At 37.3% G+C, this 109,169-nt stretch overlaps 9 protein-coding genes and 1 non-coding gene across 42 annotated transcripts; 5 read left to right on the top strand and 5 right to left on the bottom strand.

The window, feature by feature from the left end:
• The first annotated feature begins 556 nt into the window (after positions 1–556).
• Positions 557–15,310, top strand: LOC128262358 (embryonic polarity protein dorsal). Of its 8 annotated transcripts, none has more exons than XM_052996557.1 (10): positions 559–704; positions 1,550–1,619; positions 8,908–9,294; positions 9,593–9,771; positions 9,835–10,229; positions 10,298–10,376; positions 12,837–12,944; positions 14,100–14,162; positions 14,213–14,781; positions 14,866–15,310. In XM_052996557.1, exons 3-10 carry the CDS (start codon positions 8,927–8,929, stop codon positions 15,148–15,150), a joined length of 2,046 nt encoding a protein of 681 aa, XP_052852517.1. In that variant the 5' UTR covers positions 559–704; positions 1,550–1,619; positions 8,908–8,926; the 3' UTR covers positions 15,151–15,310. The 8 variants fall into 8 exon arrangements, 7 of the variants coding, with proteins under 7 accessions (XP_052852512.1, XP_052852515.1, XP_052852517.1 ...); XM_052996558.1 differs by having other exon boundaries at positions 560–704; positions 14,234–14,781; positions 14,866–15,309; XR_008268340.1 differs by lacking the exons at positions 14,213–14,781; positions 14,866–15,310 and having other exon boundaries at positions 557–704; positions 10,298–12,944; positions 14,100–14,140.
• Positions 15,311–15,822: 512 nt separating this feature from the next.
• LOC128261304 (uncharacterized) lies at positions 15,823–17,831 on the bottom strand. Its single transcript, XM_052994926.1, is given in 5 exon segments — positions 15,823–16,306; positions 16,367–16,833; positions 16,897–17,195; positions 17,198–17,448; positions 17,542–17,831. Coding segments are annotated over 5 exon segments (1,518 nt in total). The 5' UTR covers positions 17,703–17,831; the 3' UTR covers positions 15,823–15,966.
• Positions 17,832–17,935: 104 nt separating this feature from the next.
• On the bottom strand, positions 17,936–18,006 carry Trnag-gcc (transfer RNA glycine (anticodon GCC)). Its single transcript has one exon. It is a non-coding gene; the product is annotated as a tRNA-Gly (tRNA).
• Positions 18,007–18,483: 477 nt separating this feature from the next.
• On the top strand, positions 18,484–40,225 carry LOC128262392 (dorsal-related immunity factor Dif). 4 transcript variants are annotated; one of them, XM_052996624.1, is made up of 7 exons: positions 26,249–26,412; positions 32,808–32,858; positions 33,940–34,536; positions 34,816–35,198; positions 35,986–36,061; positions 38,461–38,568; positions 39,462–40,225. In XM_052996624.1, the coding sequence occupies exons 1-7, from the start codon at positions 26,292–26,294 to the stop codon at positions 40,223–40,225; spliced, it is 2,100 nt and encodes a 699-aa protein (XP_052852584.1). In that variant the 5' UTR covers positions 26,249–26,291. The 4 variants fall into 4 exon arrangements, with proteins under 4 accessions (XP_052852583.1, XP_052852582.1, XP_052852580.1 ...); XM_052996623.1 differs by lacking the exons at positions 26,249–26,412; positions 38,461–38,568; positions 39,462–40,225 and adding an exon at positions 18,484–19,172 and having other exon boundaries at positions 35,986–38,099; XM_052996622.1 differs by lacking the exons at positions 26,249–26,412; positions 38,461–38,568; positions 39,462–40,225 and adding an exon at positions 24,173–24,734 and having other exon boundaries at positions 35,986–38,099.
• Positions 40,226–40,245: 20 nt separating this feature from the next.
• LOC128262393 (putative E3 ubiquitin-protein ligase UBR7) lies at positions 40,246–43,640 on the bottom strand. Its single transcript, XM_052996625.1, has 2 exons — positions 42,663–43,640; positions 40,246–40,975 (listed from the first exon to the last, which is right to left on the bottom strand). The coding sequence occupies exons 1-2, from the start codon at positions 43,501–43,503 to the stop codon at positions 40,599–40,601; spliced, it is 1,218 nt and encodes a 405-aa protein (XP_052852585.1). The 5' UTR covers positions 43,504–43,640; the 3' UTR covers positions 40,246–40,598.
• LOC128262394 (radial spoke head protein 9 homolog) lies at positions 41,025–42,267 on the top strand. Its single transcript, XM_052996626.1, has 2 exons — positions 41,025–41,669; positions 41,732–42,267. The coding sequence occupies exons 1-2, from the start codon at positions 41,322–41,324 to the stop codon at positions 42,227–42,229; spliced, it is 846 nt and encodes a 281-aa protein (XP_052852586.1). The 5' UTR covers positions 41,025–41,321; the 3' UTR covers positions 42,230–42,267.
• A 282-nt stretch (positions 43,641–43,922) lies between the features above and the next one.
• LOC128262395 (DNA-directed RNA polymerase II subunit RPB11) lies at positions 43,923–44,852 on the top strand. The gene is made up of 4 exons (XM_052996627.1): positions 43,923–44,069; positions 44,143–44,232; positions 44,291–44,465; positions 44,763–44,852. Exons 1-4 carry the CDS (start codon positions 44,017–44,019, stop codon positions 44,796–44,798), a joined length of 354 nt encoding a protein of 117 aa, XP_052852587.1. The 5' UTR covers positions 43,923–44,016; the 3' UTR covers positions 44,799–44,852.
• On the bottom strand, positions 44,841–72,534 carry LOC128262388 (restin homolog). 21 transcript variants are annotated; one of them, XM_052996595.1, is made up of 18 exons: positions 71,807–72,533; positions 71,366–71,745; positions 61,886–61,948; positions 57,334–57,453; positions 57,150–57,191; positions 55,252–55,407; positions 54,975–55,190; positions 54,737–54,902; positions 54,081–54,258; positions 53,796–53,861; positions 52,817–52,927; positions 50,402–50,512; positions 49,403–49,469; positions 47,883–49,339; positions 45,819–47,816; positions 45,624–45,754; positions 45,250–45,458; positions 44,841–45,190 (listed from the first exon to the last, which is right to left on the bottom strand). In XM_052996595.1, the coding sequence occupies exons 2-18, from the start codon at positions 71,676–71,678 to the stop codon at positions 45,144–45,146; spliced, it is 5,451 nt and encodes a 1,816-aa protein (XP_052852555.1). In that variant the 5' UTR covers positions 71,679–71,745; positions 71,807–72,533; the 3' UTR covers positions 44,841–45,143. The 21 variants fall into 21 exon arrangements, with proteins under 21 accessions (XP_052852555.1, XP_052852556.1, XP_052852557.1 ...); XM_052996596.1 differs by having other exon boundaries at positions 53,796–53,858; XM_052996597.1 differs by lacking the exon at positions 53,796–53,861 and having other exon boundaries at positions 71,807–72,534.
• Positions 72,535–73,077: 543 nt separating this feature from the next.
• LOC128262391 (leucine-rich repeat and calponin homology domain-containing protein) lies at positions 73,078–90,533 on the top strand. 3 transcript variants are annotated; one of them, XM_052996619.1, is made up of 8 exons: positions 73,078–73,652; positions 83,073–83,590; positions 83,657–84,237; positions 84,296–84,914; positions 85,022–85,159; positions 85,240–85,317; positions 85,900–86,922; positions 89,660–90,533. In XM_052996619.1, exons 1-8 carry the CDS (start codon positions 73,376–73,378, stop codon positions 89,849–89,851), a joined length of 3,426 nt encoding a protein of 1,141 aa, XP_052852579.1. In that variant the 5' UTR covers positions 73,078–73,375; the 3' UTR covers positions 89,852–90,533. The 3 variants fall into 3 exon arrangements, with proteins under 3 accessions (XP_052852579.1, XP_052852577.1, XP_052852578.1); XM_052996617.1 differs by lacking the exon at positions 89,660–90,533 and having other exon boundaries at positions 85,900–89,078; XM_052996618.1 differs by lacking the exon at positions 85,900–86,922 and having other exon boundaries at positions 73,079–73,652.
• Positions 90,534–94,134: 3,601 nt separating this feature from the next.
• On the bottom strand, positions 94,135–94,645 carry LOC128262396 (phenoloxidase-activating factor 2-like). Its single transcript, XM_052996628.1, has one exon. The coding sequence runs from the start codon at positions 94,553–94,555 to the stop codon at positions 94,268–94,270; it is 288 nt and encodes a 95-aa protein (XP_052852588.1). The 5' UTR covers positions 94,556–94,645; the 3' UTR covers positions 94,135–94,267.
• Between the last annotated feature and the right edge of the window lie 14,524 nt (positions 94,646–109,169).

Below are 109,169 nucleotides of genomic sequence, written 5' to 3'. Positions count from 1 at the left end.
CAATGTAAATTTAAATAACATTGCAAAAAAAGAAAGCAGTTTCAGAGTCATACATTTAAATATGTAGCTATTAAATGGAATTGCATTTATTTACATATTTTGTAAAAAATGGAAACTGCTTTACTGGCAGTTCAAAACAGTGAAACCTGTAGTTAGTAGTATTTCTTAAGACTACCTCTTTGAGTTTTAAAACATCTTTTGATGCTATCTTATAGAAATTAAATTTTAACGACAACAACAGAAAGAAATAATAACTATTTAAAAAAAATACTATTCAGACCTTAGCCTCCCCTCCCCCCCAGTGAATTCCAGCTATAACCCTGTGTGAAGCTTTTCCGAAGTAAGCCCGCTACGTGACTCAGCACAGCCACAGCTGATGAGTGTAATTGCTCTCCACAACTCCCATTTCGCTCTCCGCTGATCGGGCTTTGGGGCTGTCCTCTCTTCTGTCCGAGCTTAAATTGGATCTTCACTGAGTAAAAAATAAGCAACCAACTCCGCAGAAAGCTCTGCGACTTCTGCGGTATTTTCAGCGTCGTAGACCGAAACCGAAAGGGTTATCTGGTTAGCTAGTCTTCAAAGCGCGCGCGTCGAGATCGGTTGTGTACTTGTGCGCGTGTGTTACGTGGGTCTTATCCCCACTCCGGGCCTTATTTACCTTTTCGCTGTGCTTTGGAGCTTTCGCTCTCTGGCGCTCTCCCGAGGTGCGAAGGCAGGTTTAAATACCAGTGAATAAAATAAAAACCAAAAAGTTAAAGAGCTGCATAAAAACGCATAAATTGAATTGAGCCAAGCAAGTTTCACTTGCTTTGGTATTACGAGTGACACAAAAAAGAGACTTACATTTGTAACGGGGGAAAAAAACACGGCGCACGTATTGATAATTTCGATTAAAAATTGATGGTTTCCCGATTAGATTACACGGCACATCGACAATTTAACCAGAGACATCGCGAGAATTACCAAAAAAAAAAGAAATAAAATGGCAGAGAGAGAAGTAGAGAGCAGGATAACAAATAACCAAATTTAAAAACCGAGAAACAAAAACAAAATCTTAGCAATGATCGCATAAGCATAAAGCCCGGAATTCCCTAAATACAAAAGACGTCACGCTCCCCCACTCACTCTCTCCCTCTCTTTGTCGCTCTGCCCACTCTCTCTTTCGTCGGTCTTCGATTTTTAAACCTTTCATTAGAGTCTGTTCAAACTGTTCTCCCCCATTTGTTGCTTTTGTTGTCATTATCGATATTATCGCACACACTTTGTGCGCGCGCAAAAAGTTAAAAAGAAAAGAAAAGAAGAATCAGAATCAGAAAGAAAGAGAAGAAAACATTATTTATATATGTATAAATAATAAGTAAACCGGTTTCTGTGTGTGACTGTGTGTTAACATTAACATTAAAAATGTCATTTGTTCAACTATAAATAAATGGCTCAGTTTGCTCGTCTCGCTTTTAACTAATTTACATAACGGCACCATTTTCCAAATAACACAAAACAAAATGAATACAAACCACAAGTGTACTAATTGATTCGCGTTAAATTTCAGGCGTCTTTTATTATTAGCAATTCGAGTCATCAATGCATATAGCCAGTTTCCAGATCACTCCTTGACTTGGGTGAGTCCCCGTAGAGCCTAGCTTTATTTATTGATTGTAAACTTTGATAGTACGATTTTAATAAGTACGGTTGAAAATCCCAATCTTTGAGATCTTCGAGAAGGGTCTCGATATTTGTATTTAAGTAATAATCTTAGGTAATTAAAAGTTTCATCAGAAACAAATCTATGCTAAACCTTATTTTTAAATATTACATGATCAAATATAATTTATGTTTTCTACAATTAATAAGAAGTTTTTATAAATACAATATTGTTTACTTTTACCCCTAGAGGTATCAAATGTTTTAATAAATTAGAGTCTTCGTATTCCGAAATATTTTTGTTAGCAAATAAATATGAAAAACAAATATTTTAAAGGACTGAGATTTTTTAACCATTACTCACACTTTTAAAGAATGATTAAAAAATATATATAAAAAAATAATAACATAGTGACCAGTATTTCTGATATATTTATTATAATTTAAAATTATGAACAAGTTTTAATATTGATTGTAAGTGGCTGTTTGTGTTCTTTAAAAATATTTGTACATTAATAAATGATCATTAAATGGCAATGTGTAATGTATTTTGTCAGATTGATTCACCAATAAAACACGATAGTGTACAAATTTTAAAATTTGTAAAACAGTGCCTTTGAGTCATGTCGGGTTTTTCGTTTTTATCAAACATAACCTTACAAGGTTTAAGCCCGCATAACAACCTTATCAATTTCCAATATTTCTTTTGCTTGTAAAAATTTCCTATCAAAAATGCGTCTCATTATTAATTGTAAATACAACATTAGACTACTTCAAAATAGTTTATTTATTCGCCAAAACATTGGTTACTGGCTACATCTATGTATATATATCTTAAAACTAAACAAAACAAGTTAAAAAATATTCAACTAAAGTTGCTATTAATGCTATTTACAGTGTACATCCAAACATTTGGGTGGCAATTATTCACCTGCGTATTAAATAATCTACGGTGAATGCAAACGATAAACTTAAATAATATAGCCAAAACACCTGTGTACATGGCAGCGCAGTCGCAGTGGCTTTTTCGTCGTCGCTACAAATGAAAGTTTCTTACGAGCACGTGGGCGCTGGAGGGGGGGGCGGTGTCCGAAGGGGTGGTGCTCGGGGAAAAGCTTTTGCCCCTTGCATTTGTTTTTTTTTTTTTTTGTGTACCGTATGTGGCGACTACTCAAATACGCCGGAGAGGTTTTCAATTGTTTCATTCTAAGATCGACTCGATGCGCTTACGGTCGTGCTCGCGTTGAAATATTATTATTTTTATTTTTATTATTTACAATTCAAAATTTACGGTTCGGTATTTTTCTGTCGTGTTTAAATAGTAAATCGTGAAAGCACAATTTTTAAGCAAAAAAGAGCAGTCATTGTATTTTATGAATGTGCCCAAAAAGTTAAAGAAATAAGTCATGTGTTAACTGGCCCTTGGTTTAATTCGCAGGTAATTATGAGTAAAGGCTTTTAGCTAATGCGGAGTAATTTCGAAAACTGCAGCCAAGATAAATGCAAACCGGCTACTGACTCATAATATCGAGAGTGTCGGGCGAAAGAAAAACAAAGCGCTAAATTCGCCATCGTATTTAGCAAATCGTCTGAGGTATACAAAGCTCGAGTGGAAATTTGTGTGCTGACAGAGATCTAAGGCCAAGTCAATAGATGATATTCCGTAGTGGTAGTTTCCCCGTATGCTAAGCCCAGGTCATGATTGATACGATCCGGCGGTGGGTAAGGCCCTCTATGCAAATCATCAATCAATAGGGATTCTGAATTTATAAAAAAAAAAATAATTTAAAACCATTTGAAATGAAAGCGTAACATTATAATTGGAGTGATGGATAAGATATGAGTTTTTGGAAAGTGTCACATGTGCCTGTTAACGTCCAACTCTTTATATAGTATTGCAGCTTATAAAACTATCTTGAAGTACAGGTTTTGTTAATTTAACTAGACATAATTTTTGCCTTGCACACATTTTCGTGTGTTTGTAAGTTTCAGCCTTTCTGTAGGTGCGTTTTTTAAACAATTATTTAAAACCAAATCAAAATAAAGGCAGAACATTAAAATACAAAGAATTTTTGATTTGCATTTGGTTTTCTTTTTTTTATTTAAACAAATTTAAAAATATTATATGCAAGTTTGTAGAAAACTAGATGAATTACAATATAAATAAAAAAATCTTTAGCAAGTATTTAATGATTAATGAAACAGTTAATTTTATTCCTACAATTATTTTTGATAAAGTTGTTTGCCAAGTTGGTACAGGTACAAAAATGTTAATACTCCTAAGAACTTTAAAACTTAAAGACTAGAATTAAGGCTAGAATCGAATGAGAATTAAAATACAATCTTGTGTAGAAGCATAAAACAAATTATTTTTTATTAGTTTAAAAACTATTTGGAACTTGTTCCAGCGATTTGTCAGCATATCAGCTATTTATTTTTATTTGAGCTGTAAATTGCTTGACGCCAACGATCGTTAAAAAACATTTGTCTGTCTAGAGGTTGTGCGGAACCCGTTTTTTTGAGGAATTTTTGGGCTGCTTCTGCTGCTTTGATGTTGATCCTAATCTTAATTTGTGGTGCTGGCGCCAAAAGAACTTTTTTCTGTGTGTCTTCGCTATTGGAAATTGCATAAAATTAGCATATTAAATGATCGTAGCGAAATGTTTTTATTTTGTATTGTTTATTTACATTTTTATTTTTCACTAAAAGAAGTCAAAGTTAAGTCAATTTTATTGCTGCAAAAACTATTTTAATGATCATTGGGTTTTTACGGTAACAATTTATCAAGTGGAATTTTTTAGAGCTGAAAGACGTATGGAAGATATTACCTGCTAGAAGTTATTAGTTTTATAAAAGTTTCTTGAGTTTCCCATATTATTTTCCTAAAAAAAAAGTTCGACAAACTATATTACCATTCATTCAGTTCTATTTTTATATTTCTTATCATACTTTTGGTTATCTTTCAGTATTGTTTTCGGTATTTATACGCCACCACCTGAGCACTATCAGTCTGAATGTTACGGCTTCCAGGTTCCATCTGATGGGCTTAAACGGTAGCAAATTTGGTTGCCTGCGAATGGTTATAATCTCACTTTAACTCTGGATGATTTAATAGTGCCTGAAAAATCGGAGAGTTTTTTGTTTTACCCCTAGATGACATATTCAATTGGTTAATCGACTGCAATTGTGGGAAATTCCTGTGTTTTGATATCCTCAAATATTGTTATTGTATCTTCAAGGGTAACTGACCTATTCCCGTTCTGTTTTCTACATTCTCAATGAGAAAGTCACGTAGTTAGTGAATGATTTTGACCAACAGTGGGTGGCACACGAGCGAATTCCTGAAATATTTCGATCTATATACCTATTTGCGTTGTGACTCATGTGTGTTTCGTGGAAATTCGCGGGCCAGTCAAAATTGAGATATTTTGTTATTAAAAATCTGTTGGTACAAATATAATGCATCCATTCATTTTGGCAAAGGTATACACCCTATATATCCTCTACCCAGCATAGACCGTATAATTGGGTTCTAGCAACTCATTAGAGAGCTTTCTGATCTGGCGCCAAATACTCGAGAAGGATTGAACGGTGACAAGTGGCAAGTTTTTTCGCCGTGGATTTTGAAACGGAAATGCCAATATAACCTAAAGCCTAAAGCCATATGCCTACTATATATACTCGATGCATACAAATGTACTTGAATAATGTGTTTATATTCACTGCAAAAACAAACAATCCTCTGTTGATGCAATTTATGGTAATTTTAAGATACCTTTGCATCTTTTGCTTAGATTAGGCATATTTTGTGGGACTTGCGTTTTTTCCCTTCTATAAAAGGTGACTCAGACTAACAGGGTTCAATAAATAGAATAGTGTTAAGTGCGATATATACATAAATATGTTTTGGTTGAATATTTTGAATCGATTTTTGTGCATTTGGTCATTAGTTGATGCTTTTTATGATCTAGCATTGGTTTTTAATGCTTTCTTTGCATATTATCCGTAGTTCGTATATTTTGTGTGATGAAAAGTTTTAAAATTGTTTTTATATTATATAATTTGAAGGTGCTTAATTGTGATCTAATACATTGTGAATTTATTTTTACATTTTACATTGTAACACAAAATAATACTTTTTATTCACATATTAGTCAATTTGTCATAAATCAATAAAACACGTGTACGATCTCAATCAATTCAAATTGTTTATGCAATTGCCAGTAAAAGTTTATTGACATAGGTAATTAAGTTTTAATTTCAATTCTCTTAGTACATACATATATGCTACGAATGAGGGAAACGAACAAATTTCTTGATATTTTCCTGAAAAATTGGGACAAATGCCACGGCGAAAGAGAAAATTCCTTGAAAGCAAAAGCAATAAATACATGACATGATAAAAATATACGTACATACATACGTGTGTACATTGTACCTATAAGACAAAATTTTAAAGAAAATACATTTTTAAAATATTAAGAAAAATACAAATAGCAGAAAGCTCGACGACAAAACTTTTGCTGGGCAGGCGTGCATAAAGAATTCTGTGTTTTTTCTGAAAAACATTTTGCTCGGTTCAGTGTTCAGACATTAGGCGAGTACTCAAGACGTTTGCCTAGTGTGTATTTGTCGGTTCCGTCAACAAGAGAAAAATTTCTCTCGATAATACCTATAGATACGAAATATATAGACAGTTCAAGACCAAAGCGACGAACTACAGAAAAGTTGGTACGGTGTGCGCTTAATAAAGAACCAAATTCAAATACTTCTCTTGTCAATATTATAATTGATTCAATAATAGAACCTATTAAATATCCGAATAAATCCAACTTTATCTGTGTGGTGAACCATTTTCCATCAAAGTTTGGCCGTGATAAGTGAAAGGTGATTTATCGTTCAATTCTCTATCAATATAAATACGTGTGGGTAATATATATATGTAGTCACTAAAATGCATTTGTATTACATATGTTGGCATTTGTCCAACTAGCTTTTCATATTTGCCAAATTTAAATTATTTCATGACGTAATTCTTTCCCAATTTTCTGTGCATCACGGAGAATTTGATTTAGGGTTTTAGAGTCTCAACAATTGTTTATCAAACCACAAACGTAAATTTCTTTTAAATTTGTATTGCAGAATGACAGCACGTGGGAATCACTTTTGATTTGTTATATTTTTTGAGCAGCTTCAAAGGTTATTGTACTGTTCTGTCCTTTCATTTGTGTTTTCTTTAATTAAATTATGAATGTTGTCCCATTGGACATGATTTATAATCGAAATATTTCTAGTTGACGCACAAAAAGACTTTGGCAGCTGCGAAAACTTTGATCGGGAAATCGAGTTACTCAAGAAATAAAAACATATGGGTTTTGTCTATTTGTTTCGATAAGTTATAGCAAATGTTTAAAACAATCCGATAAACATTTCTTTGAAACAAAGTAAATTAGTATTTATTGAAAGCTTAGTTACAAAAATTTGTGCAAATACTAAAAGATATATTCATACAAGCTAATTAGTTCAGTCGCTATAAAGTTCTGATATATTATAACAGATCCGCTGTTTTCAGTCATACTTTCCTTTTGTTTGAATAAATAAATCTATAAGTTCATTTTAAAGAACAAGCAGCCGATGAGTATATAAATTAAGCCGTATCGCACGATTCTAAGAAAAGCTCATAATTATAAAGAAAATCTGACTATATCAAATAAAACTGAATTCCTTATAAAAAAATGATATTATATATTTTTGGAATTTGTTATTGGTTTTGTAAAATAAAACATGCTGTAGTTTTAAAGTAATTTTGCTAAAAAAATCTACTCAACTCTAAGAAAGTAATTGATCGACATTTAACAGCTCTATTATAAAGGTATTTTTTGTTGTTTTCTTCCCTTATGGATTTTATATATCTTACAAAAATAAAATTGGCACACGTTTTCTAGCTTCCGCTTGTTACCCCCACCACCGATCAGATTGGTTGAGATCAGACCAATGCATGGGCATTAGTTTTGTCAGCCATTGACGTATTTTACCCACGGCAGACCGATGTCTAGACACGATCATAGAATAAACTCTGAGGTCATACAGCTACTTAGTCTTCGTCTATATCTTCTACCTTGATACGTATTTGAATGATCAGCAAACGAAACGTTGACAATGCGCGCCATCATTGATAAAAATGTTTTGTTTGGATTGCTCCAAACTCGCCAAAACAAAAAAAAATTATAAGCTCTCCCATCTCCGGGGAGGCCAGTCTGCGAGGCGATTTATATATACGGCCACCTATATACTACCCGATATATGGGAGGCAGAGTTTTTGTCGCTTTGTGGCCGCGTTACGCAAATTTTTATTTTTAAACAAGGCGTCCGGAGCTTTAGCCGGACTATACCGGACCAGACCGGGGCCGGACCCGGCAAAAAAAAAAAGGAAAACAAAAGCATCGCCCAAGTTGCAGCTGTATTAGATCCCGGTGAAAATTATGAAAATATACATTACGCCCAATGACCCCTAAATAGTGCAATTAATGATGCTGTCCAATGTATACAAAAATGACCACCCACACAGAAAAGAAGAGCGGCTAAATGGATTGTGATCGGTCTGTAGGAGAGTTTTTGAGGTCTTCAGTTTTCTGCCAGACGCTCCACGGTTCACGTCGTCATAGCCAGTGGTCAGGAGAATCTTACTCACCCATTTAGCCGATTACTTTGGCAGCTAACAATTCGAGCAACTACACGAGTCTGAGGTTTTATTTTGATCAGCACCGTCATCGTCTGGCTTTGTCTGGGGGCCTTCGATTTGCTTGCCAAGGAATTGTTTTTCGTTTGCTATTGGCCATAACTTTAAATCAAAAAAGGTGCAGAAAATGTAAGAAAAAAGAGTCTATTTCAGTGCATTATCTCAATACGAAAGCATATGTATGCACTCGCTCAATCAGTTTCGACATTTTGTTCTTATTAGCCAATTATAAATACGGGAATCAAAATGTTGAAATATATATTCAGACTGTGTAAATATTAAACAAAAGTCAATTATTTATTTAATTCTTCATTAATTATTTATTTGGTTTTTCAAAAAATCTTAATTATATAAGTTTTTAGTTATATTTTTGTTAAAATTAGGCTTATATAATGGTTTACGGGTTATAATTTAAGTCTTTAATTAAAAAAAAAAATTGTTTTTATCGGGATCGAAATCTTTGTTTCTTACATTTAAAATTCTTATTTTTAAAATACAATCTTATGTTTTTTTCCCAAAATTTGCAGTTAATATCTTGGCCACGCAATGTTTCCCAACCAGAACAACGTAGCCGCTTCTGGGCCGGGCCCAGCGGCTGATGGCCAACAGAGCCTCAATTACAACGGACTGCCAGCCCAGCAGCAGCAGCAACAACAGCAACAGCAGCAGCAGCAGCAGCAGCAATTGTCACAGTCCACGAAAAATGTGAGAAAGAAACCGTATGTGAAGATCACCGAACAGCCGGCCGGAAAGGCCCTGCGATTCCGCTACGAATGCGAGGGTCGCTCGGCAGGTTCCATTCCCGGCGTTAACTCCACGCAGGAGAACAAGACCTATCCGACTATCGAGATTGTGGGCTACAAGGGACGCGCCGTGGTTGTCGTCTCCTGTGTCACCAAGGATACGCCATACCGGTGAGTTTATTTTCGTTGTAAAAAAGGTTCTTTATCATTAAAATAAATTTTTTTCTTTTAAATTAATACAAAAACAAAATGAAAAATCTAGCAACTATTTTCTTTTACTCAAAATTTCTTTGTTTTTATTTATACATTGTTTCTTAAAATATCATTTAATGGAATACTGTTGATTCGTTACTTTTCATTCCCTAATTTTTTGTCTCAAAACTAGTTATATTTAATAATATTTTTAAGACATTCATTTTCAATTTCAACGGCCTTGTACTAAAGAAAATGTATTTCCCATTCATTTCAGTCCTCATCCTCACAATCTGGTGGGCAAGGAGGGCTGCAAGAAGGGCGTCTGCACACTGGAGATCAATAGTGAGACAATGCGGGCCGTGTTTAGTAATTTGGGAATTCAGTGTGTCAAGAAAAAGGATATTGAGTTGGCGCTCAAGGCGCGCGAAGAGATCCGCGTGGATCCGTTCAAGAGTAGGTGAAATTACAAGCTATTTAATCAATTGAAAATAACAAAAGTTTTTTTTCTACCACCAGCTGGCTTCTCGCATCGTTTCCAACCCTCGAGCATTGACTTGAACTCGGTGCGTCTGTGCTTTCAAGTATTCATGGAGAGTGAGCAGAAGGGCCGTTTCACATCGCCCCTGCCACCGGTGGTGTCCGAGCCAATTTTCGACAAGAAGGCCATGTCCGACCTGGTCATCTGCCGGCTGTGCAGCTGCTCGGCCACTGTCCTCGGGAATACGCAGATCATTCTGCTCTGCGAGAAGGTGGCCAAGGAGGACATCTCCGTGCGATTCTTTGAGGAGAAGAACGGCCAGACCGTTTGGGAGGCATTCGGTGACTTTCAGCACACCGATGTGCACAAGCAGACTGCCATTACGTTTAAGACGCCGCGCTATCACACTCTGGACATCACAGAGCCCGCCAAGGTGAGGAATTGTTTAGCCCTCACAGGTGCGGAACCAAAACTAAGTCTTGCCATTGCCATTTCATCCAGGTCTTCATCCAACTGCGTCGTCCATCCGATGGAGTCACCAGCGAGGCCCTGCCCTTCGAATACGTGCCATTGGATTCAGGTAAACATACGTTCTGGAACCTTCATCGGCACCTCAAACGGAAGCCGGACGAAGATCTCTTTCAGCAGATCCTCAGGTTGGACGTCAAGCGGGAAACGCAGGCGCCCACGATTGAGGTCATCGATTTGGATACACCGAAAATAGGGGTGCAACACGAGCTACCTTTGAATGTGGACTTTAATCAAGAGGAGTCTCAGCAAGAGGAACCAGTTTTTGAACAAGAGCAATCTTTACAGCAAGAGCAATATTTAGAGCATGAGGAATCCGTGCAACAGCAGGAGCAATCTTTTCAACTGGATGAACCTATGCAGCAGGAGCAATCCCCGCCAGTACAGCAATCTTTAGATCAGACCTCAGATCAATTGACCGATCACACCTCGGATCATATTCCCGAGGACATGGAGGCGGCGGATGCCCAGGCAGACGCGGATGCCCACCGTCTGCGATCCGAGCAGGAAAAGGAGATCGACACCATCATCGATGAGAAGGTGCGGGAGCTGGAGCAATTGGAGCTGGGCCACCACCTGGAGCCACGGCCCTTGACGGCCAACGATAAGATCACCGAGTGGATGAAGTCCAGTGAGATCGAACAGCAAGCTCATGAGCCAAGTAACACTGCTGAGGTAGATGTTCTGGACTCGGCCCTTGAAATTTCCCGGGCAGATAAGACGCTCGACGAACTGCTGGAGACAGTGGCCGAGCTGGATGAGATTTACACGGATTTCAAAGTGCAGCGTGATACGTACAATAATACGATTCAAAATGAGTTGGCCGCAATTGGGGGAAGAGCACCGTTGCAGGTGGAGGACAGCTTCGATGATGCTGCCACCTACACCAGCCTGCAGATTGCCTTCAAGAATCCCGTTGTCATACCCATGGACGATATAATGCCACCAACGCCGCCCATGTCGCAATGCGCTCCCGAAGATGCCCATCAGCACTATGATCCCGTGGAGGTGAACTCACAGGCCAAAAAGCCAGAGACTATATTCCGGCCAGCTCCTCCCGTGCCGCCTGCAATTTTGACGGTTCCATTTCCCCCCGAGGAGGAGAAACTGCCGCCCTTGCCGCCGAAGAGGATTCGCAAGCAGGACAGCAATGCCGAGAATCGTTCCATCGAGGCCAATACGGTACAGGCCAGGCCAGCCACAGTTGAGTCTCCGCTCAACAAGCGACTTCCCCCAGCTCCCAGTCCCAAGAATCCGAATTTCAATACCCTGCCGCGGCAGAAGAAACCGGGATTCTTTTCGAAACTCTTCTCGCGACGCAAGAGCAAACCGGATTTGGCCCAGGGTCAGGAGAACAGCTCCCTGCTGGCAGATTCCAAGGCGAATAGTCGGGAGCCCAGCATCGGTCACTTTAACATGCAGGATCCGATGCGGGCCTCTCTGCGCTCCTCCAAGTCGGCAGCCCCGTTCATCTCCAGTCCACCACCACCACAGATGGCCAAGTCCAGTCCGGTGAAGGCCAAGAAGCCGGGCTCCAGGTTGGGCAAACCAGTGGGCCGGAGTGTGAGCAGTGTTTCCGGAAAGAGACCCGCCTACCTCAATGCCGATGTGGTGCACATACCCCTGAAGGGTGACAGTGCCAACAGTTTGCCGCAGCAGAATCGGAACGAGGGCTACTCGCAGTCCAGCACGATTTCGGTGGGCGCTGGACTGGACAGACGCACTGCGTCCGCTTTGCAGCTGGCTGAAATACCAATTAGCGAGGGCGGAATGGAACTGGTGGCCATTGCCGATCGCCAGAGTCTGCACAATTTGGTCAGCTCCATTGAGGGGCACTTCAACGTCCAGCTAGATCCCAATTTGGATTTAACCGAGGCCGAGCACTTTGCCCTGTACACGAGTATTCCGCCACTTGCGGCGGCCAGTGAATTTGATGAGACCTCCGCCTATTATGCTCCCGTGGATGCGGGCGAGATCCTGACACCCGATGAGGTGGCCCGACGCTTGGCGGCAGCAAATGGGCTCTAAATTTTTGGTTAAAACAACATTGTTAATAGGCAAAACGAACCGAGGGCAATCCTCCTCCAACGAAACGTAAAAAACGAAGCAGATTGGCTGCTAGCCAGAGGGAAATGGAAAATGTGTTTCCATAAACTCTGATGCCACAAATTGTCCAATTGTGTGAGGGCATCTGAAGCGAATCCTCTTCAGAGCCGTCAAGAATTTGTATTTGTTTTTATATTTGATAATTGTGCTAAAAGTATCCCCGAATATTTTTGTAAGCGATACTAGACAAAAGAGCCCACGGAAGGGCTCGAACCAGATTTGTTATTGTCCAGGTGGCCCATTTAAGGGGCCCTACCTATCTTATTGTATTTAAGCGAAATCACTCAATTTTCAGAGTAGAGTACGATTTTCCTGCAAACGGAATCGAATATTGTTTAAATTGAAACCCGAAAAAAAAAAACCGATTAAATGTACAACACGTGTGTGTGTGATTTTTGTCTTATAGATCCAGCGCACTTGAGGCGGAAACGTCAGAAGACTGGCGGTGATCCAATGCACCTGCTGCTCCAGCAGCAGCAGAAACAGAAATTGCAGAACGACCACCAGGATGGCAGTAAGTTGACTGTTGACATTTCCTATTTAAACTGGTGTCGGTCTCCTCTATCTCCTATATTGTGTCTCTCGTCGGCTTTGAGTCGACTTTTTCCCTTGTGTGTTTGGAAACACTTGGGTACTTTGTTTTGAGATGCCAGCCATCTAACTGAATCCTACCAAATCAAATATCTTCGTATTTGATGTTTTTGCGGTATACCAAAGACTTAAATTAACAAATCATCACCTCCGATGATGTATTAATCGAATAGACTCTCCTAGCAACTATTAGAAAGCACTCACTCAAGGCACACACTAACACCCACACTTACCCAAATACACAAAGAGAAAAGCTATAGGGGAAGAAGTCCCTATTATATTTATATATATTGATTTACATCTATAGTCGAAATTATAGTCAAAAATAAGAGATTGATTTGAAATCAACATGAAACATTTTTGTCGCTTTTCTACTCGTTTACATGCGAAGAATATTTGATATTTTTATATAATGAAAAATTTAAAGTTTGGTAAACATATTTTGTATAAAATATTGTAGCTTAATAAAAGAAAAACAAAAAAAGTTGAAATGAAAAGAAAAATAAAAATTATTGCAAAGGTTTTTTATTCAAAAGGAAATTTCTGTAGGTTGAAGTAAGTTGTTCTGTAGGGTATCAACAGCAAAGAAGCTTTTAAATATTTCTGAGTAAGTTTTAATCAGGACTTAACAAATTTTAGCTGCATTTATTAAGTTTTTGGTTTCGTTTCCTTTCTTTTTCTGTTTTGTTGCATGAGATGCTTAATAGTTTGTTGTACATTACAGCAAATATATATCCTTTTTTAAAAAGTTTAGTTTAAAAGTTAATTATAATTTACCAAAAGGTGTAAGCATTGATCTAAGTGTTTATTTCTGTAATAATATTTTGAAAATCCTTTAAAACGTTTTTAGTTTTCCCAAACTTTTTATTAGCGAATATGTCTTTTAAGCCTTAAATGTTAAGCTTTTATTATTTGCTGCATTTCTCGTCTGTTATTTTACTTTATTAATATTTAACACGTTTTAACATCAACATTATATAGCTAACTAACTTTTGTTGTTGAAATAATTATTTAATTTAAGTTTTTTATTAGTTCTAATTTTCGTATACAATATTATTGTTATGTTTTTCTGTTTTAGGACAAACTAACATGAATTGCTGGAATGTACAGAACATACCGCCTATCAAAACTGAACCAAGAGGTGAGTGCTTAAGCTATGAAATTGTAGCATCCTTAGGAAATATAATAAAGAGGAATTTCATCATCCTGTAGATACCTCACCACAGCCCTTTGGCCTTTCTTACCGAGCACCCCCTGAGCTCACCCCCTCGCCGCAGCCGTTGTCGCCGTCGAGCAACTACAACCACAACAGTACTCCCTCGCCCTACAACAACGGCCAGCAGCAACTGATGTCGCCCAACCACCCACAGCAACAGCAGCAGCAACAGCAACAGCAATATGGGGCAACAGACCTGGGCAGCAACTACAATCCGTTCGCCCAGCAGGTCCTTGCACAGCAGCAACATCAGCAACACCAGCAGCAACAGCAACACCAGCAACTGCAGCAACATCAACAGCAACAGGCTTTGCAATTTCATACCAATCCATTCGGTAATGCCGCCGGCAATAACTGGGAAAGCAAATTCTCAGCGACAGCTGTAGCCGCAGGACCAACAACTGCGACAGGAGCAACACCTGCCAACGACAACATTGGCAACAGCAATCTCAACAATCCCTTCACCATGCAAAACCTGCTGACATCGGGTGGAGGTCCTGGCAACGGCAGCAATCTGCAGTGGAACCTAACTGCAAATCATCTGGTGGGTTTGCAAAGAGTATTCTTAAAATTCTATCTTTAAAACTTCTCTTAACTATATATATATATATTTTTTTTTTCATTACAGCAAAATCAGCTGGCGCTGCAACAGCAGCAGCAACTACAGCAACACCAGCAACATGCCCCGCCCATGCATCAATACAACAACAATGCGCCCAGCAACAACAATCCCAACAACGGCACAATACATAATGATAATAACGCCGGCAATCAAGCAGATAATGGTCCAACGATCAGCAATCTGCTTAGTTTCGATAGCGAGCAATTGGTGCGCATAAACTCAGAGGATCAGCAAATACTGCGCCTCAACTCGGAAGATCTGCAGATATCAAACCTATCTATATCAACGTAATACCTAACTGAATCGAACCCATTACAAATAGAGCAAGCAAACAGCGGAGGCAGTATAATGATGATGATGATGATGTAGAATTAAGCCTTATCGACCTGGTCGTCGTAATACCTAGTCTTAAGGCAAAATGTAATATGTGTGTTTTGTAGGAACTAAGGTTTTTTATATATGAATAAATAATCGTTTTAGCAGTAAACAGTTGAGTAGATTTTTTGGTTTTGAAACACCCACAACATAAATCTGTTAGCTACGTGAAAAATAATTGGGCTACATTAAGACTTATTGTCTATCAATAACTAGCTAAATGTTAAGTGTACTTCGCTGGATTATGATTTAGTAACTTCGAACATTTGAAAGCCACGAACCGCACCTATAAACACTTCTCACTCAAGGTGCGGATCTTCAAGTTACCAATTAATCAATTTACGGTGCGATGTGAAGACATAATTTTATTCTTGCCTTTTTAAATTAAGCCAATAATATTCCCAGGTAAATATCGCCTTTCCAGTTAATCACAACATAACTATATATGGCTACAAGATGGTAGTTTGCTTTCCAGCATGACATTATTAAATTCTGGCCCTTTCCTGAGGGCGAATATGTATTCAATAGCAATTGGATAACTCAACGGCATAAAGTATTTGTAGGAATAAAGTATTTGTTAATTTCCAAAAATTTGCTATTCTTGGCTTGTACATTTTATACAACACTCTCAACAAAGATTTAAGTAACAATATTAACCATAAGGAAACATATTGAAAACCGAAACAACCGGAACTCTAAACAAATGAACAAACCATAAACTTGAAGTAAATATTAGATGGAACTATTTTGTTCCAGGTCTTTATCGACCTCTTCCATGACTTTTGCGTAGTCAGCAATCTCAGGCTCATTTTGTGAGCCCCGTGAGAAGAGACCCTTCAGTCGGTTGACCGCCCCTGGAATTGAAGGTGTCGGTGGCGGAGTACCGGGTAGCATATAGTGGGCCACAAAGTGCAGCATGCGATAGGTGGCCTGCTGGTAGGCCTGACTCTGGGCAAAGCACTGCCGGATCCTCTGACCCAGGGTGGCGGCCAAACAATTCTGGAGGGTGACCAATTGTTCCTCCTTTTCCTCAATGGAACGCTCCAGCTTTAAAGTTTGTTCGAGAAGATTGCTAAATTAAAGGTAATGATGTAGTAAAATGATAATCCATAAGGGATTCGGGTTTTCCCACCTGTACTGCTCATCGGATCCCCGCTTCAGTTCCTCCAGCTTGGTCATGTTCTCACGTAGCTGATCGATGAAGTCCCGCTTGAGAGCCAGGTCGATTTGGAGTAGATCCAGCTGGCGGACCAGCTCATCCTGAGCAGACTTACTCTCCTGGTAGTCGCGTTGCAGTTGGGTCAACTGCACCAGCTGCTCCCGCTGCTGGCTACTTACCTTAAAAAGTTCGCTCTTGAGGGACTGCTGCATCTCCACTAGGTTCCCAATGTCCCGATCCTTGCTTGCCACCTCCTCGGCCAGTTTCTCCTTCTCTGTCCTGGTCTGCATCAGAATTAGGCTCAGCTCCTCGTAGGAGAGCTTCGTCTGAGCATTTTCGCGATAGAATTGCCTAAGCTGATCATTAAGGGTATCGTTGCGACGCTTCTCTACGGAAAAAAGCGAAATGTAGACATGCAACTGGCTGCGATTCTTGACGGCCTTTGGGGATAATAGTCATTGAATAATGAAAAAATCGAAAAATGTAATATTAATGATTCTTACACTCTTCTTGTAGTCCTCAACCTGGTCGGTGAGGTGACGAACCTCCTCCCGCCTCCGGCGCCAAGCATGCAGCATTATGGTGTTAAAGATTCTTAAGCTGGCCACCCGGGCATCCTGTTCTGGGCCCACCACAAAGCTCATTTGTCCCTCAATAAGCGTGCCGTCCTGTAGCACCATCTTAGCCATGTTGCCCTGCAATCCTGTGTCGCCAGCACTGTCCATCGGTTTCTCCTGTACAGGTTTTGTGGACGAGGCAACATGGGCAACCAGCTGATAATTGCCTGTGCGTCGAGCCTCTTAAAGTCCATTTGGGAGCATGACTTGCGAACGCGAAAGTTAATCAAGGATGCTGTCTGCTGTCGCTTGAGGGTTAAGTATGGGGTCAGGGACGTGGGCTCCCGGAGCAGACTGGCCTTGGGCATAACCGTGAAGTTGGGCTTCTCCGAACTGGACACACTGGTGGTCAACGAATTGTCCGAGGAGGACGGTGTCAATAGCACCGCCTTAGGTATTTTGTTCAGCGGTTTCTGGCTGTCATTCTTGTCTACAAAGCTAATGGGAAATTGTACACAACAAATTGTCTCAAAATACGTAGAAAACAACAGTATGTCTTCGCATCTAAGGATTCCCGATCCTTGAACTCACGCATTCTCCTTCTTCATGTTCCGCTGCCCCAATATACGACGTTTCATCGCCTGGCCAGAAATAAGTGTTTTAGAGTAAAGCGCTCTGGGCGATCCTTTTTGTGGAACTGCTGTTAAGCCAGTCTTGTTTCCCTGACGAATGCGTGGACTTTTGGGCCACATTCTGAACAAAATTAAGATTTAAACACAAAAGAAAACAAATAAGCCAATGATAACTTTTGTATTTTGCTCAAAACGTAACAGAAATCAATAAGAGAACTGATTCTGGTGATAGATGCAAGAAAGAAACTAATGAAGTCAAGGAACAAGCCTACTTACTCGTTTGTAAAATGTTCCCTATTTACTTTTATTAAAAATAGTATAAGGCAACTTATTAAAAATATAAAAAAAAACGTTGCATCGGCCGGGAATCGAACCCGGGCCGCCCGCGTGGCAGGCGAGCATTCTACCACTGAACCACCGATGCTTGGTACAATTGTGTCCAAAAGTAAATATATGCTTCGGTGACTGAACTACTACAGTATTCACCACCACCATCGTTTTGATAATATTTATATGTAAATACTATTCAATTTATTTATCATACTTATTTTGTTTATTGTCTATGACTTTTTAGTCCATAGGCTATCATTTTTTTGTACATAATATGCCTACAGTTTTTTTTTATAATTTTTTAGATTTTGACCGCATATAAAAAATAATTACTTAATTACAAATTATTTTGATATCTTAGCAGACTAATATATATAGCAATATAAAATTTGTTAGACTTTATAAAATAATCTTTCTGATATCGACTTTTAAGTCCTTAATATTCCTTAGTCCTTATTGCTTACATTATAAATTTGAGCAAACATTTTAAAGAAATCAATGCGTTTGGCACTTGACGAATTTTGGTCCGGCAAATAAACATTGAGTTCAAAAAGAAAAGATGTCCTGCTGCGGTGTCTGTCCCCCGACCGCTTAGCCAGCACATTTGGTTGAGTTCTCACACATCGTAAGTAACATGATGCGGTGGCGGCATCCGCTTTATTATTTTGTGGCTCATTTTCCCTGGGGCGGCCGCAATTTCCGCTAGATTGGGCGCCAAGTGTGCGTTCGAACCGAATTCACCACACAGAGCTTTTGCTGAAAAAAACTCACCACGCTGGCAGAGTGTGCGCAAGCAGAAAAGGCTTTCGGCCCTACGACAACTTTGCACGCTGTTGTTATTGCTTTTTGGGGGGTGGCCGGGTGGTTGGATGGGTACTATGCAGGGGGTGGTGGGTGAAAGACTACTCTGCGTGGTGGCCAAGGCGTCGGCGGCTTCATTAACGGTTCGTCGTTGCTGGCAAACGGTTCTTCGTCTCCTCAAAAAATTCACCTGAAAAAATACAAAAAAAAAAAAAGTTACGATTTCGAAATTGTAACGTCAAGTCAATATCGAAAAATGCTCATTAAACTTAAGATTAATTAAGCAAAATAAATTAAAAAAAAAAAATCGCAAACAAAAGTGTTTCAGTGTATTCCTGTGGGAGTGTTTGTGATTACAAAAATTTCTAAACGAACATAAAAATTCAAAAATTCAAGCAAAATTTTGAAAATCAAACGAAGCATATTGAATTATTGCCACGGCTGGAAATTCTGATTTAGGTGAGTTCTGCCTATAAATAATCTTGTGCTGGTCGATTACAAAATTCCGATTTGTTTATAAATAATTAAGAACGTATTTCGCCTAAGCCAGAGCATCAATGAAATTGGGTTTATCCCAGCCGACCCATTAAAGCCCAAACAGGTCTCTGGGAATATCTTACTCATATTTCGATCTCAGTTCCCATGTGCTTACGTCTTGGGGAAAAAGTTACTTAATTGCAAAAATTAAATCGTCACTCAATCATTTTAAAAATCTACGTCACTTTCTGGTGACCTGTTTTGCGGTAAAGACTGGAACGCTATTAAAACCAATAAAAAGAAAACTGACGTGTTAACTTGAATCAAGTTGATCAAAACGGCGCGCGCCTCCCATTCCGAGAATTTGTGCTACCCGCTATTACCTAGAAATGTGCTTATATTCTTGGAAAGTAATTTATTAGTTGCATTTTGACATTTAAAATCAAGGTGCCTTTTAAGTAAATGATTATAATTATTAAAATAATTGTATTTTTTCTTTTTAAAAAAATTCTTATTAAACCGTTTTAATTAAAATGAATCCCTTAGTAAACGAACTTGAATAAAATTATTTGTTATTCTATGTTTTTTTATTTGGATTAACAAATATAAATTTGTTTATACCTTTAATTAGGAAAAATATAAGAAACTACATAGAACCGGATTAAGAGATGAATATTTTTTGTCAGTTGTTTTTTTTTTTAATGATAGTGTTCTACCATCTTTTTGTTCTTATCGACGGAATTTTAACACACTTTAAAATTACACTATAATATACTCTTAAACTCCTAATCAAAATAAAAGCCACTTTGTAAATTTTCCTTATTTTAAAAGATTGGCGTCATTAATTAAACAGATGACACCAGCCATTAAACTGACCTTTGAAACAATTATATATTGACGTTCCTCGACCGGATAAATGCAAAAAGACATGCTCAGAGAAAAAAATTGTAAATCTTTAGAATTGCAATCTCAGATGAGGATTTAGTTCCAGTTTTAGTTCTAAAATAAATGCCAATAAGTTCTAATTCCACCCCGCCCACAAGCTTCACTTGCTTTACAAATCGCTGCGAGATTAATTAATTAGGTGCTGTTTACTCAGAATGTTGCTATTTTGTCTGTGGCTGAAACCTGCCGATGTTGTTTTTTATTCTCTAAACGGCTAAAGCAAAACAAAAGTGTCATGTATCTCAACTTGCGTCTGAGTTACCGTAGCTTGTGAAATGATTTAGTCGGTATCACCAAGAGTTGGAAACGGACAACCTTGATATGGTCACAAAAAAAATGCTTACACAGGGAGAAAAATTTGTAACATCTAATTTTAAATGTTGTGACAAATAAAAGAAACAAACTTGTCTCAAAAATTTGTTATTCTTGAAAATGTATAGTATAAATGCAAATAGCAATTAATTAAAAATTATTTCACATTACAAATTTTTGAACAATGCTTTAAACTCGTTTAAGCCAATTATTAAGCGAAAATCATTTTAGAAATATAAAAAAATGTAAATAAAAAACTGATTGTGTCAGTGTAAAAAATGCAACAGGTACAACAACCATCTCATTGGTAACAAAAACTCCGCGTTGCATGCGGAACTCCTGCAGTTACCAATTATGTAATATGGCGAAGCAAAGTGACTGGGAACTGGATTGGCAACCCATCCCTCCCCCCTCACCAAAATTTCCCCCCTCTTTAGAGTTGATGATCTGCGTTGAGCTCTCTTTGCGTTTTGCTCTCAGCAGATTTCCGGATGGCCAAACACCGAAACACAGACGGAATAAGGCCCCAATTGAAAGTGATTGTGTGAGCGCGAGATACAATTGTGTTTGGTGAGCCGCAGAAATCACGCATACGTATGTGTAGGGTTATGATTCATCCGCAATTCGGGGAATCCAAAAGCCAATCAAGTGCCGCAAAACCAAAAACCAAGACAGGGAAGACCGACAGGTTTATATTTTTTGTATGTCACGCCAAAATAATGCCAATCCGTAGAGTATTTTCTTAACTCTCGAATAAGTTTATCAAATTAAATGCTTATTAAACAAAAAATGGAAGTACACTTAAAAAATTGTTCACTTATGAAAAACATTATTTTGCAGTTAGATTTAAATTACTTAATAGATATTTTAATTGAAACAACAATTTTTTTATTTAATTTTAGCGATTGACAAATACTTAAGTACTAACCTTATGATGGAAGTAATAATAATACTTTATTTAAATTCTTTATCGGAAAAACATAGACTCTTTTTTTTATATTCTTTTGCTGTTGAGCTTCGAGTTGTGACGTATTGTTTATGTTTTTGACGCAATTCGGATACGTTCAGCTCCCCACGGGCCAATTAGAGTGCACTTGTTTGGCGGAGGGCATTTTGAATTCGACGCAGTAAGCTCAGTCATGTTTTTATACTTCTTCTTTTATCATGTTTTTGCTGCCGGGCAAACATTTCGAGTCCGTTGGTAATTTTACCGCTCGTGTTATTGATACGGACCCCCTAACCCCGCTTCCTTTCCCTTATCATGTCGGCCGAATGTCTTGAATGTTAATGCTCTGCGCGCTTTGTTTCTCTGCTTTTTTTGAGGGCGGCGGCGACCTTTCGGTTTGACTCCTATCATTGCAAGAAATATATTTTTACTGAAAGAAAATATTGAATTTTTTAATAGTTAAATTATGTTTTCTATGATTATTTTTTTTGTCGATAATATGTACTTTTAAATCATTTAAAATGCTAGAAGCCTAGTAAAACACCCTAGGAACTGATCATTATTTCAATATTAATTTATTTATAAAAAATTTTAAAAAATTGAAATCGGATTTAGATATGTTTCAGATTTACCTTTTAAAAAAATATTGCTTTAATTTTATAAACGTTTATAAAAGTTTGAAAAGAAGAACATCTTTAAATATTAATAAGCTTTCTTTAAAATATTATGAAGTAAGATTTCCCAAAACTCTGCATCATTAAAAAGAAATCGTTTCACGAAAAAATTGATGCTTTCAAAAGATTTTAATTCAACTCTGATTTTTGAATTTATTTTATTGGTATTACCAAGAAAATTATTTTCAAGGAATAATATACTTTTCTTCTTTTTGAAATTCAAGTGTTACTTTTTTCTTCGTATTTTTTTAAGTGCAGATATGTTGGCCTCAAACTGGCGCTGACTGAAGAGGAGCAATAAAAGCGGCAGCAACAACAAGTGGTTGCTCAACTATGCGCTCCACTGTTACGCCACCCCCCAACTTCCCCTCTTTGGGGCTTGGCTTTGTTTGTCTGCAGTCTCTCTTTCTCTTTTTCTCTTAGGCTTTGTCCCGCTCACGCGTGTGACCTTGAATAGCCATGTGCCAGAATTGCAGGGGTCCATTAGGGTGGGGAGAGGCGAGATTGTCTTTGGGTTTTTGACATCTTCCCTCTTTTTTTTTTCTCTTCTTCGGCGAGCGCATAAAACAAGCTTAACAAAGAGTTCGAGATTCCATGACGTTGGCTCTACTACGTCGTTGAATTTGGATTTACCATATATGTCATGTATTAAATGTGGTGGCTGCCCCGATCGCAACTGAAACGATTTCTATTCTTGGCACAGTGAAACACAGTCAAAATTAAGTTGTTATTTAAGAAAAAAAAGTTGAACATATGTTTTATTCCAAATTCTGTAAGCCATTTAAAGGTTTAATTATTTGTAAGAAATTATGATGAAAATATTCATTACCATATATGAAATCAAGTAGATTTTGAGTTAAAAATAATAATACTATTTTCCGAGGCATTTTTAGGCATTATAAATAATATAGTTTCTGTTGCTATTGGACTTGCATTATTTTTTTTTCAAATCATCAGGTATTCCTATTTTTGTTGTAATCCTATATAGACATAAATTCCGGCCGGCAAATTGGCTCACAAAATGCATTTGAGGCCCAGACCGTCCCACGCAGCATGGAAACTTTGTTTTTAGTATAAAAATCTGTGGGCCAACAGAAATAAATTTTACTATTTTTATTCAAGCGAAACAATAATGAAATATTTCTGCCCGATTGGCAATGCTAACTGCAAATATTTTCCCTCTATGCCTTTGCGCCGCACTTGTGTTTATTTAAATGACTAAAATCTGTCGATGCAATAGTAGCCAAAAATTGAGTTAATAACTCAGTTCGACCTTAGACGTTGGCGAATATTTTTTCAGTCTTTTTGGGGAATTTTGCTTGTGTGAATTAGCAACGTTTTATAATATACATTAGGCGAGGGTCGAACTAGTTTCAGGTATGTCAATTCCTGGGAAAATCAATAAAAGCTGTCATATCTATATTTATCAAATATATCTATTGTTATGTATTTGGTGAAAATCGGACGTGTAAGTATATGTAGCCTTCTTTTTGTTCTTATCTGGTCTTTTAGCATTGAATCTCTTTGATCTTTTTTTGCCCAGAAACGTGTTCATTCTTAAAATATTAAAAGCATTCTTAGTACTTTTAACGCTTCTTTAATGAGAAAAGAGTTCATGTGAAATAACATCTCTGGGTTTCCAAAATTTGTATGGTATTTCCGAACCATTCATACCAATAAACTTTCATTCCCTGCAAAAAAGTACACATTTTTTTTAGGGAATCAATGTTTATTTATAGCCCAAAATCGAAATTGGAACACCTGCAGAGCGTTATAAAAATCTCAACACTTTTCCAAATCCACTTAAAAATCTATAACAGTTCTTTGCGCCCGGTTACGTCATAGGAACGCACTCGAAAAATAATTATAAAAGAAAACAAATGTGGAATCTGCAAAACGGAAATAATAATAAATAAAGCAAAAGTGAAGCAGGTCTGAAAATGAAAACACAATTGGAAGCCACCCGCGGCAGTGAGCGTCATATCAGCTACAGCTCACTTTTATCAAGCATACGTATCAAGTATACGTACCGAGTGCAGGCGATCGCTAAGAGCGGCTAGCTGAGAGCAGAGCCTTAAAAAACCGAAGCTATGCCGAAGCTCTCTTGCAAGCGAGAGTGAGCCGGACCGCTCAGTTCCAATCTGAACTTGCCCGCCGACGGACGCGATCGAACCGCCAACTTAAGCATACTATATACATGTATACATATATAATATAACGCATATTGTGCAAGTCGCACGCGACTATATATATGCCTGTGTATTGTTTAATTATACGCAACAATACGACAAATACAAAGTTAACTACAGATGTGTGTATAAATCAATGTCCGCTCTTAACAGGCGGCTGCAGTGCCAATAAAAAATTAAAAATATAAAAAACTAAGCAACTACGGCGTTTGCTTAAGCAACTTTTGTTTTTGTTTTCAATGTCTTCACCATTTTTGGCGCGCCTTTTTGTGAGTGAACCGCGCGCGCGATAAGTCAGACAAACAAACAAACCAAAAACAAGGGAGTCAAAAAAAAAACAAACACATTTAATCAATTACACGTGTCGACCCAACAAAGAGATAATTCGATTATTGTCTCACCAAGTGCATGCGGATTAAGAAACCAAATTCAATCAGAAAATAATAAAATTGTATTGAAGCAGACCATTCCCTAAAAGGTAAGAATTAATAAATTAGTTGAAAACAAAATCAGCTATTCTATGGCGCAGTTTGTTAAGTCCCCCATGTCTATTAGTCGTCTTTAGAAACGTATATACAGGCAGCTTCCCGTATCAAGTTCGATTGCAATGACACTGCAAGAAATCGACAGCTAAGCGAAACTCATAAATTATAATGCCAGATACATAAATAAATAAGTGCCTATTTAATGCGGGATGTTAATTATCTTAATGCCACACGTAATGAAAATTATATTTATAAATATGAAAATAAAAGTTACAAAAAACGCAGTAGGACTGAGTTGTATGTAAAAGCAAACAATATTGCTAATGTATTTAAATAAACTTTATAATTAAATATAAATTTGTTGTGATTAATTATTATTATATTTATTTAACATCCTGTTGTTTTATAAATTTAAACTGTGTACATAAATTAATTTTTAATAACAATATAGAAAAAATAATGTTTTTTATTGTGTACTATACAAATACTAAAACAGAATAGTTTGGGGCAAAATGTCAACATTGCTATATTGATTATTTTTTTAGGTTCTGCTTATCAGAAGAAGTCTATTTTGTCATTTTAAAGTCACACTTTTAAAACGAAATGAATTATCAAATTATACAATAAAACAGAACACAAATTATCTTTACTCTCAATTTGCGACATGTTCTTAATAAAAAAAACTTTTTTTTTATTTTTGAATATGGGAATTTTGTATTTTTCGGACTAACAAATTTTTTCTGCTAGTGTAATCGCAGTTTTCAAGCTCAACAGAAGTAGTGGGTTTTATTTACATATATTAGTAAATAAAACCCACTACAATGAAGTAGGTTGACTGCGATTTATTAAAAAGTATAATACTTAGGTGGTATTAAATAGTAAATCAAGTGCTGCTTTCCTGTTTGATTGCCGATTGCAATTTACATACTGGATCAGATTTCGTAGTTCTTTGTTCATAACATATGCCGGAACTGTTCCCCAGAGTAGACATTTCCTCTTAGAAGCAATAATGTATACAATTAAACATTGTACAGAGCTTATCGCAAAAAAGTTTTGCTAATTGCCTTGAGATGTGCATTTTATTTATTTACAAGTGAATATTTTAAGCTGATAGACGATAAGTATTACGGGCAAATTCAGTAAAAGTATTCAGTATTTATTGTTTAGCTACATTTACATCCATGTCTTATCACATATGGTGATCAGTTCAAGGGGAAAGTATGTTCTTAGGAACAGGAACCTCAACGACCAAGATTTCAGTATGCGAAATAAACCAAGCCAAATGCAAATATTTATATTAACGAAATGTAAATATTTTTACAAGTGAAATCGGTGCGGAAAAAAGTTTATAAAAATTTGCTGCGGCATCTGGAAGATTTCGTTTATTTCATTTGTAATCAAAGGAATATACAACCTGAACGGGCAACTATATCTGCAATCGAAAGACACGGAATGCCGTAAAGTCTTAAAGACTTTTGCGTTATCCGCACGCACACAGCCGGACAGTCGGGCAGTCGGATCCCATAAAAATAGAATGAAATGGAACAGTCATGGTCAAAACTTACTTAAATATCGATTTATCTGTGCCCAGCCAGAAGCTATCTAACCTGTATTCCCCGGGCATGAGCTGGGCGATGAACCGATGGCCAAAAGGCAGCGGATTTGTTTTCGGTAATTATTGAAAGCAGAACACAAACAATATCCACACTTTTCACACCTTTTGGTCAATGTGTGTGGGTTTGCTTACATACAATTTAAAGTCGCAGCCATGCAAATAGCTATAACTTTTCCATTTGTATTAAGCAGACTTGTTTCGAATCGAAAGTAATTGTAAATTCAATGGCCACAGTCGCAGATGCTTGGTGGGAATTTAAACGCTTTTGAATTGCTCAAAGGGTGTGGTTTTTAGAAGTAAATTCAAAAATGTATTATGTTGTGCAGTCGTTGGATTAAGGACAGAAAAAGATTTATACTTTTCATATTTATTATTAACCAGTTTGGTCAACTCAATGATATGTATAGTTTTTTTTATTTAGCTTAATTCCTTGTTTTGTTTATCAAACATTTTAAGATAATTTATATAAAGTAAAATTGTTTACCCTTTTGATACGATATTCTCTTTGAAGATTATTTAAAATAAATAAACCTTTTTATAACCTTAAATCGATTACATTGTAAACTTTGCACCTTTTTCAATCATCTGATAGAGCTGATAGAACTGTAATCAGCAAGTGAAAATTCCCAGTCGTGTTGCTATTTTATTTATTTATTTTTTTTAGTGTGTGTGATAACCCCGCGAAAGAATAAATATGTACTCTAATTTTAAATTTTTTTTGATTTTTCCGCATGAACAACAACCAAGAAAACTTTACATTGATCTGTCATTCACATTTACACCCCCACCCTAACACCAAGTTCCACAAACAATTCAAGCCACCCCGCCAATTTTCACAAACAATGGAAAAGCAGAATCCTATTACGCATACGCCATGTTGTACCGAATCTAAATTGATTGAATCGTGAAAAGTTTTATAGCAAAATAATTAAATGCTGCGGTTTCATCCAATTTTCGGTCATCGCGTGTCGGCTGTTTTTTTTTTTTTTGGCTGAAATAAAATGTGTGTGCGAGCATTTTGTCTTGGCCATTAGAATGAAAATTGCTCCAACGCTTGGGTAAATGAGGTCTGGTGCGGTTCACTGTGGTGTGGAGTGGCTCGACATTCTGGAAATGCTTTGGTTTGCTCGGGCATTATTTACTTGACTGCAAAAATGCTTCCTTTGATTTGCTTGAAAGGCCATGAAAATCGATTGGCTGTACAATATAATTTTTGACTGCTGTAATGAACGATGAGCGAAGCACAGTCAAAAATGTAACCGTATTAATTGCTTTTTAATTAGTTAGGTAAATTAACAGTTTTCAGGTGGCACGACACACCAAAACAAAATTCCAACAAATACTTGCAAAACATAGCAAGCAATTTGAGCGACTTTTTACGTTCACCATTATAAAAAAGAAGACAGGCTGAAAATGTATTTCGTGTTTATGGTTTCACTTGTGTTACTGACTCACAAACGTGGCCAAATTAAGCAAAGGTTATCGGAAAGTGACAGAAGTATACAAAGTATACGTCTGGCGGCATCTGTAGCACACTGTAATCTTTCACTCATCCACTCTAATTTCTTTTATAATTAGCTTGGAAACTCCTGCTGGGATTAGCCATTGATAGGCGTGTGGAAAGCCTTATCAAAAGCAGCTAAGCGACTGGAGTCACGTGCCCTCAGCTAACATAAAACCATTTGAGCTGGTTGTCTGTACAAGTAAAATAACAATTTTCTGTACATAAATGTTGCAGCAATCAGCACACAATAAATTCCATAATACTTGAGACGGGAAGAACGAAAAAAAGATGATTAAAGTATAAGCGGAAAGGGAAGTAATCATATATGAAATATTTTCGAGAAGTATATTTTTGCGTATTTTATGCATTAAATGATTTACTTTGTTTCTGTTAAATATTTTAAGCTCTGATATTTAATCAAATAATATTAGCTATTTCTAGGGTATTGTTCTAATGTATTTTCTTTAGATTGACATGTTTATGCAGCCTTTCTCTTTACTGCCAACTCAGGGTCAGCATTCTTATCATTGATTTATACTAAATATTTTAACACCAGAATGGGTGCAATATATATAGTATAAAACACATATATTTCCTTTCTGTTAGCAACAAATTCAATCGATTGAGACCTCAGCAAACTTCGGATCGAGGAGTAAACAAACATTAGTTATTTATATATGCAGTGCATATAGGAAAGCCAAATGGATTTCCTGCAAATGACAGCGGGGGCATGGCCCGGTGAAGGACACAATGAAAGACCTAGAGGAAAATCATAATTTTCAACGCTTATTGATTTTCCCGGGGCCAGAGTTTCACATCGCCTGAGACAATTTTATTTTTACTTTTTGGCGACAGGCGGAATTTGTTCGGGAAAAGTTTTTTATATTTAATTTTTGTGCACATACCGAATATAATGCAAGGCATTCAGGACTCAGGATTCAGGACACTGGCAGGACCAGGCACGCACACGCACACACACACATGCCAGCTTAAGCACTTGAGGTGCCAAATGGGAAAACGTGGGGATGGATTGGTTCCAGTTGTCTGTGTTTGATGTACAAATTTTGTGTGTGCGACTGGGTGTGATTAGGCCAACAGTGGGTAGGTGAAATGTGTGTGCGAGCTCCGAGCTTCGAGCTTCTAGCCATCCCATCTCATCATATTCCCTTACCCATTCCAATATTTTCTTCTATTTAGCTGTGTGTTTATTTTCGGTTCAGAACGCGATTTTCCAATCGATTGGGCCGTGACAAGGTTCCAGCTCCTGAAATATGTATTTTACTCACACGGCCAGAATTACTTTACCAATATAGAGGCGATTCAGGGACCCAAGCCTAGCGTAATTCAAAACCCACATCTTCATGCCCAATGCCAATCTTTGTTTGACAAAATTTAATTAACATTTCTCTTTTACCCAACTCACTTTTTATTCTGCCGGCGACATCCTTCCCCGTTTGCTTTATTTATGCATCAATTTGTAGCTCTGATTTATGTCGCCAGGATTTTTTCCCTCCTCCAGTAACGCTCTTCTAGCCTAAGCCTAAATGCGAATTAAATTTGTTTTTGGTGGCGTTTTATTTTTCCTGTTCTAAAATTGGTAGCCCGGTCTGTCTTAAAGTATTATTCGGCTTAAGTTATACCCAATTCCAGGAGCTCTGGCAGAAAAAGTAACTTGAGGCTAGACGGGAAAAATGGTGGGAAAGGGTCCTGGAAAAGGGGGTGGGGCTATGGAAATGAACTAAGCAATTACGCGCTTTAGAAAGCTTCTTGCGTTTGGGCCACTTAATGAAATATAAAAACTTAAATCGAAGAGCCATGGGAAATGCAATTGGAATATTGCTATTTTAAGCAAAAAACTTTAATTTTTAGAAAATATAATGAAATCTTTCAAATTTTAGTTCAGGTTTTTTTCTGTTAATATTTATTTTATTGAATTTTCTATGGTCCTAGATTTCTCCAAAACCAAAAACCTTTTTCTTAGCTACACAAAAAGGGATTCAAAAAGCCGGCATCTAAAGGTTTCCATTAGATTATGGCGAAAATATCCTTTTTCCTCAGTCAACAAGCCGCTTTTAACCAAAATTTCGTAAAAGGGCTAATTGACATACTTAAAATTCTAAATTTGTATCTTTTGCGTTGAATTTAAGCCAATTAGCCTCCCCATTAGTCTGAGTTGCTATTTTAAGAACTTTTTTCTCTCAGGCCACTAACGACCGCAGGATTAAACCTATTTATGACCATTTAAAAAGGTTTTTGTACATTTGTTTAAAATATTCAAATGCACATTTTGCTTTAAGGAAATGGTTAGCAATGTCGAATGTTGCTTGGCAACCGAGATAGTTAATAAGTTTTGTTTCTTTTTTGTGTGTGTTACACTTGGGTTGCTTTATTACTTATGCCCATGAGCAGGACAATCGATACGGTTCAACTTTTTGCCACCCCTTTGCATAAAAATTTAAACGATGTCGCAGTAATGACCGCTTTCACCCCTCCGCCTAGATATCCTTAATGCCCGTCCTGTTGCCCAGTGTGTGTGCGTGTGTGGGTGGGTGTGTGAAATTCTGTGTGTAAAAGAGATTAGCGGGTTAAGGGAAGGCGATGCTGCTGTCAGAGGCAGTTAAGCCGCAGCTAGCGGCACCAACTTAAAAGTTTCCTGATGTCATTGGGAACCATGTCGCCTTCTACACTTAAAGAAATAAAACGTTTTTTTTTATTAAAAAATATATTTATTTAAAAGTAAGCAAATTAATGTTTCTTCATCATAAGGTGAAACATACCATAAGAAACTTTAACTTTGCTGTGACTTAAAGCATATTGTAAAATAATGTTTTATAAAATAAATTAATATTTCCTTTTTTTTAGGGTTCAAGCTGTTCACTTTGTGATAGAATTAAAAAGGGTCGCCATTAACAACACATTTTCTAGCTAATAATAAAACATTATAAACAATATATGCAAAAAACAATTTGTTATGAAAATAATAATTTATTGATTAATTAAAATATTGAACTTCTTTATTCTTTGAACTTGCAAGTCATGGCGCAAAATGTATTCTGATGTTAAAAAATTTAAGTATGATATAAAGAACAACATATAACTTCTGATTAATGTACTAAATATTTTGTTATGCAAGTGTTTTGCCGGTGGCCACTGCTGCCAGAACACCGACCCACATTTACTTACTAGGGGGTTTGGGTTCAAAGGGGATGGGGAGACCTATAAAGCGTCATGTGGTTCGTAAACAAAACAAAAACCGTAGGATCTGTCTTCACTGAGGCAATGGTGAGTGTAAGCGAGTGGTGTGAATTGCAAAAGACCCAAAACAAAAAAAAAAAAAAAAACGGAATGACAGGAACAACAACAGCAAATCCAGTGACGGACAAATTGTTTTTGCAAGGCTATAAATGTAAACAAAATTAACATATGCAAATTTTTCAAGCCCCCACGTGTGTGTGATTGTCTCTGTATAAGCGATTGTATTCGTGCGTGCACAGAAACAAATAAAAATCTCAGGTGATTTTTGTAAAGATACTCGTACATTTTTCAAACATTTTATGTAAATATATGTTTTAAACCCAAACTTAACCTCTGATTTTAATAATAATACGAATTTATTACATTTAAATTTTAAAACAGTACTCCCTTTTTTACTAATCGAATGCTTAAAAAAAGAGTGAATAAATTATGAATATATATAAAATGAATATATATAAAATTAATGTCATTTCAATCACTGTATTTCAATGTATAAAATACATTTATCCAATTTGCTTTAACAAATAGAACTTATGTATATTTTTCTGTGCAGTCTACGTGGGCTTGACACTATCGTTTGACATTTAGACAAATAGGCTGTCCAAGGTAAGACTTTTGGCTGGATTTTATCTTTCAGTGTGCTCTCCTTTTGTTAAAAAGTTGAGTTATGTGCAGAAAATGCAAAATACTTTCGGCATATGCTGACTGCAGTTGCGGAAAAGGGAGGAAAATTGAGAAAATAAGCCACAAGGAGTGACTTGTTTGGCCTTTTTATGGCTAAGACTATTAAATACACATTACACAGACATTGTTATTATCCCCTTACAAGAGACTAACAATGATAGCCTTGATCGATGCGGCAGTAGCCGGTATTTGAATACTTAAATAACGAACGAAGGAAGAAGACTGCGGCAAGGAAAATTGTTAGGAGCAAAGCCATATGTTTGCCTTCATTATAAGGGAAAGCAGATAAACAAGGCCAATTTGCTAAACAAGGATTCTGAGCTTACAAGCTCTATACAAATATTTACTAATATAACTTTATAAAAAAATAGCATTCGATGACATGTTGAGAGACAGAAACACATATTCTTTTAGAATTAACACCAATCTGCAAAAGATTTCGTTATCAGCCATTTTTTGGGAAAGAACAAATCACAAAGATTGTGAAGCGCCTTAAGCAATTTATGTGCTTTTTTCTTCTTTTTAAATCAGAACGAGTATCCCACCGTACTATTGGCTCTTGTGAAACATTGGGGAATTTACCAACCTCAGTACACTTTAAGTTGGCATTTGTTAGTATAATTAGAATTGAGATTAGGGACATAATCTTTGTAGCGTCACAACTGTATATTTTCCCATCTCAATGGGTCGGAATTATATATATATATAATTCATTATATTTGAGTAGTTGAATTTATAAGTACCTATTATAATTTTAATCGAATAATGAAAAATGTTTCCTTGAATGTGGCAGGAACTGTAATCCGTTTTAAAATTGTCTAAGAAAAATTGTCTTATATAAAATGAAAAACATCGTTAATTGATTACGTCAAATTGCAAAAATCCATCAATTTGATTGTATAGACAAAAAAAAAATCTATATATAAGCTAACAAATAAAAATATATCATTGCCTAAATAAGCTTAATGCGAAAAGTTAATGACAATCGATCATTGCTCTTATTTTCAGGCAATCCCCAGTGTAATCCAATGACTGAGGAGGAGGTTTTTGGCGATTTACGTATGTACAAACAGCCATCAATTTAATTTTGGCACCTATTTACTACCAACCCCAATTAATATTAACATAGCCCCATAGAAGAGAACTGCCCCCTTAACCCAATGCCATGGTGAAAACAGAGCTACGACTCTGGTTAATGAATAATCTGTGGGCATAAGTCAATCGACAATGCGTTTAATTAGGCCAGGCAGTGAGCATCAGATTTGTGGGGAATTTTTAGTGGCTAATTGAACATTGTTATTGCTATAGCCACGGGCTAAAGGCGTTGATGTTGCTGTTGCCATCCGAACAAAATGCCAGCAGCAATAATAAATATCGGAGAAAAGTGGCATAATAAGTCTAGCAAATTGCTGCGCAACTTTTTGACGTCAGAACTCGTCATTGCATAGTCGACATCTGGCAATAACAAAGTTCAAATGAAATTGAAGGAGGAAGCCTTCTACCCTTCACCCTTTCGCAGAAAACAATGGCAACCCAATGCCTTTCATATACGCATGATAGTGCGTAGTGCGTTTCTAATGGATATAAGATTATCGTCACACACGCACTTTTCCATTTCAATTTGACTGGGTAATTTATGTAATATTGAGCAGATTACTTTTTGTAAAATAAATACAAATGCTGTCACTTAAATAAGTTTAATAAAATACGATTTGTCTGTAAATTGGAAAGATGTAGAGATGTGAAATAAATTCAATAAATTAAACAAAATACAATTTTACATTAAATTCTTAAAATAATATTTTTTTCTATAAAAATATTTTACACATATAAATAATAGTTTTGATTTTGAAACTTATTCAGAGCAGAATATAGCTCAATAGTTTAAGTATATCTTAAGCGCAATATTCTTTGAAAGTAAAATTTTGTTGTTTTTTAAAGTAAGATATTTTTATAAATAAACACTCACACACAGTGTGTCTACTTTCGTAACTGTCAGATGAAATGTGTACGCATGGTTACTCCATTTAATTCACGACGGTATTTTGAGCTTCCTTTTCTAGTTTCCTTCCCTAACCTAAGTTAAATTGTTTCTGGCACTCTGACTTATTGATTTTTGTGAAATACTTACGTTCCCCAGAGGAAATTATCAATGCCAGCATGGAGTTGAACGGTGGGGCCACCGGAGGCAACAGAGTGGGTGGTGGCGCTATAGGCGGCCAACAGCACATATTATCGCAGTCGACCTCCTTGCCGGTAATGCCGTCGCACCTGCCACTCCACCTACAGAACCAGAACCAGAACCAGAATCTAAATCAGAATCCGTTAAAGCCAAGTGCCAAAAGTGGACCCCACTTGCGCATTGTGGAGGAGCCGACGAACAATATAATCCGCTTTCGTTACAAGTGCGAGGGTCGCACCGCCGGCTCGATTCCGGGCATGAACTCCAGCCCGGAAAATGGCAAGACCTTTCCCACCGTCGAGGTGTGCAACTACGACGGCCCGGTAATCATCGTGGTGTCCTGCGTGACCAGCGAGGAGCCCTATCGTCAGCACCCCCACAGGCTGGTCAGCAAGGAGGAGGCGGATGCCTGCAAGTCGGGCATTTACCGGAAGCGCTTGGAGCCCCAGGAACGACGACTGGTGCTCCAAAAGGTTGGCATCCAGTGCGCCAAGAAGCTGGAGATGCGCGACTCCCTGGTGGAGCGGGAACAGCGAAATGTCGATCCCTTTTGCGGTAAGACCTCCTGAAAGAATTTAAGTTAAAACATTAAAAAAAAGTTAAATAACTATTAGAAAAATCATACTTAATTCAACATTAACCCGATTTTGGGTTTCCGCAAGAAATTTCACAGTCAGAAATTAATGCTATCCGCAAGGCAACTAGAGCCAAATTTTTTTTTTCTAAAAATTTAAAACATTCGATTTTTTGTAAAATTATTTGGTTACCTAACAACACCATGAAAAAAGTTGGTTGAAATTGGTTCTCATATTTTTTCTATAATTTTGTATTTAGCCAAATTTGATCACAAAGACCAGATCGACAAGATCAATCGGTATGAGCTGCGCCTCTGCTACCAGGCCCTAATCCAAGTGGGTAAGACATGGGTGGCCATGGACCCCGTCGTATCCTCACCGATCTACGGCAAGAGCAATGAGCTGACCATCAACCGGCTGTGCAGCTGCTCGGCCCAAGTGACCGGCGGCAGCGAGATCATCATGCTGTGCGAGAAGATCGCCAAGGACGACATCGAGGTGCGGTTCTACGAGACGGACAGCAACGGACGGGAGACGTGGTTCGCCAACGCCGAGTTCCAGCCCACGGACGTGTTCAAGCAGATGGCCATCGCCTTCAAGACGCCGCGCTACAAGAACACCGAGATCACACATAGTGTCAATGTGAGTGGCATCGTAAAATAATTATTTCTTATATGGCAGGTAAATCAATTTTAAACAGGAAAAGCAAACAAAGCTAAAAATAGGTTTTTATCTCTTTTATCCATTTAAATCTTGACTAGAAATGCATGTCAAGCGGCAATTTAAAATTGGCAAAGTGAATTAGCTTACATATATTAACTCGAACATTTTGCGGTTTTCTGTATGACGGATTTTCCACAGTTCTTGAATCATGGAAATACCTATTTTTAAAACAGTTAATGTATCATTATATTTATTAAGCTGTCAAGTTAAAATAAATATAAACTTATTAAATCGTTTGTAATAATAAAATATAAATATTCGAATTGATATTATCACATTTATTAAAATTTATCTTTGATAATTAAAGTTTAGGTCAAATTTATCAGTCCATTAAATATGATTTTAAAATTAAAATCTCGAACAGGTATAAATTAAAACTAAACATTCTTGTATGTTTTCTAATTTAAAGTATTCAAGGTTTTTTATTACTTAAGAAATTGCACTAAGGTAAACGGGGCTATTAAAAATGTTGAAAATCTTTTATATTATCATTATCATTATTATGATTTAGTTTTAATAATTTATAAAGCAACGTGATTATTCTTATCTTGTTAAATAACAATAAACTAAACGAAGCTATAAAAAAAGGGTATAAATTATATATAAATTATTTGTACACTGTAAGCTTACGTATAAAACTAGGCTTTCGGCTTCATTTTAATATAAAAATGAGAGTAATGCTCATTCCTCGTTATTTTTTTGATAGGTGGAGCTAAAATTGGTGCGACCTTCGGATGGAGCGACGAGTGCCCCGCTGCAGTTCGAGTACTACCCGAATCCAGGTACGGTAACCTTTGCCCGGCTCCAGCGAAAGTTGAAGCGCCGCCAAGAGCTGGACGTGTTCCAGCAGATCCTCTCCCTCGATAGCGAAACGACGGCCACGAAATACTCGTGCCCACCGATGGACTTGGAGGAGGACAACAATACGGTTTCATCCGACGACCAGCAGAGTTCCGGAACTCTTAACGAATTCGAGATTGCGGTGAAGAAGCTACAGATGCGTCAACGGGGTGAATCAAACGAAATGGATGGAGGCACAGTCACCGAGTACACGGACAACGACAACGAACCGGACATGGAGATTGAGCTGGAGGTGCCACAGTTGTTGCCCCAACTGGCTGACGACTGCACCCAGACATCCACGCCCATGGATGAGATATTGCAGCATCCCCAGCTGCAGTCGCGTCCCCTGACCAATGTGGACAAGATTACCGAGTGGATGAAGAGCAGCGAGTTCGAGAGAACGGATAGCTTGACGGTGGAAAACGGTGATACCCAGTCGCTATCGAATAGCACGGCCCAAACAGCATTCACCAATGTCAGCAGTTTGACGGCCAATACGACCATAACGAATCAGTTGGATGAGGAGGCCCTTGGACTCTTGGCCAGCGGTTCTCGCCGGGATACCCTCGAGAATCCGGCCGTAAAAGAGCTGCCGGATAACGAAAAGGAACACGAAATGGTTTCGGCCAGTGCCCAGGCCTCAGTGGATTTGGATGAGAATTTCGATGAGACAGCCACATATACGAGCCTGCAGATAGCTTTTAACAATCCCATTAAAATAGGCCTGCCCAAAGAGAACAAACAGGGCGTTCAGATTTATCCGCCCTCCAATCCGTTTGGCCAATTGGATGATGACGAGCTGGTGGTTCTGACAAATCCACCAGCTCCGCGGATTAAAGTGAATGCTGCCCAGACCCCAGCCACGCCCCCCCATTCACCGCCCCTGCCGCTGCCACCGCGAACTCCATCGCCCGTTTGCGATCAAAGACTACCGCCCTTGCCACCGAAACCGCAGCGAAATTCCCAGGACCTGAGCATTGTCAGTGACTCAATGTCTGTCAGTCGGTCAAGAAATGGCAGCCTAAGTTCCGCTAGAACCACACCTTCGCCCATTATAATAATGCGAACACCCGATCAAAGTCCCACCAAAAGGCAACCGACGCCCAGTGTTTCGCCCAAGAAGCGTCAGGGATTCTTTTCGAGATTCTTTACGCGCCGCAAAAGCCGGGCGGACGATGAGGAATCCATGACACCCGGTGGTAGTCCCAATAGACAATTGCCCGGTGGATCCAAGGCCACCACACCCACCGGCAGTCGGGAGCCCAGTGTGGCGCACTTTTCATTGGGAGATCCCAATCGCAGCTCCACACGATCCATGCAACCGCTGGGGAAGAATGAGGGCAGAAATGGCAAGCCAGTGGGTCGAAGTTCAAGTAGTGTGTCGGGAAAAAGACCCGCCCACCTGGATGCGGATGTGATCCACATACCGCTGAAGGGAGGCGACAGCGAGAACAGTTTGCTCCGGCCGGAGAGCTACTCGAACGCTAGTACCCTCAGCTATGGTCGACCGCTGGACAGGAAGACCCTGAGCACTCTCCAGCTGGCAGATATTCCCATAAGTGATGGCCACATGGAGTTGATAGCCATTGCCGACCGGCAGAGTATCAAGAATCTGTGCGAGGGCGCCTACGGTGTCGTACTGGATCCCAGTGTCGATCTCTCCGAGGCGGAACACTTTGCCCTGTACACCACCAGAAGTCCGGAGCCACCGTTTGGCGGGGAGTTGGGCGAAGGCGGAGCAGCAGGTGGTGGGGCATCGGGCGGTGTGGATGCGACGGATTTCCTCAGTGCGGATGAAATAGCTCGACGGCTGGCGGAGGCCAATGGCCTGGAGTAGGGATAAGGGGGAGATGAAGGCGTTACGGGTAACTGATTTGAGGGTAAACAAGAATATAATGCAATTTTTGAAACAATTTTAAAGCATTTATTTTGGAAAACAAATTGCCTCCTAAGCAAAGGGTAACATACAAATTTGTATTTATCAAAGATATTATAAATATTTTTTAAAACAAAATGTTATCTAGAAAAATAACAGTAAGATTTCTTAATTTCTAGCATTTTTTTTCCAATTCAATATTTTAAAATCCTTTAAATATACCATTTATTTTTTGGTAAAAATCAAATCAGTTATCCGAAACCCTATCATCAGTTAGTCCAAAACAACAAAACACAAATGCAGCTGCAAAAATACCTTTTCTAGTCGTCTTTTCTTTCAGTATTAATTATAATTATGTCAATAATGCTTACAAAACTTTTCTAGATAAGAAAACATTGAGTACGCTCACCGAATTTGAATATAAACATTTCTAATCTCCTGAAAATCCGAATATCTTTGTAGAAATCCACACAAAGCACAATCGTTTGGTGACCCAAAATGCGGTTGAAAGCCTAAAGCGCAGTCTCATGAGCACCGATTTATATCCATCCAAGCAGGTCAAAACGTCCAGTAAGTTCTCGAGAATAGTCCGCATTTATTACTGGTGCTGGGTTCTTTTGTACAAGCATTACATTAATGTAGTTCCTAGAAACACACATCTATCATACAAAAACACACAAACTCATTTCTCGATTGTCACATTTCGAGTAGCGAAAGTTGATTGTGAAAATTCACATTATATAGTACAGGATTTAATACCATGTGGACCAATGGATAAAATTGTTGTCCAACCCGGAATTGTTGGAGAATGTTAAGCCGTAGTTGAAAAATATTTGTTTTTTTAGGCCGTTCGAATCGAAAATATTTGTTCTACGCACTATTAATGTAACAAAAATTGATTAATAAAGGTTTTTGGTAAAAGTGATTAACTTTAAATATTTTGTACAAATGATTACATTTTTTTTCAAAATTTTTTTTAATACTCTTGCCCTATAAGTTAAAAGTGAAATTCAAAGTTCTAAGATTAATTAAATAAAAATTTTGAACTAAATAGTCTGAGTCTTCTGTCAAATGTACCTCATAGGTATAATCCTAATCCTATTTCGTAAATATATTAAACGAATTAATGTGAAAGCTTTGAGTAATTATGGCAAGGGTATTTTAAACTTCGGTCCACCGTGGTTGTGTCTCCTCTTCCTATTATTTTGTCTAGTTCTTCTCAAGCTCCATAATAGCCACAAAAGTTGGACATCAAATAATGTAAGTTGATATTGCCTACCTGCAGTCAAGTTGATGTTGTGGTTTGCTGTTGTCCTTTTGAGTTTTCGCAAATTGCTTTAGTTTCACCTCAGTTTCGCCTCAATTATGTAAATGCTTTTCGTGGTTTACTGTTGCGTTCATTAACGATTCCTTTGGTAGCTATTGTAAACATACGGCTAATATTGTTGTGTTTATTTATTTAGGCCCCTATACGGTGGTTCAAACTCCGCAAATGTCGACCACACTACCGCAGGCACAGATGTCGCCGGGCTTGCCCATTATGTATCCTGGTGGAAGTCCCAACTTTGCGCCCAACATCAAGATGGAAAATGGATTTATGGATGTGGATAGCCAGAGTAGCCACTGTCCATCGGTGGAGTACAATATCCCATCTCCTCGGTCGAACTGTAGTACTGTGGATAGCATTCCGCCAATGCAAATGGGGCAGAACAATAACCATCTTTATCTGCCAGAGACGTCAAACTTTCCCATCAATGGCTGCAGTCCAACGCGTTTCAGTGGTGGCTCCATGACCCCAATTAACAATAACAACAGCGTAATGATGAACAATAACAATAACAATGATTATTTGAGTCTCAAAATGAGTGCCATAAGCTTACCGCAACAAGGGAATTTGGACATGAAGCAGGCATTTCCGCAAAACCAGCAGTACCAGCTTCAATCACAGCCTGAGCAGCTTCAATATTTAGTCCAATCCCAGCCAGAACAGTCTCAGTTCCCGCAGCAGCAGCATCAACAGCAACATCAGCAACAGCAACAGCAGCAGCAGCAGCAGCTGCAGCAGCAGCAACTGCCACATCAGCAACCACAAGCAGACGCACCCCTCCAATCGTTTAGTGATCTTATATCCAGCACCATAATGGATCTGTCGGCCATCGACACCAACGAACTAATCCAGGGCATTGATGCAGAACTCAACAGTTTGGGATTGCAGACTTTTAAATGAACAACAACTTTGCTAATTACTTATGTATATATATATATATATATTCATAAAATATACCAGAAATTAACCAATTAGAGCTATGTGAAGAAGGTCTCAGTACAATTCAAGATTAGGTTCGGCAGAACACCTGTCTTACATAACTCTAGTTCACCGCAGTGTACATAAATATTTTGGCTAGATAGCATGTAAAGGGAAATGCGAATCTCATTGCCCGATGCCTTGTTACGACTTTTCGTTAATGATAAAAATGAATTCAAAATGATAGTTTTTTGTAATAAAATATAACTTAAGAATTTACATGCTGTATGTATGTTTTGTTTTCATGGGAGCTGGGGAATGTGGGTAATACTATAATAATTTGTGAGCTAGCCGTTTAGCGACAGAAATAGGGCTGACCAAGGCTGGCATTGTTCTCATTGCGCATGCCGGCAAAGAACCGATTGATGTCCTCCTCGGTTACGACTTTCTTGCTGGCGGCGAATGCCTGCAGGTATTCCTTCAGCTTGTCCTTCATGCGATTGTACTCAGTAATCGCATCGATTTGCTGTGTCCGGTCAATGGAGGCCAATGCCCGAATGCCTTGCTCATAGCTGGAATTCTCCTCCGCCCGCTTCATGCCGCGCTCCTCGTACGTCTTGGCCGAGTCCTCGGCGTCAAGCAGGAACTCCACGGCAAGTTCCTTGTACAGCGACAGGCATTCGGAGCACTGGCAAAGCGATTTGCGCCAATCATTAGTCCAGAAAGCGGCACCTTATAAAATAGAAGGGTTGAAATGGTTAATCAATTGCTGAATGTGAGTACTGCCAAAGTTGGCCTTACTAAAGGGGTATAGAATAATGTAGAATTGGCTAAAATTGACAACCCCATGCTTATATTTTATAATTTGTTTAATATTTCCATTAAAATTAAAATCTCTATAGTATTAATACATCTTTAGGGAGAATATGCACATATTGTTGAACATTTATTTATGAACAAATCGAATGGCGATTCCCAAAACCTCATAAATTTAGTTTAGAGATTTCTTTCAAATATTCTCAACATTTAAGAAACCCGCTTGTTCATACACTTCCCCTTAAAATTGTTAATATCGACCATGAATCTAGAGTACTTTAGCGAGGGCCTAGACTGCCTGATGTACTGCGGCATGAAGCTATCGCCGGAGCAGCGCATCTTGATTGAAAACTCGTTGATTGCATTGCAGAATGATAACCGCTTTTCGGGCATGTATCTATGGGGTCGCATTACGGCCACAAAAAACGATTATTACATTGCCTTTGGCTACACAAACGATTGCCTGAAGGATCGCAAGTATTTCTACAGTTTGGATCAGTTCCAGTGGCAGCTCTTGCCATTTGTCCAGAGCCCCACAATCTTTCAGGCCACCATACTGGCGAGGGAGCCCTTCATTGGGGATCCCAGCTTGATGTCCTATGTAAAGCTGGTAAGTTGATAAGAGGCTATATTTCGTGTGTTTACTGAAATCGCTGCATTCACTGCCAACAGGATCCAACTTTTGATATTGTGGGCAATCAGGTGGCTGGCATCGGTCGCCCCGAAGTTGTTAAGCTAAAGGAAGAGGAAAGACTGGCAGCCATTGTGTTCATCATTACCGAGGAGTGTGCCATTTGTCCGCGTGGAGCCTTCTACAAGATGACCGATGGTCGTGTGATTCCTAACCAGATGTTTCGGGGCCTAAATGACCTGCAGATCGAAAACCAATCCTATTACCAGCTTTATCGTCTGCCCCGTAATGATCTGAAAGTTAATTTGGCCAAGAGGAGCGACTATAACTATGCTATTGACTTTCTCGACACCATCGACTGTGTTATACCGCTGGGTCAGTCCTTTGCCTTGAATATGCAAAGGAACGAACATTTGGTGATAATCAAATCGTGTCTGTGGATGGGCATGACCTTCTTCCACAAAATGAACTCCCATAAACATGGTTTCCTCTACCTGGGCGATGGCAAGAAGAACTTTGACTTGCTTTTCATGTATTAAGTTTGCTTTTGAATAATAATTTCGTTTTTTTTCTTAAGGCATATAATCATAGACTGTTGTTTAGGTTGAGAGGTATTCGCAAAATCTAGTTGCTGGTCTAATTAACGAAATCTTACTGGAGTGAATTTGTACAAAGCTTTCATTAAATACTTATTTATCTTTAGGCCTTGGTTTTTGGTGATCTTAAATCATCCAAACTTCAAGCTAATTGTTGGTATCTTTACATTCCTCTGTTGATTGAAAAAATAATTGGCTTTGCACTCACAAGAATCTAGAGTTGCTAAAGCATTTTATCAATTCTTTAATTTTAAATCCTCGTATTGCATTGCCCTTCTTTTAAAATAATACCTGGAAAACATGTTTAACATAAAAGGATCCTCTTAGGGGCCTTTTTCTTTTAACAAATTCTACGTTATTAGATTCGTTTACTTACCCTGGTGCTCCTTGGATGGCTTGGGACGACGGCAGGCCTCCAGCTTGGGGCGCTTCTGGCTGGGCTCGCCCTCCTCCGCTGGAGATTCGCCTTCAGGAACCTTCATGATATCGCAGATGCTGCGGTCCAACTCGTTCTTCAGCTGGTTGTCCTCTGCCTCCGGTTTGCCATCCTTGGCACTATCCGCAACCACCGGTTGCAGGGCCAGTCCAGTGTAATCCTTTAGGAAGGGTTTGGCCTCCATGCAGCCATCGCAGATCATTTCGCTGCAGGAATCCAGCCACTTTTCGCTGGAGCCGGGCGCCTTCATGTGCGGCAAGTGGTACCAGTCCTCGCAGATGGCGCACTGCAGCATCACCTCCTCGACGGTGCGATCGGGATCGGGATAGGGCCGCTTGCACTTGCAGTACAGGCCCTGGAAATTCTGGTTATACAGATTGCCCTCGTTCCGGGGTTGAACACCCTCGACCTGTGGATTCAGGGAGCATTTGCCCAGTCGCTGGGTGGGGCAATCGCAGCGGAAATTGCGCTTAGTGTAGAGTTCCACCAGTTCGTGGTGCTCGTGGCAGCGATAGGAGCAGGCCAAGCAGATTCCTGCGGCCTTGGCCAGATCCTCGCGAGCCTCGGGACAACAGGTGAGGCAGGAGTAGAGCGCCTGCCGGCCAATGTGGCCCTTTGCATACGTGCAGGACTTCTCATCGGAGGCGCCCAGCACCGCGGCATATTCGTCCTCCAGTTCCTTTTCCTGCTCCAGGACATCCAGCATCGTAATGGTCGATTGCTCCAGCGGATTGGACTCCTCGCCCTCGGCAACACCAGCTGCAGCATTTAACTCGCTCATTTTCTGAGTTGAACTAATACAATTTGGCTTGGCTTCGTGTCAATTCCTAGAAAGTGCCGGAATGCGCTGCGTTTGGCGCGATTGGATGAAAATTGCAAATAATTCAACCACCAAAAATTAGAGATGCACCAAAACAGCTTGTCTATGCGATACTTATCGGTTGCAGTGCTGGCAAACCTTTTCGTACAGCGATTTTTAAATTACCGGTTGGAATAATAAGCTAGATTTAAATAGCCAAACTAGTAGCAGATATAATGACAATAAATTGATCATACGTTATAGAGTTAGACAAACATAAATTTTATAACTTGAACATGCTTTCAAAAACTTGTTAAATTCCCCTCTTTAATTTACCCCGCCTTTTTTTTTTTTAGCTTAAAATAGCTAAATGGGCAGAACCACAATGCCTTATTGCGTTTGCCAACACTACCCCACCGAATTTTCTGAGCGTGCTACTGTTTATAACAAACAATTTCGGTTTTTGCTGTAATTTAACCAAAATAAATATACAAAATGAATGCGCCGCCCACCTTTGAGTCATTCCTGCTCTACGAAGGCGAAAAAAAGTGAGTTACTAATTACGTCTTACCAAATAAACACCTGTAACCAATTTTTCTAATTGTTTTGGCGCGGTGGCAGAATCATCAAAGAATTGGACACCAAAGTAACAAATGCGGCTATATTTACGATAAATAAAGAGGATCACACTCTGGGCAACATGATCCGCAAGTAAGTCGGTTAATTAAACAGGATAATAACAGAATAACCGGGTGTTTTGCTTCAACAGCCAACTGCTGAAGGACCCCAATGTTTTATTTGCCGGCTACAAGGTTCCGCATCCCCTGGAACACAAATTCGTCATCCGGATCCAAACTACGGCGGATTATTCCCCTCAAGAGGCCTTCATGAACGCCATAACCGATCTGCTGGCGGAATTATCTCTCTTTGAAGAACGCTTTAAGGTAAGACCATGTCCTTCGTTAATTTATTTTAACCCTTTATATTACCGTGATACATTTCTGAAATATACCCTTTCAATTTGACTGGTTAGTAATGTCTATAAAGTAATTTACAAAAGCTTGTTCGATGTAAAGCATTATCATTATACTAAAAAAAAGGGCAAATTGTAACTATTAAAAGCAAAAGTTGTATTCTTTAACTTTACGTAGCATCAAAATCGGTTCAATCCATATAAGGATACAAAGGGTTAAACCATCATATTAAAATTCAATCATTCAATTTTTTTTTTCTTTTTTCAGGATGCCATCAAGGAGAAAAAGGAGGGAGGCGATTAATTGTACTTCTATCTTATATAAAACCCAATAAACTCTGGACAGTCTTCTTCCACATTCTTATTTTTTATTTTTACACTATGTTTACATTCAAAAATTACGAAAACAACCGATTGTGTTTGCCACAAATCGCATTAAATAAATAAAAACAATTTAAAATAGACTACTATCCAAGAATGTGTGCATAACGCAAGATCACGATTTTAAATAGAGAATGTTGGTTTTTTAGTGATTGAGTGAAGCTCTGCTGAGGTACAAGTTATCTCATCTGATCGATCTCGCCATACGGTTATGCTAAAGAGTCAAAAACAAAGTAAAATGGAAAAATAATTTAGAATTTAACTAGGCCTAAAAGGTTTCATCATCGGCGCATTCGCTCGTGTCGTGGCCAAAGACTGAAAAAGGGAAATCTTTAAGGTTTTGTTCAGATAATATTGTGAATATTTTGACTTACCCTCGCAAGAATCGCAGTATTTTCTGGGCGCTGGCAACTTGCGTTCCTTCTCGTTATTATTGGCCTCGGACGGTGGCGGAGAGTAATCCCGATCCTCGCTGGCCTGGATTGGACAGTCCTCCGTCTCGTGCTTGTCAAACTCATCGCAGATGTCGCAGAAAAGTCTGGGCGCCGGTTTTCGCTTGGTCAGCACATCAAAGGCATTTGGCCTTGAAAAATAAGCAATATAATTATTAAGTTTTTTAAGTTCAACAATGTCCAGAATTTAAAGTATTTACTTGACACTTAAATTAAAACGCTCAATTGTTTATTCTGTTTTTAGAAAACTAAATAATAAAAAATTTAAACTGCAGTCTTCGGAAAATCCCACTCACTTGGTAAAATCAATTGGCACGGTTTCCAGAGTCTGCACTTTGGACTTGAGTGCATCATTCTTTTGCTGCATATCCGCAATGATTGAGTTCAGAAAGTTGATCTTGGCCAGACTTGTTTCGGTGTCCAGTGACTATAAGTGAGAAATAAAAGCATTAGTAACTCGTCTTTCTACTATTTAATAAAAGTAAACCCACCTCCAGTTCATCTCCCTTTCCTGACCGGCTACCCGCTCCATTCCTTTGCGTCTTGAGGATCAAAATCTCCCTAGACTTCTCCAGTTCAAGCGATTCCAGCTGGCGCCTCAGCTCCTTGGTCTCCAGATTGGCAGTCTTTTGGGCTTCGTTGGCTTGTTGGAGTGCGGCCTCCAGTTCCACAACTCGATTTTGAAGCTGTTCCAGCAGCTTGGACTTAGCGGAGGCCGAATCATCCATTTCATCGATGACTTTCTGGTACTCGGCCAGCTGCGTGTCGAATTCGTTGCCCTTTTCCAAAAGCGATTGTTTTTGTTGAAGGGACTTTTGGAGCTCGTCATTAGCTTGCTTTAGTTGGCTTAGTTGCTCAGTTAACTGTGAGAATTCCTCTTGCAGGTTCCTCTCCTTTTGCTGGGCCTGTTCCAACTTATCCTGGAGTTCGTTGTGGCTCTTGTTTCGGTCTTCCAGTAGAGTATTACTTTCTTGAAGTTTGGCTTCAAGACTTTTAAGGTTTTCCTCTTTTTTAAACAGTGATTCCTGAAGTTCAACATTGGCTTGTTGGAGTTGACGTAGTTGCTCGGTGACTGCCAGAGATTCTCCTTGAAGGTTTCCTTCGCTCTCCTGCGCTTTGGCCAGCAACTCCTGAAGTTCTTTGTTTGTGGCTTGTTGAACTTCCAAATGAGAATGGGCTGCTTCGAGTTTTTTCTCGAAAACCTTCAACAGTCCTTCTACTTTTACGAGGGAATCATTAACTTTTCCATTGGCCTGCTGCACTTGTTGAAGTTCACTGGATAGTTTGGCAGCCTCTTCCTGCAAAGATTTCTCGCGCTGTTGGGTCTCCTCCAATTTAACTTGGGTTTCCTTCAACAGATTACTTTGGGTCTCTGAGTGAGTTTTGCTTTCTTTTAATTTATCTTCTAAATTCTGTACAAGTTCTTCTTTTTGCTTGAGGGATTCTGAGAGTTCCGACTGAGTCTTTTGAAACTCTTGTAGTTGCTCATTTAATTTGCTACTTTCTTCGAGTAAATTCTTTTCGTTCCTTTGAGCTTCTTCTAGTTTTACTTGTACTTCCTGGGTTGAAGTAATTTGACCTTCAATAATGGAACTCGTTTCCTTTAGTTTACCCTCCAAACTCAGGACAATTTCTTCTTTTTGCTTTAGGGAATCTTGAAGTTCATCCAATGACTGTTGAAGTTCCTTTAGTTGCTCTTTGGAAGCCAAGGATTCTTGCTGCAAACTCTGCTCACTCTGTTGGGTTTGCTCTAATTTGGACTCCAACTCCTCGAACTTTTTCTGTCGCTCATCGAGTTGAAGATGCGTTTCCTTTAGCTCCTCCTTCATTCCGGTGAGTTTTTCAATCAACCGCTCGGAATTCATATCCGCTTCCATTTCGAAAAGCTCGAATATGTGATTTGTTTCGCTTTTCTCCGCCTGAAGGACTTCCAAGACGGTGGAGAGCTCTGCATTGGTGGCTGATATGTTGGCATTAGCCACCTGGATGGCTTCCACAAGGGTCTTAAGGTCAGCTATCTTCTGGGCATCTTCGGCGGACATTTTCTCCTTGTGTTGGATCTCGGCATTGGAGATTTCCAAACGCTCTTGCAAATCTTTAATGGTTTCCTGATTGCCGCTGCTTAGCTCTTGATTATCCGCCTTGGCCTTAGCGACTTGTTCTTGTAGATCCTTAATAGATTCTTCCAGAGACTTCTCTTTTCTTTCACCCTCTGCTTTTAATTTTGTTTGCGAATCTTGACTATCTTGCAGCTGCTGTCGAAGCTCCTGCAATTCTTTCTCCTTCTGCAACATTTCCTGAGTCCACTCATCTGCTTTGCTGGTCAATTCCTTTTGACCAGTGGCTAATTCCTCCGAGAACTTGGAGAGTTTTGTGTGTAGGTCGCTTGAAGAGGATCGTTCTGCCAGGAGCTCAGCATGCAGAGTATCGGTGATCTCCTTCACCTGATCTTGTAGGCGAGAAGCCTCCGCTCGGGATTCAGCATAGTCCTGTTTGGAAATAAAGTGATCATAAATAAAATGTATTTATACTATAAGTTAGTATAGTAGCCCTACCTTGTTAACTTTCTCCAAAGCCGCATTGGCTGCCTCAACTTGCTTCGTTCTGGATTCCAAATCCGTATTGCATGAGCAGAGAGCTGACTGCGTCTCCTCCATTTGGGACTTCAGTTTGGCAATCTGTTCCTGCAGATTGGCCAACTGTTTGGCATCCTCCTCTAGGCTTCCATTTGCTGACTCCAGTTGTTTGGTCTTGGCTTCCACATCCGATTGGCTAGCTTTCAGATCCGACTGAGTTTTCTCCGCCTGGGACCTAAGCTGACTGATCTCTTCCTGCAATTTGGCCAAATTCTTGGAACCCTCTTCTCCAGATGCGGCTGCCTGTTGCTGGAGTTGTTCTAATTGGTTTTGAGTGGACTTAAGAGCCCCTTCGGTTTCAGTCGACTTTGCTTGGAGTTCTTGAAGTTCCTGTGTCTTTTGGCTTAAAATCTTTTCCTGATTTATATTCAGTTCTTCCAGATCAGTTAAGAGTTTTTCTTGGGCTTGGGTTTTCTCCTCCAGTTGTTGTTGCAGTTTTTGAAGTGATTCCTTGAATTCATTTATTTGTATATCCTTTTGGGTATTGACCTCCTTGTTTTCCTGAAGAGTTGTCTCTGTCTCTGACTGTTTCTTTTGGGAGTTTTCAAGTTCAGTTTGTTTTAAGACCAATTGCTGCTCTATTGATAGTTTTTCTAATTTAAATTGACTTATTTCATTTTCAGCCTTTTCCCTGACTAGTTTTTCTTGTTCCGCCAATTGCTTTATTTCTGTTAATTGCTTTTCAAGGTTTTCTTTTTCCTGCTGGTTTTTCGCAGCGCCTTCTTTAAATTGATTAAGCTCCTCTAGGGTTTTTTCTAAAAGAGAAGATTTTTCATCACCTCCTGCCTTTTGCTGCCGAAGCATATCATCCAGAGCCAAATTTTCCGCTTTTTGTACATTTAATTGGGTGGTTAGTTCATCGAGTTGTTGACCTATCTCCTTGAGTTGCTCATCCCGAATTCGAACTTCGGTCTGAAAAATCTCGTATTCATCGCTTTTGTTAACCCTTTCGCCTTCCAGAGAATCTGAGGCTGCCTTCATGCTCTGCAGCTCGGCGGTGACTTTCTTCAGCTCTTCGGATTTTTCGGCCAGCTTTTGATTGAATACAACTTGAGCCTCCTCAGCTTGCTTTTCGTTATCCTCCTTGAGCAGTGCCAGTTCCCGGCGAAGATTCTCAATGCCACACTCCGAGAGGGAGAATTTCTCCAGAGACTCATCCTTGGACACCAGTTCAGACTGAAGAGTGGCATTCTGTTCCTGCAGGTACTTCACATTCTCCCTCAACCGCTGCTCCTCCTCCAGCTGCTCGGCAATACGGGACTCAGTCTCCTTTTGCTGAATGCTAAGCTTTTCCTGCAGTTGGGCAATCTCCTCCTTAAGGGCGCTATCATCTGAAGGCGGGGCAGGTGTTGGTATGCTCTGCAGACTTGGCGAGGCTAAGGATTATACATAAAATTAGCATATGTGTTTATTTACTTTTATTTATCTTATTTCTTTACCGGACACCAATTGTGTGATTTTTGACTCCAGATCGTGTATCTTTTCCTTGTAGACCTGCGATTGAGCCTAATAAAATAATTTTCAATAAATTAGAGCCCAGGCTAAATTATAAATTTATAAAAATGTACATTGACTTGTTTTGCTTATGTATAATTTCACATCAAACTATTTGCGATTTTAATGGGATTAAGCCCTTATATTAAATGAATAAATTAAATGTGTTGCAGAAACACGGCCCAGTTAACTAATAAGTCAAAAGATTCGGCATGAAAAGTATTTGACTTTAATAATATGATAATTACAAAAAGGATATACGTAGGGGAATATACTTATATTACAATAAATTATTTCTTTACAAAATGTTAATCACAAATATACCTAAATTAAAAATAAATTTGTTTAAAAAGCCTACTGTAATAACCATAAATCAAATCAATAAGAAATCCCTATTAACTATAATATATATTTAAGGGGCTCATTAAATCTATGAGATGGAGCCTCTTATAGTTATTACTTTTTACTAAAGGGTGTGTTTTTTACTTGGAAGAGCCAAGGTTTCTATTGCATACTTTGAGTTCTAACAGCTGCTCGTAAATGCATTTATTAATATATATATATATTTTTTGATTTAACTATATGTTGGAAAAACGGGATTGAATGCCAGCTATCATGTTAACATCATTATTAAATAATAACTAATCAGCATTTTAATTGTAAGTTAACATTTAATTTTCCTAAGCAAATCTAAAATATTTAAAAATAATTTAAATTTTAAAATTAAAATGTCTTTCGAAAGCTTTAACAATAAACACAAGGTCTAACCCTTAAATTCGCTACTTTAAATACCAGAGTTTAAGAAAAGTCAAAAAAGCAAATACTCAACTTTAAATAGAGTCAATACATCAAACTACTAATACAAATAAAATTAAAAAGTATTGAATATTCTGCATAGAACAAGTCAATGTACATTGCCAACTAAAATTTCTACTCGTTCTTACATTTATTTCATCGCCACAAAACTGGGCCTCGTCTACGGAGAATTGCAACTCTTCCGATTTCTTTCGTTCATCTCCCAATGCCGACTCCAATTCAACAATTCTTGCCTTCAGCTAAGGATCGAGATATCAGAGAGATACGAAAACAGGATTAGCAAAGAAATGACAACCATCAATAAAACAACATTTGGAGATTTCAAAGATGTTTCGCATATTGTTAATGTATTTTTCATCATATAGATAGTATTTAAGTGTATATCGTATATATCGTATCAACTAAACCAACAGCAAGAAAAATTCGCTTTCGTACAAAATAATCAAAAATTGTTAGACAACTTTTCCATTTTCCATTTTTTTTCTTTTAAATTTCGTTTTCAATTTTTTTAAGCCAAACAAACCGTTTTAGTATAAATTTATTCGTTTTGGTTTTTCGGTTGGCTTTCGTTATTCTTTTGGGTTTTTCTATGTTCATTATTTAAAAGATCTTTAATTTTTTTATTTGGTTGTATCAGCTTAAAACGCTGTGCAGACTTCAACATTGTCTTCAGTGGTTTCCTTTCTCGGTGCGAAGAAAGTTAATTTAAAAATCATCCAATCGAATAGCTTTGAGCACTGTGGTTGCCCATCCATCTGTTCCAGATCTCTACTTGATGCGCAGCGGCGTAAGGACACTGTGCAGGATGCAGTGCCTCTCGTGCTTTCCAGACCAGCCGCGGAACTCGCGTCGCAGATCGGAAACCTTTATGCTGTGTCTCGCTATCAGACGTCTCCAGCGATCCGCTTCGATCAGTATTTGCTATAAGAATTATACAAAAATAGTTTTGTGCAAACAGAATTTCTTTTCTAAGGCCAGCGTAATTTCAAATTGTTCAAATTGGTTGTGAAATCATAATATTTTTGGTTTTGCGTTAAAAAGGATGGAGAGTTCAGTGGATGAGGTAAAGGTAGGAGAAATGGAGGTGGCGAGGTTCGGATAGGGGCTGATAATTTTGTTGCTAATTTAACAATCAAACTCAAAGTGCGCTTGACAAATAGAAAAGTCGGACACGTATCCGCATATAATTATCAACACAAACAGTTTATTTAAAACGAAACCAAACAGAAAGCACAAAACTCAATCATCCTAGACAGTCATCTTCTAGAAAAGCCCCCAAAAGCAGTTGCGCAAAATACATATAAGAGTGTACAGTGCGTTTTAAACTTATAAGGCTTGAGCCTAAGCAAAGCAATTTTAAACACACTGTATGAGTAAGCCAGCAGTGCAAAAGTGCAAACGTTTAATGCAAATAATTTTGTTTATTTATAATTAGTGCTTTTTTTTTTTGCTGAAGTTTCTAGGTACAGTACATGATAATTGAAGGGTACAAAGTTGTTTGTGTGTCTGAACTGAGATGAACTCAAAAATAATTATTTGAAATGAGAAAATAAAATAAATTTGTAAACAATTTTTGAAAATGTTAACCCTTTCAATCTTTCGGGATGCAAGTTAATGGTAAATTAAAATTTTGTGCCAGCACAAAATGCAAAAATAATAATACATTCAATGTATGCAAGTTGATTTGAAATCAATTTGGTTTTGTATACATTTCAATAATAACCTTAACCCATTGTTAGCCGTATTTTGACCGAGTTTAATGCGGTTGAACCCCAAAAACCTTTCATGCCTAGTTAAACTTATGAAATTTGTACTCTTCTCAGCGTTCGAAGTTAATTTGATGATTCATTTTGGGAAAATGACTGACAATTTGGAGATGACTTGTGGCTTAACAGTTGTTAAAGAACAAAACACAAAATAAAACGTGCCAAAAATTAAGTGAGTTTGAGTTAAATCAACAACAATAAACACAAGAAAATGAGGCAAATAATAAAGACATAAATGTGAAAAATAAAGAAAAATTAACCAAATGAAAAGGAAATGGTTGAGTGGTTGAGGTGGGTGGAGTTGGATGTTGTTTTGTTTTGTGTAAACAGCCAGCGCGGGTGCAATGCAAAAACAAAATCAAAACGAAACAATACAAAACACAATTAATCGAAACCGAAACTGCACAAATGACTGAGCAAACATTGACTGCGTCCGTGTTGTCGTCAGCCAACTGGAAAGAGTTTCTTTTTATCGCAAAACCAAACTTTCTTTGGCTTGGCCTGCTGCTTTTGATGTTGTTGCTGCTGCTGCTGCTGCTGCTGCTGATGTGTCTGCAATATCTGTTGCTGTTGCTGCTGCTGCAGTGGCTGTCTGCTGTATGTTGCTGCTGTTATGGCTGGTCTTGTGCTGGTCGTAATGCTGCTGCTCAGGGTGGTGGGCACCCAGATTGATTGCTGTGGACTCTTAACCCTTGACTTCTTGTTGCTGGGTCGATAGGGTCGCGACCTGTCCGCATAGGGCAGCGGTGCGTACATGGTATCGGTGAAGATAGTTACCTCGTTGATGTTCTTCTGCAGCTGCAGCGCCTGATTCTGGGCATCCTCGCGGTCCAAGTCGCGCTCCACCATCAGCTGCTCCACATGCTGTTGCTTCTCGCGCAGCAGATCCTACAATATCGATTGATCGACCAAAAAATAAAGAACACAGAGAGCACAAAGCAAGCTTTGATGAAATGCCTGAACACACAATTACAATACGAGAGAGACGGTTGGAGGAGGATATATAGATACAGATTCGGATACATAAAGTGTGGGTGTATGTACAAGAACAGGGTGCAGCTGGTAGCAAAGAACACACATTACTTTATTGTGGCTTTACCTTTTACCGGCGACAGCGAGCACACATGCAAATAAAAGTAGCAATTCAACAAAACATTGAACAATCAACACTTAAACAGCGAAAGCGTGCAGGAAATATTTAAATATTGTTTATTATACATAGTGAAATAAAAATACCAACTCAAACACATGGCATTGAATGCATAGAGACTTCGTAGGCATACATTTATTATTAATTTACATAGTTTTTTTTGTTGTTGGTGGGTGGGTTTTTTTTTTTGTGTGTACTGTAGTGGGTTAGTGTCTTATGTTAGTTGTACGCTTACAATCTACGGGTTAAACCACAAATAAGCGGTAAGAATACTCAGATCCATTAACGTCAAAATTACTTAGGGATAAGTAAAATATTTTTGTTCTTTTTGGTTTGGAACATAAGTCCAAAAACAGTATAGTTGAATAACCAAAACCATAAATACTATACTTATTTACAAAATATAAAAAAGGTAAACAGCGCAATTATAGAGTAGAAATTTGTTTTAAAAAATATATATATTTCAACGTTAATGGGTTGGGTATACTAACTGCGATTACAGCCTAAACGCATATACATAGCTCTCCACACAAATATGAAGAGCTCTTAAAACCAACAGCGAATACCATACAATTTATTTGGTTGATCTTGTAGATGTTAGCATACCTGCATGGAAAATTGGCTTTTCGGCGTCGCTAAAATAGGCTTTACTGGCGTGATCGACTTGCGCTGCTAGGAACGGAACGGGATTGCGATTAGAATTGGAACGCGTTAGTACCAGGGCTCAATATAAATTACTAAGTGGGTTAAGGGGTCAAATAAAATTAACAAAGAACAAAAACAGAAACAGAACTGTAAACGGTATTTGTGTTTTCTTTTTAGGGACTGTGTGGGTGTTCAGTGGAAGAACTGGGTAGTGAAGGGTGCTCTTCGCGAGGTAACCTCTTATACCTGAGCATTCATGCGCATGCGCGACGTGGCCGTGGTGGCGATGCTGTTCATGGTGCCGATCGACGTGAGGGACTCCCGCGATCCGGTCCTCGAAAGTCGCGTTTTCTTCGACGACGGCGACAGCGAAACCTTCGCTATGGGTACAAACACCCCGTATTTGGGTTTGCACTCGAAGTATCTGCAATGTAAGTTGCACTTAATATCATAGAAAACGGGCCACAAAATGATTAAAAAGTTTTTTTTTTTTTTGACTACATCTGTCAAAGTTCAACGAAACCAAAACATATAGTTTTCAATTCCAATGATAAAATTTACGCTACAAAAAATAAGTTAATCATCTTATAATAATCAATTTACAAAGATCATTATAATCATAAACAAAAATTATTTGAAAAAAAAAATCAGGAAAGCTTAAAAAGTTTTCTTTTTACGATAGTCGACTTAATGATATGTTCTATAAAATTACACCTAAAATCTTTTTAAAAATATTTCAAAAAAAGTTTTTTACAATATTCTTTTTTCGTAAATACTTTGACATTTACAAAAAATATAGCAATCCACTTTGCCAACTATTTTGTTGATATCACTCAGTAAATTTCTTGTATGTTGCAAATTGTGCTGTATGCACTTCTTTTGCATGGGATTTCTTGTTATACCTTATATCATCCACAGCACCATCGTTTTTGCCACTAGGCTCATCCAGTTCCACGCCGCACCAATTGCCAGGAGCGAATTGTGTCTCGCCCAAATAGCGTAAAATACCCGGACGACTGCCAAATCCAGAGGAGACAATCACACGATCGCCCACAGCCATGCCATTTTCTATAGGAATATTGTTTTGTTTTTTTTTTTTATTATAAGAAACGCTCCACCTTTTGTGAATCAAAAACTTACTGCCTCCAATGCCGGGACTGCGGAGCATAGAGCTGCGAATGCTCGCAGTTGGGGAGACTGTGCGCGATCTGTCCGGGGAGTTTTTGGTCAACGGGGAAGTCGGCGTCTGGGCTCCGGACATCGGATATGTGGTAAGTCGTGTGAGGCGTGAGAAAATGCCGCGTTTTGGCTCACACTGGAAGTACCTTTTGCCCGACACACAGCCATCATTTTTGCCTATGGAAAAATATATATTAAAATGAGTATTTTTAAGGAAGTACTATAGCTTTTTTCTTACCATTAGGTTCATCCAGGACAACGCCGGCCCATTCGCCGGGTGCAAAGTGTGTCTCGCCAATGTAGGCAATCTGTCCGGGACGAAGGCCACCGAGCCACACCCGCTGGCCAATGATGAACTGCTCTGTGTTCGCTGTCAGCACGGCGCTGTTGTGATCTGTTCGAGGGGAAACCAATATCAAGATGGGGGGTCCCATTAGTATCACCCCGTTAAGTCATCAATCACAATACTACACACAATGCTAAAATTGGCTGGACTGCGTTTTCATTTATCTCTCCAATACAGTTTATTTTTGATGTGTACCACATGGGTATATGATGTCATTTGGCATATTTGCATATCCCGTGCTCAATGGAAAACCATTGAAAACGATCCCCCGCATAATGAATATATAATATATATTCTACAAACGGATTTAAGATCTGTAAACTTGACATTTGCAAGCTGTTCAATAATTCCACTTCTAAGTTAAAAGTGGCCAATAACACTCTCCGAATTCACTTTTAAATACCAATTTATCTACAACGTGTATAATGTCTGGGTGGAAAAACCATTAAGTGGAAAATTACAGGAAACAAGCGGATTAAAAAGCAAAATAAAAATTGCATGCAGCTCAATGAAGTCATAGCAACATTTTGCCAAGTTTGGCTGTCGTGTCAGTTAATTTAATTTTGTTGTTGGCTGCATCCACCCACATCTATTAGATATGGCAACTTGTTCATAATTTTCACATTGCCGTTGTTGAACTTTTTTAAACTGCATTTAAAATTGGAATTGTAAAATACAAAAGTATGAATAATTTTGAGTCCTAGATTGTTGTGATTTTTATTATTAATTACTAATGTCTAGTTTATTTTAATTTTCTGAAAATGTTGTTTATATAAATTGTTTTTATTTCAATTAAGCAGAAATTTTGCAACTGAATATGACAAAAGAAGGTTCATTTATAATGAGCAAGGTTTTGGTTGTTGATTACCAATTATAAGCCAAATTTGGTAACAGGCGTTTATATAACTATTGTACCAATTAAATATTTTTTACATTAACTATCAAAAAAAATTTCTCACCCATTGTAAAAGCATAAATAAACAAAATCCCTTCACTAAAATTAACATAAACCAAAAGAGCTTAAGCTACATCGTCAATCCTTAACCTTGTTCATGTATTACTAAGTTTATTTTAATATTTTTCAAGTTTTTGATGAATTAGGTAGGTTTCGCCATCAATTTATTTACCATTAAAACCGTAACGATTTTGCCCCAAATTCATTAATCTACTGACTTCGCCAAATTAATTTGGGTAAAAATTAAATAAAAACTGTGCATAGTTAACCCCAGATAAGCCTTGACTTGCAACACTGAGTCAGCGTTAATATTGTCACAGCAATGGCTCATTAGAGGCGCAATTACACCCACGGTGAGAGGTAAATTTGAACACGTTTTCAGTGGCTCATTAGGCTTTGTTAATTTGACAATACTTGGGGCTACCGAAGATGCAGAGGTATATTGCCTTCTGCATGGAAAAAATGTTTGACAGTTTGGCCATAAATTTGCACTCCTAACGTTCCAGCCGAATGGCCATTAAAGGAGCGAACAACTGGCCTAGATGCATATAAACATAAATGCTAGCCACCTGCGCAAATAGTTAGAACCAGACACGCTCTGCAGATGTAAGATATAGCAGAAAAACCAATTTTCTGGTACACAAAAAAAAAAAGGTTTCTTTGTGATGTTAATAAATTCTATTATATATCCATTTCCTTTTGCCATTTATTTATCCTTGTTTTTAAAGACATTTTTCTTTTTTTCCTAATAACATTTAATATCCAATAGATCATCATTTGGGTTAATTTTTTGATCTCTGTGTAACAGCCTCCCACAATCGTAGCGAATGCTTACCTGAGCTGCGACGTCGCCCAGTGGCCTCTAGATAATAATCATCTTTGGCGTTGGAAAACAAAAACAGAAACAGAAACGAAAACAAAACAAACAGAAAAGATACAGATACAGATACAGATAGGAGAGCAGATAAATACACATGCGACTGGCGGCATAAAATGGCGATGGCGGGCAAAGAACTTACAAGATGTGCGACTTCCAGCCTCCGATTTTAGCGAGCGTCTAGCGGGCGAAAAGCGGTCCCAATCGGATGTGGGTGAGAGCGAAGATCGCGTAAAGCGCCTGACAGTCTCTTGATAGAGATCTATAGAGTTTTTGTACATAGACATGAAGTCAAGCCGATATTCCATTAAATGCATTTGCAATTGTTTATCATTTATCATTTGGGTTTTGTGGGTGTTAACTGAGCAAGCTGTGCAGCAATGCTTTCTGATATTTCCCCCTTTTGTTGTTATATTATATGCATAATATACATACTGGTATTGGTTAAAAATTAGCGCATTTGTGTTAAGCCCAATTTGCTCTTTTGGATTGTGAAAGTTTTTTGGCAGCTTGTGTGCTGTATTTCTTGTCTTTAATAAGATCTTGGCCGCAAGCAGTTGTGGTAAAGGTTAGATGGCAGTAGAAAAAAATAGCGAACGGTAATCTGAGATGTTATTAAGCCCGATATATACATATATATTTATATGGCTTAAAGCGAGAGAGAATGGCGTGTGCTAGTAATATGATGGTAATGAAATACTATACAACATTTCTCCTAATAAATAAAAAAGAAAATAACCTGAACATTGACTAATTTTGTCTTATAAAACATAGGATTTTTAAACCTCCCAATCTTTTAAACTCACCAAAACCAGATACAAAATCATTTCTTTATTACCTTTTCCTAAATGATGTGTGCCAAATTGTTTATTCATATTGATCTCTAACAAATTTTGCCTTTTCAATTGCAACTTTCAAAATCAATTTACACTTTTGCCATAGCTTCACAAGAAAGAGAAATAAAAGCATAAATCAATTAAATTGTCGACAGTTTGGTAACGTTTTCAAAGCCATTGAATGACAGACAGCAGGAGCTTTAAAAACACAATTGCAGCGAACAAAAGAAATGCTGTCGAGAAGGAAGGAGATTGAGAAAAGATTTCAATTTTTCAATTGCACGACTTCGGTTTCCGTTTACTTTCAGTACACAGTTCAAAATTTCAAATCAATCTTAATTTGAAAAGTAATGTTTAAGCTGACAATATCTTAAATCATTTGGCTGAATAAATATTGTAGGTATTTAGTTTGTTATTTATAAGATAGACAACGACAAATTGGAAATCTAAACTTATAGATATCAGTTTTTTCTGTGTACTAGCTTCATCTTCAGTTGTGCGCTGCGAAAACCCCGACGTGTATACGTCATATAGTTAATTGTGTTTTTGTCAGTTGAAATTGCTTTTATTTTTCCCGTTTTCTTTTTTTTTTTTTTAATTTTAGTTCATTTGTAATTTACGCCAGACATGCTCTGCTTGAGTACAAGTGTGTTGAAGATGCTTTCGACCGGCTTTGCGTCTTGTGGGCTACTGTTTTTGGCTAATCAACCGATTGCGTTGGCCCGGCCGTGACATGACATGAGTTGGCCAGCAGCTGGGGAGCCAACTTCAAGGTTCAATTGTATCTGGCAGATACTGGCGGCATTCGCTACCGTTGCCGATCGTGCAAGACAATTTGTTATTATTTGCCATTATACATCATGACGGTAGCAATTTATATTGTGTATCCTACATGATCGTAACTACTTTTTTTTTTAATTATCACAATTGGGCGTTGTAACTGTTTGTATGTTGTGTATCGCTGTGAGTGGTTCCCTTTCTTTGGCAAACTTTCACTAATTGTTAAAGAGGAAACACATTTTCTCCAGCTTTGGCGTTCTGTTTTCGTATCGATAAATGGTAACTTTATGTAATGACCTGAAGTGCAGCAATGCAGCCAATGCCAGGTATTGAATCAGACTAGACTTGACTGGACTTTACCTTCGCTAATCTGTTAATTTGCAACATTTAACTGTGAAACGTGGTCATTCTAAAAATACGCACGCACCTAGATGACAAACAATTTCCTTGCAGTTGACATTCAGTGTCAGTGCTGCTAATGAACTCATGTATCTGACAGATACGCAGCGCTCGGCGCACGGCAAACGGTGAATCATCAAAGAGCACCGCTCACCCGGCCGAACCAAGTGGAGTGTGGCGCCGCTGACGTTGCGCTGCCAATAGTCTTGACTCGACTTGACTTGGCCAAAAGGCGGCTAGGCCCGGCTACGACCCACTTTGCTCACGATTCTGGCCAAAACGAAGCGGCCAGAGATACGTCTAACGAAAACAAATATCTCGCCAGCCATTTATGGCGGATCGATCGCGCGCTAGCCGGCGATAAATCAGCCAACAGTCCTGGCCATGTCAATAGCACATTATCTTTTGAGATGATTAAACAACATTTAATTAAACTAAACTGTGTGCAGGTCGCTGGACTGCCTCTCTGATCTCCTTCCCATCGCCTCTACTACCTAGTGTAGGTTGCAATTGCATTTCTAACGATGTATGTGGCTTTAATGTGGGTTTTACAGTGAGAAAAATGCCGTGGGTCTTGTCAAGAAATTTTTTTATCCTTAAACTAAACATTGAGATAGACTTACTATTGTTCGATATCTGGAAAACTTAAAAAAATAATGTTGAAGCTAAGCGATTATAAATACATTTAAGAAACCTCACAAAATGAAATACTCTTTAAAGTTAAGTAAGTGTAGAATACTTATATTTTTAGCTTTAAAAAATATATATAAATATTCACTACATAGCTAAGCTTTCTGTCTAATTTAGAGCGTTAACTGGTTACGTTGTCTACTTTGTTATATTTCGCAAGTGCATTTTCCTGCCTCATGAGGCAATTTCTGTCCAGTTTTTTCTCAGCTTTGGCTACCCACATATCGAGTAGTTTTTCACAACCCCTCGAGCTCGGACTGTGCATGACTTACATGACTTTTCGGCATGTTAAATGCAAATCCATCTGCGAGACTCTCTGGCAAATGCCGACAAAAACGGATTATTAGCTGCTGATTGCCGATCTCTAATTCCTGATCACTGTGGGCCGCTGCAACATTTCCACTGAAATGCATGACTGCTTACAGTGAAGCTTTAAATGAGGCAGCAGCCTGGGTAAATATAGCACAGTTATAAATACTGATTTTATTTGGGGGTGTGGCTGAAAGTAATTTTGTTACATGCCCTGATTTTATCTTTGTATTTCCTGACGTCTCGAGTTAGTGTTTCCCCAATCGCTCAGCATTCGCTTTAAAATAATCCCCACTGTACCTGTTCTAGCGTGCCATTTGTTTTTTTATCTCAATTGATTTAATTTCTGCTCATTGTTCTGAGCGCACAATAATTGCATCGGCAATGCATTTATATAAATATTTATTTGCCATTATTTTAAAATGCTAAATGTTTTCAACAGGAATCTGTGTGCGACAAACTAGAATTTCACCAAATAGAAAACTGGTTTTCCAGATGAAGATGCTTACGTGACTCGCACTGATCGCCCAAAGGCGTGTCCCATATATTATTAATTATAGATGTATACTATACAGTAAATACCCAAAAAATCCGGTTGGGCCTCAGTTCGAGACGCGTATTTCGCATTACAATTAAAATTTGTTTAAGTTTAGAACGTGTTTCGAATGCGAAAAACATAATAAACACATGTGGCAGAAGGGCAAACAGTTGAATGAACATTCCAATGAACAAACTGTCTATAAAAACGTTTTTAGACTAATGAAGTTAACCTACGGTCTATACAACCGATTTAAGCCTAATAAAGTTACCCTACGGCTAAGGTAAAAAGCGATTAAAATTATGACTGATTACGGCTGACTATGATAGGCCTTTGATTGGTATATATGAATGGGATATAGATACAAGCTGTAAACTATCGTAGATCGTGAGATTGTCTTGACATTTTGCCTATCTGAGGAAAGATGTTTTGCATACACAAGTAGATAAGGCAATGAAATGTCTGTTTATTCTTCGGAGATCACTGAACCAAAAGATGAGCGAGGAAGGAACAGTGTCTTGTTTCAGGGTTAATTTAAATTGCATTGAGGCAGCATACAAATTGTTAATGAAATGAAATACCAGGTCAATAAAATAACTGATTGATAAATACTATGTTCTTTTATCTGTTTTCTTTTTTAATTTATTTTAAGTTATGGCTAAAAAAACTGGAACTTTTTGTTTCCTAACAGAATATGTTGTAGTTGTCATGTACAAATTGTTATGAATTTTAAAAACATTGGTTTTTCCTCATAAATTACATAGTTACGGTTGCTATTGCCTTTGGATATTTTATAATTTATCATAGAACCTTTCTTTTTTCTTAGTAAACTCTGACTAATATAAACTAACCTGGCGCCAATTATATTTAGCAATTAATTATTTATTGTGTTCATGACGTATTAATATCTTGCAAATAGTTCCCAACGAATTCCAATTTTAATAATGTTATGCCCAAAAGATGTTAACACAAATGTGTTAATTTCACCCACATCAACAAGCAATTAATTGAAATTAATTAAATATTAATAATGTCATGGGAGGAGATTAAATGAAACGCATTCAGCAAAAGCCAAGTAAAAAACATGTGTAAAATTAACAAGTAAACGCAATCAATAAAGTGAAACGTAAAAATATATTTACCTGTATAAGCCGAATTGATCGAACTTAAATTGTCATCGCTTTCACGACTCATGCTGGCGGTGTCTAAAAATAAAATTAAAATCGAAAAAAAAGAAACAAGCGCAAGAAACGCAAAATGAGCATAGCAAAATTAACAGCACTAAAATGTTAACTTAAAAATTAAAATATAATTACAGCTAAGGGCTGGGGGCTAAGCCAAGCGAATTCAGGTCATTGTAACGGGCCAAGAAAGCTCAGCCAAGAAAATGTGGGTAAAATAAAAGGCAGAATAAAGTAAAGTGCAAAAGTGGCAATTAGTTATGGGTCGCTCGGGCAGATCAAACTCCTCACCTTAAAAGAGTCTTATTTCATTTCAAAGAGATTAGATAACTGGGAGACTGTTGGGTGAATGTTTTCTTGGAAATAATTAAAAAAACAGAAAGATATAGACAGCTTAGCGAACTGTTTCCGCACTCTCAAATGTCTGAAATAAAGTGCAAGAATAAATTCAGCAATAAAAATCTTTTTGTACCATCTTAAATACTATATATTTACATAAATCTTTAATTTGTTTTATCAAACATATAAATGACATGAAAAATGATTAGTTTAATCGTGTTAGATGTCGAATTCGAACTTGACATATATTGCATTCAAATATATATATATATACAAAAAGTAATATGATATTTTCGGCATTTCGTAATATTTTAGCTGTGTTTGTAAAAAAGCTTGAAATTTTAGGGTTTTATCATTCAGTTATTTACTAGAAGTTTTAGAAGAATTGCTAAATAAATATCAACATATATTCTGAAAATCACAATCTCTGGACCATAAAAATTTATGTGTATAAAATTGATGTCACTTCATTCCCTTGGGTAACATAAATTAGCATTTTCAGCTATAGCAATCCATCAATCTTATGCAAAATCTTAAAAACAAGTTTCCCTCAGAGAACGAAACTAGACACCATTTAATGACCCATACAAATAGAAAGAAAACAGTTTATTAAACATCAATCCGAATTGACATTTGACTTTTCCACCTGCAGTCAATATTTGTTTACCTTCCCCATAATTAACAATCAAGTGAGAGAAGTTCAACAAATAAGAAACTTAAGTTTTTTTATTATTATTTGGAAATAATTATTATTCCGACTGACGCGTGTGTTTTGATCTTGAGATAAGCAGAAAAAACAACTTAATTATTGTTTGTTTGCTATGTCAAATTATGGAAAAGACTCTTCAGAAATATTTTGGCTAAAGAGTCAGCGAAGAATGCTGAAAGTAATTTGTTTTAAATTTGGTCAGTTGCCATAAAAATTTCGGTTGTGCAACCCACACGTATTTAAATTTATTTCGATGGATATTCTATCGCAGACTTTAAAATGTGGGCGTGTCGCAATTTATAACTGTATTTGAAAGACAAAGTGGACATTAATGTCATTATTAAAGGAGGCCCATCATCCATCATTTTTAATGGAAGCCACTTAAGTTTTGGTTTGTATAAAGTTTTGACAAGTTTGCTTAAATAGTTATTTTACAATATAATTATTATTTTGTTTACCTTTTAAGCAGTAATTATTTTTAAACTTCTTCAAACAATTTAAATTATAGAGAATGGTTTAATTTTTAAGCTATATTTTGATTTTTTTGTTCTTTTTCAACATATTTACTTAAGTACGCATTTCTGTTGAATTTTCAGCTAAGCACTTGGGGCTGTTTCAAGCGAGACTAAAGTGCTTTGGTCCGAGAATTGTGTAAGTGACGTGTTAATTTATTTGACTTTTGCTTTTGCTGTTCTTGCTTAGAGCTTTATTGCATACGAAATAATTAAAAGCACTGAAGTGTAAGCCAAACAATGAGTAAACAAAAGAGAATACAAAAAATAACCAAAAACTGAGAGAAAAAGTGATTAAAATTGTTGTTTAATTGTTAAGTGTTAAGCATTCGAGCTGAACTTGGTTGATTTTGGTTCAAGCATGGAATTGTCAAGGAAAAACAAAAGGGAGAGGTTTTTATAACACCCGGAACCCCTATGTATTTATTGTTTGTCTGGAGATCAATTAAAAATTGGACACCAAATAAACAAATTCGAAATAATAAATTGAGAAAAGAAATTATATGTAATAGTTTGGATAACCTATGATTAAATTTGCACAAACAAATAAATTTTAAATAAAATTATAATTATAATTACATAATTATTTTTATAAAAAGTCTAAGAACCCAAAACCTTTCCTTATTTGAGGTCCACCGACATTTCTTAATGGACATTTCCATTAAGCTTATGAAAAACTCCAGGGGCCGATAATTTATTAGAAGCAGAAAAGTATCTCAGCAAAGGAAACAAACAACAATTTACTGGCCAAAAGTAGCTAACGAATAAAAGAGCGGAAAAAATGAAGGCAATAATGGGTTTGTTTACACGAAAAGCCAGAGAAAGACTCCGGTTCAGTCAGTTGTGACAATAAATCATTTGAAAAGATTTTGAAGCAAAACAGGTGCCAACTGAAATATCATTTCATAATCGAAAAAGAAAAAAGAAAACCAGGTACGAACCATAAAAATTAATTAACCGAAAGGTGGTTACACCTTTTTCAATTTTTTCTCTTTTCATAACTGATTTGTGTTTAGCCAAAGAAACTGTAATTAAACTGCCGGGGAAGTCAGTGAGAAAAAGTAAAAGGCGCCGCCAGCGGAAAAGCAAGGAAACAGGGCGAACAATAAATAGAAAAAAAAAAATCATTTTCGAGGCGTGTGAAAAACGATTAGGCGAGGAAAAGCGCATTTACCGCAATTAAATGCCCATAAATGAGTGGCAAACAAAGTGCAATGCAAATTAGCCGGACACAATGGTGCGTATGCGTGATCGAACAGCATCGAGCATTACTCATACGCCACCGCCACCACCCACGAAATTTTGTTCTGTCTATGCCAACAATTCTAGAACAAATACCAAGCTGAGCTCATTGGCAAGCTACAAAAATATAAAATATATAAATCAAATATAACGAATGCCAGCGGCAACAATAAAATTGTGTAAACAAACCGACTAAATTGAGTGGAATGACGACAGATCATTACTGCTGGTGGCGGGATCCACAGCAAATATATAAAAGTATATAGAATATATTCGGAAGTTGGTGTGAAATATATAATTATATATCCCAGTTGGACAGATGGGATGAGCTCTATGTCAAGGTGATGCCTTCAAAAGGCTTTATGACATCGCTCCCACACGCCCACAAGTTTGTACAGGTGGATTGTATAATCTGTATATATATAGTTCTAAATACGATGTGTCTCCATTTTTCAATTTCAGTTGTGTAAGCATCTAAAGCCTTGAAACTTTTGTAAGTTTCCCATAAATCAGCTATTGCGTATCAAAATTTACTATCTAAAATGGATGGTTTGAGTTCTTGAAGACAAATATAATTATAGAAAGGTTACAATTTAATCAATTAATAAAAATTTTTTAAACAAATTAGCATTTTCTAATAGAACACCAAACTTAAAATTAAAGCGATTAAATACAAAATTGCAATGCTTAAGTATTATTCGAAATTTTTTCGCGTTTTAATCTTTTTATCTGTAATTTCCCTTAAACCAAGCGAATTCCAAAAAGATTTCTAGCATTCTCTCGCATGCTACAATCAGTAAAATTATCAGCATCCAAGATGAGTAATAATTGCACTACCAAGCGAAATAATATGTGTAGATCTCACGCTCATTTCTAATTCAAAGATAACATAGCAACAGAAAAAAGTTTATGGCGTTTTTGTGTTGGCAATGTCGCTGCCAAAAGAGAAATAGAAACCAAAATAAAAATGTGTTTTTCTTATCACAAACACTGTTGTTGCGCCGGTTTCAATAGAACCAAAATAATAATAACAACAACAAGAGGAACGCACAAAAATGTTGAGCTGATAAAATACCAGTTAACAATAACAATGCCAAAGCCAAGGCGAATGAAAACACTTGGCCTGGTCCAAAATGCTTAGACAATTGACTGACAAAATGTGCGTTATGCGAACGGAACGTGGCAGTGAAAAGAAAGCCGCAAAACGGAAAGAAAGTTAGCCGCAGACAACTAAATACAAAAATTAAAATTTACATACACTGTTTGCCGCCGGTGGAAGCCAATTTGATTTTGCAATAAGACGTCAACGCCGAGCCCAACAAATACAAAAATCACAAACAAATAAAAACTAAAAGCGAATTGCACTAAAATTCAAAGTCTTAGGCAATATGCAAATATGTCCGCTGTGAAAGTCTTTCCATTTTGCATATATATGTACGTATTTTTAGACTGATCAGCATTTGTGTCTCTTTCAGTCAAAATACAAATCAGCAATAACAAATTTGTATATCTAATTAGTGGTTAACCGCAAATTTTCAATACAATCCGCAACCGAACTTTGTTATTGCTGTTTCGGCAAATAAACTTTTGTTGTTGCCTAGAGTTTATTGTAGATATAGAATGCCTTAAGGTTATCGCAGCGATTTAGCCGACATTTCAATGAGAGAGAGAGGTTGGGGACACGTGCTAGCCCATTTACATGTTTTTCGAGCGTCAATTTACTCATGTAAGTACTTGTAAACAGGAAAAAGTGGATTTCAGCGGAAAATCCGTAATTAGCTTCGTGTTCAGTACATCGATAGTGGCTAATGGAAAGGGCCAAAAGTACAAACGAGTTAAAATGCCAAGGGGTAAACCCTGCCTTGGAAATCGTTTTGTTTTATTATTTTACAGTTCTTGGAAATAACTTTTAAAAATGGTTCTAAAGAAAAGTAAACTAAGAAAGGCTAGGTAAGCATATGATGTTGATTAAAATTGAGTCCTTGTTTTTATTTACTTGGTTTTATATTTAACACAATATATAGGGTTTAAAAAATAGTCTAAAATTGGTAAGAAATTAGACACAAGGCAGTTAAAACCGAGGTAACTTGGGAATTTTATTTATTGACTCTATGTTTGTTAGCCAAATTATCGTTGCCATTAAATTAGGCAGACATAAATGAGCCAAGCCCTAGGAAAATCGGTTTAAAGATAATGCTATAATTTAAAGGAGAGATAGCAAACTAAATATCTTATCGCTGAATTCAATAAAAACAAATTAAGCACAGAAACTTGAAAAAGTTCTAGGCTTGGCTAAATATTTATGAGGCCAGAGGGCGTCGAGAGCCAAATCACAGTTTCACAGAGGAACAAAAGAATAAATTTGATTAACAAATGGTAAACAACCAGACGAACCAAGGTCAAAGGCTGTCACTTGAAATATGAAAAACAAAAGTTTCCAAAATATCTGGCACCGAAATAAACTGTCCTTTTAGGGCACTCACAAGGACGGGGGAAAAAGGGTCACCAATCTTTTGCCTTTACAGTTCTTTTTCTGAGCCTGATATTTTGAATTTTTAGTTATAGATCTCAGATAAGTGGTTTTCGAATTGCCTAACACTCCAAATCACCTTTTGCGAGTTTTATAACAATATTTTAGTGTCTGTTATTGCTGGCTTTTATTTTGGATTTTTTCAATTTCGTTTGCGTGTTCACTATAAGCTATAGTATAGAGCCGATCAAGTTCAATTGGTTGCCATCTGAGCTGCAATACCGCGTCCAACACGTCCGCCTCGCGAAAAGTCGTTCAAGTAACTGAACGTCGAGCGCCAATCGCAAAGCGAAGCCAGCGCAAAACTTTGAGATACTTCGCAGCGAGAGAGCGAATAGCGATTGCCAATCCGGAATCGCGGCTTTGTTGGCCAGTGTTTAATAGCAGACACTGTGGCAATGTCTTCGCGCTTTCAGTGTGTTTTTATTGAAAAAACGTTTACTTGCTTAAAGTAAGAGCCGTAAAAAAATTGTTTTTCTTTTCGGCTTTTGTACGGACGCGAAAGCCATGTTAATCCAGCAAACAAATTGTTGCCACATGGCCACATTTATATTTTCCCTTTTTTTGATTCGATATTGATCGATCGCTCAATGGCTTTTAGCACTTTATCCGTAAGTGCAGCGAGAGCATCAGAAAAATAATAAATAAGTCAAGAGTTGGAAATTGAAAGATTTCTTTCGGCATTGTTTTGGTGTAATAAAACTGTTTGCTGGCATTTATACTTAGAAAAATTATTCACCGAAACAATTTTGTTGTAATATATTTCTTGGCAACTTGCTTAACGTAGTATCTTTTAAGGGTTTATTTTAAGTTTTTATAGAAAGTTAAAATATTATTTTCGTTTAAAATGTATGTTTACACATACTTCTTTTTTTTATTTAAAAATATTCCACTCTGTATAATTTTTGGCATGGTTTGAGTATAGTTTTATTAAATAAATTATCACTTATGACATCACAGTTTTCATAATTTTTTAACTGTTTTATAACTGAAATGAGCGGAAATCTTATCAAAAGGCTATTATTCATAACAATTTTGTAACTGGAAAACAAAAAATTTTTTCCAAGAACATTATGAGTTATTTTATGTATAAACTCTATTTAACTTGTTAAAGAAGTTAAAAATCATCACATTAATCAAATTCAATTATTTTTAGATCCTAATCGGAATCAGCTGTAAAGAAAAGTGCAGCAAAATTCACAAAAAGTGCATGATTTCGGCGTTGTTAATTGAATAGATAATAGAGTTGAAGAGTTTCGCAAGAGGAATTGGTCGTTCTACCACAAATTTATTTTGTCTGAAAAAGATGCCGTAAATTATTGGAAAAATATGATGTATTGCAACATATAAAGCTCTTTTCCTTTTTGGGTTGAGATACTGTACTTTTTTGGTTGAAATCCGAGCCGTATTTTGTTTAAATATTCAACACGTGTCTTCAATTATAAAGATTTCAACGACTTAATGAAGTGAAGTCAAATAAGAAAGACAAAAAGTGGTTAATCATAACATCAATATTGACTCTCCCACCGAATTGGCGAGGTAAACAAAGCTGAGCTTAATCTAGAATCTAATGGAGTAATCCCCTGCCAGACAGTGCTCATCCATTAGACGTCAATCCCGGACCCGATTCCGATTCTGATTCTATCTTAATGCGAAGACAAATGGGCTTTCTGTTTTATGGGTGGGAGAGAGGCTGGCCCCACACTCTTGTTTCCGATCGAAACCAATAAATGTGACATAAGCTCATCCACGGGCAACACCACGAGGCGACCGCAATGATCACACATATCAGATCGGCTGAGAACGGAACCGGGCATCAAAATGCGCAGCGCAAAAACACCTCAAAATATCTGAACACACAGACAGTTGCCCAGAAGATACATTTTGTGTATATTTTCTGTGTCATCGCCAGAACAAATTCAATTAGGGAGCTAGCGAGAGAAAGATTGCCGGCCGGTCGCCAGGTTTACTCGGGTCTGGGTTAGGAGATTTCTCAGTGACGAGTGACATTGAGTGTTATGTGCGGTAAATGACAGGTCTTGGCAGAGAGTCAAACAGTCCGTTTCAGAATGTTAGGAGAGATTTTAGAAAGTTGATCTAGTCAGCGGATCAAAGCGTTAAGCTTGGAACTGATTTGAAATTAAGCAACGAGTAAAATCTCTAGGTCTCATACTAAAAATTGCTAAGAGCTAACCAAAAAGTAGTGCAAAAATGATCACTCAGTTATTACTTTCATAAATGAACAATAATAATAATAAATTATTTTACCTAGAAATCATTTAACAAGAATCAAAACATACATTACAGTACCGAAGTATTGAAATTCAAAAGCAATGTTATCTATTATAATCGACGGCAGATTGTGTAAAATGTAATACGGCTTTCATAAGATTTCTTTCATAAATAATATAATTTCCTAAATGAATTATTAAATGCCATTAATAACTTTGTTATAATTATCAAACTATTTTTTTATGGAACTGAGCTGGTAATACATTATTATTTAGTTTGTGATCCAATCCAATGAAAGAGGTAATCAAAATTATCATAAGTGATTGCCTCATTTACAGTGCTCGCCGACCCGTGTGAACTGCTGCTATTATTTTCGCACCCACTGTACGCATATGCACCTCGTGACTCACTTTAATCTGTAACAATATTGCAATACAATTGCTATGTTTATTTTGGGTAACTCAGGCCGGAGGCTTTCTACGATTTTGCGGTTACATACCGACTGTCAATTGGATATGGAACGTGTGTTCGTGAAATAGAAAACCCGTCGATCTATGGATCGTTTGGCAGATCGTTTGCTATATAGGCTAATGGGTCGCCGATCGTTGACGGCTGCGGTTAGGCTACGTGCCTGAAATGAGCCACAATGGGCGGATCAATTAAATGGTAGCAGCACTTGTCTAATTGGCCATAATTCTCCTGCCCAAAAAACACTTTTCGGGGCAGCTCTATAATTATGATCGAGAGTTAAGAGTGGGCGGCTATTTGTTTTGTTTATTTTTGTCTTGCGCGTTGGTGTTCCAAAACGATTAAATAATTGAAGTGAAGCATTTGTTTACAAAACAAAACGGTTGACAATATTATTAAGAAATAGAAATGGTTTCACCTCTGTAAAAAAAATTGGCATTTTTTTGTAGCTGTCTAAAAAAATGTCTTAGAGTTCAATGTAGTGCACAAAAGTGCACTGCAAGTGGGTGGGGTCAGTGTATATACTTTAAGCAATTGAGTGGGTCTGTCATCGTTTCCATTACATCATTTCATTCGCGTAGTATATAAAAAACTATATAATGTGGGTGCCAATGTAGGTGGTTGCAGTTGGTTCGAACCGGAATTACAGACGACTTGTTTGAGCCCAAGATGTAAACACGAAATAAGTGCAATTTCATAGTGAAAAAACTCGGGGGTGAAACCGAAATTCCAAGTCAAAAACAAATCTTTTACACAGACAAATTATTAAGTACTGAGTTCTGAGATAAAATCGCAATAGATTTTTAGGAGCTTTGTCTTACACTTACCGGTTTTTTTGGATTTCTTTTTTGCTTTTCCACCCATTTTGCAGATTAACAAATTAAAATCAACTTCTTTGAAAAGACACTTGTTGTGAAAACGTTAACTATTTAAACATTTCTCGCCAATTAACAAATTTTCCTTTTTTCCCAATAGATTTTAGTTCTTTGCAATGAAATTGTATTTAATAACTGGCGTAAACTTTTTGTTTAAAAAAAGGTAAAAATTGGGTCAAGCCTTATATGTAGTTTACTTTTATAGATTATGAAATAAAAGTATTGACGGAAATAAATTGATATGTTAATTTGTTTTTGACAAATTTTAATTCGTTGACAATGTTTTCAAAGGTGATATTGATAATTGATCAACGATAAATCTGAGTAATCTTTATTTTTACCAGGGACCGATTATTAGTTAAATGAATGCAATCGATCGGAGATTTTTCACAGGCTACTATTGCACTATTTAACCCTTTAAATTAGTAGACGTTGGTGTACACTGTTCAGCGTTATTTTAAACAAACATTTAACATTTTACCCAAACTACAGTTTTACCCAACCTAACATTTTATAAAAACGATTAAAACTCACCTCTGGGTGGTGGTCCCGATTTAGGGGTCGTGTGATTGCAGCATGGTCTTCCGATTTTGGAAACGGAGCCCGTCGAGCCGAATTGTGATGGTGCCTTTATTTTGCTGGGCTGCGGGATTCCGGTCCCCGAAGTAGCGGGCGTGGGCATGGGCGTGGCCGTGGGAATCCCCGTCCCTGAAGCAGCGGGCGTGGGAATATTGGATCGGGTTGGACCCGGTAGTTTTGAGGTGGGTACTCCAGGGTCCGGATCCGGAGTAACTGGCGATGGTTGGGGGGCACTTGGCCCGCCCGAATCGCCTGTAACATCACTCATTTTGCACTATTTTTTTATTTTTCACTTATTTTAGACACACGCGTATTAAGTGTAAACGATTTAAAAACTTGGAAAAATAAATTTTAAATATAAAAATTGTTAGAATTTAATGGATGCTGATTACTTACCTTAACAAATCTATGTAAATTTAATTTAATTTGATTTTACTATTTAAATTGATTTATACAATTTAGCTAGGTCTTAAACCACGGTGCCACTGTTGTTGTTGTTTTATTTTGGCGCGCAGGTAGGCTGTCTCACTCGCACTTAGGCAGCTGCTTGGAACAGCTGATTGGAAGCGGATTTCTTTTCTACTTTTTTTCGTTGAGCTTGAAAAACAAACAAAAACCGCTTTTTTTTGTTGCTTTTGCTTTCAATAGCTGACTTCGTTATAATTTCAAAAAATGCGGAACCAAAAGAAGTGTTGAATTAATTAGGCGCACACAAATCCACTCAAGGGTATTCTATTTATATGGATTACAAATTGAGTATTTTTAATATATTTTTGGTTGCCGCTTGCACTGGTTTTGAGTTGATTTAAACGAGATTAAATTGAATCAAATTGCTTATCAATTTGTGCATTTAGTTGTTGTTGATTTGACACAGTTATGGAAGAGGAAGAAAACGGGAGGGAAAGGGACGCGAAAAACGCAATGGTTTGGTGTGTGTTCAACGCACACAAACAGAAAAGATAAGCTCACTTGTTGGCCACACCGTACTGCGAAAAACGATTTAAAAAACAACGCGTTTTTGCTCTTGTTGCACACTTTAACGATAATTTTAGAACTTTTTTGCAATTCGTTAGCTGCGTTGGAATTTTGTTGTTGCACAGGGTTAGGGATGGGAGTACCGCTGCAGTGCAGTGCGGCAGTCGATAGTTGCGGCAAGCGAATTCAATATCGATAATAGGGTAAACCAATAAGGTCTCACTAAATTTTTTTTTTTAATTATTATTAAATATTAATCATATCTTGGCCATTTTCCAGGCAAAGGTGGCATTCTTTGTGTATTTCGCTCTAGAATCAATACATCGATGTGTTCATATTCGTTTCTCTAGCGGTGACTTAACAATTCTGTTAGGAAAATAACTATTTAGCATTGCCGTTACAAAAACGACGATTTTAAATTTCGAACTTTGAACAAAACTGATCAGGGCTATGGATTCCGGCTCCATGATGGAAGACAGTTCTGGAGATGGATCCTCGTTTCGTTTGGCGGGGCAACATTCAAATGTTTTTTGTAACGGCAATGTTAAATCAGCGTTTACCTAACATTCTGTTAAAATTTTTGTGAGCTTCTTTATCCTAACATATTTTATCGATGTTGCCCCCCAAACATCGATGAAACCGATGTCTTGAAATCATCGATATTTTCAAAACATCGTCGTTTCGCCATCTCTAACTCATTTGTTTTTTGGATTTTCGCTGTGCCGTTGCTTCATTCCGTGCCGCTTGAGCGTGTGAGTGCGCGCGTGTGTGTGAGGAGGTGAAGAGAGGAAGCAAGAAGGAAGCCGCAAAAGGAAAATCCAATTCCGAGAAATCTTATCAATGAGCCAAAGACTAATTGAAAAATAATCGAGATGCGTGTGTTTTAATAGAGCAAATTTAGTTTATAGTTTTTATTCGGCATTTTGGTCCGCTCTTTAATCGGCCTGTTTTGGTGTGTGTGAGTGTGTGTGTACCACGCCTACGCTGGAAATGGCAGCAACGGTTTACCAACGCCTACATAGCGTCGCCGTCGGCGTCGGCAGCGCAGTCGGCAGCGGATCTGCTTCCTTCTCAGGATCAGGATCGGGAACAGGCCCTGGAAATACCTCCTCCTCCGCCCTTCTCAGCCAGTCCCAGCTGACGCGCTCGCTGGAACGAATCCTGGAAGAGGCACACTTCAGCGGGGAACTGATCCTGACCAATCGCAAGCTGAAGGACTTTCCCAGATCGGGAACGAAGTACTCGCTTACGGATACCGTCATCGCAGGTGTGTAAATTTTTATTACAGTGTTACCTCGATATGGAAATAATGGACTTATGCATGTGCAGGTCCTTTAGCCTCTGGTTATTCATAAACTTATTTTTATCATAAGCGAAAGTCCTATTTAATAGTTGTAAAACTCACTTGGGCTCAATAGACATGCAAAGTCAGTGAACAAATGTCCCTTAAAAAAACAAAATATCATCCACCAATTTTAAAAATTTTCAAGGATGCTTGATTCTAACAATTGTTTCTTGTTCACAAACTGGAGTTAAACTAGAGCCGATTCTATCTTTTAAGCAAGCTAGTAAGTAAAAATAAGTAATCTAAATTGTTTGTATATACTAAGGTTTTGGTCGCCATAAAAGTAAAAGTGGAACCAAAATGTAGCAAAAGGAACAAGAGTAGTTTGTCGATAACAGCTTAATTTAGTTTTAAGAAAGTTTGAATGCCCGTATATCTGTTTAAAGGCGCGGCTCTTAATTAAGGTGTGTTCCGACAATGCTTACCAAGTTTTCTTATCTCCGATGCAGTAGCGAATTATTCTTTTGTGCTTGAAAATCAATAATCTGCAGCAGCCGCAAGAGGTTCTCCCTTTTTCTCCATTTCTGCTTACCCGTCAGCTGCTCTCTTTCGCTCTCCCATTCTCTCCCTTTTTCGCCTGCGCTCAAGGACAATAATTACCGCCGATTTTGCTCTCTGGCACTTTGCGCTATTCGTGTTATCCTTATTTTTGCTGCAGCCGGCACGAAAATTTCGTCGAAGTTCAACCAACTTTCGTTTTTGTTAGGGCCAAAAAATATGCACCAGCAGGAATATGGGAAATGGGAAATACCAAAGCGAATCACCCACCCAAAAACCCACCGACCACCGCCCTCTCCGACGGCCCCGCCCCCTCTTACAGCTGCTGCTACCCTCGAACAGATGTTCTCACAACGGGACATGTCTCTCATCGATTTTCACTTGTGTTTGTTGTATACACATACAGCTAACGCTCTTTAGAATGAACAATCATTTTCACTGTAATGATTCGCAGGAAAAACCAAATTTATTTCTAAACAGTTTACTAAGAAGAAAAATTAAACAAGAATTAAAAAAAATTAAAAATGGTTTATTAAGAAGCATGTCAATAGTGAACGTTCTATTAATATATTAATACAAAATTATATAATTTGAAAAGACATTAATTTTGAAAAAAAAAAGTATACAACCCTACCTTCCAACAAATTTTATAAATTAAAATAGAATGTTCACTTTTTAGAGAGCGCACTGTATTTATATTTATGTGTCTGTTGGTGGAAATATCTGGAATAGAAGGGAACTATTTATTTTTGGACTACGATGATTAATTGCCGCGTAAGGGAGATAAAAATAAATTGTGTCATAAATTGAAAACTAATTTGGTAAAAGAATGGGCAAAGAATTTTTTAAAAATACATTTTTGTGTGTGCTCTAATTAATCATCCAACAATTAAATATTATCAAAAGTAAATAAATAACTCATTTAAAATTCAATTGCTGAAGTGCAGATATTTAAGTTAAACATAAATGTATTATTGAATAGCGTTTATAAAAAAAGCTAAATTATGTTTGTACTTGGAAGTTTTCGATTGATTCCTTCCCTTAACCTAGGAAATAAATTTTAAATTTCCTTCCATTTCGATTCACTTCCCTCGCGTACGTGACTTGCGTTGTGAACTAAGCTGTGACAATCCGTGACTTATGGTCACGCGCTATCAGTTTGAAATGGGGAAACGATCCCTTCTTCTTTGGAAAACCCTTCTACACATGGAGACTCGAAGTGCTTCCGGTTTTTCGTTCATTTTTCGATTAAGTTTCTTGCGTTTTCTCACTAACAATTGAGTCATCAGCTGCGAAGGCGTGACTTATAACTAATTAAAATGCTGGATTTGGTGTGAATGGGAAAATGGGAAAAATAGGGGGAAATCGAGATAGGTTTGAACCTCTCGTTAAGGGTTAATCTGTGGGGAAAATATTTGTAAATACACCCTAGCGCAAGAACCTCTACAAATTGCCTTTTCGAGAACAAAGAAGCCACCCTCTGCGAAAGGTTTTTCAATTGTGGGGGAGGTGGACCTGAAGAGGTGGCAACAGCTCTTAGCCTTAATGGTTTCAACCACAAGGGTTTCGAGTTTCCAAGAAATCAATGAGTCTGAAGGAAAAGAAAGTCAAAGGAAAAAAAGAATATACAACCATTTTTCTTTCCTTTATTTGCACGCATGCTTTGCAACCCCCAAAATGGCAAGTAAATATAATGGAATGGGCAGGCGCCTGTCAGCATTTCCTAAAATCATTTGTTGTTGCGGCTACCGCCGCCCCCCCCCATTTTTCGCATTGCATTCCTTTGGGGCGTTTAATTAACACACGCGTCACGTAAATCAAACAGAACCATAAACAAAACCCTAGACAAAGGCCGCAAAAGAAAGAGTCAATCGAGAAGAGCGGAGTATCAACATGACAATGCTGCGGCAGGAAATGGTTTAAAATAATTGCAGCGAAGAGGAAAAAGCGAAAAACGGGTAAAAAAATGCAGCTGGCTATGGCAGAAGTTGTCAGAAGAGAAGCCCAAGTAAATGTAAGAAGGTAGCAACAGCCACAGCAACAGCAACATGCAGCAGCAACATCAACACACAGCAGCAACAGCAGCTGCGCAGACCACAACTTCGGCGCCGGCTTAGGCAGCACCAGCTGACGAAAAGTGTTGGCCATTCGGCCTTTTTTAAGCCATAAACAGAAATATTATTTCCTAACGAAGGACATAAACCAATTTTATTATGGCAATAAAAAGTCTAAACAATTTAAACAAAAGCATACACAAATTATTCTATAAAAATCATTAAAAAACTGTATTTATTTATAATTTAAAATCGGAAATATTTTAGAAACTTCAAATAAGTGAAACTAAACTAAAATTCATCATATCATAATTAGTTTATTCAGATCTTTTTCTTCTTTAATGAACACTTAGTAGATTCCTCGTACGCTCTCCTTTTGGTAATAAAACTCAGGTTCACTATTATTTTTTTTAGACAGAGAGAAATGTCTGCCAAGTGACCGAGAACAAGAAATCTTTTTTGTTTTGGGGAAGTCAAAGTCCTGGCAAACATGGCAACAACGTACTTTTGGAGCGGGGGGAAATGCTTTTGTCGTGTGTATCCGACGCGTTTATTTGTTGTTTGCATTGTAAATATGATGGGGCATAAAAAGACAGCTAGTCTGGTTTTTTGTACTTTTATTACTATTTATTCTCCGTCTGCAGCAGACAAAAGAGGAAATGCGACCGCCGCAGCACGTCGCTTATCTCCAGTTGCTGTCAAACTGCACGGTTCATGGCTTGCATGCACAATGCAGGGAAAACATAAAAAACGCATCGGGATTGGAGATTGTATCATGATAAAGTATTTCCTCAGAAAGTCGATTCTGGTATAAAAACACTAGAAATTGATATCTAAAAGAATCTGTAAGCTATCATCTACCCCTAATTTTCTGGAATACGTTTAGGGTTTCCCATTTATTATTTATATTAAATATAAGCTGAAATTCTCAAAAATTCCACAGATTATACCATCACATTTTCTGTTTGGACTTTCCCACAGTAATGTTATTTCTTTTTGAAAGCTACTTGGTAAAAAAATTATTCAATGAGGAGATACTATATATACACACAATCCACAACCATTGCATATAGTTTTCGTACCCCTTATACTATATCCATTTCTAAATGCACCCTCATTGTGCCCATTTGTGGTTTAAAAATAACATTATTATTTCAGCGATAAATGCAATTTGCTTGCTTTCTCGCTTGCTTATCTACAGTTGAACGACTTATGTAGTTATATACGCTTATTTGTATACATTTATGTACATATCTTGGCAATATTGAGGGCAATGTAAACTTGACACAGATTAAGGCGAATTATGCATTGAGTCATTACCATTAATTTATAAGTGTAAGCATTATTTAACAGGCGTCTGGCCAATTCCTCTAGTTTCTTAATTGCTGTGCACAGCACGCGCTCACAAAGCGAGACAGAGAGAACAAAAAAGATAGATCAGATTACAAACACTTCAAAGACAGTTGGCACTGACTACAAAGAATTTTGTAACATGATTTACAGCTTATTTTGTTTACAAACCTTTTCTTGCTGCCTATATTTTCGTCTTTTTTGTTAAACCTTAATAAACTAAAACATTTTACCCAAACTTCAGTTTTAAAAAAAATGTATTTCTATAACTAATTTTGTTTACTACATTTCGAGTTTTAAGAGAAAGGTTTCAAATGAAAAATATTTTAAAGAATTTATATTTTTTTTATAATGTAGCTAGCGCAAAAAGATGTTTGACGTACCAGTTACTACTGTAAAAAAAACCCCGGCACTTTTCTTTGTTATGATCTTTCTTTATCCCTCTGTTTGTATTTGCATTGAAAATATGTAATTTAGGAAAACACAGCTGTTATACTTTGAATTTGGAAGAAAAACATTAATCAGCAGCGGCAACCAAAACAACGAATTCAAAGCTGCTTCCAAATATTTTCAAATATTTGTTTTCTTAGATGTTTACACTTGGCCAACATAGATTTCTGGTGTTTGTCTGGTGATTAAATGAGCATGAAGAACAGGATGGCGATAAACGAGAAATTCTACGCGAAATTGCAGCGCTTAAAACAAACAAAGTGGAACAAACTTTCCCAGAGAAGAGGGTGTGTATTTGTATTTGAAATTAAAATCGGTGGGTATGGGTGGGTGTGTATCTGTATTTTGATTGCTTCCAGCTTTCAATATCAAAAAGTAATCAATCGATGGAGCAAGAACCAAACGCCATTTTCCATATTATTTATTTTGATTATATAGAAGTGCGCATATAGTTGGACAGTGCCCTATATATGCGAGTGCTCTCAAGTGGTTTCCAATGTAATTCCAGAGAGTGAAATATACATAAACAAAACTTTATTGCTTAATGGCTCGATGGGGTTTCGATTCTGAAAGAATTTCTTATACAGCTTCGTATTCTTGGAAATTGATATTCGATAACGCGTATTTGAAGAATTGCACAAAAGAATCTGCTTGGGTTTCTTTTTCTTACATGAGAATACAAAGTTTCAAAATGACTCACACCCAAGCTCTTATTCGTATTAAATCGTATATTTTTTTTTACCTTTGGCAAACTATTCTTTTAGTCGTGTTACTTTTCCTTTTACTTATGTACATACCTACATACTTTCATAGTTTCCATACTATGTTTCTTCGATTCCCATTAATTTTGTAGTGCCTTTAACACAATGATTCATAGTTTCATCGCCCCACTTTAGGCTCACCAATTCAGCAATAACACTCAAACAAATTAATTTCAATAAATCCATCAATAGAATCCACTGTGGCTTTTTGTGCCCCTTCGCTTGCCTAATGGTCAGTCAATATTAATTGACAGACATATAGTGGCAGCCACATCGTCCACAACGTCCACATGCATATTCGGCAAAGTCAAAATAAAATTTAAGACCCCGAGCCAAATAAAGTAGAGACGGCTAGAGGAACGTGCTCCAGCTTGATTCTCTATTGCTGGACAAGCCGTCGCCCACATGGCTAGACCAGAGATTTACAAAAAAAAAAAAAAATATAAAATAAGGGAAAAGAAAAAAAAGCTCCATTTGCGCCATAATTTTTTGCTGCTTCCGGTTTTGGCCCACGCCCTTCAAAGTCGAAATGCCACTCAATGTCTGCCACATGCGTCTCTTTTTTTGTTTTGAGCCAAACCGTTTAACCTGCAGGGTATGCAAGGATGTAACGGGTTTAGGTGGAGTTTTTAAACGTTTTTTACGCATTTTGGATTTATTTGTTTTTATTTTAGATTATTACTGGGAGCAACTAAGGCTGATTGTTACATTTTTTGTTGGGCTGCACTATACGATAAGCAGCCTATTTGCATGTTTGTATAGCTTATAAACCAAACCTGGAATCAATCTAATCTTCATATCTACTAATTTATGGCATAATCTCTGTAAAAATATTGCAACAATAAGCTGCAAGTATTTCCAGATGTTGATGAACAAAAACGTTTATAAAAAAGTTTTTTCTTTGAAAAGAAATAAATAAAATGGAACTCCATTACCTGAAAGGAGGGCCATAACTAAGTCGTTCCCTGCTCCACTTACATCATCATATTGCTCCATTGTTATGCGTGTCCGTTGTCAAAGTTGACTTTGGGCGTTGCTCGAATCCATGTTTGTTTCCAAATCCAGAGCCGCACCCTTTTTGGCTGGATAAATGCCTGCGTGGTCTGAGGACAATTTCTGCAATATTTATGACTCTATGTGGAGCCTCAGGTGGGCAGACGAAAATTAAAATTAAAAAGAAAGAAACACGAATATTAAAACAAACAAAAGAAAACAGCGATGGCACTTTGAATTTTTTTCGGCGTGTCAAACAATTTGATTTATTTGGCGAGACATAAAAAACACATTTTCGCCTGTCGCATTGCGTTGAAGTTGGCCAAAAGCCAGCTTTTGTGGTCCACAAAATAAAAGGGGAGTGGGCGGGGAAGTAGAGTGGAAACTCTTGGAAAACTGCCAGTGAGAGCACAATTGAGCAGGTGTCGCCAGAGATAAAAAATAGCTTCGTCACGGTTCTGCAGGTTCAAAGTCCACAATCGCTCCTTGCTCCTGTTCCCATTTTGTCCTAAATTGATGCCTCCGCATCAGGGAAATCCAATTTCCGCATCCGCATCCTCGAACAACTTTTCAACTCTAAGCCATCTCATCCCGACGTCATTGGCCGGCTAAGGTTTATTCAACTTGTCAGGATACAAGAAAAAAGGATTATGCACTTGCGAAAAATATTTTGCTTAATGAAGTTCCATTTATTAAGCATTTAAATATTTTAGAACCTAAGGAAACTATTTGTGTTATCTAAATTCTTTCTTTTAGCTGTCCAAGTTCAATTATAATAGTTTTGGTAAAGAGAAAACATTTACTTAATGTTGCCAATAGAATTGTATCTCTAGAGATAAGAGTATCAAAGATATTATTGCAACCAAGGTTTTTAGCCTAAAATAAGTTTTCAGTTTTTTTTAATACTAATTAAAAAAGAATACAATTTTACAAAGCTTAAAATGTAGAAAATTGTATAGTTCTTAACTCGGCTACTTTAAGAGATATAAATTAGAAATGTTAAGTCTTACATTTCTGCCAGTGTAGCTGCCGCCTTTGTGCGTTGCATCATTGTGAGCTCATATAGTATGCAACAGCAGTAGGAGCTCTCCATGTGGCAGGTTAATGTCTAGAAGCTACCGAAGTCAAGTTCCCATTCATTCATCGCCATTGTCCGCAGGAAGATATATACAAAGTCTGGTCTTGGTGGCTCCCCTCAGTGCGTAAATCACTTTGCTGCTGTCGCCAGTTCGCAGTCAGTTATTCAGTCAGTCAATCAGTCAGTCAGTTATTCAGGGTAGCCAGTTTTTCTTGCCTCGCAATTGCTCATTTCTGGTTTTCACTGTGTTTTGGCAAGTTGCGCAAAGTACGCCAGATGGAGGGTAAAGAGAAGAGGCCAAGACTGGTCCGCGGTTCGTTAATTTTTACGATATGGCTATTAAAATTCACCAATTTCATACGCACTGTGTGCAAAGTGCTTGAACTACTTGAAAAGACGTTGAAGTGAACTGGCATCAAAAAGTTGGTTCAGATTTTTGGAAACTAACTTTCCACTGCTTAAACTTTATCGATTTTATCATATTATATTTGAAGTAAAATCGTGGCCGCATATAAAGAATTTCTCTTTTTAATCATTTTTAGTTTTATATTTTTTGGGTGGCAAAAATATAAATTAATTCTTCTCAACTGCCCAATTGTCTTTACTGTCATCTGCTTTTCTCCAGTGAATACCATCGTGGGGCAACTGGCTGGGAATAAATGCAGATATCCAAGTCCAAACCCAAATGCCGAACTTGTCGCAATGATGCCAATGATCACTGCACCTTCCAAGCTTCAATAGCTGATTCATTTGTTAAAGACCTACAGCTGGAACCATCAGCAACCTTGTTAGACATTATATTCGAAAGGGAAAGAATGCCAGCAGCCTGAGGAACATGTATCCTGGAGTCCAATAATTTAATAGCTGTGGCAGAACAACATCCATCAATACATAGAAAGCAATGGTAATACCAACTACAAGGACCAGTGTTACAAACTCTTCGTAATTCCAAAATACCCGATTTAGCGAAAGAAATCTCATTTTATTTTACCTCCAAACTTGACTTGTTTTGAATTAAATATTAATATCTATTTTTTTTTTTAATATTTTTTATTTATGGAATTTGTGATGAATTTAATGTTTTAATATTTTGACAAACAAAAAGTATTATGTCATCCTATATAAATATCTGTAAATGCTTAATGGTTAGTCAGCCCACATAAGTTTTTTCGACTTATTAAATCTTTTTTCTTCACTCTTATCGCACCTCGTTCAGCCCAATTTCGCAAAAATGTCTTCATGTTAAATTTTCCTTGCTTTATTCCGTCGAAACATTACGCACAATTTAACGTTGATTACGCTTTGCTTAGTTACACAAAGAAAAACTTTTTTATCATTTTGACCATTATAATTTCATTTGAAATTATTTTTTCCATACACTTGTGCTTGTAAAATATAAAACCAATACTTTTTAATGTCCAGTTTACATGGAGTTAGAAAATATGAAATAGATTAGAAACAAAATGTATAAAGTGTTTCTTGTGTATCTCTTTTTGACGGCCCCGCCTCTGTGTTTTCCTTTTTCTGTTTTTTTTTTGTTGTTGTTGATTTATTCATAACCACTCCCCCACAAAGTCGCAGTTTTCGTTCTGTTTGCGCTCATTTTGCATGCAAATTCATTTAGTAAATTAATTGCTCACTCCAAACGCACTTGCCCACTTTTTGGAATTCTCGCGGGGTTTATGAGCGAGTATGTTGGGATTTTTAAAATCATATGTAAATCTAAAGGTACAAAAATAAATCCAGCAAACATAATATTAAAATATTCATACATTTTTTAAAAGATGTAATATATAAATTTTTTTAAACTAAACAAAGTAAACAAAACAAAACTTCCTCTTTATAAAATATTTATATATTGCAATAAATACATTCAAGTAAGAAAAATATGTAGCGTTTATAGTTTTAAAAAAATCTGCCTTGGAGGGTATACAAAAGTCGAGCAACATCTACTAAAGAACATTACTTTTCCTGTGGTTCGGAATGGGGCGAATCAAATTGCCGGGAGATTGAGGTCAGGCGATCCACTGTGGCGTGGAGTGTAAATCCAAGTGGAATGGAAATGAAAGTGCGTGTCAAATAGAACAAGGGTTCGGGTTCACTCCACATCCTCCAGTTGGATTTCATATTACTACATGCCCACTGCTTCCATTCACAGATCTGTCCCGGAATAGATTCGCCGAGCTGCCCGAAGAAGTCACGACGTTTGCTTTCTTGGAGACCCTGCTGCTGTATCACAACACAATTCGCAGCATTCCGGAATCGGTGAAGCAGCTATCCTCGCTAACCTACTTGGATCTGCGCAGCAATCAGCTATCCTCGCTTCCGCGGGAGATTTGTTTCCTGCCCCTTCAGGTTCTTCTGGTGTCCAACAATCGATTGGCTTCGTTGCCGGATGAACTGGGTCGATTGGATCAGACCCTGACCGATCTGGATGCTTCGTACAACCAGCTGGCCAACTTACCAGCACGCTTGGGCGAGCTGAGAACTTTGCGTTCGCTTTCGCTGAGAAGCAATCTCTTGATGTATCTGCCCAGGGAGTTGACCTGCTTAAGTCTGATTTCCCTGGATGTGAGCAACAATAAGATTGCTAGTCTGCCGTTAGAGATTCGGCACATGAGCACTTTGGTGGAGCTGCAGCTGGAAAATAATCCTCTGACCTCGCCACCAGCTAGTGTGAGTTGATGTCTTTGAAATCATTCATCCAATACTTTAACTAATTATCTCTTTGATCTTCAACAGCTCTGCATGCGCGGCCTAGTGCATGTGTTCAAGTTTCTGGAGACGCAGGCCACTAAGGACGAGAAGGGTTCCCGGTCGGGCGGAAACTATGATGGCTACACCACTTTGCGGAGAGCTCCCCGCCACAATTCCAGCGGCAACGTCCTCGAAGCCAGCACCAGCGGCAGCAGCAGCAACAACCAGCGAAGGCATCAAGTCGACTCGGGCTACAGCACCAGCGATGGTCTGGACAAGCGCTGGTCGCACGAAAATCCAGCCAAATCGAAAACGGATTCACCGCTGCACTGCGTCTCCAGTTCGGCGGCCGCCACATTGCCCAGAACGCTGCCAAGTGCGGTGCATTCACATGCCGATCTGATGGATGCATCCCTCACCTCCAGCACTAGTACGATTGTGGATGAGAGTCTCACCCTGAGTCCCACGGCATCGCCCTGCAAGCTGAGCTATACGCATTCGAATAGCTCCAGTAATGGATCGTCCCCGGATCAGGACGAGGACATCATGCTGGACCACCAGGAGCGCACCGCGCATCCCTCCAACGGAAAGTCCGGAAAGAGCCTCGGCAGTATTCAGACCTACAAGTGAGCGCAAGTATTTTGAAACCCATGACTTAAAATTTAATGTACATTTTTGTAACAGGGAGTACAAGGAGGCGCTGAAGCAGCAGCGCAACCAGGAGGTCAGCGTCTACAAGCAGAAGCATCCGAATGCCAACCACAGTCCCAATGACGACGACGAGGATCTATCCCCGTCGCCGCCGAGCATCTCGAACGGATCTTCCTCAAACCCACTGCCAAAGTCCATAATGAAGCAGAACAGCAACCAAAACAACAGTCACAATGGGAACGGAAATGGAAACGGAAACGGGAATGGACTCGACGATGTTGTCATACCAAAGAAACCCATCCAGAAGGTGATACCCTCTCGGAATACGGAAATAAAGCCGGCATCCGCATCAGGCATCCCCTCGGCCATTTCATCGGATTGTTTGGGCTACGTGAAGCCGCAGAGTCCGATGAAGAATGGCACAGCCAAATTCAATACGTCCAACGGTGGCGGAGTGCCACCAACAGTGGGAATCGCAAGCAGCACCACCATCAAATCGCCAGTGAACTCCACCACCAAGCTGGGCACAGTGAAGACACACCGATCGGTGACCTGGAACCACGATATTCCCGCTGAGAAGCTGAGCTTCACCATGCGACGGGAGTTCGATCGCCAGAGGGAGGAAACCGAACTGATGTCACAGTTGAGGATTGTAAGTGTGGATTAAGTGGGAATCATCTAGTTTGAATTAATTTTGTTATTTTTTGTTTGCATTTTTGTTTTAAAAACAATACTAATATAAATTTAAAATTCTTTCAGATCATTGAAACGCGTTTGAAAATGACGTTGCCCGTGGATATTGCCTCAGCCCTGACAGATGGTGTTATACTGTGCCATTTGGCCAATTATGTGCGCCCGCGTTCAGTGGCCAGCATTCATGTGCCGTCTCCTGGCGTGGTACGTTTGCTGGAGTTTTGACTTCAGACCTTAATTTAATAATAATAATTAATTAATAATTAATATTTTGTCCATTTCAGAACAAGTTGACTATGGCCAGGTGTCGTCGCAATGTGGATAATTTTTTGGAAGCATGCCGTCGCATTGGCGTTGATGAGGTGCGTAGATACATCCAACTTTGTTATAGAAGTACAGTGCCTTTTGGAACGCAATGCTTTAATGCTTTTTGAATCATTTGTTGTCAGTCGGATAACAATTAAAAACGAATTTCGATTTTTTATTAAAGTCTAGAGGCTCTAGACTGAAACAATATCATTCAAGAACTATTAAAATTTCTTACTTATTACAACAATTTTAATAACACTTCTATTAATAGAACGTTAGATAACCCAGTTTAGAAAGCTAAACGGGTGCGATAACATTATCAGTTTTCCTTTATTATAGTAACTATTTATTAATTGACTATTCACAATTCCAAAATGCACTGTACTCCATAAAAATAATTTTTTATTTATAGTTATTGTGTAGCTTTAAGGTTTGAGGTGGTTTTGGTTGAATGCTTTACTATGCTGAGTGCTTTCCATTTTCTTCCTCTCCTGGACAATTGTAGTTTAGTTTTAAGTGTTTTTAAACCCCAACCCTCACACAAGTACACACTCCACACAAACACTTACACCCACAAAAATTACCCAAAAATACATACAAGAAACTGATGCATCTGTTATTGGTGTTGGTTGCAGGAGTTGATTTGCTCCTGTGAAGATGTTGTGCCACAAATTGAACCGCAACAACAACAATTGCCACGCGCTGACGATGACTATGATGCTGATGTGTATGTCCAAGATGATGGCAGCATCAGCAGCAGCAACAGCAACAGCAATATGCAATGCAGCAACGATGACAGCGGCAGCAGCAGCTGCAGCAACCATATTGAAATAGTTCCCAATGCATTGGCCCTACTGCGTACAGTGACCGCTCTGATTGCCCTGGATGAAAATCCGTATCATCAGCAGCGCCATCATCATCTTCAGCTGAGGCAGCAATCAGTTGTTGTTGTTGGACAACAGCTGCAGCTGCAGCAGCAACACTTCGAGCACGAGCAAGAGCAATTCAGTGAGCCAACTACCTGCAGCCAACAGCAAGAACAGATGTTGCTGTTGCAGCAGCAACAGCAGCAGCTAGAGCATGTTTTGTATGAGAATGGCCAGCCGAGGGCTGAAAATGATGATGGGGTTGAGGATCGTGATGATGATGGTGTAGGCAAACGGCAGCAGCAACTGGCGACAGTGGGTCAAATGCTGCTGAAGGCCAAGCAGAAAACCTATGAGAAAATCAAGCACAATCTGCTAAGTGCCCATGGTCAGCATAATTTCCAGAGTAACAATAACAACAGAATGTTGCACACGATTGTGGAGAATGAGCACGATGTGGCCGCCGCTGGACCGGCGGGTCATTATCAAATTATCGACGAAAAACAGGAGCAGCCACAGCAGCAGCAACAATCAGAGGACCTCAAGGATGCAGGATCACTGGCCAGCGCAACCAAGGAAGCCATTAGCAAGCGCATCGAATTCTTCGAACAGCAAAAGCATGGCAAACTGGAGGTCTTCAGCATCTACTTACCCAAGGAGAAAAACAAGCAACTCGAGCAGAAAATAAAAGCCAAGACCAACGAAGCTGGAACTTCATCTTTATTAAAGCACGATTCTCACACCTTAACAGTGATCCTGTCGTGCGTTTTCATAGCCACCTTCCTCTGGCTGGTCTTCTTCCCGCTGCCCGGCTAGTCCATATAGTTTATAGCTTCAATATCTATGCCTTGATTTGCCAATATATTTAAGATCAAAAAACAGAGAGTTAGAGCAGCTATTGCGCTTATCCACGTGGTAGTGAGTTTATGAGGCTGCTTTTGTTTAACGCTTCTGTAGGCTTAAGCCCCATATTTATGATACATTATATACCTAAATTTTAATCTAAGAAACCTCCCAAAGGACAACACAACAAACAGGCAACTTTTGAGGCATTTAATTGAGAGACAACCCAAAGACTTTGAAACTGTAATCAATTTAAGGCTCGTATTACCCATTGATTAATTAGGGGTATGCACATTTGTGGATAAAACATCTATACTACTTAAAAAATACAATTTTAAGTTCCATGAAAAAAATACAAATGCTCCTTTTGTGTTCCAACCAAAAGTTCCTTTGAAACAATGTTTTCTACACTTTCCATTTTTTTTTCTCTTCTTTAAGATATTTAATATTTATGTATCTCACAGTCATAAGCATTAGTTATGACAACTATTAGTTATATTATTTTGTAGCAATATATTCCTAAGAATATTACTGCAACATAAACTATTTATTAACCTGAATTAAATTATTATTATATCATCTATCAACTTGACTATATACAAAGTTACCTTTAAACAACTTCGAACGTGCATACCCTTAGAAAAATATTAAAAAGAGCCGTTTTATAGATACCCCTTACACATCACATATTCCTAGTTCATGTACAAGTTATTGAACTCTAAATTTCATTAAGAATATATGAACGAAACTTTCATTTGCTTATCCACGGTTTGAGTCGTGCTGAACTGAAGAAAAAACATTACCAAAACGCTTCATTTTTTATTATCTTTAGCATATACCAATAATAAAATACACGATTGACTTAAGTTACAACGAAACTAAATTGATTTAATTTCCATTCTGGCAAAAAGACAAATGAAAACGTAAAATATATATAGGTAGATGACACGATATATACCAATTAGTTGTTTAAGATGAGAAAATAAGGAAAGAGATTTGTTACAGTTTGATGGACATTATTCTGGTAGTTTTTGAAAAAAAATCTACTAGAGGAATTGTATGGAGTTGTACGGTTTTACTTGAAGCAGGAACACTCAAAATAGTTGTAGAAAAGCGTGAAATAGTTGAATAATGAAGTTAATAATATGTGGCCAACCAATTTCAAAAGTAATTCTTTTATAAATAGTGACGAATAATATATTATTTTGTCAAGTGCACACAGCTTGTGATGATTTTTTTTCATTTGAGCTTAAATTTAATGTTTAACAAGAAAAATCACTTTGAATATATATATATTTTTTTTTGTCTAACAATTGAAACATGTATTTTTAATGAACAACCTATATGTGGCCAAGAAAACTGTTAAAATATCTGCACAAGTTTTTTAAAATACATCACCAAACATCACTTTCACTTGAATAAAATTAAATGAGCAGAATTTCATATAAAAGACCATTCAAATACAAATAATAATCACAAAATAGTGCCTTTGACTGGAGATCGGCGACATTGTTGTCTGCCCTTAACCAACAGCTATATCGTATCTATTATTTGTCATTTATACATTTCCCAAGAAGTACTTGACTCTTTTCTCTTTCAATTTAAATTGTCAAACAAGTTTATTTGCTTAAACTTGAAATATGCTAACAACATTCCTAACATTATAAAATATTTAATTTATTATAATTGTACTTAAGCAATCGAAACAAAATTAAATCCAATCAAATTTTTTCAAAAACACAATCTCTAACACTCAGAAAAGAAATAAGATAAATATATATATTTACCTAGCGTCTAAAACCAGAAATATATATTTTGTCTAACAAAATTATTAAAGGAAAACAAGGTAATGAGGCAGCTGTAATCAGTCATTAATTTTTATAAAAAAAAACCTATTTAACATGCATATATACTACAAAATATATACGAAATCTCCAAAATGAAAATTGAAGCCAAAACTTTATGTCAGAATTTGTGAAAGGAATATTCTATACGTTCACTTCCAAACCAAATGAAAATAAAACCGTTGCATTTAAATTTAAGCACAAACTGTCAACTAAGCGCTATATATACATGTGAAATCAAAGAGCAAAATATATATGACAAATATACCAAAAAAAATTGAAAATGTATTCAAATTTAAAGATTATAGTTTGAGAGTAGTTATGGTAAATCTAAGACACAAACCATTACAAGTGAAGAAATGCGTTGCTTAGCCAAGACATCATCCAACGGTTTCAAACTGTGGCGTGCAGTGAATTCGGAAAATAAAAGAAACTACATTAGACAACGATCTAAAGAGTAAAGTATAATCTAGCTATGGTTGCTTAAGTAATGTTTTCGATGATTTTGAGTACATTCAACAAAACTACCACTTTTTCCTTTTTTTATTTTTTATTTCATTTTAAGTAACACGTTTTTTTTTTGAGTTTTTTGTTTTATTGTCAAACAAAAAATAAAAGTTTTATTTTCAAACATACTTTAAATATTCAAATTGAAAGGAAAAAACTAAAAATAAAACTCAAGGAAGCTAAATCTTACCAAGTAATGATTATTTGTATTTATATAACATAAGATATTTTACTCTTTTGATCGCCTGTCATACAAACACAACAAAAGAAAACCGCCGACTTGTTACCTACTCGAAATGAAAACTTAATTTATTTGTGTAAATCTTTTTTTGTAGAATCTAATTTGCTGTGCTGCCGACGTTTTGGAGGGTAAAGGTGCCGTCCAAGTGGCCATCACGGTGGGTGAGCTTTTCCGGCTTCATGGAAATGGTGGCTGCGGCAGCGGCAACAGCAGTGGAGCGGCCACGCCTACCAAATCGCCAACCAGAACGACACGTGCCACAATTTCGCCAACGCCATTGGCCTAAAATCGGTCGAAAAGGGACATAAATGTGGAATCGAACTCCAGGATATTCCGCTCATTTCGGGATGAGTTGGCAAATTAGGTTTCCAAATGGGCGCCATAAACACTCTTACATTTATACATGCCAAATGTATGTTTTGTTGATATTTTAATCTCACTCATTTTTCTAGGTTTGTAGTTCATTTATGTAAATACACAAACACCCACAAGGAACACTCAAAGAAACCAAAATACCAAGTTCACAAAACAATCGAACTTATATCGAATCAAATCACACCAGCCACGAATTATTAATGCGAACTTTTTGTTTTGTGCAATTGCTTAGAGTTTATCTATATAGGTATGTGCTATAATCGCCAGTTTGTTTCTTGTTATACTTTCCTTATTACACCCACACGAGCGAATAATCGGGCCAAAAAAAAAGACTAGCGATTAGTGGCAAATTGAATACTGTTTTAAGTATGAATCACATATGAACATCCAAATATTTAGATATTTATCGAATTATTATTATGGTATATTTATTATGTAGCTTAGCTGTAGTTCTACGATTTACTGTGGTAAAACTTTTCTACTGGCGCTGCATCATTTCTACGAATCGAATTGTATTAGACCCCTAAGTCTTGGATTATACAAATATTATATATCAAATAAAAGCAGAGAAATAATGTCATACGTATATAAAACTCTTTGTTTTGTTAATCTGTGGATATATATTTTTGTTTGCCCGTTTAACAAAAATTGGCAGAAAATGTAACCAGCTGTGGCTCGACAAAAACTGACGTAAAAACCCTCTGAAAGTTTTCCTTTGTAGTTTCATAATTTGCATAATGCGCCAAACAAACAATTGACTTTTTTTGGAGATCGGGAGGGGTAGGCGGAACCAAAACTGCTCAAGCGAAAATTAAAAACACTCGACACATCCGGCAGTTCTTTTTAACAGCTGCTTCTATGGCAGTCATTTTTGGTAAGTGAAATAAGCGGAAAGTTAACTGCAGAAAAACAAAGAGGAATTATCATAATGAGGAACAGTTGCAAATAAAAATATTGGGAAAAAAAATGCATTTTGAATTTATTTTTAAATAATTATAAAAATTTATAGTTAATACCAAATAAACAATTAAAAGATTATTATTGTAGCAATAGTTTTCTCTCATCATTAATTAATTTATTTCAATGTCAATTTTCACGAGATAAGTGTCGTCACTTAAAAAAAAGTTTATCCACTTTTAGAAAAAGTAACTATCTAAAAGGGTCTCCCTCATCAATTAGTCAGGACATAATTAAGCATCAGCTATTACTAATTCACGCCTACAGCAAAAGACAAGGACACAAAACCAAAATAAAGAGGAACTGGAAGGCGGGCGAATAAATAGAGAGGCTTCAAGTCATTTATCACTGTGAAATTTATTAAAATGATTATCTCGTATCTACATTTCGCACGGAATGCCTAATTTTTTCCCAGGACACAATAACAAGCGCCTCCTTCTCAGTTTCAGTTTCAGTTTGTACACGGCTTCGTTTTTTTTTTTTTGTGGTTTCCTAATAGGGGTACTCCGGCAGTTTTTGCCGTTTTGAGTCACTGATAAGGGATACGAACAAAACGGCCCCAAACGTGCGTAGATGCACTTGGAGAAAAACTCCAACAACTTGATTATTTTTTTTTATAAAGAACAATTAATAAATATAAGGCAAAGTGTCGTATTGAGTGTTGGAAATGGAAAAATCTCATCTAGTTGCTAAAATAATAATTCGAAATTATAAAAACAAGGAGTGTTATGATCCTCTAAAAATTTAAATAAATTAACTATTACTTTTTGATCATAATCTTTATATGAATATATGAATTCTTAAAATATGTTATACAAATTCCCTTCAGTGCTGTGGGTGGAATGTTTGGAGTCCTTTGGCTGGGGCCATAGTTTAATTGTGACATCTGAACAACACCCCAGCCCCTCCACTAGAGTACCGCCTTAAGGGAGGGCAATTAGTTGAACTGCGCCCTGGGGAATTGTGATAATTAAAATGCTTCTTCTGCTGCTGCTACATGCGGAAATATTTTTTAACCAACTAATCTGATTGCTCCTATATCAACTCTGTCAGCTCTGTGGATTCTTGGGCGTTTGCTGGCAGTCCTTTTGTGTAAGTGAAACAGAATCAACATTTGCATTCAATTCGATGGCAAAAAGCACTTTAATTTATTTACCCCCATTGAAAGTCATTTCATTCTAATCCTATTAATTCAAATTCAAATTCCAACACTTTTACCGCATCAAATAGAATTGCTTTTATGGAGGACGGGGGCTGGGAATGCTTGGCTGTTCTTTTTGTTGGTCAAAAAAAATTGAATTGCATTGTTTTTAGTACCGAGAAAATATTTTTGCTTGGCGATGGGATTGCGAATCAACTTTTGTGTTCTTAAAAAACGAATTACTTTGGACCAGTACTTTCACGAACACAAACACGAACACGAACACGAGCTGCAGATCCAATCAAAAGCCAAGCTAAAAAACCCAATCACAGCGACAGGTTTTTCCCAATGACGTTTGAGAGTGTTTAATTTTGATTAATACTTCCACACTCAGATATGGATTGTAGAAAATAGGGCAAACATTTTAAGGCCACATTTTACTAGGTAAGATTGTTGCCTTGCATTTTACACAGTCTTTAATCTTTTAATATGAAGTAAAATGTATCTTTCAAAAACAGCAATCCTTTAATATGATTTAAAATGAAAATATATATTCTTTGCTCTTCAAGCTCGCCGAATTCTTCACTTGGCCAGACCTCATTTAAATGCATTTCAACCCACTCCAGCCTCAGCAGCATTATAATGAAGATGAATTTTTGTAGATTGTGTATTTTTCCGGTTCGTGTGGCAATTTCTTGCTAAAATTTGTTTGGCCAAAGTTGGCACTCAGTTGATTTTCCGGCTTTTATTACGCCTTAGGCACAGAGTAGGCGAAATTTAAATAATAAAAAATATATAATGTAAATATGTGCGTGCGCGGAGGACTTTAAGATGCCATTTTTGGGGCCAGGCTGCTATTAATATGCAGTAGACAATCCTAAAACACGTATCATCCTCTGATGCCGCCGCAGTTTCGCACTTTCGTTGCGCTAAATGAGTTTCAGCTGCAAAATTAAAAACTTTATCAGAAGCAGCAGCGGCACCAGCAGAGAGGTGTGTGTGCGTGTGTGAGTGTGTGGAAAAAAAAAAACTTGAAACTTTTTCATGAAGTTAAAGCAAAGTAAAATCAAATTATTGTGGTTGCTCGCAGGCTGGCAAAAGGATTACGCGATGTTGGTCCTGGGCCTTACCCGGTCCACCCCACATTTTCCGTCCTATTTTCCAGCCCACAAGTCTGTCCGCGTAACACCCACCTCCCTCCACCCACCACCCACATCCACCTGTAATACAACATGCCGGCACTGCATTTTCGGAAGGCAGACAGACAGAGGGACGCCGACTCCATAGCCAGACAGTTAGACTCGCCTGGCTGCCTGTTCACATGAAGTTGGCGCATTCTAATTGAATTTTCACTTTTTTTCTCAGGCCCCGAAGCCCCCCCCCCTCACTTTTCCCGCCTTTTCCCCTGGTTTTCCCTTCCTCTGGCTCACCTGTGCAACTACGTGACGATGGCCTGGCACAGAAATTGAAATAATTATTTTTAATCTTAAGTACGACTTGCGCGTAATGAGATTTGGATTATCTCGGCACCCTTTTTTGCCAACTCCCCTCTAGACTTATGAAAAAAGACACTGATTACTATGAGACGCATAAAAAATATCAGTGTGTTTGGACAGGACATAAAAGAAGAAAAAATTCTTTGCCGAATGTGGCCAAACTTTTTGGAACACGTTTAAATTGTGCAAATCAGAAACTTTGTGGTTCTTAATTGAGGACTGTATTGATCTAGAATATATTTATTTTATAGGGTCGGAATGTCTCCTTCACTGCGTTACAAACTTCTGGCAGAATTTATAAAACTTTCTGCAGGGGTATACAAAAAAATAGGATTATTTTAAGTAGCATTATCTTTTCCACTTTTAATAGTAGTGTTATATATTCCTTATCAGCACTCCAGGCCAGTCTATATACACATGTCCCTATGTATTTAAAATAATCAATGATGATAGCCCCTTTGACCAAGCCGCTTATCTGTTGAAGTCTATTTATTATGGTATATTTTTGTTGACCTATAATTCTTATATATTTGCAGCTTTTTGTTGTTTTTAAGTAGACGCTAAACAGCGAACGAAGTTTTTTAAAATAAGTACCCCCGATAAAAATTTTTTTTTTTTATTTTCATTGATGCAACATAAATTTTAACAAACACACGTTACTGCAGTAAACATTTGTTGTGCATTATGTCCATCATGAGAGTATCTAATGTTCTGAGCTCCCTTGTTTCCTATATCAGAAAGATAGCAGATGCTCCACAATCCAGTCCCTGAACTGGGCCACATCTGTGTAGGTGGCCGGGACATCTTTCAGGCCGCACTCGATGCCCCAGTTAACGATGCCAACTTGCTCGTAGAGACCTGAGTCATCCTCTCCGATGGGGCAGAACAGGGCAGATCCGCCATCTCCGGTGCAGGCATCTTGGTTTAACTCACCTCCGGCGCAAATCATACTGGCAGGCAGCTGAAAGTTATGACCCATTTTGGTTCTCCTCAACTGTTGCTCACATGTGTGCCTGTCCATGCCTGTCCAGCAACAATGCAACGGCGCGGTTTAAACGTTTGCTTGGGGATGGGCAAACATATAGTTCTGATATGGTCCTTCAACTGGAACGAAGTTTTCAGGTGGAGAATTGCTAAGTTGTTTGCTCCAGTATCAATTTTAAATTCTTCATGTCGGTTTATTCTTGCGACTTCACGATTCTCAAGTTTAAACGTCTCTACCGCTGAGGCCATGTCCCATTCGCCAGCCCTGACCACAAGGTCGGTCTCGGTCTTATTAACCAGTTTATGGGCCACTGTTAGGACAACACCTGGACTAATCAGAGATCCACCACAAAGGTATCTTCCATTGTTAAACACAGCCACAACCCAGGGATATTGACCAGGTCTCGCCTGATCCCAAGTGATTTCTTTGATAAAACCCAAGCCATTAACGTTGCTCATACCGCAGTGCTGATTTTGACCAGGTCTGGCTCCTTCTGTCCCCGGAGTCGCTTTGTTTATATCGTAGCTTTGGGTTGGTTGCTCCCTTCTTCCTGGGTTTAAGTTGTTTCCAGATGTTCCAGTTGGTAGGTTTCCTGCACCATAACCTGCTGGACGTTGTCTTTTTGCAGGACCGAAGACTGCTGGGTGTCTATCAGGCTGGTTCCAACTGTTTCCATAGGCACCTATAGAACCACCTATTGCTGGACGCTGTCCTCCTGGCCACTGGGCTTGAGAATAAGCTTTAGGATAGCCCCCGTTCACCTTTGGACCCCACCCAGTGCGGTAAAAATTGTTTCCGCGCGAAAAATAACCATTAGGTCCAGTCAAAATACCACCTTAGAATGTTTGATGCTGGTACGAACTGTATGGTCCTGATGGCTGCTCTTGATTCATATTCTGTAAATAATGAAAAATAGTAAACTATTCATCTGAACTATTTTTATAAACTTACCTCTCGGCGAATTTGACAGCAGGTTTGGGGAGGGGGGCAATAATGGTCTTTGCGTAATTCGAAATTGTGGCCCTCTCTCAAACAAAGCTCATTTAAAACACAGACATATTCACAGGCATTGCCCAGAAGTACGTAGCCCAGAAGAAGAGCTCCAAAAGCCCAGTGTCGTCCCATGTTTACCAGAAATGAGGGAATGACTGAAAAACTCAGAAAGTTCGTTGTTTCGGCTTATCACTCCTATAATTCAAAGTATGTACATGTACATATGGGTCACCGAACCTAACACCATTTAACAAGTCACATATTTGATTTGCCTGAAATTTTTGTACAGATACAATACTATTTGGCAAATCAGTAAAGCATCACGCTATCATTCTGTTTAAGACATCTAAGATGTTCCTATGACAATTTATTATTCCATTGGCAAGCCGAAGTTTTAAAACCCTTGCAATCAATGGATGGGTATTGAAATTATATAAAAACCAATAAATAAGACATAAAAAAGCGTTCGTTCCTAGACAATATTTTCTAATATGATCAGTGTACATAAATAAGTTTTAAGACTCTAGCCTAGCGAAAATTTTTCCATAGAACACTATGGTCAATATGACAGTTATATGACAGCCATTGGATATATATATATATATATATATATATATATATATCTTTTAATGTCAAAAAAAGTTATCCTTTCTATGCGTAGCTATGTTAGAAACATTTAACCAATTTAATATAGCCTTTGCAAGGGTATAAAACTGAATAATATTTACTGCTTATGCGGCAATCGAACTCATGACCCAGAGATTACTAGCCTGACAACCTAAACACCCAGCTACGGTTCCTAAAATTTTTCGAAGAGATAAAGATTGGACGGTTGTCTATTTAAATCAGAATATTATTTTTGAAACAACAAAATTCAAGAAAAAAAAAAATAAATACGATATATCTCCTAAATTAGCAGCTGCCTCTAAAGCCGAATGCAATCGATAAACTTCGTTCTCGCTTAAATTGTTATCACTTTTCAATAGTGAAATTGGCGGCTTTTGGGTAAAGGAACGCTTGCGAAAATAGAGAATTGCACAGCTTTTATAATGTTCATGGGCCCAGTTAATATTTCCCGCCATAATCAAGAGTATTTACTTTCTTTCCGACTTGTACAAATATAACTATACTTCCGATTTTGATTTTGTATGGAATAAATCAGGGACTGAAAACTGAAACGCGATTCTTTTTTGATTTCCATGACTTGGCCTACGTTGGTGCATAAATTGCCAGCAGGCAAGAAAAACTTTTGCCACCCACAACCCTCGCAAATATTGCATTTTCATTAAGTTAAAGTTTGGTTTTTAGTTTAATTTTTTCGTACCCCTTACGGCTTTCCTCTCTCCGTTTACTTAAAAACTTTTTGCGGCAAGTTTTTTGGCCCAAAGTTTGCATGTGTCTGTCTGTCAGTGTGTGTGTGAGTGTGAGTGTGGTTGTGTGAGTGTGTGGGTGAGCGCGTGTAATAATCATGTGCGCAGTCAAAGCAAAATGACGATAGCATTGACGCTCCGCCTAAAAACTTTTGACAGGCCAACTTGCTTTTGGCCAAGTTTCAAGCTGCCAGCTTCAGCATCACTTCATCTCAGACATTTTCCCAGGAATCTCAGTCTGCCAATAAGCTCATGTTAGTGAGGCTGATTAGGACCTGTGGTTGGGTTAAAACTCTTAAGAGAAGCTGAAAATAATTTGGAAACATTAAATAAGTATAAATTAATAAGAGAAAATTATCTATGAAACGTAATCATAGCATGAAAAAAAATAGCATTTTCCATAAGTACTTAACTCTACCTTAAAGTTATTAAAATTAAACATTTTCATAATAATTTTGTAATAAAACCATAGCTTATACCCAAAAAAGCACAACGTTTCTGCAATTGAAATTTCTTTTAATTTTCGAATTAAATTTAGTTGGCCAATAGAGACACAAAACAAAGATATTAATGAACATTGTTTAAGATTTTCAATTCTTGAAGTCAATTTTCAGCTCCAATTCCTTTTTTCATTTCCCATCCCAAGCCCTACAATAGAAACTGAATTTTCCTTTATCACGTTCATGCGCTAGCAGACTTTGTAGTTCCATAACAAAATCAAAACGAAAGACGGGAAAATTTAATAAAACTCAAAACTCGAACTGAAAATAGTTTCACACTTGGCCGATCGTTTACAATAACTAAAAATTGAACAATTCTCTCTATCACCGCACTTTTCACACTTCTTTTTTGTATGCATTTTTTGAGCTTTATGTCAAAATGGAATGAATAAAATATTGGCTGGCCAACCCGCGACACTCAGAAAGGGAGGACTGGCAATCATCATTTTTTTAATAAACTTCGGCCAGTTCATGAAAAATCTTTTGGTTATCAATGTGGGACTCTGAACATTGTCCATAAAAAGGAATTGATTTTTTTAATGTGTATATTAATAGTTGGTCCATTGCAGTTTCCGCTAAAATATTCTTTTGTGCATTTTTCAGCTTTGATTTTGTTGTTATTTGACTTCAGTTATAGGTTTTTTTTTCCTTTTTTTCGATTTCAATTATTGTGTGGGTTATGAAAAATATATTAAAGGCAAACGTTGTTGTTTTTGTTGAATGGATACTGCGGTAAAATGCAGTGCTAATAGATGTTCGCTCTTTAATGGCTAATCTTTATGTTTAATTGTTTAAGCCAGTTAATTGAACATTATTATTGCTATTATTTCCAAATTTAAGCAATAAATGATTTTGTTCTGATTTGAAAAAGATGAGAACTACCATACAATTTGGATAAGGAAATTTTTGATAAAAGTTTAAGATATACAATTTATAATATGTATTTTCAGGAATACAAAAGAAAAAGCTGATGAAAATGTTATATGTGATTAATTAGTATTTTAAAATAATGGTTTGGTTCAGTTATTTTTACACTCTTGCAAATTTTCAATTTAGAAAGAAATTCAGGTGAATTCCGCATGCTTTTCTCGACTTCATGCTTATATTTCTATAGCTTAATATACAACACATAGTTATAGCAGTCACTCTAGTAGTGTGTACCAAGTTGTTGACCCAAATATTGACACAGGTCCTTGAGCACTCAACAACTTGTTGGGTCATCGTTTCTGGTTCAACATTTTACTGGCCAACGGATAGGGAACTTGCAACCGGGCAGCTGCTCTCGACTTGCACTAAGCACATCATTATGTTGGCTCAACTTTCCGATCATTTTTAATTACCCGCCCACACTCCGCCCATTGCCGCTATCCGATTTTTCCGTCTGTTTTTAGTTGCACCACCCTCTTTTTTTTCGCTCGCCATTAATTCCTTTAATGGAATGCTGCATTAATAAAAAATACGTTATGAGCGCATAATAGAAATAAAAGCTAATGTAATTACATGCCGCACTTGTTTCGCCTTGTTGCAGTGCAAAGCACGAGAACTTCTCACTCCTGTTCTGCAAACGAAAATACTGAAAATTTAATTCAACAGTTAGAATCAGTTGAGCGTTTAAAGGTGAAGAGGACCGGGTATATTGGGTATTGTGAAGAGGTGCAAAGGAATTTAACAACAAGTGGAGATAAATATATAGAGCATTTTATTATTATCCGCTTACTGTTGAAGTGAATTCAAATTAATTTTCAATTACAAAAAACACATTGCATTTTTTTTTTTAAACAAGCCATACATATATACATTTAGTTTGTTCTATTAAAAAGTTGTATTTTTCCATGTTGGTATTAACTTAACGGAATTTAATTTGTTTTCTTTTAATGTTTACATCAATTTTAGCATTTTCGAGTACACACATTTGTATATCCTCCATTAAAAGCATATTTACGTACAAGTCTTTTGTCCAATTTCTAGGGTATGAACGACTTTGAGTTTCCCTGTTTGGATTAAGCATTTCTTGTACTCGTTTCCCTTGCTTTATTTATTTATTTATTTTTGTATTTTTTCTTAGCGACTGCAGTTGCTGTTGACTGCTGTTGGGTGCTTAAAAGCTTTGCATTAACTATTAAACGCAACTTGAATCGCATAACGGCACTTGGCACACAAAGAGGGCGAATTTAGGGGGTGACGGTGAAATAGAAATAGAAATTGGTGTCAGGAAAAGTAGCCGCGGGCCTTAAGGGATAAACTGTATGGAAAAGAGGCTGCAGTCAAACAATTCCAGCCAAATTATGGCTAAAGGCGGAACACCTTCAACTCTTATTGTTAGCTGATTTGCGCCAATAAATTTGAAGCCATCCAAAGCCAAGTAAACAAAACTGCGTTGAAACGGATGCGAAGGTACACAGAAAAAACAGTTTGTATATTAGATTACTGGCTTAAAAAATGATAGGAGACTTACTAAAACCTTCACCTAGCATAATGCCGGCATAAGTGTAAAGCGTTTTTTTTTTTAAATAATTTTTATTATTATCAACATTATCAACATAACATAATTTGATTTCAATTAATTAATGTTTAAAGTTGCCAACGATTTTAGACCAAACGCTTCTGTTCTAAACATATAGTACGCATAGTACTATTATTCAATTATTTATCACAAAAAAATTGCATTGCCTTCCATAAATTGCTTACAATAATTTGTTTTATTTTGTTTTTTATTTAGTGTTGTAAATATATAAGACATTTATAAAAGTTTTTTCATTTTTAATTACTAAAAATGTCGGTGTCCCTTCAATTATTTGCTTTCAAATTATATACTTTATTCTAAGATCAGTGTACCGAAACTGTAGGTTTTCCACTAAATAAATTTTTATTTATTCTATTGCTCTCCTTTCCCCTTTTCGCCTTCCCTGCTTCTTCAGCTAAAGCGCAGCACGCGAGGTGTGCTAAAAAATTCATAGAGCATGGGTGGATGCCGGGTAAAAAGAAAAGGCGGACAGGGCTGGTGTTGTGCAGCTGAAAATTCCTGGGGCAAAGGAGTTGAGAGTTTGAAGCTGTTAGCCTGACAGGTTGCAATGCTATAAAATGCAATCAGCTGCAAAGAAAATAGGTTTTGCTTCACCAAACAGACACTGGAGAGAGGGGTCGAGGGGTCGAGGGGAGGGGAAGGGAAGGGAAGACAGTGGAGTGTATCCACAGGAGCTGTTTCTACTGCTGCTGGATGGCATAAATTAAAGCGCAACCAGACCAAACAGACGCAGGGCATATTTACCAACACACACTGCAGCAGGGGGAAAATGTACATGGGGAAAAGTGGAGTATCATCAGGTTTACACAGACAAACAGATTGTGGCCTGACTGCGGACGTTCAATGGAATTGCCACAGAAGAAGACAAGTCACGATGAGAATGCTTCACAGTGCTGACAACTTTCTCGCTGAATCTACACCACCCTTTTTCTGGGCCCACTTCCCCCTTAATTTCTTGCTCGCGACGCAGCTAAGTTTAATTGCCGGCTGTCGCTTAACTAGACAAATGCAAATTGGCCAGGCGAAACGTTAGACAGCCGGTTAAATGGAAACACATAATTACATCTTTAATAGCAGTTGGTACCCCTTTCCGGCTGTATTCAATTTAGTCATAATGACATGATTTCTCTGATGTCTTTCAAGTGTCGGTTAAATGTGTAATTTAAATTGATAACTGAATGGAATGATTACTTTATGCTGTTAGAGTAGGGATGCACCAAAAGCCCAGTGTTAGGCTCCAATTATTTGTTCGATATTAATTTTTTTTAATTTGTTTTTAAAAATAGTGTCTTTTAAATGCGTTAAGTATTAACATATTTATATATATTCCTTATCGGTGGGGGCGCAAAAAATGTCCGACGTTGTGCTCAATTTTTACAATTCCATATTTTAATGTTAAGTCTGATTTCTTATTTTAAAATAATATGAAAACAAAGAAGAACATAAAGATTTAGCACTCCTTCTCTCTAATATGACGTACACGACTATTTGGGTTACAGTAAATATTGCTGATAAACTTTCTTAAGTTTCAGCTGAATTTCTTCTGCAGCTTGTTACTTGATCTCTCCTTTCTTTGCTATCTTCACCCACTTTAACTCAATCAATCAATAAAGTAATTTCTTAGTAATCTATGGTTAACTTAAAACCAAACTGCTTTCTAAAAACCCAGGACAGCTTTTCAATTTACGCTCTGCCAGTGGCTTTGATGGACCAAAAATTGAGGGAGAAGTTAGTAAGCCAAAACCCAACCACGCCCACACTCCGCCCAATTACATCACCCTCGACACCCTTCGAAAATTCCGCTGCAATGTGAATTTGAATTGCAATTGCGAATGGCCGCGTGCTGGAAATTAAATAAAACACTCGCAACGAAAGGATGTTAGGATGGGAGTATCCGCAGATACAAACTTTGTCATAGGGAAAAGTTTTTCGCTGCACACTGAACCAAAATGAAAACGTAGCCGAGCGTGATGAGCCATGGCAGGATGTAAAAAGGGAGGGATCTCGGTGGCGGGATGTCCTGACATCTGCACCCAGAACAATCAACAAAAAACATCGAATAAACTAGAGCCAGGGACTCTGATGCTGCATCAAGCTCAATTTAATTGCGTCTGACCAAAAGTAATCTATGCCAAAATGTAAACAGCGGTTCATAGCTTCAAGCACGATAAATCATGCGGTCCACTCATTTGGGCAGTGCACTTTCATATTTGATTTATCCTCGGGACGAAAACCATCACCAACTGTCGAATCAATTGCATTTTTCGGTTAGCAGCTGTATGCGAGTTTTGATGGAAGACCGTAGAGCAACCACTTAGACCTGTTATTAGCCACCATAATTCTCGTGGAGACAACGAGCAGCTGCCACTTTCGGGTCCTCGAAACGGACGGACAGCACATCTATCAATTTGCTACCGCCGACCCACATATATTCCTCATCCTCCTTTTCATCCCGTGCCATTCCATCTCTCACTTTTCGTACGAGGGCCTGCATAAGAAATTTAAATAATTTGCTGAGAAAAAAAATGTGGATAAAATGTAGACGGAATGCCCAGATCAAACGGTTCAAATTTACGATACCTCGTAGCATAGTAAATATTGCAAATAAAAAAGTATAAGTATAAAGACACAAACATTTAATGAAACTTTTAATTAATTTAATACATATTTTAATGAACAAAATATCAAATCTGGAGTTGCCTCTTGCAGCCCAGCATTTACAGTTAAACTGTTTTATATTGTCTGAAACAAATGTCTAATGCTTTTCCATTGTTCAAAAACATTTATTTATATATTAATAGCTACTTACAAATTGTATATTTAAATTAAATCTGTGAAATACAATTCTAGGTTAACAAACAAACCAAAACGTACGAACTTTAAGAGGTAACCAGCGGAGAAAAGAAATCACATCAACACGTTGATAGGTGGGCAGGACGACGGATGAAGTTGCGGCCATTTATCAGAGTCATGGGCCCATAAATAAAACAAATAATACGAAAATATGCAAAAAAAGGAATATAAAAATATTGAAGAACAGCAAAAGCAACAGAAACGCAAAAAAAAAGGGAAAACGGGCCCAAGATACATTTGCTCTAATAGATGGACTGAATGAAATGGGCCCGAGCCCATGGGCTATATGCCATCCCCACTTAACCATCCAAACACCCTTTCTATGCATGTGGATGGCGTTAAACAAATGGCCGATGACCCATAATAAAAATTATTATGAATGAAACAAGAACAAGAAAAACCCATTGGGCGACTGCTTGCCCCCTTGGCATTCCACGGCCCCCCTCGTTCTACCCAATAAATTGGGATGCGAATGGCAAAGGACGTGAAGGGAGTAGGAGCGAGAGTACCCTGTACCCTTTGGGAATTTCGGGGAAGTCCTGAATGCGATGCCATCGCAATGTCCGCCTCGGAATTATATTTGGGCTCTGGGCCAGGGCACGTGCATCAAGATTCAATTGAGAGTTCTAAGCGCAAAAATGGAAGCTGCTCTATGTTGCCTTCTACTTTTAAGTTCTTCTTTTTCGTTCTCTTCCTCACTTAATCTTTTTTTTTGAGTGTGTGCGTGCACGGGGCATTTCCGGTTTTGTAGCATACTTTGTTGCGTCCAACAAGAATGATTTTAAACTTCGATTTTAAGTTTTGTTGCTGGGAAAGGGTTAAATAACATATTGCATTTACTTTTTTTGTAAATGTAGAACTACTTTTATTTTGTATAATAAATTTATTGTTAGCTGTAGTAGTTTAACAAATTTAATAATGTGTTTTTTTATTTAAACACATATAATCTATTTTGCAATATAACTCGTTAGTATTTACAAAATAAATAATTTGTTAGCAATAGTAGTAGCTTGGTTTTCACTGAATACTTTTTTTTTAACAAAAAAGTAATTATTTTAAAATAAAATGCACATTATTATTCTTATTCAAATTTGGTGGCACTTTTAAAATGCCTCATAAAAATGCTATAGCGCATTGGGTGGGACAAACAGGACACAGCTTTATCCTGTCTCCCTGGGCACTGGCTAAGTGTAAAATATGAAAAATATACAAAAGAGAAAAAATCAAAAGAAAAAACCAAAAAAAAAGGAAACTCACTCTAAACACATTCCGCACGCTTCATTGTGCCTGCACTCCCTGCCCCTCTCTTATCGGTGTATAAGGGACAGACGAATGCAAATAGGGAGTGTGAGTAAATAAATAATAGAAATATTTTCCTCTTAGCTATTTTGCATATTTCCCATGACCAGTTCACAGGGCGATGAGGTGTTTTTAAGGGGAAGCCGTTGAACCGCTTTCTGGATATGTGAAATGAAATGTTGTTTGGCATTGTTACTCTGCCGTTCAAGTACTTCGACTGTAAGTGAAAATAAATACATAAATATAACAAAAAATACATAAATACTATATATATATCTTTCCGAGTGGTGGGAGGAGTGGCACTGAAATCCATTAGCCGCCGAGTCTCAAGAGCAATGATAAAGGGCGCAGCAGCGGCGCTGAAAGCGGCAGCGAACCTAATAGCCTCGACTCGACGTGTTGTCCCTTTCAATTATATGTGAGCCGGCCACCCCATCCCAGAGCTCCCTACCGCCTACCACCCAACGCCCACCGAAAACCCCACCTCCCCGACTTCCTCAAGGACTCTGCGGTTGTTTCTTTTTTTTCCCCTATTGCTGGCTACTTGAGAGAATTTTTCAATTTTACACGTTGCCCAAAAGGAAAAGGCGTTTCGACAACAGCAACTGAGAATCGAAGCCAGCTCATTGTTATTGTTCGTGGGAGTTTGCAAAGAGTCGGGGGAATATTCACACTGAAAAAAAAAAACCCGAATTTTAATTTATAATTAAGATAACGATGTCTACGAATATTGTAAGTAATAATAAAAAAAAACAGTGTTTTTTAAGCTCTTTCTTTCAGTTAGCATTTGCATTTTCAGAAACAAATTTGCTATTTTTTTTATTATTTGCAACATCTTTACTTGTGACCTAAGAGATTAAATTGAAAACAAAAAACATTTTTTTAATGTTTAATATTTATTAACTGCAGAATTAATTTAGCAGTTTAATTGTTTTTTATATTGTGATTTTATCTTATGATTATTTCTTACAATGCACGACATTACGTTCCCGTGGGTGAAAGCGACGCCACCATCCGAAAATAGTAGCCAACAACCAAGGGCGACCGGTATCCAATCCTCATCTATTTGCCTCGTGAAATTTATTGGCAACAAAATAATGCGAGGCACGTTCATTTGATTACATTAAAACGAAAGTGGCTAAAAAGGTTGGACCACAAAGAGAAAGGAGAATCGAGAGGCCATCGTGGCGCACACTAGGCGGAAATTTTTAAATAAATAAATAATAAACGTGAAGCGAAATGGAGTGGGTGCGGCGATTTTACTGCTTATTATGCTGCAGATATAGTTGATACCTTAAATAAGAGGATTTCCTCATTGTCTATGTTTGTAAAACAATAGGGATAATGTTCGAAGGTTTGTATATGTGTGGGCGTGGCACTTAAACAATTGAAAATATTGAAAACGTATCAGAATGTGGTTAAAGTCCAATCGCAAATCAAGTGCTCAATGAAACAACAAAAAATTAAATATAATTACCACAGTTGTAGTGCTGATTTAAATATTTTAAGGTATAAATACATGTGTTTACTTATACTGGCGAATTAACTTTTAAAGTTTGTCCAGAAATATTCTAAACGCCTATGTGAGCATATATAGAAGTCATAAATAAACATTTATAAAAATTAATACAATTAAGGGAATGTATAGCAATAATAAACATCTACAATATTTAGTTTTCTTTTGTTGGATTGACAACGCGAACTAATCGTATTATACCAGCTCATATTGATTTAGCAAAACTTGTTTAAATGCACAAGCTCCTGTGACTTCTTTCACTTTACTTTCACCTTACCCGTTATAAAAAATAGAGAAAATGTATATTATTAAGGGGTCCTCAATTCCTCTTTGGATAATAGTAATAATTTTAATAATTGCATATCCACCGGGTTGTCCCAAACATTGTAAATATATCTGGTCAAAATGCTGCGCAGACCGTGCAGGTAAAGTAATGCGTTTTTCTTTAATTATTTATAGATTAAATACATTTTTCTCGTATAGGGGTTCATCATTCCAAAAAGAAAACTCCAAAATAAATTGATTATAAAGAAACAGTTTTAAAATTTGTAAAAATAAATTAAATATAAAATGAAAAAACCTTTTTTGTTAAGCAGATTAAATGCAGTTGCCTTCATGACCTTTTTCTTACTTGTTCCTTGGAAACAAAATATTTTAGTTTGCTTAAATAAGTACGACGGGGACAGGTACAATTGTAAAATCTAATATCTAAATTAATGTGCATCCGTTTTGGAACCCACCAATAAGTTCAGTTTGGTACTCATAAAAGCTAAAATTGCTACAAAAATTTTCTTGCTTTCCTTTTTATATTATAAGGTCTTTTGTTGGGTCCTAATAATAGTAAAGAATTATTTATTTGCTAGTATAAGAACCATTTAATTTGTATTTGTATTTCTGCATTTATATTGTTTTAAATTCAATCTTACGCTCTTTTTACGCTCTATTATAAGCTAATTTAAAATGTTTAAACCTTACCAAATTCTTTTTACCAACTCAAATTTCATTAATTTAGTTAAATTTTCCCTATTGAAAAAACCCCTTCGACTTTTTTTTAGTTAATTGTAAAGTCTCGTAAATTTAGTACAGTATTTTTGAACTAGCGAATAATGAAGTCAAACATTCCTTGGGTGAAATTACTTATTATTACCATATTAAGTACTAAGCAGCCTGAACTTTGTGATCCACGTTGCGCAGGTTTTGGAAATTGCTGCCCACCAGGATAACCTAAAGGTTAAATTAATTTTTTTAAATTACTGTTACCGTTTTTAATACAAATTAAAGGTTTTTGTTTTATCTTTAATGGGTCCCTGTGTCTTGTCATTTGTTACTTTTACAACTATTTGTGAGTAAATGAGCCTATATTCGCCTTTTATTTGATGGTTTGCTTATAGCAAGTATAAACTGAACAACGTAGTAACAAAGTGAAATAATGATTGCTTCAAATCAGTGTTTCGTTGTTTGGTTGATTTAAAGAAAGATTTGATTAAAGGCATTCCAAAAAAATTTGTTCACAAATTTAATTGTTTTAAAATTGTTAATTTATCTGCGAATTTAATTATTTTAATATTTCGCCTTTCGTTAGTTAAATACATGTTCTAATCTGCATTAATTAACTCCATTTTCTAAATGTAAAAAAAATTAAAATACAGAAAGGTACCTTTTCAGAATATGCTTTTGTTTAATAAATAAGTTTGAGTTGGTAATAAAACTAGGAAAAATTCAAAGGCTCCATTCCATTTAAGCAAAATTTTCTGAGTAAATGTGACTTTCTAGAAAAAAAAAAAATGAAAAATAAGAGGGTATTGTTGAGTACATAAAGATTTATTTATTCGATATTAAATCGCAGCTGGCTTCAAATTTGTATAAACAAATGTATAAATTTCAAATAAAATGCCACAACTATTTGGCCACAAGCATTACATTATAGTTCACTGAACCAATTAAATCAACATTCAAACAGCAATTTGAGGCCAGAAAACGAATATAAATGCCGTTAATTACTTTGTTTTATGCTAAGCCTAATGAATTGACCAAAAATTTGAAACATATATATTTATATAAAAAATTCAGTCCGTATCAAATCAAGCACTCAAGTTAATTGCATTTAAATTTAATTAGCATTTAATGTTTACAAATTTTGCGGCATAATGGAGGGCAATCAACGCCATTAGGGGGAGCTAAATAAAGGGGATTGAAACTTAAAAGTGAGCCGAAAATAAGCATGCATAAGTAAAGCAATGCATTAAATAAATTTTACCTAATTTGTATATTATTTAATGCATTGTTTATATATTATTTTATTTGTCTTATCACCGAACCACAAATGTGTTGTAGATTGTTTTTTTTGTTATTGTTCATATATATATATATATTGAATTTAGTAATGTGTTATTAGACATTCTTTCTTTAAACAAAACATTTAATTTACAGTATTAATTTATTAAAAAAAACTCTGGGAAGGGCATTGGAAAAATTGGTTTGTTTTTGTTTAGTTTTTTTTAAAGACCCTTGTTTTTTAATCTGCAGCGCAAATGCTGATTTATTATGGCCCACATTCTTTTTTGGCCCTTCCTTCCTCTGGTCACCATTAAAGTTATTAAACAAAGTGCATAAATTAACAATAATAAAGGAATGGCAAAATGTGTAACAACATTGGGATCAATTTACATGGGTCGTCTCTGCATAAATAATAAATAAATAATACTGCTGGCTCATTAAAATAATAAAAAAAAAACACAGAGAACGGAGAGTTAATTTATCTATCGACTGGACTATAAAATGCAAACGAGTAGTAAATTTAATAAATTCATTATCAGCTCATTAACAACGGACACACGGGGCGTATGCGCAACGAGCAATTTGCAATTAAAGTATTTGCCCAACGAAAAATATAAAGAGGAAAACGCTGACTGCAAAATGAATAATGCAGGCCAACAGTCTGTCCAAAAGCCTTAAAGCCAATAAATTGCTGCTTCCTGATGCTGTTTTTTTTTTTGTGTTTTCTGTTAAGCCAAAAGTGTATGGGCGTTGCTTTGGGGCGCAGTTTCTTAATTGCAAAATAATACGGACATAAAGCCTGTGCCGGAATTTTGCCCAGGCCTTTCATCAATGCCACGCATACATGTGCACACTTCAGGACACGCACTAACACTTGCTCATGTGGGTGGAACAAAAGAAAGTGCCAAAGTAAGGCGTAAATACAAGGAGCGCATGTTTCGGTTAATTAGTAAACATCGACCAAAAAAGTTTTTCCCAGCAGATGCGAGGCGTAAAGTAGAAAAAAAAACGAGCAAGCATAAAATACTAAAAGGGGATAGCAAACAGGAAGTAAAATTGGTTTTAAAAAGATTAGACGCATTAGTCATCATTGTATTAATTGAAAATGTATTTAAAATAGGTTAGTCAGTATACATATATTTATAAAATTGAATGAGTTTGAATTTAAATTGCTTAAAAAATGTCTAGGATTACAAGAATAAAATTTTTTTTTTTTAACTTTAGGTCCATTATTTATTGTGGAATCATATTTTAGTAGCTTACGTTACATTATTCGATTTTTAAGATTTGTTGCTGAGAAAATCTAATTGCAATGAGC

Source organism: Drosophila gunungcola, unplaced genomic scaffold (assembly GCF_025200985.1).
Source record: "Drosophila gunungcola strain Sukarami unplaced genomic scaffold, Dgunungcola_SK_2 000001F, whole genome shotgun sequence".
NCBI classification, from domain to species: Eukaryota; Metazoa; Arthropoda; class Insecta; order Diptera; family Drosophilidae; genus Drosophila; species Drosophila gunungcola.
Note: the sequence above shows the minus strand (reverse complement) of the source record. Positions and strands in the feature narration are given on the sequence as shown.

Coding starts and splice junctions, on each gene's coding strand:
- LOC128262358 (XM_052996552.1), top strand. CDS start 8,927: ATGTTTCCCAACCAGAACAACGTAGCCGCTTCTGGGCCGGGCCCAGCG. Junction 9,295..9,592: donor ACCAAGGATACGCCATACCG/GTGAGTTTATTT, acceptor CATTCATTTCAG/TCCTCATCCTCACAATCTGG. Junction 9,772..9,834: donor CCGCGTGGATCCGTTCAAGA/GTAGGTGAAATT, acceptor TTCTACCACCAG/CTGGCTTCTCGCATCGTTTC.
- LOC128262392 (XM_052996620.1), top strand. CDS start 26,292: ATGGTCAAAACTTACTTAAATATCGATTTATCTGTGCCCAGCCAGAAG. Junction 26,413..32,807: donor AGGCAGCGGATTTGTTTTCG/GTAATTATTGAA, acceptor TCTTATTTTCAG/GCAATCCCCAGTGTAATCCA. Junction 32,859..33,939: donor GGAGGTTTTTGGCGATTTAC/GTATGTACAAAC, acceptor TACGTTCCCCAG/AGGAAATTATCAATGCCAGC.
- LOC128262394 (XM_052996626.1), top strand. CDS start 41,322: ATGAATCTAGAGTACTTTAGCGAGGGCCTAGACTGCCTGATGTACTGC. Junction 41,670..41,731: donor TGATGTCCTATGTAAAGCTG/GTAAGTTGATAA, acceptor CACTGCCAACAG/GATCCAACTTTTGATATTGT.
- LOC128262393 (XM_052996625.1), bottom strand. CDS start 43,503: ATGAGCGAGTTAAATGCTGCAGCTGGTGTTGCCGAGGGCGAGGAGTCC. Junction 40,976..42,662: donor GCCATCCAAGGAGCACCAGG/GTAAGTAAACGA, acceptor CTATTTTATAAG/GTGCCGCTTTCTGGACTAAT.
- LOC128262395 (XM_052996627.1), top strand. CDS start 44,017: ATGAATGCGCCGCCCACCTTTGAGTCATTCCTGCTCTACGAAGGCGAA. Junction 44,070..44,142: donor CTCTACGAAGGCGAAAAAAA/GTGAGTTACTAA, acceptor GCGCGGTGGCAG/AATCATCAAAGAATTGGACA. Junction 44,233..44,290: donor CTGGGCAACATGATCCGCAA/GTAAGTCGGTTA, acceptor TTGCTTCAACAG/CCAACTGCTGAAGGACCCCA.
- LOC128262388 (XM_052996616.1), bottom strand. CDS start 71,678: ATGAGTGATGTTACAGGCGATTCGGGCGGGCCAAGTGCCCCCCAACCA. Junction 61,949..71,365: donor ATCGGGACCACCACCCAGAG/GTGAGTTTTAAT, acceptor TTTTATTTTTAG/ACACCGCCAGCATGAGTCGT. Junction 45,459..45,623: donor GTGCCAATTGATTTTACCAA/GTGAGTGGGATT, acceptor TTATTTTTCAAG/GCCAAATGCCTTTGATGTGC.
- LOC128262391 (XM_052996619.1), top strand. CDS start 73,376: ATGGCAGCAACGGTTTACCAACGCCTACATAGCGTCGCCGTCGGCGTC. Junction 84,915..85,021: donor TGATGTCACAGTTGAGGATT/GTAAGTGTGGAT, acceptor AAATTCTTTCAG/ATCATTGAAACGCGTTTGAA. Junction 85,318..85,899: donor GTCGCATTGGCGTTGATGAG/GTGCGTAGATAC, acceptor TGTTGGTTGCAG/GAGTTGATTTGCTCCTGTGA.
- LOC128262396 (XM_052996628.1), bottom strand. CDS start 94,555: ATGGACAGGCACACATGTGAGCAACAGTTGAGGAGAACCAAAATGGGT.